The 120,107-nt window shown below is 41.8% G+C and overlaps 2 protein-coding genes across 5 annotated transcripts; one reads left to right on the forward strand and one right to left on the reverse strand.

Annotated features, from left to right (window-relative positions):
• Positions 1-45,040: 45,040 nt before the first annotated feature.
• LOC147614222 (transcription factor bHLH140-like) lies at positions 45,041-99,744 on the forward strand. 4 transcript variants are annotated; one of them, XR_015263092.1, is made up of 7 exons: positions 45,041-45,292; positions 67,827-68,059; positions 95,129-95,949; positions 96,056-96,857; positions 97,077-97,247; positions 98,334-98,843; positions 99,063-99,744. XR_015263092.1 is itself a non-coding variant. In XM_086780768.1 (6 exons), exons 1-6 carry the CDS (start codon positions 45,169-45,171, stop codon positions 98,649-98,651), a joined length of 2,469 nt encoding a protein of 822 aa, XP_086636894.1. In that variant the 5' UTR covers positions 45,084-45,168; the 3' UTR covers positions 98,652-99,500. The 4 variants fall into 4 exon arrangements, 2 of the variants coding, with proteins under 2 accessions (XP_086636894.1, XP_086636895.1); XR_015263093.1 differs by having other exon boundaries at positions 45,154-45,292; positions 67,827-68,054; XM_086780768.1 differs by having other exon boundaries at positions 45,084-45,292; positions 98,334-99,500.
• LOC147614223 (uncharacterized) lies at positions 46,863-51,634 on the reverse strand. Its single transcript, XM_086780340.1, has 3 exons — positions 50,862-51,634; positions 49,742-49,923; positions 46,863-46,993 (listed from the first exon to the last, which is right to left on the reverse strand). The coding sequence occupies exons 1-3, from the start codon at positions 51,632-51,634 to the stop codon at positions 46,863-46,865; spliced, it is 1,086 nt and encodes a 361-aa protein (XP_086636466.1).
• Positions 99,745-120,107: the final 20,363 nt, after the last annotated feature.

Consider the following 120,107-nt stretch of genomic DNA (forward strand, 5'->3'; position numbering starts at 1 on the left):
CTGTTCGTTGGTAGCCATTGGATTTCCGTCAACGTCTGTTTTCCCATCCGTCTCGCTGTGTCTGTCTGTTTCCGTATGCCTGTCTGTCTGCTTCTGTCAACGCTTGTCCCGCGATGTGTATGTCAACTTTTGTTGGAAACCCACGATTTCTTTTTAAAAAAAATAAAATCCCTAAGGTTATATTTCAAAGGTTTCTTGGAGGTGGATCACACACATAGTTCCTAGTCACAAATTTCTCTATTTGGTGGACTGTTTCTTGAAGCTCTTGGCCCAACCTTCAAAGTTGTTGGTTTCCATGGTATCGACCTACCTCGGTTTTAATATTTTTACTACCAAGGGACTCACTTCTCCCTTCTCTTTATATTTTCTGTCATTTTGGTGCTTTTTACATATTATATTAAAATGGATTCGGACCATTCTACCCCACCATCACCGAAGTCTCGCTAACAAATGCATGATTTGTGGGAGCAAATGAATTCATTTATAAATGATATCGGTATCATGATAACACCTGTAGTACCTCAACCGCTCAGCCGACTTCAGATTCTCATCCTTTGGGTAATCGTGAGAGTACGAAAAAGGTATTAAAGCCGAATCTTGCATTAAAAGATTTGAAGCCACCAAAGTACACTGGCACTTTACCTTCTCGTATGATAGATGTAGTAGATTAGTGGCTTTCTAAGTGGGAGCAATGCTTTTCTTTATGTGATATCACAGATGAGCCCATCAAAATCCAGCATGTTGCATATAATTTACAAATGTGGCTCATCATTGTTGGAGAAAAAATCAAAAGGACAAGGAAATTCCAATATACTTGGGAGGATTTTAAAGATATGTTTATTCAAAATTTTGTGCCTCCAAATGAGTAGAGAGCAGAGCACTTAATGCTTGGTTTTTTATTTCTCAGAAGAATCTCACAGTTCAAGAATATGCAAACAAGTATTGAGAGGTGCTTATGAGGATACCTCAAATTTTGCCAGATTTCTTATAGGTTCATAATTTTGCCTTGGGTTTAAATGATAAACTTCAACCATTAGATCATCATGAGAAGTGTCATACCTTATCCAGAGCTATCGAGATGGCTTTAGTTCATGAAGATGGTTGAAAAGGTCAAAGTGAGGTAGTGGGTCAAGGTTCAAAGTCTCATTTTATGCAACCTAGTTATGAAGCTTCCAGGTACACTAGTGGGGAAAAAGGAAAGGCATCCATGTCTAGTGTACATTCATCTACAAAGTCTCTTGCAGGAGCTAAGAGAAAGGTGTCAACGAAGAATGACCAGCACAAATCTTCTCTCTCCCGAGCAGTTTGAGAAAGCAAAGAATGAAGGCTTATGCTATGCTTGTACGGGCATGTCCATCAAAGAAGTAGCGCATAGCTGCAAAAATGACCACTAAGCCTATAAAATTCAGATCACAGAGATGATCTTAAGGAGGATTTGTTGGATGATACTCTAGAGCAGACACCCCAACATTCTACTAGGATACTCTCAGTGTCCATTGAGAAACGGGTACCCACGGCTATAGATAGAGTCTTATCTTTAGAGGCCAGCGACGGTTTTACTAGTTTCCAATTACAAAGCTTGTTGTCATGAAGGGTTCAATTGAAGGGAAACCAGTGAAGGTACTCTTCGATACGGGCTGTTGTCATAATGTGGCTAGTTCTCAACTTGTCAAGAAGTTCAAATTAAAACCTCAACCCTCGCCATATCAGTATACAATTGAGCTAGCAGATGGTACAGGAAATGAGGCTTGGATCAACAGGTTGAAGGCCTTGGTCTTACCATTCAATCCTACTTTGAAGAGCTCAACTTTGATATTACTTGACTAGCACATTTTGATGTTATGCTAGGGAAGGAATGGCATGCACGGAAAAAGCCTCTTATCGACTTCGCAACGAATGTTAATCAATTTATGCATGAGGGGAGGACACATCACATAAAAGGTGAGCCAAATCTACCCAAGAATACATTAATTATTGTTACACAAATGCTAAGAATATCTTGTAAGTGTATCTTTTTAGGTTGGGTTCAAAAAGTTCCAACAAGTGTTATAGACACGTATGAAAGTGGAACTCCAACTTGTAATGCCACAAAATCTTTGTAAGAGAAAATTCTGACATAATTTTCTATTGTTTTCAAATCTGACTGCCCTCTTCTTTGCCTCACAGAGAAATGTGGAGCATCGAATAGAGCTTATTCTCAGTGTGCAACTGCGGTTATTAATAGACCTCCGTAAATGGATGAGTTTGGCTGAGGAGAATGGTGTCGAAGGTGATTGAGGAGTACCTAACGAAAGGGCTCATTCGCCCCAGTTTCTCACCATTCGTTTCTCCAATTTTGCTAGTTAAGAAGAGGCATGGTTCTTATCAAATGAAAAGGGGGAAAGAATGCTACAACCCTTACACGTGGGACTTACACATGGCAACGCATGGGACATGTACATTGTTATGTGGGATTTACACGCCAGTAATGTGTGGAACATGCAAATGTTGCATGGGTAAACCAATGGCAGCATACTATTGCTATTCTTGAGTTCTTCTTCTTCTCTCTCATGTTTTTTACATGAGGCTAGATAGAGAGACCTTGCTTGCCTAGCATGGAGATCTTACACATGATAAGTTGACTACAAAGACATGTAACATGAATATGATAAAGGCCTTGGAGCAAGCAGTTAAGTTAACTACATTCAATTATTTGATAGAGTGGAGGAGCTACATGGCAAAAAATCACCAACATTACCACACAAAAACCAAGGGGAAGAAAGAGCACAACAGCTGCAAGAATAGTAAAAGATCCAAGAAAGGTAGCAGGCTATGGAGGCGGAGGCCAAGAAGGCTGCTAAGCTCTCTACAGATCTAGAATATCTCAAGAAACAATGGGAGGATAAGCTAGAGTATCTCTACTAAGAATAGTCCACAAAGAGCTGGTGTGAAGGAGGAACTAGCTCTTTCTATAGCAACTCATTAATAATGGTTATAATTTCATTGAGGCCTTATCATGCTCTAAGGTTCCCTCTCGCTAGCTCTATAATTAGCTATGGAATAGGGTTAGGGATACACTCAAGCTAGGTCAGTGGTTTGTACTTGACCACTTTCTTAAGAATAGGCTCTAATTCAACCTGCACCTTCCTCACAAGCTCTTATGGGCTTGTTTTAGGTTTTTATAATCAATGGGCTTCTTTTCTTTTAAAAGATAATTTTGAGTAGGATATCACTTATGTTATCTACATCAGGGATGCAGCTTCAAAGGTCTCATCCAAAAATCACTTTTTCAATGGTCAACATCGATATCCTTAACCAACTGATCGTGCATATGTACCATCATGTTAAGGTCTCTTACACTTTTTTGCACCATGGCTTCAAACAAAGAGGCATCATCGTCTATGGTTGGAGCCTATTCAAGATCTCTTATTCCTAGGTTTTTATTTCTACTACAGGTAAAGTCATTGAGTACTATTGTATTAGTGTGGTTATTGAAGGAACTTGTTAAGGTGGTAGTACAATGGTGGTCTATCAATAAAGGGTTTTGGTAGGCAGGCACTAGAGCTTGTCCCAATTGAGGACTGAATGTTGCAGATGGCAAGGCTAATGGTGGTTGCCTTTGCATAGGGGAGCATCCATCCTAGTCCTAATCTCCACCCTACTAGGTTTCCTTGTTTGGTACCAACAATGAGTTATGTCACAATTCCCATGGTTCTAGAAATGAGCACAAAATTGTTGTTATCCAGGCTGTAAAGTAATGAAAACTTCTTACTTATATGTTTCTATCAGAAAATTTCACACCAAACTATAACTCTCTGGGAAACAAGTGTGGGTGTGTCCTACTTAAGGAACTTGCTAGGGATGGCCTTGAGGTTGCCCTTGTTTGGGGTTGGCCCTCCTAGCCTAGTTGGTTAAGTAGGTTTTCTACCAGCTTGTCCATGCTCATGTCCTTGACTAGGAGTCTTGTTTTTACTTGTTAGGCTCCCTTACTCATGGAGGCTTTGGATGATGTGTCCCTTATCCCTTGGTTTGGGTGGATGACTTTTATTTCCCTATCTTGTAGATTGTTTACTAGGTCTATCACCTCATGGGCAGAAACACTCATCAAAGATGTGGTGTCTAGACCTATAAAGATGTTCATGAAGTCTATTTCTCTCTTAATGTTGATCAATGAGCGATAAGTCATCTTGTGTTTTGTAGAGACTACATCTGATGAGCAATAATTCATCTTGTGTTTTGTAGAGACTACATCTCATGTGGAGATACTTGGTTCTAGTGATGTAATCTCGTATTCTCTCCTTTCTATTATTTGAGGCTATAGATCTATGCAATAGGGCTCCATTTGGATCCTTTGGGTGAGAATCCCATAGTGAAAATGTATCTCAAACCTCACAGGTGGCCATTTCAAGTGGGTTTAGAGACCTAATCACTAGCCTCCTGGGTGAGAATCCCACAATGAAAGTGTGTCTCAAGACCTCATAGGTGTGAGAATCCACTGGTGGGTGAGAATCCTACAATGAGAGTGTGTCTCAAGAGCTCACAGTGGCCTTTTCAAGAGGGTTTAGAGACCTAACCACTAGCCTACTTTGCCTTGATGGAAAATTCTAAATGAACAAATCTTCGTTGGGGGAATCATCAATCCTTCCCATGGCCTCACAAACTTGATCAAACTTCTCTAGGTATTGAATGGAATCTTGAGTTCCATCAAACTCGGTCATCATCCTTGAGATGTATATTGGCTTAGTTTTGCCCAATTATGAGCCTCTAGGTGCTATATGTTTGTGGAAACCTTCCCAATGCCATTCTAACCATGTCTTCAACGTATTCATATGGTGATGGCATGTAAGGGAGTGGTTATGTAAATCCCTCTATTTTAGGGTTTGGAATTTCTTTCCCCATAGGGTTGGGTCATACAGTAATCACAAAAGCACTTGTCCTACACAACCCGGCTTTGAGGTTGTAGGCTTACTCTACTGAGGACACATATTATTATGATGATTACTCTTATGAATTCCTTGGGTTCAAGGTTGTCCTAGTCATTGGCTCTTTACCCGTCCTTGAGCTCTTATGACTGCTCTTGGGTTCAAGGTAGTCCCAGTCTCATTGGCTCTTTACCCTTCATCAAGGTCTTATAATTCTCATGAAGCAAGTCTAAAAATGAATTCAAATATGTCACTTCTACTCAAGCTACAAAAATTAAGTTTTTTTTAATTTTCATTGAATCTTCTCTTATGACTTCTCTTGGGTTCAAGGTAATCCCAGTCTCATTGGCTCTTTACCCTTCCTCGAGCTCTTATAATTCTCATGAAGCAAGTCTAAAAATGAATTCAAACATGTCACTTCTTCTCGAGCTACAACAAATAAGTTTTTTTAATTTTTTAAAGTTTTTTGAACCCTTTTTTTATACTCACATCTCTAGGTTCACATCTGTGGGATCACATCTCTAGGCTCATGTCTGTGGGATCACATCTCTAGGCTCACGTATGTTGGCTCATAACTCACGTCTGAGATGGACTCATACCTTTAGAGTCACATCATGTGAAGTCACACCTTTTTGTATAAAATAGGCTCATGCAATTCTGGTAAGCTAGACTTAGATCACGCTTGGTGGGCTCACATCTCTAGGCTAGGCTCATGCATGTAAGCTCGCATCTCTAGGCTCATGCATGTAAACTTGCGCCACACTTTTTTATATAAACTAGACTCGTGAATTTTAAACAAGCCTATGATAAGGTTGGTAATTATCCTTAATAATTATACTTAATATCTCAATAATTGAAAAAGAAAAATAATAAGCAATAATAATAAATTAGGCCTATGATAAGGTTGGTGTGTAAATATTAGGAAATAATTATAAATATCTCAATAATTATAAAAGAAAAACAACAATCTAAACTCATCCAAAGCTCCTAATTGACACCATGCAATATTAGATGATCTCAATAATTATAAAAGAAAAACAACAATCTAAACTCATCCAAAGCTCCTAATTTACACCATGCAATATTAGATGATCCCAATGGCTAGGAATGGATGGAAGAACATAGCACTAAGCCCTAGGCTATTCCTAATCGATAGTAGCAGCACCAAATATGTTCAAGTTAAGAGCTTACCTTAGCCTTTTTAAACTAAGGGTCATTGGGGTCTTACCTTTGGGCCACAATGCAACTCCCTAATGTTGATGTTCTAGCTCATGTTTCGCATCCTCACTCCAGCACATCAAAATGCTCCATGGCTATGGAGGGTAAAGGAAGAGCTCTATTTGCCTAGATGGACGCAAGGAGAGTTTGGCCTTCATGGTGATTCTCTCTCACAAAACGTGGATGGAGAAGAAGTTAATAAGAGGGAGCGACTTGTCACGGGACCCTTTTGTACTTCTTGAATAAATAATTAAAAAACTCATATAATACATCAAAAATTAAAACAAAGACTTGAATTAAATTGAGATTAAATAACATAGCATAACACAAGGCAAAGGAAATAGAATAACATCACCATCAAGACAAGATTGGGTGCAATCTCCCCCCCTGTGTCGTGTAGCTCCACTCCCACGACATGAGTATTTAGAGAATTTTATTCATAAAAATAGCCCAAGGAGCTAAGAATAGATGAGCATACAAATTGGGCTTTCTTTTCCCACTTTTGGGGTATTGCTTTACATATTTTTAATCATATCAAAATCCCTAAGATTTGCACATATAAAAACCTTGCACATTCCATTAAGTTGAATCCTATACAAATTAAATTAAACATATTTTTTTACGATTATTAATTCATCAAAAATTACTAATTAGGACGAACAAACACCCGTTTGATCCAACGAAGAGTACGCCAAGCCTCTTGAGGCTGTAACGGGATGTGGGAGAATATAAAAAGCAAAAAAAAAACTGTGTTTGCTCATTAAGGAGCCATTGGGAGAGTGGCCATGCCTATAACAAGCATGTCATCAGGTTCCTATCACTTTGATCCCACCAAGCTTTGGTCCCTTGCCTAACATTCCCACAAATCCTATAAGTACCAACCCTTTCCTCGATGCCCACACCTTGGACATACTTGACTAGTATAGGAAAGGGGTTGGCCCAAGGACTCACTGAGTCTCTTCCAAACAAGAGCACTCACATGCGGCCTCAGTGATTTATATAGAAATACGGCTGTACAAATTTCTAAAATTATGGGCAAATATGACGGAACAATAGACCCTATTCAGTTCATTCAAATGTTTGAACAGAGATGTGAAGCCTTTGGAAATCCCAACTGCCCCACTAAGGTACATGCATTGAACTTATGTTTAGAGGGAAAAGCTAGTCATGGTTCATCGCATTGATGACGACGATCAAGAGACCAACTTTAAAACCTTGAAATCAACCTTTATACATGGCTTTTCCAGACAAGGTGATCGGTGGAGTGTAGTAACAGAACTCTATTCAATTGAGCTTCAACCAAATGAATCCATTAGAGATTTTATCCTTAGGATAAAACTCTTGGACTCACGTTGCGAGTCATGGGAAAAATTAAAACGATTTTCAATTGAAGAGATGTTTCATGATGGGCTTGAAGAATAATCCCTTACACAACTTGATCATTGTATCCAATCCGGAAACATTCGATCAATGTTGCAAAGAAGCAATACATTTAGATAACAACATGATAGAAGATGATCATGTTACGAGGTGTTCCTCATCTAAACCAAGTAAAGCAATGGCAACCAAAAGAAAGATCCATCTTGGAATTAACATTCCCCGAATTTTATGCAGCCTTGCTTAAAACTTTAACAAACATCTGTAAGAGAGAATGAAAACCTTCAAAACTAGACATCCTTAATGCCTCTAAAAGTGAGGAATGAAATGCCTTGTGTTGAGTGCAATCACTACGACCATCCCAATCCTCATTGTGCATACAAGGCACCTATTCTTGTATACTACATATATTATAAAACCTTTGACCATGATACTAAAAAGTATCCCGCTTCATCCACAATGGACTTAGAACCTCCATCTTCTGTGCACCAAACAGAAACAATCCAAAGGGTAGAAACTGCTCAGGAAGCAGTTAATCAAACACTTCAGTGTTTCTATTGTCCTCACAAGGTGGCACACTGCACAGTTTGGAATACTTCCATACCCATGTTTGAATGACGTGGCATTGATCACATGCTCCAAGATTGCCCAAGACGAGTTGCTTCAATGCAACTTGTCTCACAAAATACAACTCTTAACATCTTAAGTGTACAAAATGGGCAACTAGAGCCACGGTACCCTTGAATGTGTTTACATGCTTACAAGCCAAGGCACAAGAAACAGTCAAAAGGAACGCAAAAGACAATACCTCAACATGGGTAGAAGAACATGCTTCAAAACAGAACCCAAAAGAAGGAGCAAAATCTTCTAAAACCAAGAAAAACAAAGGACAACAAACTGTCGAAACCAAGGTCGAATTACAAGATAAGGAAAAGGAGCATGTAGAGGACAGAAACCCAAAAGGGGACATAAACACAAAAGAGCCAAAAGCTATACATGATGCAGAAGCATCCACCTCAAAAACCACCACACAAACATCAACACCCATATATGCGACATAGGATACAAAAACCCAAAAGAAAATTCGATCTCGCCACATGGGTAAACATAATGAAAAACTAACAAACCAAAGAAAGCCAGAGAATGAAACAAGTTCTAGTACATCGCTAAGTGAGGATGAAACAAGTTCTTACTCTTCGCTCAGTGCACCACATAGACCAATCAAGAAACTAGAACCCACCCAACCACTCCAAATGGATAATGATGATCACATGACATATGCGGAACGCAAAAAGCAAGCTCAAGAGAGCATGCTTAGCTTGGTTGAATGTCTTACAGGGTCATCGATTGAGCCTCATAATGCCAATCCTAAAACAGCAACCAAGATATAAAGCATAGAGGAGTACCACTTCCCCTTTCAAGAGGAAGACATACTCTCTACAGAAGAGTCATCTGGAACGGATTGTACGAACTATACATTTTTGAGAAAGCATGTGAGGAATTCGATAATTCCCTTACAAGATTAAAATAGTCTCTCAAAACCTCATTCGAAGACATGCTTTTCTCTCTGATAAAGCCAGCATCGCATCAGCACTTGCATCTTTAAGGGCTCAACCTGAGTTATTCCAAGCCATAAAGTCCATAAAACAGGACTGTGAGGATTTGCAAGTTTTCAAACAAACATCTTTAAGAATTGTCAGAGGGCCAAGTGTGCTAGTGTACACATTGGGTACTCTTGAAAAAGCTGGAAGCCAAAATGAGAATGAAAGTGAATGGGAATATGAAACAAAAACAAGATCTAAAGCTGAAACAATAATCGAAACACCCATGGTTCCTTTGGAAGATTCTATCATGGTATGGTTGGATTTTCCTACATGCAATGATATTAACCACAAACGTGCATTGATTAGCCCTCAAGCAAGTCATAACATTGTTGACAATAGATACTTGGGTGTCATTGGGACAACCTAAACTCATCCCTACAAGCAATAGTCTTGCAAGAGGAGCCAATGGACAAAACATTGAAGTTCCAAGTTACTTTAGATACGCTTCTCAAACAATCGATGGTGGCGATATGGAATTTACATTCCATGTTACCCTAGATTCCCTTGAGTATGATGATGTCCTTGGTGGAACTTAGATAGGTGAATCGTTGCATTCAATAGATGAATCCATGCAAATAGTCACCATGAACACTCCTGCAAGCAATGTAAAATTGCTATACGGGAGAAAGAGACCTTGCAAGAGCTGGAACTTCCAAAATATCTTACTGAAAAGATCCCTAGTATTTTGGTAGGATTGGAAATTTCAAATAAAATCACCACAGCTCAAGCACAGCTTTATCCAACACGAGAACACAATCTCATGACCCTCAAGCTATGGGATTTGCTAGGTTAACCAACACTCATGGCACATCCTGAAAGAATATACTTTACACAAGACTTGAACATGCCATGTTTGGGGTACTTTAAACATACAATATATATTGAAACTAACCCCCTCACTTGCAAGTTTTTTGTGGTTGAGTATATGTTAGAAGCAAATTTGATCTTGGGGCATAAATGGACTATTGTTACCCAAGCACCATTGTGCTTTGCTAGCGATAGAGTCATCATGATAGTCAACGACAAAAAGTTGACAATACCATATTGCAAGGAAGAGGATCCAACCTTAATGGATATCTATGATGCTGAATGCAAAAGAATACAAGCCTCTTCCACAAAAGCCTCTCTACATAATGACCTACCATCTGTGTGTCAATCGACTCCGATAAAGCATCTACTCCTTCAACCCCATCCTCACCTACAAAGTTTGATGCCAAAACCTTGCAATCCACATCTATTTCTGAAGAAGTTCCCACATCCCAACCATCTACTCAAAGGGAAGGCCCCGAATCCTATGCATCTTCATCGACAAACCTCACCAAAGGAGACAACCACATGCTCAAAGGCCTCGTCACTCATCGACAACCACTCCACAAGAGACTCTAACCTCATCATCATCAACAATGCCCATGAGTCTCAAACCTGCAGCCTCAGTGCCAACCAAAGTCAAGGAGGGCCCCAAACCTTCCACATCAACCCAAAAGAAAACTCCACCAAGACTACCACAATCACGATATCTTAATAGTATCAAAATGTGGGTGGAGAAGCAGCTACTTGTAGCTCAAGGCTACTATGAAGGTGCCAATCAAATTTGGGTACCTCGACAATCAAAACCTCTTCCCCAATGCAGCACTTGGATGCCAAGGAAAAAGAAAGGTACTCCAAAACACAGTCCATAAAAGCCTATGCGAGTTCCTCACAAAACTCCACCAAGTCATCAAGTGTGGGTACCAAAAACACTGCTGCATGCACAGGGGTACTACCAAAGAAATAACAAAGCTTGGGTCCCCAAGCGCATTACAAAGTCACCTAATCTTGCACAAAGAAGGAAGCCTCAACGCCAAGCACATCGGCCACCAATTTACAGTGTTCATCAAAGATGGGTGCCGGTGCATGTACTTCAACAACAAGGATACTATGATGGTAATTCCATCATATGGTTGCCAAAATTGAACAATGTAAAGAAAACCTCACCACCGAATTCAACCCCAACAACTTCACCTAAAGTTCAACAAGAATGGAGGCCCAAGCAACGACAAGCAAATCACTCAACAACTCTCGTGCATTCAGCACCACCAACACAAGAGAATGTGTGTTCAGCCAAACAATCAGCAACCTTCCCTACTACCTCGACAACATCTGAGCAACAAATTCCAGAATCAATACCCACATCTGCTACTACGGAGACTTATGAGCGCATTAAGGAAAAAATAACAATGCTCTTGTCACCCCTCTGGATGTGAGAAATAAGTGCATAAGTAGCGGTTGCTTGCTTGCAAGTCATGACCTAAATGACCAAAAAAAAACTATCGAGGTCAAAACCTACAACTTCACGAGGTCAAAACCTTACAAATTCACGGAATTCCATCTTACGGAATTACAATTCATGGAGTTCCATCTCACGGCTTAAGAACCTGCACTTTCACAATTTGAGCCTCATCACACGGATTAAGCCATCTCACGCATTAACCTTTTCCAATAATCTGAAAAGATGCAGGGGAGAAGAGGACTTGAGCTCTTGCAAGCACACACACACTCACAAAACCCTAATAGAGAACACACAAGGTGAGAGGCTGAAAATCTTCTTCATCTTCACACAACACTCAACACACCATATACAAAGATAAGAGTACACACATATGAAAAGGTACTCAACCAAAATACATACTAGGGTTCTCTATAGTGTGAACCCAAGTAAATGAGCTGGCACTATAACTATGCCAATCTCTAGAATGGCTATCACACAGCCTGTCATCCCACTGTGGTGGCCGCATATCACCCATGATCTCACCAACCATGCCAGTGGTGTAAGTGTGGGCCTATCCCCCATGCGGGTCATCAGTGTCCACCGCCTCACTAGATGAGCTCGATATCTCAACACTCCCCCTTGAGCTCAACTCCATCTCATGTACACCAAGCGAAGCCCTGAATTTGCGGAGCTTCTCTGTACCCAATGCTTTGGTGAGATGTCAGCTACCTGATCCTATGTGCTGACATAAACAAGGTCAACGTCTCTAGCCAAGACCTTCTCTCTAACAAAATGGTAGTGGACCTCTATATGCTTCGTGCAAGCATGAAAAACTAGGTTCCTGGCCAATTGTATACTGCTAATGTTGTCACAGAAAATGACAACTTGTCTATCCACTAATAGACCCAAATCTGCACAAGTAGCTTTCTCAACCAAGCTACCTCACATGCTGCCATAGCAGCACCTCTGTACTCGGCTTCTATACTGGATAGAGCAACTGTAGGCTGCTTCTTGTTGCTCCAAGTCACAGCAGCACTCCCCAAAGAAAACATGAAGCCACTAGTAGATCTTCTATCTGAGATACTACCAGCCCAATCAGCATCTGCGTACCCATGTACACATATCTCTGTCCCAGTTTCATAAAATAGTCCACAATGCAAAGTAGACCTCACATACCTCAGTATGCGTCTCAATGCATCCAAATGTGGCTTCCGAGAAACCTACATAAACTGACTCACCAATCCAACAGCATAGCTCAAATCTAGCCTGGTGATCGTCATGTAGATCAAGCTTCCTACTATATGCCTCTACATAGTAGGATCCTCCAAAATCTCTCTTGAATCTGCACTCAACTTGCCATTCTGATCCAATGGCACTGAGATAAGCTTACAGCCTGTCATACCATACTTGGACAACATGTCCAAGCCATACTGTCTCTGCAGTAATCCAATACCATGTGGTGACCTAATCACCTCAATGCCCAAGAAATATCTGAGCTCCCCCAGATCCTTCATCTCAAACTTCTGTCTAAACAAGATCTTTACATCAAAGATCTCTGCATCATGGTCCCCCGTAATGATCAAGTCATCTACATAGATGACAACAAGCACAACCCCTCTATCACTGTGTCTCAGATACAGCGAGAAATCTGCCTTGGCTACATGAAAGCCAATAGTGACAAGATATTCAGAGATCTTGTCAGACCATGCTCTTGGTGCTTGTTTTAAGGCTTTCTTCAACCTACAAACATGCTCGGGGGGGGGGGGGGGGGGGGTGACTCACATCCTCATAACCAGGTGGGTGCAACATATACACCTCTTCCTGCAAATCCCCATGCATATGATGTAAAGACCATTGCTTTGACGCAGCCACTGCTATCACAACTCTCATTGTTGCCATCTTGGCAACTGGGCCTGAAAGTTTCCTCATAATCAATGCCATATGTCTGCGCATAACCTTTGGCTACCAATCTATCCTTGTACCTGTTTATGCTTCCATCACTGTTGTGTTTTACTTTGTACACCCACTTGCATCCAATGGCTTTCTTGCCTTCAGGCAATTGCACTAAATCCCAAGTCTCATTTCCATATAGTGCATCCATCTCCACATCCATAGCTTTCTCCCAACACACATTTCCAATAGCCTCATCAATGCGTGTGGGCTCTATAACCTGCACAATCTTTGCCATGTATGCATAGTGATGTGCCACATAACCATCATAGGTAAACCTCTACACAGGATTCTTCACTCTCGTAGATCTTCACAGCTTTGCATTTATGGATTCCATAGCCTTCTTTACACCAGCCAGGTGTTCTCATAGCTGGTATCCCAAGCTCCTCTCATCAAGGCTCATCTCTGAGCCACTAGACTCTCCATCAACATGAGAATGCCCTGCAAAAATATCAGGCATACCAAGGGGCTCAACCACTTTCTCTTTTCCTTTATGTGATGTACTAATCACATTTGCAGGACTGGTATTATGATGCAGCCTGCCACTCCATGGTCTATCAACAGAACCACTAGATGAGGACTCTCCTGGTCCACTCAAAGACTGTGATTGCTGACTTGCATTCTGTGCAACCACACTTCCACTCACATCAGCCCCAATAGCTTCTTTTTCAACAGCATACCAGCTGCTCATCTCATAAAAAACAACATCCTTGCTTACCCTCAACTCACGTGTAGCAGGGTTATAACACCTGTATCCCTTTTGCTCAAGGGAATATCCAATAAACACACATTTCTCAGCTTTTGGATCCAGCTTAGTTCTCAGCTCATCTAGCACATGCACATATGCAATGTGCATGTGCAATGCATCCAAAAACTTTTAGATGAGACAAATCAGGTTTTCTGCCAGTAAACCTCTCCTCTAGAGTTACATCATGTATGGCTGCAGTTGGAGTCCTGTTCATGATGTAAACTACTGTAGAAACAGTCTTAGCCTAATAGCTATGCGGCATATTCTTCTCTTCCATCAATGCTCGTGCAATCTCAGCAATGTGTCTATTTTTCCGCTCAGCAACTCCATTTTACTGCGGAGTGTATCTGCATGTAAATTGTCTTTGACGAATACCATTTTTCTTCAAAAATTCAGAGAACTCATTTGAGAAGTACTCTCCCCCTCCATCTGACCTTAGGCACTTTACATATTTCCCTATTTGCTTTTCAACCATAACTCTGAAATTCAGAAAGTGAGTGAACACCTCACCCTTCTCCTTCATGAAGTATACCCACACTTTCCTTGTGTGGTATCAATAAATGTCACATAATACCTGCAGCCTCCCATAGACATGGTCTTTGTAGGACCTTATACATCTGAATGCACAACATCTAGTGCATTTCTGCTCACATTTCTATTACGTGGAAATACATGCTTTGTTTGCTTTCCGAATTGGCATGCTTCACATATTCTCTGCATACCTTCAACTTTAAATTTTGGTAGCCCTGTCACAATTCCTTTAGTCTGCATAGACTTCATTCTCTACACATTCACATGTCCAATTCTTTTATGCCAAATGTCTGTGTCTGCAACAATTCCTGAACCATTTTCAAACATTGCAGCACTCACTTCAAGCATGTTTACATTCAATGTAAACCAGGATTAAACCGAACCTGCAAACCCTGCTCAATCATCTGGCCAACTGAAACCAGATTCTTTGTTATGTTCGGAACATGAAGTACATCTGCAAGAGGTACTTCACATTTGCATAGACAATGGCACATCTCCAACATGGGCAATTGGATGAGTAGTGTCATCCCCTGTTTCCACAAAACCTGGTCTTTCAAGGTTTTTCATCTCCTTGAACCACTCCCCATGACTTTTCATCATGTGGTTCGAAGCACCTAAATCAACGTATCATACATCATCTTTATGTGCTGCTTCAACATTTGTAGACATGGCATTAACGACATGTTGCATAACAAACAACCTTTCATTATCCTCATTGTTTCTGCTCGAGGATGCATAGTTGTTTTGCTGCAATTTTTCATTTTGCATGTCAGCCTGCTTCTTATAGCAATCTGCCTACACATGTCCAGGCTTACCACAATAAAAGCATCCACATGTATCATTATACTGCCTTTGCCAATTTCCACAACCTCTTTGACTCCCCCTACCTCTGAATTGGCCTCTTCCACCTGTGTGTTGTTGTTGTTGTGAATTCTGGGACTGTTGTTATTGTTGCTACTGGCTATAATTTTGATTACCTATTCGGCCACCTCCTTGACCGCGTCCACGGCCTCCTCTACCTCGTCCTCTTCCTAAACTTGTGTAGAAGGCCTGTTGCTCTGAACTGTTTTTGTTTTGTGAAGACTGTTGGTCTTCACCCAAGCTCTTCTCTTCTATAATCAGCATAGACACCAAATCTGTAAAATTAGAAATGTTTTTTCGAGTCTAAATAGACGTCTTGAACGCCTTGTATTGTGGCCCGAGACCACGTAGACAGACTTCCACCTTATCATCATCATCTACTGAAACACCAATAGATGCAAGGGATTCCACAATACCCTTTATCTTCAATGCATAGTCATTCACAGACATACTCTTTTTCTCCACAGTATGAAGTTCATTCTTCAACTGTATCTTTCGTGCCTGCCTTGGTATTCGTTTCATAGAGTTTTACCAAGGTGTCCCACGCCTCCTTGGGAGACTTGGCATCCTGTATATGCCCAATCATGGTGTCCTGTGTATGTGCCCAATCATGGTGTCCTGTATACTGATAGAGAGCCAATACATAACTTTTCTCACTCCTTGGTTCCAATCCTTGAACTCTTTCACATCTACAGCAGTCGTATTGATGTCCGGTATCTCCAGTGCCTCTTCATGCTCACCTTCTATGTAGTCCCAATAACCCTTACCCATCAGGAAATTTGTCAACCTGAACCTCCAAGCATGGAAGTTGTTCTTATCAAGCTTCTCAGCAACAATCTGGTTTATGCCATCATTTGATATCTTGCCAGACACACAAATTTACCAGAAACAGCACTCTGGTTTGTCCTGCACAACTGCTGTATTTTCTGTAGCGGTACTGTAGTACACTCAAATGTCACAAACCAGTGACCTCAATGTGCATACATACATCCAATGGCAACTCTTGACCTCCTTGCAGCACACACAGTGTCTGCACAACAAATCTGTCTTCCTGCAGGTCTTAAAAATAGAGTTCTGCAGAGAATCGATGACTTACCCACCGCAGTGCTCGAAATCGCCTGCTTTCTGAAAAACGGAGGTCCTAACGTGTCCGAAATGCGTTTTCGGCCCAAAAAATTTTATCCGATAGGACAATGTAGTTACCCAATAGCTTTACTCCCGCGCGAAGAAAGCTCCTCAATCAGCAATCGTTTGCCGGTGCCTCCCGTAGAGCTTCCGACAAGGGTGTAGTCACCAACACAAATAGGAAAGAGTAGTTGAAGCTCTTACCCTCATACTGCTTCCTGTGCTTCTCTTGCTTGCAGCTCAGCCCTAGCATGAACCAGGCTCTGATACCATGAAAAGATGCAAGGGAGAAGAGGGCTTGAGCTCTTGCAAGCACACACACACACTCACAAAACCCTGATAGAGAACACACAAGGTGAGAGGCTGAAAATCTTCTTCATCTTCACACAACACTCAACACACCATATACAAAGATAAGAGTACACACATATGAAAAGGTACTCAACCAAAATACATACTAGGGTTCTCTATAGTGTGAACCCAAGTAAATGAGCTGGTGCTATAACTACGTCAATCTCTAGAATGGCTGTCACACAGCCTGTCATCCCACTCGCCGCATATCACCCATGATCTCACCAACCATGCCAGTGGTGTAAGTGTGGGGCCAGGCGGGTCATCAGTGTCCACCACTGCCTCACTAGATAAGCTCGATATCTCAACATAATCTTCAATAGCCATTATATATTTGTTAGGCTTAGTGCGCTTACTATTATTTTTTCTAAATTAATGTAGCAGCTACTCCATGAGTACCTATCCATACTCATGCATTGGAGAACATTTGCACCAAAGCCTCACCATCGACAACTTCTAGGTACATCTCTGGATGGGGGGACCATGGTGGGTGAAAGCCTGGTCAATGTACAACCCATCGCCTGGAATTTTTCTTCGAATTACAAACCTCTCCAAACGATGCCACCATCTTCACAAATCAATGATCTTCAATCCTTACTAAAAATATCAATATTAGCCTCGCAAGTCGACGTAATTTTTTTAATCCTCACAAAGGGACATCATCAAAAGACAATTACTTCAAATGATGAATGTCGCTTCAGTGAATCAAATGAGGAACTGAGAATCACCATCTCGTTTTTCTAATGATTAAGTCTACATTCCTCCGGATCCTTTCCTCTCTTCTCTCCCATTATTAACATCTCTTAGTGTCCCCACTAACAAAAATCACATGTAACCTTGCCGATGATTGCCAAAAACAAATTGAGCCCCCAAAAAAAAAAAGCTCACACAAATATAAAAATGCAATCATTTGCAAAAAAACACCACCCCCGTTAGGAATTCCCAATACACTACTAACCTCTTCATTCATTAACTAGATTTTCTTATTTCCTACAGAGGAATAAAGACCATTGAACTTCATTCAACATCAAAGCCATCGACAAAACTTGTTCATTCTTCCCACACAAAGGTCTTCAACACGATCATACGGACGCGATCGCCACAGTAGGAAGGGGGGAATGTTAACCCAATTCTAGGGTTAACAAGATCTATCACCATTATCTTACATCAAGGAGGTACGGTAGATACACCAAAGGGTCATACATTCAAGATATAAAGCAATAGTGTCCAAAACTACAACTTGAACAGGCGCCCGTAATGGTGTGACAGAGTATTTATGGCGATTCCCACTTCAAGAGCGAGTGGTAGAGAAGTCCTAAGTGATGTACTATTATGAGAGTAGTCATTGTAATAGCATTAGGCCTCTTATAAGCCTAAAGTGCCCGGTCGGCCACAGTTTAAGTGAGTGTGAACACTTATGGCCATATATAAAAGTGAATTTCTCTCATAATACAACATAGTCTCCCATTGTGCAATTGAGCCTTGCTCTTGCTAATCCTCTTGCTAATCTCTCTCCCTAATGCATGCTAGTGAGTGTGTGTGAGTAAAGTGAGGTGGGAGGAGGGACGAGGACCCGTAGTGCAACGCAGCGGTGTGACAACGCTCGCGCGGGAGACGCGATGGAATTGCTTCTCAAGGAGTTGTAGAGCTTGGAGACCTCAAGGGTTACGAATTCAGCCATTGGAAAGATCCTTACAACATTTGCGGTTCACTAGAAGATAATCTCTTTTTAGATGTGTTTCAAGGAGGGTTAGGGTGAGCCATAACATGTAGATATGACTGATGCAATTAATAATCACAAATAAGAAAAATTACCTCAAGGTGTGATGAGTTGAGAATAAAACAATAAAAGTGGTGTTAAAATATCACAAAAATACGAAAACTCTTGAAGTTTCACACATTATTGTTGTAGATATCCTAAAAATATTGTAATCTCTGCATCACAAAAAAAATAGACTAAAATAAAAAAAATAGGGTCTTTTCTAAGCCTTGAAGAAAGGCCTTGGAGCAACTTCGGCATTTTGTAAAAGAATTAATAATAATGATGATAATAATATAATCATGGGAGATTTAAGTTAGATAAAAGATAAGAAATAAAAACATTTGGAAGCCCTTGAATTTAGTTTAAAGGGATCGTAATATAAAACTTTAAGGCTTTAAAACTCTGATTATAAATACAAACATTTATACTTCAAATAATGAAAAGAGGAGATAGAAGCTTAATAGAAAGCATGTATCAAAGCCTTAACCAAACTTTATCAAAGCTTTAACTAAAGGTTCCATTTCAAGTGAATTGCAGACGGCCACGCATGGCAGAGAACATCACCAAAAAAAGAAGACTTCTGCCAAACGATTAGGAGAAAGGAGTGAAGGTGAGGGTAGGTATTTGAAGCTTGTAAAAGCTTTCAAGTCTAAGATGAGGATTTAAAAGTTTCTATTATAAGCTTTATGATATAAAGGCCCGATATATCTAGGGTTTAGACAGGTACTTTATGGAACGAATTATATAACTATATTATAGGTTTAAAATTTAAGCTTTTTAGAAGGATGATTAAAGCTATTAAAAGCTTTAATTTTAGTTTCAAGGTAACTCTACTAAAGGTTATAAGTAACTAGTGTGTAAGGAACATGGAGCCCTCATGTATGTTTAAATATTGATCTTTAATTTCAACTGCGCCTCTCCATATTATTGCACCGACGGTCATCGGTCTACAATTGAGAATGGGTATGTGTGTGTGTGTGTGTGTGTGTGTGTGTGTGTGTGTGTGTGTGTGTGTGTGTGTGTGTGTGTGTGTGTGTGTGTGTGTGTGTGTGTGTGTGTGTAATCTTTGATTTTATTAACCCAAAACAAGCCACTAAGGAAATGACAGCGCATAGCACTGTGTTAAAAAAAATTGGTCGTGCGCCCCACTGCCCAATAGAAGGGGCTATATATATATATATATCTTGATTATTAAGACTTTACACAAGGCTTATTAGGCTTGATTATTAAGACTTTACACAAGGCTTATTAGGGTTGACTATTAAGCCTTTAAACAAGGCTAACCAAAAAAAAAAACTTACACTCATTGTTAACCAGCCGCTTGCGTAGAAGGGAGAGAGAAAAGCGATCCCAAAATCATGATGTTGCTGCTCATTTGGAGAGAAAAAGGAGAAAATATATAATTCTATTAGCTCCCTTAGTTTGGCTAAAATAATCCTTACGTAAGGAAAAGTGAATGAGTCGTTCAGGTGTTTTCCCTTCATAATTCTCACAACAAGCAAGTCATATAGAGCAGCTCCCCAAGTCTCATCATCAACTAGATGTCTTGACTCCTCAATTATGAAGGAAATTCCTATATCCTTTTTCATGATGACTAGTCTAGACACTCATGATTATTGGTCTAGACTAATCTCCCAAATTTTTCATTCATGATTGCTAGTCTAAACTGCCCATGACTACTAGTCAGACTACTCTATATTGGTGTAACACACACTTTTCACTGTTGTTTAATCCTTTTTCAAAGACCAGATTTATAGGCTTAGCCTAGCCCCATCCAATAACCTTTCGCCTAACCACTGTACCTATGGAGTGGTTGTGAACTCATGCAATTTCCATTTTACTTACACACACTACTTAAACAAGTTCACACATGCACTCCTTTAAAAACGATCATTTGATAATAACATAACATCATACAATTATTTTCATATTATGCATAATCCATATGTCCAATCACATAAAACCAGGTATCACATTAGTGTCACATCATCAACATATAGCTCCTTGCCCCATGACTGTGATCCTTAGATAGGATGGAATGCACCATTGAGCCTAATCAATCCTAAACCATTGTGCTGACTGAAGGAGCCCATGCATTCTCACAACCACATAAAGATACTTACCACTATCCTAGGAGGTACTTTTACCTAATTGTCACCTATCCCGGACGCACAAACCTTCTAAATATCAGCATCAAGAGCCAAGTATGACCAATATCATATCTACCCACCAAGCATACCTTGCCCATTTTAACTTCAAAGCCACTTGCTTGTCCATCACACCAATCATGCCAGGAGCACACCCACGTTCGAATGAGAGGGGTCACCTTTGTGTGATACACCTTGTGGATAACATCCACACAATAATCTATGAACTTGTGTGGTTTCACAAGCTCTCATATAAATAAACACACATATTGTACATGAATGTAGTAATAACATTAATTTGAAAACATCATATTCATATCCAAAGTAGTGCAAACGATTGCAATCGGCGAAACATCAAAGCTTGAAACTCCAAGCAAGTCAAATTTTCCAAATCGCATATATCCTGGGCTAGACCTTCTCAAGCTATTTCCCTTTCTAGCTTCTCAAGATTAGATTTCCTTTAGGATAGAGTCTTCCACGTATAATTAAGGTTTTTTTTCAAAGGCCAATTGCTTATTTTCTTACATCTAGATTTCATCATCTTGATGTTGAGATCTTTAAAAGTCCTTATGGCTATTCTTTAGTGCACTTCACTTCTTTTAGGAATCTTATTTTACTTAGAAATCTCAAAAATATCTTAACCAATTTCAAATTTAGATTTTTCTTTTAATTGGGGCTCATCCTCTCTTATCTACAATTGTCACAATCTTATAGTCCTATTATAGGCTTAAGGATTCTCTCTAAACATAGGTATTTTCGTTTTTATAATACTAATTTCTAGCTTATTAATTGATAAAAATGTATTTTCGTTTTTATAATACTAATTTCTAGCTTATTAATTGATAAAAATTTACTTTGAATTTCTAACTTAACCTTAGTCATACTTTACGCATAAGCAATCGCTTTCTCTACATATTTTTCTTGAATATTCTCTTTCTTCTATCATGATATTTCTTATCCTTATTTATTCTCTAAATTTGGCCCTAATCTTTCAATCTATGTTCTATGACCTTTGACTATTACTAAAGTGTATTTAAGTTATGCACGTTAATGCACATAGGTCTTTTTCCTTCAGAGTTTCCTAGAGAAGAAAAATTTGAAAGTTTACACTAAGTTATGACAAACTCGTATCACATGAGTCTCATTTTTTTCATTTTTTCCCAAAAAAATTGGTTATGGATTACACATCTTGGGGTAGATAAGATGCATCTAGTGCCCTTAATTTATAGGGTAATAAGAATTTCTCTCTCTAAATTGTAGGATAATTATTGATCTAATCTACACTAAAAAGTAATTACTATCTTGGTTTCTCTATTTTTAAAAATTCCTTGTAATGGTTTATCCAAACTAAACCCTAAGTCACCAATAAATCTACATGTATGCGTGCATTCTCTCTCCTATAATGTTTGTTTCACATTTAGGTTATCTCTCCTAATTCTAAGGTCCAATCAATTCTCTTAGCTTAATCCCTTAGATAAATCTAGATGGACTTTATAGGGTCGTACTAAGGTTCACATGCAAAAGGGTAGTCAATTTATTTTCTAGGTTTTAGAAAAAGGTGTAGAACCTAAGCTTATTTCAAAAAATAAATAAATACTCAAAACTCAACCTACCTCAATTTAATGTATGCTTCCTTGAGAACAAAGGTTAATATAGACTACGAAAGCCTTACTATACTTGCAACCTTCTCATATAAACTTACCTTAAGGTGAAAATAGACCTTCATAGGGTACAATGTATTAATTTAGATAAAGATTACATTTCTTAGTCAATTAAAATCAAGGGTACCAACTTAGTTTAATTTCAAGAAATAATAAATATATGTCAATTTTTGAATATAAGAGTTAACCGTATCTGTTTGGCCTAGCTTAAGGGTTGGAGAATGGTCAATTTATAAAGTAGAGAAGCTGCACAAGCCCCTAGAAGTCCATGAGTTTTTCTTGATGCTCCCGATGTGCTACAGTGGTCCCAAGGCTCTTGTACAAGTGCAGTTGAAGTACCCATACCTAAAGTATAATATAGTGGTTGTGCTATAATGATCCCAAGTCTCTTGTACAAGTGCAATTTAAGTACCCAAAGTATAATACTATGATTGGACTAGGTAAAAATAATGTGCAAGTACTCTCTCCTTTGTTAAAAGATTCAAGATTCACACCATTCTAAGGTTTCCTAAGCCTTGCAGATGCACCACCTTGTTTGGTAGAAATCGATCCCTACATCAAAGGAGGAATTGCACGTTGCCATCGTCTCAAGAGATAATTCTACATAGCTGACCTAACCGTCACATTTCAGCACAGAATTTTGATCACACCTACCTAATTACGTCGGCGAAGATGAGGCACAACGCATCTACTATCGGTGACAAATTTCTTGCTCATCCTAGATCATTTATAAAAGCATGTTTTGTATGCAGCCAGCTGATAGTGAGTGAATTGGGTGAATTGAAGTGAATATAGTAAGCAGAAGCCATCTGTTGAGTGTAGTAATGAGCAATAGCCATCTACTAAGTGTAGTCTGATTTTAATACTCACAACACTATATAAACTATCATATCTGAGCTATTTGAGCTCCTTATTACTAGGATTAGGGATTTGGGGATTAGCCCATCTATTGATTAGTCAGAATTATTATTCATGTATAAACAATGCTGATTTAGTTCTTAATTAGTTCATTCAATTATATGTTGGTCATTGTGTCGCATTTTCTCCTGTCCTCATAGTTTTGACATGGTATTAGAGCCTCGTTTACTCCATTGCGTAGAGTGCACCTAGGCGTCACCTAACCTCTGAGATCAAGCACACTAGCCTCTGCATCAACTACAGTCACACACTGCCTCTCAAATCTACACCACCTCAGATCTAGTTGTTCTGCTCCACATCAGTGCTACTCAAACTGCTAAGTCGATCTTCTACATTCTGGAATTTAACATTCTACACTTGGGGCAGATTCAACATCAACCACTTTCCTATGTAGACTCCCAAGAAATTTCCAAGACCTAATAGAGGAGGTGAAGAACATGTGAACCTTATAGTTTTGAGGATGATCCACTGATGACAACTAAATACAAGAGAATCTTACAACACTTAAGATAGATTTCTTACTTTGGTAGCCGATAATTGAGTAGATGACAGCAGAAGATTGAGGCAAGAACTAATAGATATACATACCGCATGAACCATAGCTAGAAATAAAACTAGGGATCAAACTAGATAAAATAATATAGGTAGATAGGAAAATCAATAAAATATAATGATAGTAGGAAGCCCAATAGGCAATAGAAGAGTAGGAAAATAATTGATTGGGAGCACAAGAAGTAGAACCAAAATGAGAAGCTATTAGTAAGCTAAATATGCCTAAAAGAATAGTCAAATAGAGTCAATAAGCAAATGGTTAGAAAGAATTCTATATGAAAAAGCAAGTAAAACATAATGGATAAGGTCTAAGAATGTGAGGAGAAAGTGTGCACAAAGAATGTGAGGAACGAAACGTGAGGATAAAGCCTGCACACAGTCCCCCCAAGTGAAAGTGAAGGTGAAATTACTAGTTTCCAAGGAAAGAAAGACTGATTGAGAAGGGAAGAAAAGACTGATCAAGAAATTTGTACTCAAGGGTTTGAACCATGGGATTGACTTTTTAGTTTAAGGGATGAAGAGTGGGTAAACTTCTTTTCAATACCCTTGCAAGGAAGTGTCCAAAATTGGTATTACAAGTACCTACCTAGTAAATTGCCAAGATACTTGTAGGGTAAAGGAAGATTTTCTAGAAAGATTCAGCCAAGGAGAAGGGATGATGATATTTTGAATGAAATGGCACAATTAAAGTAGAAGTAAGAGTATGTGAGGGAGTTTCTAAGCAAGATTAGGAATCTATGCGCTAGAACGGCAATACTTACTTTAGAAACAAAAAGAAGATAATAGCTTATAAATAGGCTAAGAGATCATAGAATCCCCAAATATGAGTGCATTAAACACACAAGAACCTTTAAAGAAGTCCAAGAGATTAGTAGAAGCAAATATACTCCAAAAAAGGGTGAAAGGTGGTGTAAAAAAAAGTGCACCAAGAAATGGCATACCAAGAGCATTAACAAGTATGAAGCAAGTTAGAAGAAAGCCAACTATCAACTGGATACAACATGAATAGAAAAGAACAGAGAAGGATCCTCCAAGGACAATAATGGGAGGCAAGAATAGATTCAAAGTATTCCTTTCCTGCACTATATGACTTCCTTAGAGGTTGGAAAACTTTAAATGAAAGGAGTTCTAGTAAAAAGGATCCCTCATAAAGAGCAATAAGTTGAGGTGCAACCAAACAAAAAGTTGAAAATGATAGTATCAACTATAAGATAATAGGAAGAGTTAGTAATGATTAGCAAATACTAAGAAATGTTGAATGAGCAATAGAAAATGCCAACAATTCTATAAGAAGATAATAAGGAGACTAGTTTGAATACTATAAACAAGTTCTAATGGACCCATGAGCCCAAGATGTAGAGAAAAATATGGAACTAAAAGAAGTAGAAGAGAGATGTTGTAATATTAACCAAATACTATTTTTTAACACATTGTATATGTCATGTAATGCTTTGGTGCTCAAGAGTTGTAAGACCAAGGCCAATATTAATCCCACTAGAATAGTTTATATCTTTTGAATGGCCAAATGTGAAAACATGGCTAAAGTATATAAGTAAACTCTCACTAGTGTATTGTGATACTCTTATACACAATTGAAAAGACTCTTGGCTTAACTTGTGTGTGTTTTTGTGTTTGTGTGTGTGTGTGTATGATATGTGTGTGTGTGTGTGCGTGTGTTTATGATATAGGTTGAGACAAAGAGAGATCAGGTAATGCATTGTACCTCTTGCACTTGTAAGTGAGAGTGAGAATGATGAAGCAGAGTAACCACTATGAGTGACAAAGTGGAGAAGCGTGTGACCAAATAAAAGTAACACTTTTTGGAGTTCTGCTTGGTGTGTAGGTAGTAAGTAAGCTCCCAACTAGAGCTGCATTTCCATTGTAGTCTAGGTTGGCATGGGAAGTAACATCTTTGGCTTTGTTATCAAAGTAACACTTTTTGGAGTTCTGCTTGGTGTGTAGGTAGTAAGTAAGCTCCCAACTAGAGCTGCATTTCCATTGTAGTCTAGGTTGGCATGGGGAGTAACATCTTTGGCTTTGTTATCAAGGATAACTTGTTAACTTCCTTTTTTCGCGTTACTCTAGCTTAGCTAAATAGATGAGAATATTTCCATTCTAGCCTAGGTTGGGGTGAGGGGGAACATCTTTAGCATAGTTATCAAGAATGGCTTATTGGCTTATTGCTGACATTGTCAACAACTAGTAGTGGGATGGAAGGGAATTTAAGGAAAATAGTCACCTTTAACCCATGTGGAAGTAGAATCTTCACAATACAAACCACTAAATTGCATAAAGAAGTTGAGAGTAGACAATATACCTTCTTGGCAAACTTTGATTACAAATTGAGTAATCAAAGTTCGTAAAAGAAGTAATATTATCTACTCTCAACTTCTTATGTGTGGGTGGATGAAAAACTTTGGTTGTTCATCCACCCATGTGTTATGGGTAAGGAGATTTGATGGTTTTCTACCCACCCACATGTGCTCTAGGTAAGGAGCTTTAATGGTAATCTAGACAGACTTTGGATATATGATATCTTGCTTATGAGAGCATTCAAATACTACGAACTCAACGATGAACAAAGGCTACCAAAAACTAGTCTATATATAGTTTCCAAGGTTGACACACATCATCCAATTGGGACCATGTTAGCCACCCCACAACTTATTCCAAAATGACCAACAAACATATCATCCAATTGGGACCATACTAAACTAGTCTATATATAGTGTCCAAGGTTGGCACATATCATCCAATTGGGACCATGTTGGCCAACCCCCAACTTATTCCAAAATGCAAACATATCATCCAACTAGGATCATACTAAACTACAACTCCAAAGGGACTCCGCATAGTGTTGAGATATCAAGCTCAATAGAATTATGTAGAGACATTGAGTAGTGTCAAGAATTTCATAGGGATTGTGTATAGTGTTAAGATATGACACGTAAGGATGACACCTTTGCACTTATGCCACTGGCATGGTTAGTGGGATTATGGTTGATATGTCACCAGGTTTACATGCTATATAGCAGCCACTTTGGTTATTAGAGTTATGTCATCGTTAGAACACCAGCTTATATAATCAAGTTTACATTATGGACCTTATGTATGTTTAGTAGTAGATTACTTTCCCTTATAGTATCATGTATTATCTTTATGTTATGGTTATATAGAAGAAAAAGAAAGAAGAAAATTTATCCATCCATCCATCTCTCTATTGTGTGCTTATCTATGTATGTGTATGATGAAGTTTGCTTGCAAGGAGCTCAAGCTCACAATCTCCCCATATTCTTCTCATACATCTCTTCCCACGGCCATCTAAGACCATCTAGATCCTCAAATAGACCACACCGCAACTCAAGAATAGTGTGTTCTAATAACGAGGTTTGTTGTCTAGCTCTTGCAAATGTTCTCACATATCCTACACAGGCATGCATCCTACTTGGTAGAGTGAGAAGTCCACATTCGGCCACCATCCACCAGTCTCTAAACTGGTGGATGGTGCTCACATAGCATGCACAAGCATGCATCCTACTTGGTAGAGTGCCAAGTCCACATTTGGCCAATTTCTAAACTGGAAACTACCAGGTGCCCCAGTGCTTACCACCATGGATACTCCTCATATAAGGGGCCTTACAAAATAGAGCACATCCATCACCCACAAAGTAGTAACAACACGAGGGTGGAGCATTAAGAAAAATTCCAGTTTCTAAACTGGAAACTACCGGGTGCCCTTGGATACTCCTCATAAAGGGGGCCTTACAAAAAGAGCACATCCATCACCCACAAAGCAGTAACAACACGAGGGTGGAGCTTTAAGAAAATTTCTAACACATCTTATAATGACAAGGGAGGTATCTCACTAACACTATCTTGTAATGACTCGGGACATATCTCACTAATACACACAAAACAAGAGCTTCAAGAACATCATCAATCAATGTTATACATCTATGAGAAGCAAAAGTAGTTAAAAGAAAGAGAAAGCTATTATCCTGGCTACTAATATCTAGTTACTGGTAGATTAATTGAAAATACCATCTCCTCTTTTAAGTACCATATTGTTACAAAACCATCCATAGTAACTAGGTAAAGAAAAGAGACTTAAAGTATAGGGAGGTATCTTCCACCTAACTTAACTAGAGTTAGGAGGTAATGTATTTTTCGCATGAGGAGGTAATGTATTTTTTGCATGACTTAACTAGAGTCGAGAGGCGATGTATTTTTTGTGTGACTTAACTAGAGTGATAACCAGGACAAGTATAGGATTCTATCGAGAAATGGGGTTACACCAAACCAAGCAAGGTGATCTATGCTCCTAATTGTAAGCTCAATTATTAGAACAGATATATTGATATTGCCACATAATATAGAAAGGGGTTTGGCGATAGAAGCTGAAATAAGTGTACGATATTCTAGGGGAAAATGAGATTAAGCCAGCTAAAACTAATGCATAAATTTTAAGGTGATACGGATCCTAGGCAACAGTGACACATTTTAAGAACTCTATTATTGATTCACGTCTTACACTAGATGGAAGAGCAAGTGAGTGGTTTAGATCACTATAGCTTACAGAATAAATAGATTTTAAAATAGCAACTTTTGTGGTGGGATTTTCTCAAAAGGGGAGAAAAGTGGAGAACACTACACAACTAAGAAACATTAGCCAAAATGAAGGAGAAAGTGTGCATGAACTTATAGCTCACATAAAACATTTAAATATGAGATGTGAAGATGGGAAAAGATAAAGTGATGAGATCAATTATAGTCATGATTTCTTATGGGTTTATACAATCCTAGCTACATGGTCTTCTGATTATCAGTGGATTAAAAAACTTAGGATAATTCTTGTCGTCTAGCCATTAGACTAGAAGGTTGATTGCCCCTCAGTTTACAGTAGCCCAAAAGTAGCTAATCCTACTTTTAAGGAACAACCAATTGCTCAAATCTCAATTGATGAGCTTAGTGTTGAGTATTTTTAGAACGATTAGAATGTAAACTCAACATTAAAGAAGCTCAAGATACCTATGGGGTACACACATTTGCATCCTCAACAAGATCTTGTAATGGTGTGCTCTATGGATGTCACATATGGATGTCACCAAGATCTTGTAATGGTGTGCTCTATGGATGTCACCAAAATCACATATGAGCAGTGAGGGTCCTCAAGGCAGAGACCAACATTATGTTGCACACAATGTGTGTGGTGATACCAACCACCGATTCCATTATCCTCACGTTATTAATGCTCTACCTTATTAACTAAGACCAACACTTACATTATTAAACCCTCCTACTAATATACAATACTAAATCTAGCTATTTGTTGATTAAACACCCAAAGGGCAAGTTATAGACTTGAGGTACCCTTATCTCCACTTGTTTTAACCACCTTAAGAGCCACTCAGATCAATCAAGTGTAAATCGAGAAACCAATCCCCTAGATTGCCTTATTACTATTAGGACCATAAGGGAATACAAATTTTGATTTTCCAGGTAGGGGTACAACTACAAGGGCTAAACATCAATTATTTATCACACATAGAACTACTATTAACTTTTAAGGACCTTGAAAAATGTATCGCTAAACTAAACTATAGCTCCATTGCCTCCTACATGCACTATATAGAACATTTGTATAGATATTATACATTACAAGTAACTATAGTTAGCCATGCAACCCTTGATTATGGGCCTAGTATTTACATACTAAGTGCGCAACAAGGAAAGGTGACCCCTATACATTTGTATATAGATTATACATTACGGGTAACTATGGTTAGCCATAGTCTCCCATATACATCTGTATATAGACTATACATTACAAGTGACTATGGTTAGCTATGTAACCCTTGATTAGGGGCCTAGTATTTACTTACTAAGCGTGAAATAAGGAAAGGTGACCCCTATACATTTGTATTCTCTCACTCAATTGTAAGCAAAAAAAAGGGGGACTCCAACATTTAGAAAGGAGAGATATCCAAGTCTAGAAGGAGAGAGCGAGCTAAGAAGGTGGGTAAAGTTGAAAACTGAGTTATGATCTAGAGTGGATCATATGAGGATATACAGCCACCATCTCTATAAATCCTTCTTCTCAAGAGGATACATTAATAAAGCATTAAGTATAGGATATACAACCAACATCTCTATAAACCCTTCTTCTCAAGAGGATCTATTAATAAAGCATTAATAAGTATAGGATAAGGATGACATAGAAAGAAGTTCCACCAAAGGCCCAAGAAGGATCAAGTTCCACTAAAACCAAGGGAGGAAATTGGTACGCTAAAAGAAGATACCAACTTGGTATAAAAATGTGTAGGCTAAAAGAAGCTACCAACTTGGTACAAAAAATTATAGGCTAGAAGAAGCTACCAACTTGGTATACAAATGCATATAAAATTTGTGGCAAGGCTCATACTATCCAAATCTCAAGCCAACTCAATAGATACCAACTAGATTTTAAAGCTTCTAGAAGAGAAATCTAATGAATTATTTGAACCATATTTAATGTCCAAAATGTTTAAGGAAAATTAGCGTGCAGCTTTTGAAGAGCTAGTAGTTCCTCAAATCACCTAAGAGTGAGATCCTATGGATTATGAAAGGGAAATGAGGACTTTCCCAAGAGACATAGTAGGTCTCACTATATTTTTATCCTCAAAGATTAGAATGTTGATTGGGACATTAATATAAAGAAATCATAATCTATGAGCACATCTCAAGGATTGGATGTAAGATAATCTTTGAGAATAGGACACGAAGGTCTTTTTGAATAATTACTTGCATGACAACCACTAAGGCCCCAATGTGCAAGAAGATTTTGAGGGAACCAGTTGGGAGACTATTACACTTCCTGTACTTAGCAATAAAGGTTGTAATAAAGGTCAAAAGCCACATCTATCCTATCTAATGGGTTTGGAGTCACAATTATCACTAAGCATTATTGGGAGAAATAGGGCAAAGAGTACATTTGGAACATCTATCCTATTTAATGGAGCTGTAATAAGGGTTAAAAAGCCACATCTATCCCATCTAATGGGGCTAGTGTCACTAAGCATTATTGGGAGAAATAGGGCAAATACTACATTTGGAACATAATAATATGATTGTGAAAACAACAGATGGTACAATTACTAACCCTATGGGAGTTGTTTACAATATAAAAATCAAGATATTCTTATATATATACCATCATACTTGTGTGATGGTGAACTTTCTTAAGCAAGCAGATACACATGAGATTTATTTATGTCATTTCTTTTCCAAAAATTAGCATATGAATTTTCACATCTTGGGGTAGATAATGTGTATCATGTGCCCTTAATTAAACACTATAAAATTCAATTATCTAAGCTTCTCTAAAATATAATTCCCCTTGTAATGGTTTTCCCTAATTCGCTAATAATCTACATGAGTATGTGTGCTAGGATTTTTCTCTCGCTTACAATGTTTGCCTCACACCTAGGCTCTCTCTCCTAATTCTAAGGTAGGGTTAATTATCTTATCCTAGTCCTTTGGATTCATCTAGGTAGACATAAATTTATATGGCCAATAGTCAAAAATTCTAAGGTTCACATACTGAAGGGCAATCGATTAATTTTTTAGTTTTTAGAATAAGTTGTAAAACCTTAGCTTATCCCATAAAATCAAATAAATACTCAAACTTACTCTAATTTAAGTTGTTGTATGCTTCCATGAGTATAATGCTCAATTTAAGCTACTAAAGCCTTACTGCACCTACAACCTTCAATTTGTTATATGCTTCCATTAGTATAATGGTCAATTTAAGCTATTAAAGCCTTACTGCACTTATAGTTTTAATTAAATCTTGCCATAAGGTGAAAATATAAAGTTAATTAAATTTAAAAAAAAAAGAAATATTAAATTATTTGTTCTTTTGAAATCAAAGTATTATTCAATTTAATTACAAGAATTAAGAAAGAAATGTCAATTTTTGAATGTGAAAGTTGACTGTACCGTTTAGAACTAGCTTGGGGGTTGGAGTAGGGTCAATTTCTGAAGAAGAGAAGTTGCATAATCCCCTCCACCCAAGAGTTTTTCTTTATGCTCCCGAGGTACTATAATAGTCCCAAGGGCCTTGCACATGTGTAAATGAAGTACCCAAAGTGCAATACTATGTTCGAACTAGGTAAAAGTGCTAAAAACACACTCTCCTTCCCTACACAAAAATTCATGGATTTCTCAAGGGCTAGGGAGCCTTTCTATACTTGAAAATGATGAATGACCACTCCATAAGCTCCCCTAGTTAACTCAATTTTGGTAGCCCATAATATCTACGCAACTCAACCTTAATCTTCATGCAACCTCTTATTTTTTCATGCAACCAACCACTCCACATGCATCTAACTCTTACATCAAGTTATCTCTTTCATTTATGCACAGCTAGAGTTTTCTATTAGTCTCCATGTCTATCTCTTTATTTAATATTTATTTTACACTCCAAATTTAGACCTAAGGTTTTTCACATTTAACCTAAGCCCAATTAAAAAGTGCACTCTCTATTATTTACAATTTTTGCCAATGCATACACACCTTAGCACATTTTATTTACATATAGATTATTACAAGTACTATTTTATTTTTCTTGAAGTAACTTATGTATTTCTTTCATAAAATTTTCTAATATCATTTATCCTTTTTCTAACCCTAATGTGTACATGGAGTGCACATGTGAAAGTCCCAAATAAATTTGTGCATATACCAACTTGGCCAATTAAAATGAATTTTTATTTTGTTAATTTTCTTATCTCAAACTCCCAAGTCTCTCCCATCAAATGTACACCTTTAAAAGAAAAGAAAATTGTATTCTCTCACTAATGTACCAATGTGGCCAATTAACAGAAATGTTTACTTTTCTAATTTTATTATCTCAAACTCCCAAGTCTCTCCCATTAAATGCACACCTTTAAAAGAAAATAAAATTTCATTCTCTACTTCAATGTGCACCTTAGAAAATAATACCTCAATAAATTATTATGGCATGGGAAGAGGGATCTTACATGTAATCAACATGTAGGGTACAATACATGTAGCTTTTAAACCAATGACGAATGCTAAAATCTCATGTACATTCCATGGGACTTTTTAGAGCTTGGCATATTCAAAGTATGTAGAGGTTTTAACAAAGGAATTTAAAATTACATATAGGATAAATAGGCACACGATGTATCTAAAAAATGCTAAATCAATAATTATTCAAGTGAGAACATTCAAGACCTTAATTATAAACCTTATAAATATATTTCAATCTCATAACGGGTTGCAACAATGTGAAGGAGTCTCTTGGCAACAAATAAGGGATGTATTTGAAAAATTCTGAAAACTACGAAACAATTCATTATCATAATGAGTGGCCTCTTTGCAATGCAAAGGAGTCTACCAGCAATAGGGGCCTACCAACAATAGGGGCACGACATATTATGTATAACGATAATGGCCCAAGAATTAAAACCATTGGTACCTTAACCTCTATGTAGTTCTCAAACAATAATTTCTATTGGCTTTGTTTCTTGTCATAAACTTCTAAGTATCTCTTCCTCTTATTGCTTACAGTGATGTGGACATGATGTATCTCTCCAAATAGAAGACTCTTATCACAAGCGATAATCTCATAAGTGAGTCATTTTTTTCTGTAAATTTTTTTGAAACTGTACAAATCTCAGTGTGCAAAGATGGGTGATGGCAAATGAAAAAAAGAGTTAGAATTTTTGTTATTTTGTCATGTATTTTCTAGTACATTATCTCTCTATCTCTTTAAAAAGCATTCGGCATTATTAGTATCCAAATATAGGTTTTGTCGTGTATCCAACATTTTTAAACATTGGCCTTACATATTTATTACGTTGTAGGTCAATGTTAAAAATGAAGAAGAGAGTAAGAGAAATGAAGATTGGAAGATTTTCTAATTCAAAAGAGTCTAATGTTGATGTTTAAAGTAATGAACCAAAGAAAAGTGAGGGTAGGGCTAAGAAGTTATCAAATGTTGATGATATTAGAGAACAATCAAATGTCAACTTGAAAGTTCTTGAGCTAAGTCTGAAAATATCATTAGGTGGTAGTGATATTGATGAAGCATTACTGAATAATCTTCATGATTTTATCACAAAAGAATGCCTTGTTATGTTGAAGTTGCTCTCATTGGGAAAGAGAAGGTACATTTTTCCAACACTTTCAAATTGTTATTAAAATTCATGCAAAGTCAATTATTGCAATCAATAAACTCATCAAAAAGTATCCTATTAGTGGAACTGTAATGTGTAGAGCTTTAAGACAAAAAAATATGCACACATTTCATGGGATGATAGGCTACTATATGAAAGATCTAGACAAGCCTCATTATAAAAATATTTCACATAATATTAATGCATAAGATATTTCTATGGGAATAGAAATTTACATACAAAATGGTGCGGATGAGAGCTGGATGATATCAAGAACAAAGTTTGTCTCACTCTCAAAAACATTTTTGATAGAACATTGATGTTTTGGAAGTTCTATTTAAATCATATTTATGCATGATAATTCATAAAATGATCAAGATAAGAAAGTACTACCCATCTTCTAATTGGATAACACTATATCAAGGAAGAGGAATGGAGCTCCAAAAAGTTGACGCTTTATGGAGGACAATGGTATATCAAGGAAGAGGAATGGAGCTCCAAAAAGTTGACGCTTTATGGAGGACACTATATCAAGGAAGAGGAATGGAGCTCCAAAAAGTTGACGCTTTATGGAGGACAATGGTATATCCATCTAACACAACAATGAAAGATATCTATGATATTTTTATTAGCAATCACAACTTTAATGCTTCACATCCAAGACTAGATTGGTTCATGAATAGATAGAAAAGTAATGAGAATGAAGTTGATGATCCAAGGTATGCATATAATACATATGAAATAGTAGAGAATGTATATAAGACCAATAAGCAAACAATTGAAATAATGGAGGAAGAGCAAACACATAGAGCTGGTAAAGAGAGAGTGAAAGAGAACAACATTACTATAGAAAGTGAAGGTGATGATACTCACAATGACAAGAACACCCACAACCTACAATATATTGCTTTGTGCAAAAAGTTGTGCAAAAAGAGGAATATTAGTATTGTAATCACATAAATATTGAATACCTCCCCTAACATCAAGGCCAAACCTCCCCTAACGTCAAGGCCAAAAGGATACCATAGCAAGAGACAAAGTCCATTTGTGATGATTATTGCTCTCAATACTGTGTCTATATCTCTAAAGAGGGGCATAAGAGGGGGAAGGAGAGAGAAGATAGAGGAGGAAAGTACTCTAAACACGTACATCAAAGAGTAATGAGTACACAGGAACATAGAAGTGTTTGGTTAGCACTCACCACCCAACCTCCAAACCATATGTAATGGTAAGCCAACCCCAAGCTAGAGACCTACACAACCCTCATGAGCCCGCACTCACAAGGTGTGATAGGTGAGATTAGACAAGCTTTTTCTTCTCTGTTTCACCATTTCACTATCACCATTTTGGGCTAGTGTTATCATAGCAATGTGCTTTTGCCAATTAAGATGGTAGTTGCTTCCATCCACTCTTGTTCGAGCATTGTTATATCTTAAATCACATTAGCACTAATCAAAAAAAATCTACCCTTCCATGGATTATTGCCAATGTGTATTATTTATTCAAAAATGCCAACACAGGAGGTTACTCTCACTTTATGATTAAGAGTAATGTAAAAAGAACAAGAAGTGATGGCAGGCTTGCTTAAGGCTTTCCAAGTTTTCAAGAACATATTGTTATATTATGGATATGGATGTGGTGATAATAATGTACCTTAAATACATACTCTTGGTTCACTTGCTTGCTTGATAGTCATTTACACTTTGAGATAGGTTAATAAGAGACTTATAAGTTGTCTTTGTTGAGGCCTTAGGTGTTGATGAAGGGGTAGATGAAGTTAAAAATGATGAAGAGTGTAGTGAAGCTGGCCAAGGTGTAGTCTCTTTTTCTTGAAGAAGCACTATCACACATTACCAATGATGAGTTATAAAATGGTAGCCATGTTATTACAACAACTTTGATTATACATTGGGCTTTGCTTTCCCAACTTTCTTTCTTCTTGAATTTGTACCTATGTGCTACATGAATCTTGCATTGCAATGGGTTAGCTACCATGTGTATAGCCAATGTAAAAAATCTATATAAAACAACCTAATGTTTTTTTTTGGTTCTTTCTAGATGCACATGAGTGTTGGCCGATTAAAGTCTTGATTGACAAAGGGAAACCCATGTTTCCCATGATAAAATATTATGGCTAGCTTTAGGGTTGATGAGTGTGTCCTTTGTCTTTCCAAGTTCTTTCCAATGGCCAATGAGGCATTCCCACAACTTGTCATGTTGATTAAAGTTATTGGTATATCCGTGGCGTTTTCTACATTATGATACTTTGTGCCTATCTTGGGCATCACATCTATGATGGCCAACTTGCATCTAATCATCACTAAGGTTGGATTCTTGGAGTTGTTCATATGTGATATCCTAGTTGATGTCTTTTCTCTAATGACATGTATGACATACTTGGACACAGAAGTACTATGATATCCTCTTTGATGTCCTTGCTCTAATGATGTGTCTGACATACTTGGACAGTGTGATATCCTCTTTGTTGATATCTTTTCTCTAATGACATGTCTAACATACTTGGATAGAATAAGTGTGATTTGTTATGTACGACTCATCTCTAATGACATGTCTGACATACTTGGATAGAAGCAGTATGATATCCTCTTTGATATCCTTGCTTTAATGATATGTCTAACATACTTGGATAGAAGCAGTGTGATATCCTCTTTGACTCTAATCACATGTCTGACATACTCGGATAAAAGTAGTGTGACTAGTTATGTAAGACTCATGTCTGAATAATCCTCCACCCATGGGATGAGAGCCTTTCGAGTCTTAAGGTCAACCATGACAGTTTGGCCATGTTTTCTTAAGTACAAGTGATCCCTAGACCAATGTAGAATCCCTCATGAAGGGTTAGCTATACACTTTAGTGTTAGGCTATGGTCATCAAATAGGAATTGGAAGGTTAAAGATAAAATTTAGAGAAGAAATAAGGATTAGAAGTGCCATGATTAAAGAGAAAGAATGCTCAAGATATAATATAGAGAGAGGAGTTGCTTTCATATACTATTCATATTCTAAGAAAAGGAAAATACCTAGGACGAGTGAGAAGACCAGAGACATATAGAGAGAATCCTTAAGCCTAAAATATGATTATCATGTTACCGACAAGAGGGGATGAGTTTGTTAAAATCCTAAAGATCTCTCTAGCTAATCACTATGCATAAACATGCATAAACGAGGCATATACTCATCCACCCAACCACCCTCGAGCCCAAGGGTGCACACATCAATACAATGAAGTACCACGTACATAACCTTGGTATGACTTCAATCCATCAGCACATAGCTCTAGCATGAAATGGCAAGAGAGTGGATACAATGCTCTACACAAGAGAACATCCCTTGAGAGTGCCCCATGCCCCTATTATATAGGAGAGAACTCAAGTGACTCTTGACTCTCCATTTCCATGTGTGACCCTTGGTTGCCTGACCCTAACCTCAACCCAAGGTTAGACCTAACCCTTGCCCCACTAGAGCATGTTCCCATGCTCCCATGCTCACATGCCTAGGGTGGGTTAGCCTCCTAGTATATGCATATATAATGTGAACATAACATACTTCCCCTCTCTCAAAACATTGCACTCTTGCAATGAAAAGACCGAAACTTGCTTGATGCATCAGGAGTGCTCATGATAGAGTACAATTTTATGCTGTAGGGGTGCTTACCTCAGTCTTTTGAGCCAGGAGCATTGGTTTATTTGAAAGTTCTTAAAGATTCTTAGACTTTGTCAATAGAAAAGTGCTCAAAATTATCTCCTAGATATTGTAGTCCATTCCGAGTTATACGTCGGATTAGCACGGTTGCGTATAAGCTAAAACTACCTCCATGTGGTGTCAGAGTTCATCCAGTCTTTCATGTCAGTAGACCAAAACAGAAGCTCGGAGGTGAGGATAACACAGTTACTCCTCAAGAACTCGTTGAAGTCGAAGTTTTATCTTATGTTCCACATGAACCTAAAAAGGTACTTGAACAAGGAAAGGAAACTTTGTAGCTGCTTAATCCCTGAGGTTAAAATTAAGTGGAAAGACAGGGAAGTTGAGGATTCGAATTGGGAGTCAGTTGAGAATGTTCAACGCAATTTCGACGCTTTAACTATTGTCTTTGTGGGTAAAAACCTAGCCATCTTTGTCAATCTATCCACGACTACCCAAATGGCATCATAACCCTTGCTAGTACGTGGAAGTCCCGTAATGAAATCAATGGAAATACTTTCCCACTTTTGAGACATAATATCCAAAGAATGTAATTTCCGGCACACCCGGCATGCAAACCTTATCATTTTGAAATAAAAGACCATTCTGAATAAAAAAATTGGTTGGCTTTTCCTTCATTCATCAGGTTTTGATCTACCTCAGAGTTGAATCATGATTTTGCTAAATTCTAATATTTTTCAAGGAAAATATCTATAATGCATTTCCCCCTGAGGAGTGAATCGTACAAGTTAAAAATAATTTCTATGAAGCTAAGTTCATTAACTTCACCAATTCGAGTCAACACATCGGCAATGTGATTCAAGCTACCTTTCTTATATTTAATCATGAAATCATCGAATAATCCTTAACAAATTTTTGAATAAATTCCACGAAACCTAAGAAAGATCTTAACTGCTTGACCGTACGTGGAACTGGCCATTCCAAACCTTTTGGATCACACATTGACTATACAAATCTTCCTAAATACTAACAGGTACTGCCCCTGGTACTAGCTCAATTTTATGGTCCACCTCTCGTTTAGGAGGTAATCCATGAGGTAACTCATCAGGAAATACATCCTGAAATTCACTCTTAATGGAATTTAACACTTTACTTTCCCAAATATCTAAAGAAACGGTGTTTACATCAAAATGAACACATGAAGACACTAGATCCATAACCAATTGGAAAAGTTCATTAGTTAAAAAGATTTTCCAACCATTAACTCAAGCTCATTATTAAAAGTTTCCTTGGGTACAACAATGTTTCTCTTAAGAGTAACAAGGTTTCCATTGTGATGGAAAGAAATCAAATGTTTGACCCAATCAATAGAAAAATCATTATTTTTTCAATGAAACCATTCCATCCCTAAAATGATGTCTACATGACCCAAGTTTAAGACATGAAAATCAAGTCTATCTGAGTATAACTAGATATCTAATGGTAGTTTTAACACCTTCGTGTCCTAGAATTGGACTTGTCCTCCAGCCATCCTGACCTTGTACATGTGATCATTATGTGTGGTTTCCAACTTCATCCTCTGTACCACAACGTTGTCAATAAAATTGTGAGTACTACTAGGATCAAACAAAATATGAACCTGATATCCATTTATTGATCCATATACACGAAATAATTCGTTTGGACCAAAAATCTATTTACTGAAAAAGTACAGTTTGAACATTAGCTTCCTTCAAGATGCGTAATATTGACTTTAGAAAATTTACCTTGAAGTTTTGTAATGTGCATAGATTTCTTTGGTATAAACTTCTTCTGTGTCGCCTTTTGTCCAGGTGCTGTAGCTCCATTCAAAGGATAAATTTTTTTTGTGTGTACCTTTTCCTTACATTTGAAACATGTGATATTATCCCTACTCACACAAATTTATGCTTCTTACTGGCGTTGTCAGAATTTTTTGGTTTTGGTGTGAAAACCAACTTTCTTTTTTGTCCACTATTTGAAAAAGTGAACGTGGATTTCTTTTCATTAGACGATGGTTTTGAAGTGTTGGCACCGACCATAGTCTTATGAAAAACCTGACCTTGCATTTTTTTACCTCGTAAGTACGAGCTAGACCATTGATGAAAATCCCACACAAGGTATGATCATCAGACTTGGCTTTGGCAGCCAATTTTCTAAACTTTTACACATAATTGTCAAAAGATTGATTTCCCATGCTATTTTTTACAAGCTTGGCAATTATTTCGAAGTCATCCTCTGGTTGGACAAACTCTTTTTAGAACTTAGCTTCCTCATAACTTTGCCAAGTGGTAGGAATGGAATCTTCTTTAAGATCCTTCCACCAAGTTAATGCCTTCCCCTTCAATAACCCCTGTGCATTTGTAGCTTTTGTGCATCAGTGTGAATGGATGAAAGGGAAAGTGTGAAGTCCACCTATTAAGCCAGGCATCTACACATTCCTGAGTCTTCTCCTTTTTCTCACCGTCGTACACCTTTGGTGCAAAAAATGGAGCAACCGTTTTGGTAAGAACAGGAGACACCGCTAAAAGAGCCTATTTACAGAGTCAAGATCTGCATCTTTAGTGACTTCATCTTATCATGGAACTTGGCAATAGTTGCTTCCAGATGCTCTGTCACTTCCATAAATTCACTCTTTTCAACAATGTCCTCTTCTTCAACTTGGAATTTAAGATCTTCCCTACGTGAGTTGGGATGATCACTCATCTCATCGACATTATCATTGACTGAAAAGTCAATATGAGCCATGGTAATAATGTTCTCCGAAAATCACAATTTACACTTCTCGACCACCCTTGACCAAAATGATCTAGCAAATCAATTTGCTAGAATTGACTGCACATAAGAAAAAAATACTTGAATTAGCATTTCGTGGCTAAACAACGATAAAAAAACATGAAAACATCGTCTAGAATTAATCCAAACGGAAATAAATACAAATACGAGGTACACTCGAATTAATTATATGCAAATAACCCGCGTTTATCTAATGTCAGCACGTAAAAAACGTATTTCAACACTAAATAACTCCCAAAAATATTAAATTCTTGAGAAAAAAAATTATCAGGATTTTTTCCTAAAATTTTCTATTTTTCTAGGGCCTCAAAATTTGCTAATTTTGAAATCCGCCAAATTCTATCTTATGGCACTCTAAATCTAAAATTTTTCAAAAAATTTAAGCAATAAAATTTGCCAAAATACAATTGATATTTCAGAATACCAATTTCTAGGATTTCTAAAATAATTTCTAGAAATTTTCCAAGTTTGATAATTATAAAAAAAGATTACCCCAAGAATCCCATCGATCATGAAAATTTTCAATTTCACCCGATAATCCTCAATTCCAATTAAAATCTATAATTTTAATGGAATTACTAATTTTTTAGGCAAAAATAGTTTTTTTTAAAGAATTTGAATAGTCACAGGTGCTTGAACATACACACCACGTGCCAATCAACAAACCCGGATATTCCAAAAATTAGAAAAAACCTTTGTCTAATTTTCCACGAATTTTCAGATTTTTTTGAAATTTTTATTATACCCTTAACGCATTAGAATACGAACGGATAAAAAATTTCAGAACTCGAACGGTCACCCCAGAATGCAGACAACCAAGGGTTGCGGAAAATGAAGAGACACACAACTCCAGAATTTGAAAGGTCAAAAGAAATTAGGACCCCAAAGGCCAAAAGGTTCAAGAGAAATTTCTCTTTAAAAAAACATGAGGATAAAGTTTTTTTTCTCTTTTTTAAAAAAAGTTTTAATTAAAAGCTTATAAAGTTTTTTTTTAAAAAAATTTTGAAGAATCATGGAGAGGGAGGGGGCGCTGTGCCCGGCCGCCATGGAAAAAAAACCTCCCCCCTTTGTGCACCGATCGTGAGGGAGAAGAAGGGAAGCTTCCACTACCCTCTTCTACTCCTCTTTCTCCAATTCAACTCCCTTCTCCACCATCTCTTCTCTCTTAAACAGGAAGATTATGGCATAATTTTGATTATACACTAATCATAATTAATCTCTAATTATGATTAGCATTAATCAATTCTTTCCACCTAAGAGGTGTTCACACGCGAGAGAGAGAAAATGAAGGAAAATTCAGATTAGAGAGATGGAAAAAATGCCGCACACATGAGAGAGAACCCAATGCATCAACATGCTGCCCCTACTAAAATTCAGCAAAAAATTGGCAGAAATTTGATGGCATGCCTGCGGGAAACCCGCAAAATGTATTTTTTACTAAAAAATGCTCTTAAAATTTCCTAAATAATTAGGAAAATTTAGGGAATCCTCTCTACCAAAAAATACCCACAATAACATGTGCAGTATTTTGGTAAAAAATCCATAAAATGCTTATTTTAACCATAAAAATAGAGAAAATAGCATTTCCACTCACGAAATTTTTCTCCAACGTCGATACGTTCATCCAAGTCAAGAAGCACCACGTTCCGACCGCCATATTGATGTTCCCAACACATAGGCCACCAAAAGAAACCAAAAATAACCTTTTTTGCTTAGTAAATTTTAAAATTTACTTTAAAAATGCTGAAATTTTAGAATAATGAGAGAAAATTAAGAGGAGAAAAAACATCAAAAATTAACTAGAGACCGCTCTGATACCACTGTTAAAACCCTAAAGATCTCCCTAGCTAATCACTATGCATAAACAAGGCATGTACTCATCCACCTAGCCACCCTCGAGTCCAAGGGTGCACACATCAATACAATGAAGCACCATATACCCAACCCGTGTGTCCCATACCACCAAGAGGTAAGAATTCAATCCAGCAGCACATAGCTCTAGCTTGAAATGGCAAGAGAGTAGATAAAATGCTCTACATAAGAGAACATCCCTTGAGAATGCCCCATGCCCCTATTATACAGGAGAGCACTTAAGTGACTCTTGACTCTCCATTTCCATGTGTGACCCTTGGTTGCTTGACCTTAATGTCAACCCAAGGTTAGACCTAACCCTTGCCCCACTAGAGCATGTTCCCCTGCTACCATGATCACATGCCTAGGGTGGATTAGCTTCCTAGTATATCCACATATAATGTGACATAACAAAACCCCAATAAAAAGAAAAGTGTGAATTTGGAATTGGTTAATATATTTTGGAGTTTTCTGAGTAAAAGAAGACTCCTAACCTTATGTGCATAAATGTGCACATCAACATGATGAGACTTCTAACCTTATGTGCATAAGTGTGCACTAAGGAATGACCATAATACTCTTAAAGATCTCAACATCAAGATGATGGAATTCAGCTAAGAGAAGTAAGTAGATGACCTTAGAAAAACCCTCATTGTACGTGAAAGACTCTATCCTAAAGAAAATATGGAATCACCCCGAGAAACTATAAAGGGATAAATCTTGAGAAGACCTTGCCAAGATATATGATGTTGGAAGAATTCAACTTGCTCAAAGTTTCGACTAGAGAGCTGTGATGTCTCGTCAAGCTTGCAATGATTTACACTATTTAGGATAGGAATATGATGCATGTTGTTTGAATCCATGTTTTGAAATTACTATTTGGGTAGCACTGTATTTATGTGATGCATATGTGTTGTTTATTTGTGGAAGCATGTGAAAGTAACATATAGGTAGGTTCATGGATTGCTATTTGGATGTCATCCGTGGGGTACATCACACAAAGATTGGTGTAGAAGTAGAGTTTGCTTATATAAGACATGCACATATTAGTGTTAGAAAAATTATAAGCATTACACAGTGAAGCTTTTTTCTCATTTTTATTGTATACCTAAATTCTTACATAGCCAATTTCTAAGTAATCTTTGATGTTGCGCTAGATTATAGGTGTATGTAATAGTGTAAAAGTTTAACCTAGCATGACAATAAGAGTACGACAATAAGATTTCGAGTCATAACAATTACTTTGTTGTTTTAAAGATTCAAAAGTAAGCGATATAAAAGCTAGCCAATTTGACCCAAGCACAATCATTTTGTGTTATGTGGCACTGAAAAAGAACCCATTCTCTACACTTTTAATAGTAAAAGTGCTTCTCTAAATAAGGGAAGGGCGCGTTCACCAATTCGAACCAAGCACAATGTAAGTAATGGCATTCCCTATTATGTGACATTGAAGAAGAGCCCATTTTCTACCCTTTCAACAATAAAAGTGTTTCTTTCATCAAGGGAAGGGCACATTCACCTATATTTATAAACGTAAGGGAGATTATGCCAAATCTTTACCATAAACAATGTAGAGTCTTTTTATTCATGAAAGAGAGCACTTAACTTTTGTATGTTGACAATATTTTTAACATATATCTTTTTTTAATGCAAGTGTTTGTTGAGAGCATTCTCTATCATTATGTGATTAGAGCATATGATCATTATGTGATTAGAGCATTCTCTATCATTATGTGATTAGAGCATATGATCATGATGTGATTAGAGCATTCTCTATCATTACTAATCACATATGATCATGATGTGATTAGAGCATTCTCTATCATTATGTGATTAGAGCATATGATCATTATTCGTTATAATTACATGGACAATGCCTCACAAGCATCCACAAAGTTTTTGACAAGTGCAACATGTACATTCAAAATTACCAATACTTTGAAATAAGTGTGTGTAACATAGTATGCATAGTCCACATTGCATTGCACGATAGTGTTAGGTATCATTTGAAATTAGTGCACTCATTTACATCATAGGACTCAATGTTTCTCTCGTCACATTCTAGCATACACATTAAATTCTATAAATGCTTGTGTTATTGCTGCAAATTCATTGGCTTTGAACAATTAATGTCATACTTGAGTTATAAATGGTAACGACCATGAGGATGGGCTTTTGGATACACATAGATTTACAATAGCAAGCACACTTTGGTGTTTGTACATCCCGGCTACTCATGCATTCTAGGTGGAATCATAGCTTGTCTTGAGTAGATATGATATCCATACGTCTTGGCATTCTAGTTGAAAACATATATTGTCTACTCCTCCATTCTAGTTGAAATCATAGCTTCTCTTGAGTAGCTAGGAATTTTGGCAGCATAAGGAGCCATTAGCGTGAACAAAAGACAATCTCGTTTAATATGCACTCAATCGACATGCATACATACACATTTGAGGCTTCAATTTGATGCTTTAGTAATTTGACACTTAAAGTTGATATAATTTTTTTGAAAAAATTATCTCCTATATTTAAATATCCTATTTTTATTAAAGCATTGCTCCAAAAATATTCCCTCCTTTAAAATGGATTAAACCATTTAATTCATTGTACCACCCTAATTTTACAACCTTTAATATAAAATTTCAAGCCCAAAAAGCATATATATATATGTGTGTAAGTCCCTTTGATGGGCCTGTGCAAACATGATTATGGGTGATTTTCCCTTGAAGACCGAGTGCAGATACGGTCACCTCTGCCAACGGAAAAATCCGGAGCACTGGCTCAAATTCTCTCACCCTGCCATACCCAACGGCCCAAAAAGCACAGGTGATCTCTTGGCCTTTGCCTGTGTTTTAATAGGGTTTCTGCAGCAGTTGTATATTTGACCTGGAGAAATGTTTACTGATTTTTGTGCTTGTGTGTGAGAGAGAGAGAGAGAGAGAGAGAGAGAGAGAGCACCCTATTGCAGTCGAATCGTGGCACCTGCACAGATTAATCTCTCTTAAAAAAAGAAGCTTTGTGCATCGCGCTTCATATATGATGCACCTGCTACGACTCATGGTTGAGAAACAGACCATTGTAAACCCTAATCAATATCCGGACAAGGTCCCTACGTGATGGTGAGATTAGGATGCACGCCTGTGATGGTGCCCAGTTGCATGGATCGGAAACGCATTGTACAATATACATGAAACACAAAATTCTAAATTAAGTAAATTGAAATAAGGGAAGAAGTTGAGAGAAATAGAGGAGAAACTTGGGGTTGATCATAATTTGCAGGAGATAGAGGAAATTTGCAGAAAATTGAGATCCTATTGAAGATAATTGCAGGGAAAATCTCGAGAGGAGATAAGGAAACGATATGTGGAAATAGTGCTGAGACGGTGACTCTAGACGGTTAGTATGCCGGACACATGTGACCATGAGAACAAGAGAAGATGGAAGTTAAGCACCAGATTTAGAGGAAAATCAGCATAGAAAAAGTGGTGCAGGTTTGGGCCTGTTTTTTGGACAGCCATTAGTAGTTTAGAGTCAGCTCTATTCAGGTGTAAGCCATGTGAAAAGCCTCAAAGAAAGTGCAAGTGGGTTTCTTTCACATATTAAACCTCTAGCTGCTGGCTGATAGGTCAACCAGTGGCTAAGGTGAGGTAGCCCCTTCATTCTCCTCTTCAGCCCGCAGCTCAGCAGTAGAGCCATGATCCATCAACTGGCACTCATCAGGAGTGAAGATCCAGCCCTAACCTTTAATAATGCGGAAGACCTTTTTTTTCCCTTGAAACCTAGATGCATCTTGAAGATCAGATTACAATCCTCACAGAGACATAATCTACAAGAAAGGAAACTAGGATGCTTGGGTAGTCTTATCCGCCTGCACAAGTTTCGGTTTGCCATATTACCTAAAGCAAATGTTTGGCGGTTTTGATTGACATATCTCAAAGGCAAAGTTCAAAATTGACAAATATACAACCGTGCAGTTTTACTTATAAATATCTTGAATTGATTGAATGAACATGAATCTATAAACATACTTGGAAAGGGTGCCAGAGGCACGTCCGTTGCACGCCTATGCTTGTGATCGATGGAGATCTTGAAGTACCTCGCAAAAAGGATAATTACAAATTGGTTAGCACATCTGAATCTAAGTTACATGTCATTGTTCAAGTCATACGAATTTCATGCTTATTTGTGTGAGTGAGAAAAAAAAAACATACATAAAGTATGGCAGGGAGTTGGCATAGTCCTCCCCAAAATTTTATAAGCATAAGGGAATGTGCCCTTCTCCCGTTTCCCAAATAACACTCTCCGTATCAAAAGTGGACCAAAGATACACCTTCAATGTTGAAAGTGGCCATTAGTTTGTTCGAATATAAAAGAGATAAAAATAGGAATACCTTTGTCAGTCTACGATCTTGAAGTTGATGATGCGATGAGTCTCGTGTGATATTGTTTCATGGTCATCGATTAATGTAGAGCTATAACCAGTTGATGCGTAGGAGTTATCTTCGATCTTGGAAGCAAACTCGTAATCTGCAAAAAATTAGAAACAAAATTAAGATGTAGGCAAATCTTCTCTTGCAAGTGGTTATCGAGGCAGCTTGATCAAATAGCTAAGCCTAAAGAGGGCAAGATATGTACAACATTGCCAAGTGTGGTGCTTTAGCAAGAGCACCACGCTTGGCATACATATCAAGCACAGTCCTACCAAGCACCATATCATTTCCAAACAACCCTTGTCTAGCAATTTTATCGTAAATTTGTCTCTCTCAGCTGTCCCTATGCCTTTGCTTTGCTCCACCGCTTTGTTGTTTGGCCATTGGTCTTTGGCCTGGCCTACACCACGGTAGGTGTCTCTTGCCACTAAGCTTTTTGTCCTCCTTTTCTAGGCTGCTTGCTTTTGCTTCCCTTGCTTGCTGCATATAGTGCATGCTCTTTGCTGGCTCTTGCTGCACGGCCACAACATACCGTCGCTTCTCTCTCCCTATCTCTTACACTTTTTTAAAAAAACTTGGGTAACACACTTTTTTAAGCCTTGGGTAGCCACATGGTCTTCTCTTTATGCTTGCTTTTGTGCAAGCATCTTAGGCTACCCAAGTTAAAGAATGATATGTACATGAGATGATGGGTGGGGTTAAGGGCTCGCGGAGAATCATGCGCGACTCATCATGAGCTTGAAGTCATCGAAGTCCACGTGACCGGCCCCTTTGCTATCTACGCTACGGATCATACGTTTGCAGTCGTCAAAGTTGCTATGATGGGCTCCAAGATTGGTGAGGAACTTGTGGAGCTCTTCGGCGGTGATGAGGCCAAAGATGTTGAAGGCAGCCGTGAGCTCGTCCTGGCTAGCCATCTCGTCGTTCATGTGCAAGTAGCATGAAACCGGGCTATGGACACATAACGCAGTAATTCTTTCAATTAAATACCTGGACTTTATGACACACACACAAACAAAATTCTCGCTCCCTCGCTCAACACCAGATTGGCCCCGAAGTCCGGCGCCCCATTCGGTATTTATTTATTTATCAATTAATTCAAGGGAAATTACAAGGGTATGGTATCTGTAGTTACAAGAGCAATTCACAGCCAAGAAACCCCTGTTCTAAGGAAATTTTGGTAGCATTTCGGTACATAAACCTTCCCTGAACAAAATCCCAAGTCCCTGGTCCTCTTCCTTGGCCTTCTACCACTCAAATAAGCCAAAACAGTGAATTTCAGCTTGCTGTATTTTCTGTACAGACTTTTCAGCTCTGTACAACCACCACACTGTCTTGGTAGACCCTAGCAAGGTCCCTCTGCAATCTGGCATCAACTAGGCCTTGGAACAACCCCTGAACAGTCCAAAAACAGCACTGATTTAGTGCTGAATTGGACACCTGCGTGGTGAGGTAACTACCCTCACCTGTTCCTGCTTTGGAGCAGCAGTTAGCTGCTCCTGTTCCTGTCAAAGGAGGCTCTTTCCTCAGCCAAAAAGCATATTCCCCACACAGCTGTACATAATTCATGAGAGTAGCCCACTAGAGGGGCATTTCCATAGCTGAATATAGGTTAAGAGAGGCTGTGGGGAGCAAGCTCAACCCTTAGTGCATAGAGAACAGGGAAGGGGAAGCTCCAATAGCTCTTAATCCTGCAACAATCCACCTGCTCCTCACAAAAATGAGCCCAGGGGGAAGATAATCAGGCGCCCAGCCTCCTGTACTTAGAAACTGGCCTAAAAGCTGCCACATGACAGTCATGCAGCTCGTTTTCCCTTCCAGCCTTCGGTCTAAAAATCTCCCAATCTGCTAACATTTTGACATCAGTCCTTTGGTGATTATTGATCCTTGCAACATTCGGGAGAGATTGACGCGAAGAGATTTCAAATTTGATGACTGTCCAAAAATAGCAGTTTTCCTAAAATTTAGGAGATATGCCCAAAGCATTCCTTCAGGTCATCTGACCAACATTCTCTTTCGTGACCATATCAGAAAACGTAATGTGGTCATGATACAGTGACTTTTTCATTTCATGGACATTCACAAATGTGTATCTACATTTATGGCCAGGCACACTGTCCTGCACCATTCTCAGTGGCCAAGTACACTGTCCTGGTCCACTGTTCGTCAAGTCTTCAGTGCCCAATCTTTTGGGATTTCAGGGTCCCAAGGCTCAAGTAAACCATCAGTTGCACGAAGTCCCAATGGTCCACCTTCTCTGGTCATGCAATGTGGAAGCTTGATCCAAGAGATATCTGAGGGTAGAAATCAACAGCAACTAAAGAACAAAAAGAAAAAGAAAATATATGTATTTACTTAGGTATATACAAGGAAAGCAACTGCAAAAGTTCACCACCTGGTGACATACCCCCCTCTTGAAAGAAGCAAGCGACCTCGATTGCATACCACACATGCTAACGGATGACATAGGACGATAACAAGATTCCCCATGTTATTAATGCCATCGCATGTATCACTTGCTAACGGATGACACAGGGCGATGATAGGAATTCCCCACTACCATTAGTGCCATCGCAAGTCGAGCCTTTCAATATACATGTTACCGGATGCAACACAGGGCGATAGCACGTGTCCCCGCACTATTAGTGTCACAACACGTATAATCATTCATTGAAGTGTAACAAATACAACTTCAAAGCACTGAAAGTCCATTCATTCATTTATTGACAACAAATGTCAGAACTGTACATTGCCAAACATATGATACAAGTGTACAGGTCATTCAAAATTCAGGTTCAAAAAGCAGATCATGTCACTGTAGTGTCTAACAGGAAAGCTTTTCTACCTTCGTCTAGTGCAGACAAATCAGTTTCAACTTCGTTCACTTGCTTTGCAAAAACCAAGTACGGAGAAAGATGATTTTTCATTACTGAAGTTATGGCAGAAGCAGAAATAACTGGGACAGACTCTGCTTTCAGCTTCACATCCAGAACATGAGTCTTGTCCCTATGTACAATTGTGATTTTCCTGTTGAAAGCATCCAACACTGCATGTTTCCTATGAGACCATGGAATTCCCAAGAGGACATCACATCCTTCCAAGGGCATGATATGAAACTCCTCTGTGTCCACATAACTCTGTATATGCATGCGAAGTTTGCCAAGTATAGGAGTGACAGGAACTGAATGCCCAAGGCATGCCAAATCAGCCTGTCCAACTGGACCCATCTCTTCAGCACGAATTCCCAACTTGGCTGCCAATGCCGGTGAAATAAAGTTAGCTCGAGCACCAGGGTCGAAGAAGATCAGCACTGTAGCATCTCTGATTTTACCCCATGCTCTGCACAATTCTGTCGCATCATCACATGGCTGGTCACCAACGATGTCAGGACCAATCCTGCACTCGGCATTGTCTTCTTCTTGGGTGGCCCTTCTTTATCCTCCGCATCTTTTGCTGGCTGTTGTGGACATTTTGCAGCCATATGCCCTTTCTGTTCACAGATGAAACGTTTCCCAGCTTGCATCAATGCCTTTCTCTCTTCAAATGACTTGCCATACAGTGGCCTCTTCTGTCCTTTGCCTTGAGGTTCCTTCTTCACTGTGCTCTTAAAACCACCTGAACCTCCCTGAAGCAGTGCATTAGCCATGTTTGCATTCTCAATTAGTTGAGTCATGTTGGAAACGTTGGTCTTAATGCAGTAATCCGTGATCTCTTTGGGCAAACCACAGCAGTACTTCTCTATTTGCTCTGACAATGGCACTGTCCTGTAAGAAGTTACTGGCAAGAGTGTATCCCAAAACTTCTTATTGTACTCTTCCAGATTTGCACAATTAGCTGCATCCAGTTTGTGCCATGCTGTCATCACATCCACTTTAAAAGTGTTTGTCAGCCATGCAAAAGAGAACTGCTGCTTGAATTGGACCCATGTAGCAGGTGCTTGTCCTTGCATCAATAGTGAGGTCCACCACTGCAATGCGTTAGCTTTCAAGAAAGTAGCAGCCTTCCGCACCTTAGAAGACTCTTTGAAGTTGCCTCCAGTGAATGTTGCATCAAACTGCTGAATGAAAGTCAGCGCTTTCAATTTGTCCTGCATCCCACTGAAAGTCTCAAACTTCACTGCTTGACCGCCTTCTTTGTAATCCTTTTGCTTACTGCTCTTGGGGATCAAGTAATTACAGACTGGCGGTTGTAAGAATGGTAAATCCTTCTGCACTTTCTCTGCACCAGTCCTTGCTGCCCTTTGTCCACTTGGCTGAGAAAATTCAGCCACACTAACAGGTGCTGCAGGCATCAAAACTGGACTGAAATGTGTCTGAAGTCCAGGCTGCACACCTATGTTGGCATAAAGAGGGTTCACATATTCTGTAGGCATCAGCCCTGGTGACACTCTTGGCATCAAACCTGGCAAAGCTGTGGGCGGTCTAGCCATGGCCTGGAAAATAGACCCACCACCAAAATAACCGGGTTGGGCAGCAACCAAAGGAGGAATGGTCGGCAGAACCATTTGTGCATTACTGCCCTGACCATTAACTGCCTGATCCTGTGCTTGTGTAACATGCTGCACTGGATTAGCTGCCACTGCTGGTGTCTGCTCTACATGCTGTGGCATCCTTGGCACTTGTTCCTGTGCCCTCTCAACTGCATGCTGAGATGATTCAGCCTGGGAATCCCCTGTCCTTGACTGCAAATATCTCTTCATCCTGGGATTCTTCACCAGCTGTTCAAAGGTACCAACCATGCTCAGGAGCTACGCATGAAATAAATCCTCTTGTTCCTGACCAACATTCTCTTTCGTGACCACATTAGAAAACGTAATGTGGTCATGATACAGTGACTTTTTCATTTCATGGACATTCACAAATGTGTATCTACATTTATGGCCAGGCACATTGTCCTGCACCATTCTCAGTGGCCAAGTACACTGTCCTGGTCCACTGTTCGTCAAGTCTTCAGTGCCCAATCTTCTGGGATTTCAGGGTCCCAAGGTTCAAGTAAACCATCAGTCGCACGAAGTCCCAATGGTCCACCTTCTCTGGTCATGCAATGTCGAAGCTTGATCCAAGAGATATCTGAGGGTAGAAATCAACAGGAACTAAAGAACAAAAAGAAAAAGAAAATATATGTATTTACTTAGGTAAATACAAGGAAAGCAATTGCAAAAGTTCACCACCTGGTGACATAGCACGTGTTGAGGTCTACAAATTCTTGCAGATCGATGAAGCATCCCCGTTGGCGTCCACTTCATCCACCATCAGCACCGCCTCCTCCCGTGTAGTCTCATTGCCTAGTGACCGTAGCACAGCACCCAGCTCATAGGCAGAAATCTTTCCGTCACAGTTGGCATCGAGTTGGGCAAACACTTGCTTTTTCTCTTGCATTACGTTTGAGAGAACCCGCCGACGAAACGCCTTTGCTTTGCCTCTGTTAGGTGGGCAACAATAGCACTGTCCACCATATGGCCTGCAAAGGCAGGTTTAGCACAGAGCCATTCCATGAAGAAATTTTTAGACGATGCAAGAACCACATTAGCAGCACATTGCTGCTTAGAAATCTTGACCACCGTAGTAGTGTTTCCCGGTCCTGCTCGTCTCTCCAGCTTGCCAGTGCGTTGGCTTCATCGATGAAGAAGGTCGGAAAGGCTAATTAGTGTCTGGCAGCGTCTGTTTTTACAGAGTGCTTAGCTTTATCAGCGTCTGTTTTTTTATATTTATAGCATGATTAGCTTTATCAACGTCTCCTTGGGTAGCCACGTGGTGTTCTCTTTATGCTTGCTTTTATGCAAGCATGTTAGGCTACCCAAGGTAAAAAGGGAGGGGGGGGGTCTTCCTCCATTAATTGAAGGATAAGTGAAGAAGATTCATGTGTGTGCGTCTCCGCTTTTTCATTTCTCGGGTTGAGCACACACCTAGGGTGCTTTCATTGCCTCATGCTATAGGCTCACATAGAGGACGTTTCTAGCTAGGTCTTTGAGGGAGAGTCTTTGTCGCTTGCATTAGGTGAAGAATCTTTGGCCTTAGTGGCATTTGCTTCAATTTCAAGGCTTGTATAGAGGGACTTTTCTCACTTGTCATTTGCATTGGGTGGAGTATCTTTAGGGTGTGATGTTAGGACATGCCACTGGATTTGTCCTCTCCTTGGGAGGATACATCAGTGGGTGTGTCTTCACAGTGCACATATTTTTTGGAGACAGCACACTGAAAATAGCAGCAGTCTTTGCTTCGGTGTATTAGCGGATGTATTACTTGGAGTATGTTGCACATGATGGTGGTCTAGATATACTAGTGCCGAGCAATACTGATGGATACAGATTTGATGTAGGTCTTCTAGGGAGTCTTGTTCTTGGTTGTGTTCTTTCTTTAGGGTGCATTAGAGTTTGGTATGTAAGACTTCCCAAGGATTAACCCTCAAACACATGCTAAACACAAGGTTAGCATAAACATAGAAGAGTGTAGGACTTACTCCCACATATCCATGCCAATCAGCCTTGGTGTTCCATACCACCACTAGCCTGTACACGCTCTCGGCAAGAGTATGTGTGATCCACCATGTCTACAGCATGGGTATGACAACTCTCACAAACCAAATGTGTCAAATCCCCAAGGATCTCCTCGTAGAACGCGCCTAATACAAGACTCGAAATCTGCAAAACAAAGCCAAATAACGTGAAGGGGGTGCAGGCCTGACTCACCACCCAACCTTGATAGTCGTGGGCAAACCGACAAGTCTTGGCTGTCCCTATCGAGCCACGAGCTGAGCTAACTAGCAAGACGTACCGACCAATCTCTACCCCGTGACGTCCCATACCGCCACGGAGCTATCCTCGTGGGCCTCGAGACTGCTGGCCAGCCTCTTATTGGCATGGATTATATCTATGGAGATTTCTTTCTTGGACGAGATTTATATAGATATTGGGCTTCACAAGCAATTTCTATGGACGAATCTGTCCGAGTTTATAGAGAAGAAATCTTTGGATATCTCATGGATATGATGCTTTTATGGATAAAGTCCACCTCTACTCCAAGGTGTGTGGTTAGCACGGAGTATGTGGTAAGAGTTATGGTATACAGGTCTATGGATTCCTGGACTTCTTTTCTAGGGATTTGGATCTATCCTCAGGTTTATGGATTATTCTTTTTGGCTCCCTTTATTCGGGATGCATTGGACTTATGAAACTCATGGTTCACATACCTTGTGTAGTGTTCTCTTGTCCTACGTACTCTCTTGAAGATTGTTTCTACCATGTGTGGGTGGAACAATAGAGAGCAGATGGAAGGGAACATGGGCACTTCAGAGGGTAGTGTCGAGCACAACATGCCGTGTGTAGTGTTCTCTTGTCCTACGTGCTCTCTTAAAGATTGTTTCTACCATGTCTGGGTGGAACAATAGAGAGCAGATGGAAGGGAACATGGGCACTTGAGAGGGTAGTGTGAGTTGGTGGCCGAAATGCCTACAAACTATTGGTGGCCGAAATGCCTATAAACTATGTGTAGCAGAAATGCTTATGGAACACCATGATATCTATGCCTGCGAGTGATTGTTTTATCTTGTTACTTGAGCCCACCTCTCATCCAAGGTGTGTGATGAGAGTACCAACACGGAGTGCAAGTGGTAAAGTGGACATGACGCCTGGTTGGCACGGGACTTATGTCTATGCCAAGGGTCATGTGGACCGATGTCTTGTTGGTAGGAGACTTATTTTGTCTCGCCCATTTACTTGGGACATGATTATGATATCTGGACTTATGGGAGTGTTTTGTCTCGCCCATTTATTTGGGACATGGATTTATTTATCTTTATGCCATATTAGAATCACTAACTCCCCATACAGAGGCCAAGAGGTTCATTGTTCATCTCACCATGCATGTGGATTCATGTTGGGGTTGTGAGAGGGCAATTCAATGAACTCCACTGTACATATGGATTCGTGTTGCGATTGTGGAGTGAGTGTTTCATTGTTTCCACACCATGCTTGTTGATCAGAGTTGGTATTGTATGGGAAAACATGGGAATTGTTGGGATTGGGAGAAAGGATTACCAGAACTATGGAGAACCAGCTTTTCTGTCACCACGGTTTGTGCTCTTGAATGGCACCAGTTTGTGTGCGCACATGTTTTTGTGCGAGACACTAGTTTCTTGCGCATTGCACTTATTTATGTGTCTTAGCACCTGGGTCGTGATTTTCATTGGCATATGATTATCTCATTGATATTGGTGATTGAGACACAATTGGCTCTTGTGCCTCTGTCTAGCATATCTTTCATGGAATTCTCGCCCATTTATTTTGGGACATGATTTTGATATTGGTATTATGGAGACTTATTTAGTCTTACCTATTTCTTTGGGACATGGATTCTTCAGTTATATTGGATTTTTGAGACTGTCTCGTCTCGCCCACTTGATGGGACATGATTATATCTTGAATATAAAGTTGCGGACAACTTTTAAGAAGCTGGGGAGGATGTCATCAGCATGGACATTTCCCAGTATGAAAGGGGTCTGGTGGACTCCAGGATGTCTAAATATTTGGAAAGTATAAGCTTTGGGAATGGGGGATTATCCTAGAATACAAAGGACCACACTCCTAAAATTTAGGAGAGTTGCTATTTTTGGCCCGACTCCGATGGGAAATTCTGTTCGCATCATTACATCTGGAATTGAGCAGATACCAAGAGTTGACAAAGTGCCTATGACAGAATGTCTACCAGTTGGGATATTTTTAGCGATAAAGTTTATGGAAGGACCCATCTCTTAGATTGGGACATGTGGCAAGAAAGTGGACCAAAGTGAGATAAGTGGCCTGACACTTGTTAGAAAATGGATCAAAGTGAGACAAGTGGCCTCACACTTGTCACTTCAGCTATTGTGTGGCTCTCCACTTGTCATTGTAGCCTTCTCTTGCCATTTTAGCTCATGGGAGACCCAAATCTATAAATTGGAGTCCTCTCTCTTCATTAATGGAGGCTCTGTTGCTGCACACTAGCCTCTACCACCGTTACAGGCTGCCCTAATGATGGCTACTCTCTTTCTCTCTCTATTGATGTATTGTGGGGCTAGATACTTACCTTCAGTTCTTTCTTTTCTTTTCCAGACAGTGTATCAGATGTCCCATGGTTGTAACTTTGGTCTCATAGGTCACTTTGGCCTTTTGAAGACGTTAATATAACATTGCATTTCATTTCATTTTCTCTCTTGAAGGCTGCCCATGAAGAATACCGGCTGTTGGGGACTGTTTTGGAGGCTTCCATCATCACGAAGAAATACTGAAGGCAAGGGTATTTAATCATTTATTATGATTTCTAGCCATTGTACTTGTTGTACCAGTTTTTGTACCTACTATACCAACCATTGTATCAGCTGTACCAGCTTCTGTACTTGCTGTATCAGCCATTGTACCTGCTGTACTAGTCACTGTACATGCTGTACCAACATTTGTACTTGCTGTATCTTCTGTACTATTTCGAGAATGGTAGATTCTTGGACTGCCTGGATGCTGGCCTTTCGACTAAGAGTATCTGCCTACTGGGTTATGTTTACCAAGGATATATTCAATCATTCCTCCAAACTGTTGGAAGAGTTGACTCCACCTGGCTTGCCGATCACTCCACTGGGCACTTGGCATGGTTTGAAGCCACTTAAGTGCTTGGTGGTCTATTTTTACTGTGAAGACTTATCCATAAAGAAAAGGCTTCCAATGTTTGAGCACTGTGATCACACCCAAAAGCTCTTTGTCATATATTGAATAATTCTTTTCGGCGACATCCAACTTTCTACTGTAGTATGCCACGGGGCTATTGTCCTGTTGGAGAATTGCACCTATGGCTACATTGCTTGCATCGGTAATGACCTCGAAAGGTTCGTCCCAAGATGTTAATTTTAATACAGGCACTTCTGAGGTGGCTTTCTGGAGTGCACGGAATGCATCAAGTGCCTTGCCTGTAACTGAGCTTGCGAGTCTTCATCCCTTTGTGCAAGTCAGTAAGAGGTGCTGCGAGGTTGGAAAATTGATGGACATGGATACTATAGGCCTGACAAAGACCTACGAATGAGCGGATTTCTTGGGTGGTCTTAGGAATGTTCCAATCTAAGATTTCCTGAACCTTTGATGGATCCAGTCTAATCCCATCGGAACCGATGACATAGCCCAAATACTGAACTTCCTTAACACCAAAGACAGACTTTTTGGCGTTCATGTAGAGCTCATTATCTCGCAAAAGTTGCAAGACTTTCTCCACATCTTTCTCATGCTGCTCTGCAGTGGCTGAGAAGACTAGTATGTCATCAAGGAATATGAAAACACACTTCCCAATGTGGAGTGTGAAAATCCTAGACATCATCTTATTGAAGGTTGCGGGTGCATTTGTAAGCCCAAAAGGCATGACTACGAACTCATAGTGAGCATGCTCTGTCCGGAAAGCTGTTTTTGGAATGTCAGCTTCAAAAATGCAGACTTGATGGTAACCACTCTTGAGGTCTATCTTAGTGAAAAATTTAGCACCGTCTAAACACTCCGAAATGTACTCAATCCTTGGCATAGGAAACTTATTCTTAATGGTGAGTTTATTTAATGCCCTGTAGTCTACACAAAGGCGTGCAGACTTGTCCTTCTTTTGGACAAATAGGATGGGTGCAACAAATGGTGAGGAAGAAGGCCGAATGAATCCGGCTTGGAGAAGCTCAGATAACTGTTTTTCTAACTCGCTCTCTAAAGTCTTGGAAAGACGATAGGGAAACCTGCTAGGAGGATCTGATCCATGGACCAAATCAATATGATGGTCCTTGGGGCGAGAGGGTGGGAGACTGGGCGAGAGATCATCCTTAAAAATGTCTGAATGAGAAAGGAGATCTGCCAACTGAGGGACTCAAGAAGATGAGACAGCGGTTATCGATGAGATAGAAGCTGTCTGAGCGTAAATCAATGCTCCTTCTGCTCCCTTTGTGAATAGCTCGTTTGGCCTAGAGATGAGAAATCATAGGAATGCCAAGAATGCTCCTATCTCCCCGAATCATGACAGGCTCAAGAAAACCTTTAGAGATAATAAAGTGTCTTGTCCCCAATTGGGAACAGGTTCATACTGACGAAACCACTGGATTCCTAAGATCATGTCACACCCCAAAAGAGACGAGACGATGAAATCTCGTTGGAATGAGGCCTTTTGAACTTCAAAGGCAAATTGCTGTGCCTTCTGAGAAATGTGGGTGCGGAGACCAAGTGTAAACCCGTCCACATCCAGATGATATGGAACTAATGTGTAGCTCATTTTGTTAGCCAACTTGGGAGAGATGGCGTCCTCAGAACTACCCATATCGAAAAGGACTACAAACTGTCGGCCCTTGGCAGAGCCATAAGCTCGGATGAGACTTTTTAGTGCAGCATCGCTCTCCTGCTTAGCATCAAATACCACGGATGGCATAGGATGCATAGAAGGTAAAAGTTGAACCGCATTGGTGGTAGTAGGTAGGGCTGGAGGAGCTGGGGAGGCTGTGGCAACTGTGGCAGAAGGGGCTTTAGCGGCTTGTTCCGCTTGCCATTTGTGGCAATCCTTCTTACCATGCCCTATAATGTGACAGAAAAAACGTTTGTTTTCTGATTGACACTTCTTTTGCTCCTCTGGAGGAAGATAACCTCTAGTAATGCCTGCTTTAGCCTTTTCATCGGGGGTTTTCTTAGGTTTAGATTCTTTATCTTTCTTACTCCCTGAACTGGAGCTATTAATGTCGTCTTTCTTAGCATCTTTAGAAGATGCATTACCTTTCCTTGGCTGTGCAGCGGATTGCTGCTGCTGGGGTTTGGCACTAGACTGGGATGACTGCTTGGGCTTGCCTCCGTTCATCTTCATTTCTTCATTCTGAGCGAGAGTCAAAGCCCGGTCATATGTACTGGGTTCAAAATTACGAACTGTGAACCGAATTTTAGGAACCAATCCACGAATGAATTGCTCCATCTTGGCCTGTGCAGATAGCTCTAACTGCTGTGCTAAAGTAATAACCTTGCTGGAAAACTGAAGCATTGGGGATCCGTTCTATCTGAGTCCATAGAACTCATTTGCCAAACCGGTCATGTACTGGGGCGGGAGGAATCTGGTTTTCAGGTCATGGACAAATGTATCCCAGCTAAAAGTTGTGACACCTGTGGTCTGGTCTGTATAAAGATTAGACCAATGTTGCCACCAAGTGACTGCGTCACCAGTGAGATGGGGAGCCGCTACGTGGACTCTATCATGAGGATCTGTGATCCTAGCTAATGGAAAATGAGTAGTAAATTGATGAATAACTGATTAACTGCTAAATCGTCTTCGTATTGGAGGATCGTGTCACACAAATGCTCACACTGTCTTCTGTATCTTGAGTTTCGCGCGTTTAGCAATCCACTTTAATGACTTCAAACTTTAAAGAGATATGAGAGAGAGATGAGAACTGTACACCGTATGGGGTCCCGAATTCCCCACTGAAGGGCCCCCTATCCCGTTATCGAGATAGTATTTGCTTTATTATCTTTAAAGAGACTGACAGTGTGACTGACGATAAGCCAAACACAAGACCTCTAAAGACCAAGTGTTGGGCTGAACTGTACACTGTTGTAGAAGCACCAAAGATGTCCAATCTCGAGCCTATGCACTCTTGCCAATGGAATGAGGGAGGGATGCAAAGCTAGGGCTGAGAGAGGGGCTGTTTGGGACTGTTCTAGACCGAGTATGAATGCTGCGTTTTACCTTCACGAAGTGGCTAGAGCAAAACGATGAATGGATGAATGTTGAAAACTGCATGGATGCAGAAAACGCAAGGTTCACTGATGGTTGAATGCTGAGAACTGCTGCGTTTGCTGATGGAGGGCTGAATGCACAAGCGTTGATGCTCTTGTAGCTGTAGGATGACACGCTTCTCCAAAACGCATGGGACTGAAGTGGATGCAAGGCTGAAATATGATGCGCGTGAATGCTCCTTGCTGAATATGATGGAATGAATGAATGAATATGCTACAGATCTATGTATATGGCCACAAGAGCCAGTCGGCTGGCTACTGAGCTGGCCGACAGCTCATGTCCAACATAAATGCATAAATGATGGGAAAAATGCCACAAAAATCCTAGTCAATATCCTGATAAATACTAGATGATATCTAGGGTTCCTGCAATGGTCTAAATGCTATGCATGAATGATGTGCAATGTGCAGCATGCTTTCTGATGCAAACCCTAAAGTTTCTACTGACTGTATATGCATGAATGCGTCTCTTTAAGTGGGTTAAGGGACTTAGACTGACTGGCTGACTTGCTATGCCTGAGAATGACCTACGTAGCTCGTGCCTGACTTATCCTGGACTGAGGATTACAATGGGGTCACGGCATACGACAAATATCATCTTGAATGAAACTAATACTGTTACAATGTTGCATTGATGATGATGAACCAGTTTATCACCATGCACTACAGGGCAGAGTGCATGTGACAGTGGGCAAGGGGCCATTTTATATGGCCCCTGGTTGCTGGTCGGCCAGCCCAGAATCAGTCGACAGCAGCCCACGACCAGTAAACACTCAGTCGGCCAGTAGAAGGGCAGTCGGCCAGCACTGAAATACAGTCGGGCAACACAGACACAGTCGGCCAGTCATCTGGGGCAGCCGACAACCCACACAGCTCTAGAAAAATAGAGAAAAAATTACGGAGAGAGGAAAAATGGGAAGACACTAAATACGGGCGGGCACACCCACAACAGAGGCCCTGACATAGTGTGCAGACAGGAGATGACTGCGATTACCCTCTCTTAGCTCCTAGATGTGGAACCAACACCAGTGAGTTGGAGTGCTGTCGGAGCATAGCTTGAGGTAGAGACTTCGTGAAGAGGTCCGCCGCATTGTCCTTCGTGTCAAACAAGAAAGAAGCAAGATGTCACCAGCCAAGATCTTCTCATGAACAAAGTGATATTGTATCTCTATGTGCTTGGTCCGGGCATGGAAGACCGGGTTCCGAGCAATAGCGATACAGCTCTGGTTATCGCACTGGATGACCGTGGGCTCCTTCTGTGGAAACCCAATCTCGCCAAGCAATGTCCGCAGCCACACAACCTCGCAAGCAGCACCACAAGCAGCCCGATACTCTGCCTCTGTAGACGACAAGGCAATAGTTGGTTGCCTCTTGTTGCTCCATGAAACAGCTCCTGAGCTGAGGGTAAAACTGTAGCTTGATGTAGATCTCCTCGTGTCTGGATCTCCTCCCCAATTTGAGTCACTCCAACCTTGGAGTCGAACTCGTTCCTTCGTTTCACCTCCAGTGGTGTAGAAGAGTCCAAGATCCTTCGTACCCTGCAGATACTGCAAGATCCGCAATCTTGCGTCCCAATGAGATTTCAACGGTATCTGCATAAATGAGCTCAACAGCCCCATCCGAGCAAAAGCTTGGTCCATCTGTGAAAGAAAATAAGCCCAAGAGAATTTGCTACAATCATCATCAAGCAGCATGAAGTACAAAGAACCTCCCAAGGATGGCGTCTACATAATTCCACACAAGTCAGTGTGTACCAACTCCAAAGGTGTTGAAGCCCGCCAGGAAGCTTGATTTGGAAAAGATTCTGTGTGTTGCTTACCACGAATGCAAGAACTACAATGTCCTTGCCTGTTGCCAACATCTGGCAAGCCAACCACCATTTGGTCCCAGAAAGCTCGCCGCAACGGATCCACATTCAAGTGGCCAAACCGAAAGTGCCACAAATCACCAATCTGAGAACCTGTCAAGGAGGAGACTGCTGAGAGTTTGTATATAGCATTCTCCACTCTGCCTTCCCAAACAACCTGGCCAGTCTCGCGGTCTCGTAGAGCAACAGAATGCTCCTCAAACTCCACCTGGATGCCAGTTTTGCACACCACATGCACTGACAACAGATGAAAACCAAGTGCGGGGACGTAAAGAACACGAGAGGAATGCTTTCCCCCTCTGCCATTGGGAATGATCTCCATCCGGCGGTATGGTGGAATTGTTGCCAATGAAAATGCGACTTGACTGCCGTTTCAGATCTTGAAAGAAGTCACGTGAAGGAGTCATGTGCTTGGAAGCACCACTATTATGAATCCATTCCCGAGTATCCTTGGCGGTGAAGCCAACTGCCCCCTCGCTCGAAGAAGATGAAGCATTGGTGCCCAACATCTCCAAGTGCACAAAGGCCGGAGTCTTTGCAGCTGAAGCTGAAGAATCAGCACTCTTCCCAGTCCACTTGGGACACTTCCTCCAATAGTGGCCTTTCTCGCCACAATCATTACAGGTCCTCTCGGCCTTCAGTTGCTCTTGGTCTGAATCGGGATTCTTCTCATAAGACTTCTCCGATGAAGACTTCCCTTTGCCCTTGTTGTTGTTGTTGTTATGGCCTTTTGATCGTTGGCCAATCAAGGCCTCAGAACCTCCGCTCTGTGGAAGGTTCGTGAATCGCTCTTCCTGGTCCAAGACCATGGGCACAAGCTCCTCCCATGTGATGGTGCTGAGCTTGCCACTGGTGATCAAAGAGGAGTAAAATGCTGAGTACTGAGAGGGAAAGTGTGACAACAATGTTATGGCCATATCCTCTGATGATATCTCTTTCTCGGCCTGGAGAACCTCCTGCTGAAGAGCCTCCAACTTGTTGATGTGCTCCTGCATTGTCGACGACTTTGCAGGATTCCGCATCTGAACTTCCAAGGAGATCCTCTTCATGGGTGATACCCTATTGTAGAGAGAAGCCAAATGCTGCCAAATCCCTCTGGCTAGCATCATATGCTTTATGTGATTGATCACCTGTGGACCGTGGTGTGCAATTGAGGAAGATTAAAGAACGGACTCGGGCATTAACACGATCCCATAACTGTGTCTATGTCTCCTGTTCCATAACTGTGTCTATGTCTCCTGTTCCTTCCGTATAGAGGGTAACTCCCCATCTTCCAACTCCGGCCGTGGAACCCCAACAACAATGAAATCAGCCGAGTAATTGGACTCCAAAACAGATTCCATCATTACCTTCCATATGCCGTAGTTGTTCCCGTCCAACTGTCGGTCCACCGGGAACGTGGGGAGTGTCGGGATCTTCACGTGCTTCTCAACCATCTCAAGCAAATTTGCCATCTCAAGGGTTCACAAGGTCTTGTGAAGAGAGGGTGGGTGGGAAAAAAGAAGAAGAAGAGGCTGCAAATAGAATGCAAGGTGGCTGTCCAACGATGATGGCCGCCTTCTACCCGATTCCAAATCCCGTACAGCCCAAACAGTCTCCAATCAGCAAACCCTCGACGTCCCATTGTCTCCAAGCTTCAAGCCACCTGGGGCTCTAATACCATGTCAGAATGCACAGTAGAAATGAAGACAACTGCTGTAGAGAGCAATACACAGATGAAAGAGAGAGAGAGAAGCTGTGTAACTCTGCTATATACACCAATAAAATCCCGAAAATATACAAGATGAAGTGTGTGGGCAAGGGGCCATTTTATATGGCCCCTGGCTGCTGGTCGGTCAGCCTAGAATCAGCCGACAGTAGCCCACGACCAGTAAACACTCAGTCGGCCAGGAGAAGGGTAGTCGGCCAGCAGTGAAATACAGTTGGGCAACACAGACAGTCGGCCAGTCATTTGGGGCAGCTGACAGCCCACACACAGCTCCAGAAAAATAGGGAAAAAATACGGAGAGTGAGGAAAAATGGGAAGACACTAAATACGGGCGGGCACACCCACAATAGAGGCCCTGACATAGTGTACAGACAGGAGATGACTGCTAACAGTCCAATCTCAAGGCCAATGCACTCTTCCAAGGGGCTGTAGGAAGGCTGCAAATTGTGGCTGAGAGATGGGCTGTTTTGGGACTGTTCTAGGCTGTGAATATGCAATATGAATGAATGTACATGCTGCGGTTACCTTCACCTGGGAGGATGGAGCAAACGATGAAGTGTATGAATGCTGAAATCTGCTGTAGGGCTGAGAAACGCAAGGGTGCTGAAGCGATTCTTCCCTTTGCTGATGATGCTGCGTTTTATGCTGATGTATGCTTCTATGCTCCAAGCGATGATGATCCAAGAGGCTGAATGCTGAATCGCTTATGCTTGAATGTTGAGATGGAATGATGAGATGCAAACGATGCTATTCATATGAGCTTATGGTGCTGGTTGGCTGGCTATAGAGCTGGCCGACTGTAGTATTAAATGCTACACGACTTGCTCAAGAGATAAATGCTGAAATAATATGATAAAAATCCTAAAATAATGCTAATAAATATGGTAAAAATGCTCAATAATGTTCAAGGCTTCTACAATGGTTCACATGCACATGGGGATGAATGCTATGCAAATGCAGACCGTAATCTGATGCAAACTCTAAGGCTTCTACTGACTCTATATGCATGAATGAGTCTCTTCAAGTGGGTTAAGGGACTTGATTGAATGATTGACACTCTAAGGTTGAGGAATAACCTACATAGCTCGTGCGTGACATATCGTGGATTGAGGATTACAATGGGGCCACGACATACGCCATTTTCATATCCTAAAGGGTCTTGCTATTGTACAATGATGCACTGATGATGAGCCATCTTGTCACCATGCACTACAATGCAGAGTGCATGTGCCAACATCAATCATCTTAATACCATTAAGTCCCATAGTTACCGGAGATCTATGTTGATATCCATACATTAGTATAAAACGGACTGTAAGCAATAGCCGAATGCTTAGCACTATTGCAGGCAAACTTGACCTTAGGATGTATCTCTCCCAATTAGATGGTTGCCTGGAGATGTATGCACGAAACATATCCTCGAGAACTTGATTCACCCTCTCCATCTTCCCGTTAGACTGAGGATGGTCAGAGGATGTCATGTGCATGCACATGGACATGCTAATCCCACTGAAGGGCAATAGATAAAGACTGGATTTAGGAGCTTTAGTAGCTATTATTGGCAGGAAAGGTATTGGGATGGACCATGAGGCTGTTGGCCAGCAGATAAAGAAGATGATTTTGTAACATGTGGAAGCTCGGTGGAAGAATCGATAACTTCAATGCTCAAAATTCAGGAATCGTTCGTGAAGATAACGCACAACATAGAAAAAGATGTGCAAAAATAGAGAGAGAGAGAGAAAGAAAGAAAGAAAGAAAGAAAGAAAGATTTTATTAACGTCTCCCAAATAGAGAGAGAGAGAGAGAGAGAGAGAGAGAGAGAGAGGGAGAAGAGGACACAATATTGGGTCCCGAATACCCTCTGTAGGGCCCCAACCACGAATGGTGTACTTGCTTTATTAGAATGATGTAAATCTCTAAATAAAAATTGGTTCTTGACTTGCACTCTTCACCTTGGCTCCCTTTGCTGTCCTGGCCCTTGGAACACACCTGCCCTTTGTGAATTATGAGATGAATGCACTGATTTACGCCTTGGGTATTTATACCTCTTTTACTACTGGTTGGCTGGTTCTAAACAAGGGTCGGCTAGTTCAAAAAACCCCACGACCAGGTCCCAAGCATTTTAATGCTAAATCTGCAGTCGTTTTCACACTAAAACTTTGGCTGGCCTTTCTGATCTGGTTTGGCCACCCTGTGGGCTGCTGTCCAGGCGTGCGCAGGCTGCTGGGCAGCCCCTGGGCACTGGCCGACCAGCTCTGCTGGGCAGCCCTTTGGCCTGCCCGCTTGGCTGGGCTGGCGCTAGGGTCTGTGGGCTGCCTGGCCAGGTCCCTTGGGCTAGCCGACAGCCTGTCCGGTCCCTTCTATGGGTTGGTGGACAAGTCCTGGAGCCGCCTTGGCCCCTTGGGGTGGCACAAAGCCTGCCCCAATCCAAGGATACAAGATGATCCCGTTCTTGGGGTAGCCCTAAGGGTGGACCCCTCTCTACATGCAATTCTTCATGCTTCTACAAATGCTTGGCATCTGGTTGCAAACCAAACACTTAGGTCATCTGACATCATTACAATGGGACCTGACAAAAGAATTTGATATAATCATGGGCGAATGTGGGTGTAAGATGCAATCAAGGACAAAAAGGCGGCAAGGGCATGATGAGGGAGCCATTCAGCCTCTTCTATGGGGTGGCCTTTATACTTTTTACCAAATATCTGCGATAAATATTACCTCTTCTTCTTGTTGTTTACTCATGGTCTAGAAGGAATTCAGGTTCTACTACACCAATGGGCGTTAGGAATAGGTAATGGCATGAGCAAGCCATGATGTTATCCACGATGCCGCTTAACTTGTTGACAAATTATACATTTAGAGACAAAGTTTGCAACATCATTCTTTACATTAGGCCAATAAAATCATCTTGGATTGCTTTCAAAGTAGTGAGTATACTCATGTAAGGTGGAGTATGTAATTCTTCTAGAAGCAATTGTCTAAATGTAAGAGTGATACATAAACTCTTTTTAAAGAAGAGAAATCCATCATTGTATGAGTTATTATCAATAGGTAAGTAATGATTGGATTGTACTTTCAACCATGCATGAGAGAAATCAAGATCATGTTCATATGTATCACACATAGCATCAAAAGAATGAATATCAAGAATGAAAATATTAGCAAAGGAAGGATGTCTACTTAATGCATCAGCTATAACATTTTCTTTACTTGCTTGATATTGAATGAGAGGATGAAAACGTTGAATAAATGGTGCTCATTTAGTATGACGATCAGAAATCACATTTTTGGGGTCTACTCTTATACCTTCGGTAGAGACAATATGACCTAGATATTCAATTTTGTTCTGAAAGAAGAAACTTTTTTTAGGATTGGTATACAATTGGTTTTCTTTCAAAAGTCTCAAAACAAGCGCTAAATGCTGATTGTGTTGTCCTTCATTTTGACTGAGTACAAGATATCATCGAAGAAATAATGACATAATGTTGGTATTTCAAGAATATGTGATTCATCATTCTACTTAATGTACTAGGTGCGTTTGTTAGACCGAATGACATTACAAGAAATTCATAGGGTCCTGTTTGTGTGCGGAAAACAATTTTATATACATGAGAAGCATGCGTACGAACTTGATGATATCCAGATTTCATGTCGCACCACGAAGCTTATCTAATAAATCGTCCACACGAGGAATACGATATTTGCTTTTTAGAATAATCTTATTCAATGCCCTAAAGTCTATGCACATGCGATAGGATTTATTCTTTTTCTGTACTAAAAGGACTAGGATGCGAAAGGGTGAACTGCTAGGTCGAATAAGGCTATGGTCCAAGAGTTCTTCTATTTTCCCCCGTGAATTTCTTTTTGTTGAATTTGGTTTTGTCTATAAGGGCCTCTATGAGGCGGTTGACCACGAGGAATGAGCTCAATAGTATGATCCTCATGGTGAGAGGCAAGTAGGCTTGGTGGTAATTCATCGGCAAAAGAATCTTTAAATTGATCGAGAAAAGCTTGCTGACTAGGTGACAATTTGTGCTTAGTTGCTTCAATTTTTAGGGATTCGTGCATACATCCACCCTGGCCATTTCTTTGCTCTCCTTTGCTCACACATTCTTGGATCACACCTCTGACCTATAGGCGACTCTTTTCATGTGCTGGCCGCCTAGACCTGCCTATATAGATCAACGTTGCCTGAAATCATGCTTGGGAGTATTGTTGATACCTCGATGGCCCCCAACAAGAGAATCATGGGTATCATGAAGAAGTGCCTATCTTTTCTCTTTGAGAATGCATAGTGGGTTCTTGTAAAACAACCAGCCATCTTGGATGGAGTAATGACCCAGTTTTGAACTAAGGGCCAAACTGTGTGGAGTCTCGAACTCTACTAAATCCGCATATTGTGCTTTCATGCTAGTGGTAGCAGTGCTTGAAAGCACTTCTTCCAGTTGTATATAAGTGCTTTTAAGCACTACTACCAGCCCCTTTTTCATTGAATATGGAGATTTAATGGTAAATTATTTTTAAAATGTTTCTATTTTGTGTTTCAAGGAAGAGTTCATGCTTGTAATGCAAAGTTGTTGGGATTGGTGCAGAGGAATTCCAGGCTGATGGGACTGAGATAAAGCGTGAACAGTCACTCGTGTATTGTGATAAGCAATTGCCTTTGGATCACCACAACGTACCTGATGAAATTGATGCAAATTCTAGGACTGACAGTTCCACAAATGTTCTATTAATGCTCGTGGGGCTGCCGGGTTGCGGAAAAAGCACCTTCTGTATCAGATTGCTGCAAAGTCATTCTTCAAAGTGGAGTCATATATGTCAGGTCCCTTCAAATTGCTGTCTTCAATGTCTTGATTTTCAGCAGACAAACTAAGATTTTAGTGGTTCATATTATGTGCCCATTGGCTCTGTGTCTGCATGTGTGAGATGATGTAATTGATCATTTTACTGGTTAGAAACTGTAAAGGGTAAGAAAGGGAGGTCAAATTATGCATGGAGGTGAAGGTAGTGATTGAGAAAGGGAATTTAAGTGATTAAAGAAAGGGAGGCTAATGTAGTTATGGCTTGGTGTGGAATATATCTTAGTTCTGGGGTCTTACTTTGCAATGAGAATAGTGTCAGCAAGAGTGCACTTTGGAGCGTAGGTTTTCAAACACTGTAAGCAAGTACGAGTTGTTCACATCAAAATGACATTGCTGGCCTTGTGTGCAGAAGTGCCAGCAGTACAATGCTACAATGATAAATTATGAGGGGATCAAAGTGGATCCTCGACATCTAGGACTAGGCTCTCCACGTCCATTGCCTGTGGAGGGGCACTCTTGTATCTCCAAGGGATCTCTCAGATGAAGCTGACGGGTGGAGCGTCCCCCCAGATCAGTGGGTCTTGGACATCAGCCCATTGCATGTGGATCACTTTATCTAAGGAGACACCCAAGAGGCGTGGTGGCACCTGTGGCACATGGGCTGTTGGTGTGTGCTGCTTGGTCCATTGAGTAGGGGCATCTGGGTCAGATCTCTCTTGTGGTCGTCAGTGGGGGCCTTGGATGAAAGAAACTTGTGATGGGGGGCTGTAAGGTATCTGGGGTCTGCATCTGTGCCTTGCTGCATAGCTGATCTCTGTGGTGACGCAGCTCCAGCAAGTAGAGCCCCAGGCATTGCTGTAGGCCTATGTACGATGGTGTGGGCAGCAAAGAAACACTCATACTGATCATGTTTTATCCTCCTCATGGATGTAGTACAAGGCCTCATGGGTGCTCTGGGTAAGGCGCTAGCGGGTCTGCCTGAGCTGGGGCTCCTCCTGCTCACAGGTATGATGTCTGGTCACCTCGGGGGTTGTCGGGGCAAAAAACTGTGTGAGGACTCTCTGTGATGTGTCCCGTCTTGGTCTCTGTGCCCTGAATAGTTTATCTTTGTGGGGTGATGCATCTCCAGCAGAAATAGGCCTAGGCAACAGTGATCCTCGTAATCCATCACCTTGGAGAGTGGGCCAAATCCCTCCCTGAATAGGCAATGGTATTGGCCCCGAATCTCATAGTGTATGGGGCATCTGCAGATACAGTGCTCCTCTGTCTCTACCTCCCCAGTGGTACACAAACGACAGATCCTCTAATCCTCCTGTATGCCCTCATATCTCCCTGTCTCTATCCTCAATGAGTGTGATGAGACTCAGATATGGCCAATTGCCATTCTTGTGACATGTGACATGTGTCTTTGTAGGTAGTGTGGCCACTGTATGAATCCATCTGGCGTGAGCTTGAGAAAATGCTCAGTGTAGAACCGAGATTTGATGGGTAGCTCCTGAGGGTCTAGCCATCTAATACGGATGTCTAATTGAGTGAGGTCTGAGCGGATGAGGCAGTTGATCTCCTGGTGCGTGAGGGGCAAGAGGGGGGCGTCAAGGCTACATTGGAGAGGTGGTAGACCATCAATGCTTAGGGAGTGTGAGGTGAACCATCTCGTGGCACGAGCACACCATGAACAAACTGCTCCCTGTGTCTCTAGTCTCATCGAGGACTCTAGGGGTAAAATCTAGGGAGGCGCTCTCTCCTAGTGCGTATACCTGGTGTAAGTATATCATTGTCTAGAAAAGGGCATCCACTACTAAGGGGGCAGCTTCAAACTCTGCTCTGATGATCTCATGTGGTACCGATGCTTTTCTTTGGATCATTCTGGACAACATCAAGATCTGTATCTGTCACAAATGAGCGTGTGGGTATACAGAATTTAACACTTAAATCACCAAATTACCAACTCTGATCACTGCCATGTCCCACATAACACAGCCATACATCTCTATCAAAAGTACATGGCAATTGATTATACAATTTGGAAATACTGAAAAGTAATGACACAACACTAGGGATCAGAAGATGGGCTGCCCCCCCAACCCCCCCCCAACCCCCCCCCCCCCCCCCTCCCCGCGGAAGGATTTGTGTTGCCTTAAGGAAGTAAGAATTTCACAAGTACATGAAACAGGTGGCCTGGCCCAGCCATACACCACCGTCTCTTCCAAAATAACTGTGCATCAAAACAATTCACAAATGCTATACTTTTCCACAAGTAGACTAGCTACAAATTAGCAATATGGTGTCCCAACACCCTTCTCCAAGATTGCCCAGCAATCTCGAAGAGAATGGAAGCCAGCTTTCTGTAAATGTAACCCAGCTACAATAAGATCAACCACCTAGTGGGAGAATGGAAGCCAGCTTTGTGTAAATGTAACCCAGCTACAATAAGATCAACCACCTAGTGGCTGACAAATCAGCCTTTGGAAAGTGCCCAGCACGTCCCAAGGGTTCTCCCACGCGAAATTAGCAGCAACCGGAACCAAAATGATTCTTCCTGTCACATGCACTCTGCACTGTAGTGCATGGTGACATGATGGCTCATCATTAGTGCAACACTATCCAGCAGTAGAATCCTTTAGGATTTGATATTTGTCATACGCCGTGATCCCACTGTAATCCTCGGTCCAAGATATGTCAAGCACGGGCTACGTAGGTCATTCCTCAGCCTTAGAGAGTCAGTCAGTCAGTCAAAGTCCCTTAACCCACTTGGAGAGAATCATTCATGGAACCAAGTTACAGTTGTCTAGTGCATCATATCCACAAATAGACGGCCAGACAGAAATCTATAACTAGTTGGCCTTTGATGTTCTCAAGTCATACTGCCACGACCAACAGTCCAAATAGGAACATTATCTTCCATTGGTCCAAGCCATCTTGAACGATAGTCATTCATCCAATGTTGGATGGACTCTGTATGAGGCAATCTTTGGTTGCTGTTTCTCTTCTATTTTGACGAGAATGGTCTCTTCATCTCTTGAGACTAACAAAACGATGGAAGCATTTTCCGAAATCATTGAGTCAGTTAAAGACCGCTTGACCAAAGCCCAAGAAGCTTATAACAGACATGCAAATAAGTCTAGACGAGATGTCCACTTGAAGAATTGGGATTGGGTCTATTTGCGTATCATGAAACAGAGATTGAAACAAGTGGGCAAACGCTGTTCTAAGCGGACCCTTTTCTATAGTTAAAAGGATAAGTGATGTCTCCATGAAGTTGAAGTTGTCTAACAGTTGGACGATGCATGATGTTTTTCATGTTTCTTGGCTAAAACCATATGTTGACCAGAAGTGTTTGATGTTTCAGATAAACAGCCACCAAACGTGGTAGACGAATCAGAAGTCATTGAGCCTGAGCAGATCCTTCTTCATTGTTGGAAGCATGGTTCCGATTAAAGACTTTGTCAGTTCTATACGAAGTTCCGAGATCGAGGTACCCACGAGCTAGATGAAGAGTTCTGTCACCATTTGGTCCCTCCACCAGTCTTGATTAGCGTTTCAGACGTTGGGCGGAACCAAGGTGTGAACGGGGATTTTTCATAGAAAAAAGCTAGAGCACTTTATTGGGATGGTTTGGCCTGAAAGATGACCTTGCAGCATAAGCACCATGAGATTTTATCATTAAAGTGACTTAATATATTTGTAAGTCAATGTTTTCACATGAAGGGCTGCTCATATTATTGTTTTGGGCGTGGACAAGTGGACAAAAGAATGCGCCTAGATGAAACTTGGGCACCAAGCCAGGAAAAGTATAAAAGTTGATATTTTTGGGCCAAAACTTGGAGTACAAGCCAAGGAAAGCATAAAGTTGATATTTTGGGCAAAGTCCAGCTATTTTGGGAAAAAGAGGAAAAGCAAGGCAAATTTGGCCTATTGGTTTTTTGAAAAGGGGCTGGCTCTTTCTCTCTTCTTGCCATGGGCATCCTTTTGGAGGCTTCTCTCTGCTGGCCGACTACAGTTCACCCTCTCTCTTCTCTCTTGCGCTGGCCGCACAGCATATCTGGGATTGTTTCATCTCGCTGACTTGCTCCATGACTTCTACTAGGCTGGTCGACTTCTTCCAGGCCTCCCATAGTGTTGGTCGACTTCTTCTAGGGCAGCCACATGGCTGGTCGCTTTCTCTCGGAGCTTAACATGGTTGGTCCAGACTGTTTTGGGACTGTTTCGGGACTGTTTTGGGCTGATTTGAGAGCTCTTTTGGTGCTGATTTTATGGCTCTGTTTTGGGGCTGATTTGGCACGAAATTCGGGGCTGTTTTGGGCTCCGTACCGGCCTGTTTTATTGACAGTTTATGAGCTGATTATGGGACTATTTTGAGACAGTTTATCAAATGGACTTTGGTGCTGTGTTTGTATCTTGGCACGAGATAGTTTACGTGTGCAAGATTTGTGCCGAGGCTTTGTGGAAAATCCGGTGTTATGTGCACCCGCACCTTGGTATCTTGTAAAAGCTTCTCTATCTATAAAGTTGTTCCTACAGGGGGCCGGCCGTTCTAGCTCAGTGCTGTGTTATTGTATTGTTTATGGTTCTTCCACTGTGCTATCATGCTCTGTGTTTGGTATTTGAAGTGTTGGTCTATTATTATTGTCGTACCGGGTTCCCGCTATTTGTGACAAGTTCTTTCAAGAGTACCCCCAGTTGTTGGTGGACCACTTGGAAGCCATGAACCTGCCACCAAGCTAAGCAAGAGGAATGTCACGTGCACTCTGCATTGTAGTGCACGGTGACAAGATGGCTCATCATTAGTGCAACACTATCCAACGGTAGAACCTGTTGGGATTTGATATTTGTTCAAAGTCCCTTAACCCACTCGGAGAGAATCATTCATGCATATAGATGTCATAGAAGCCTTAGGGTTTGCATCAGGACATGTTTGCATTTTGCGTAGCATTTATCCCATATGCATTTAGACCACCTAGACCATTGCAGAAGCCTCAGAATATTATCTCGTATTTTTTTTCATATTTTATATTATTTATCTGGCATTTTTTCACATTATTATCACCATTATTCATTTAATGCAGGACATGAAGCAGTCGACCAGCCGACCTGATCATGGAGAGCATATAAATAGCATAGCTAGCATTTCATTCATATCATTCAGCCATAAGTGTTCAAGCGCTTCATCCTTCAGCACAAGGAGCATTAACGCTTGGACCATTCAGCATAGCAACAACAAAACGCAACATCAATCAGCATAGCACCTTGCGTTTTCAGCATTCATATACTCATCGTTTTGCTACAGCTCTTCCGGTGAAGGTAAAATGCATGCATTCAATCATTTTCAGCATTCATTCACAGCCTAGAAACAGTCCCAATCAGCCCATATCTCAGGCTCAGATTTGCAGCCTTCCTACATTCCATTGGAAGAGTGCATAGGCTTGAGATCGGTCATCATTGGTGCTTCTACAACCGTGTACAGTTCAGCCCGACTCTTGGTCTTTCAGAGATCTTGCGTTTGGCTTATCTACAGTCCAAAGTCAATCCAAAGTCATTCTCTTCAAACTTAATAAAGCAAATACTCCCAGCAATAGGAGGGGGCCCTTCAGTGGATAATTTGGGACCCAATACGGTGTACAGTTTTAGCTCTCTCCCTCTAATCTCTTAAAGTTTGAAGTTCTAAAAGTGGATTGCTAAAGACTCGCGAAACTTAGGATAAGGAAGACTTAATGAGACCTGTGTGACAGGATCCTTCATTACGCATAATTCTGCTTCATGTTACACTTCCACAGCTTCAATCTTTGGAAAAAGTCTTCTTTTTTTGCAAGCTTGAATGGAGAACTTCCGTTCTGAAAATCAGAATTCAGCCAGCTTCTTAGTGTTTTTGGAGGGAGGAAACACTAAAATATGGTTGGGAAAATAGTCTGGAACAGGTGCATTGGGTAGAGAGATGCACAAAGGCCAATTAGTGTGCTGAAATGGGGCTGAAAATCAGTATTTATAGAGCTGAAATCAGCCTAGAAGGAGGCGCCTAGAAGATAGAGGACGAAGAGTGTTGCTCATGAAAAATTGTGGTAGAGACTCGAGAGTGATTTGTGCATGACTTTTGGATCAACAAGAGTGCCTGCAAGGAAAAGAGCAACTTGAGCAGATAAAACTTGTGGAAAGGCTGAAAAGCTTACTTTGCATACTTTTCTTTTGAGTTAACTAACTTCCTTTGGAGAAAAGTGAGCTTGTATGATTTACTTTTGAGAAAAGTGAGCTTGCATGTAGCCAGAAAAGCTTGCATGTTGCATGCATGGGGGTTTCTGGCTATGCATGTCACATGCATGGGAGTTTCTAACTATGCATGTCACATGCATGGGGGTTCTTGGCCATGCATGTCGTATGCATGTCGCATGCATGAAGGTTTCTCATCATGGAGAAGAAGATCACCAACCATAAATAACTGAACTGCCATGCATGCATGGAGATAGAAAACCCGAATAAGAGTGGGTTGCCTTCAAATATCAACTATTCCTGTATAAATCCATCGTTACAAATTAACTGAAGACAGATTATGCAGCATACTAGCCCATGGGTGCAATCCAAGCATCCCCAGATCCATGAGCTTCTCATGCAATGAAATTCAAGCATTGTCCAAGCAAACAAAACAGTAGACACAAATAAAAATAAGCCATGCACACAAATGCATGCATTTAAACACATTTTTTGGAAGAAACCCCATCTATTTACATGTACTTGAAATTTACAAAGCTATGACATTTGGATCTCCAAGATCCATCAAATGTCCATGGCATTATGTATTGCATTTGTTTCTCCAAGATCCATCAAATGCCTAACATGTTTCTTTGTAGCCAAGATCTCGTAGATACAGTTGGCATACACATATATGGGAAGCTTAACCATAAACATACCATGGCTACATGTAGTGTCCAACACCTATGTCCATGGATAATGGAGAATTAAGAATATGAATCCCGAGAAATTAGGGAGTAGTTAGAGTATCCTCTCAAAATTTTGCGAGTCTTTTTGCCCTAAATCTAGTCCCCAAAAAGCTATCCCATAAGATATTGTGGGAGTGACCAAGGTATCAAAGAGCCACATCTTTGTGCGGTTCCTGGAAGTGGGCATGGGAGACTCTTAACTATGAGGCACCACCACTGTGTCTCCTTCAAGCTATGAAAGTCAGAGGGAATCTGGGGTTTTAACCCAACTCCTACTGAACATATTCTAGCTGTTGCTAGAACCATACGATCAGGAGTATCATAGGTAAACTCGACCATAGAGATGTACCTCTTCAGGTAAAATGGTCGCTTAGAGCTGTATGCACAAAGCATAACCTCCAAAACCTGATCCCACCCTCTCCATTTGCCCCATCGAACTGAGGATGATTAAAAGAAACAAGTCTGTTGAATCTCCGGATGACATGCTATAGGAGCATCATGACAATCATAAGAGATCTCTCCCCTAATCCCAGCATAATCCGGCGCAGAGACTCTTATCATCCTGGAACAATAACCGGTTCCAAATAAAAGTACTGACTATCTCCCACTGTATGAGGTGGAATGATTTCTGAGTCCTAGTCAAAAACAATGGAGCTCCCCGCCTGGACCTATTGTTAATACCGAATGAGATGCCCATTGGCCCACCATAGCCCTCTCAAGGAATCATATAAGTCAAACTAGGTAAAAGATTCACCCACCCAATCCTAGCAATCCATCCAAATCACCTTTTTGATTTCCTTGTCAAGTCTTACATAACTGTGTCTACCGTAGGGTACCTATCCTCCATAAGGATAGGACATAGCAAGGTTAGAAAATATACACCCCCTCCAGAAACTCTACATGCTGTAGATCCTAGCCTCCCATATCACTAGGATGTACACCATATAAAATTTCCTTGAGATATTTAAAGCTAGTCCGAGTGATCAATCCTTTCCCAACTAAGTCTCGGTGCACTACACCTCCACCCTAAGCCCTCTTACAAGTAAAGCATTGGAATAACTGTGAAATAATTCACACGTCCACCATCCGACAAGTCTCGTCCAATAGGGAAATATACCATGTGATCTGTTCCAATCCTAAGATATTCCGACTATTGTTAGGCAATCTCTTCCTCCCCAAGCTGGCTTATCCTCAAAGGCTAAGTCCTTGGGATCCAAACAATTCTATGATCAACCAACTGTCCAGCTAGAAGACCACAATTCTATGATCAACCAACCGTCCAACTAGAAGACCACAATTCACTCAGGAGAGAAAACATCTGCAAAAGCGCACATTGATGCTTCCTAAACCAGTGTCCCCCAATCATTTAAGCTAACCGTTATAAACCACAACTAACATTAGATGAAATGGTACCAACACATTTAAACACTTCATAACAAATATACATTATATCACGAAGTCTTGCTGAGTTACACCACAAAATCTTCCTCTAAAATACTATAGCATCTTCCATCACAAAGGACAAAACATAACCCTTTCAATCACATGGACGCATAACTCTTAACTATATATCAATCACTAAGACACTTGCCTGTTCCAGATCTAAGTCCCATTGCAAGGTTCATACAATACACGTGATCACTTAGGTGCATCTTCACTCCCAGCTTTTGCACAAGTTTGGCATCAATGAAGTTGTGAGTGCGAGTCGCGACCAAGGTCAAAAAGGATGTGCACAGTCTCCCCTAACACTGACTTATACATACGTATCAAGTCGTAGGACCGAAGATTGCTATGCTAAAAACACATTCCATGCAAGTACTCTTGACCTAAACTAATAATATCTACGGAAGAACTTGAGGGTTACTTGTGACTTCGGTCAAACGAGCCGCCTTGGTCTTCGCCTTTGGACAACTCACCTTTATATGGCCCTTCTGACCGCAAGAGAAACACCTGTCCTCCCTAATGTTCCGGAGGATCTGATGATGCTTCTAATCTTTCTTCGGATTGGGTTCGCTTGAAGACTGGGTTTGGTCTTGTGGATCCTTCTCAGACTTGAACTTTCGTTTACGCCTGGAATCCTGCTTAGAGGTTCCTGTGCTTTGAGGCTTCTTAGAGACGTTCTTCTACATCTGGCCGGCCATTATCTCCTCATAAATCCTAGCATACCGAATGGCATCCTTGAGTGTCTTGCTAGCAGCTATATCTTGGAGCTTGTGTTCCCCTGCCAATCCATGGATAAAAACCCACACAATGTTGTGGCATCCGTGTGTGCCACTCAGGATTGCAACTCTCTGAATCTTTGCAAATACGTGTCGAAAGACAGGTTCTAAGTCTGTAAACTTGGCCACTATATCAAACTCATCCTCCGCCTGGAGGAACTCATTGCGAAACACAGTCTCAAAATCCGCCCAAGTACTTGGTTTATTTCGGAGTTCTCTCCACCATGTCAAGGCTTTCCCCTTCATAGTTCCCCTTTAGGAGACCCCTAACCATCTGAAGCTTCCGGGAGCGGGTGAAACTCAAAGTGTATGTTCCGGCGGTTGAGCCAAGAGTCAACCACCTCCTCGGTCCTCTCCTTTTTCTCACCCAAAAAAACCTCATGTGTGAATGAAGGAGCCAGTGATGCGGTCCCACAGGAGCTGTTGCACCAATCACCGCTCTCTAAACTACAACCATCTGATCCCGGAAAAGCTGTATCTCTTTGCGGAACTCTGCTTGGAGTTCAGCCATCTGCTCCTCAAAGTAAGTTTTCTCAACCCCCTCGACCACCTCCAGGTGTTCCCCCGACCCATGAGGACAATCTTCCTCATGGTCGGAACATTATCATTAAAGTGAAGTAATGCCACCATGGTAAAGGGAGAAGAAAGGTCTGCTGCTGCAAGATATTGTGTGACCGATTCTGAAATTTCAGAAAAGTTGGGGAAAATACAAGTTTGACGCGAGAAACTGGCTGCAAATTCTCGCAAGACGGGCTCCCCTCAGTCGATTTTGTAACGGGCTGAATACAAGGGACCCAAAGGCCTTCCCTTTTATGGCTTTAAAAAAACACCCAAGTGCGGGCTCCCTTCTGTTGTTTTCATAACAGGCTGAATACAAGGGACCCTTCTGTTGTTTTCATAACGGGCTCTCTCTCTCTCTCTATGTGCTGACCAACTACTGTCTAACTGCTCTGCACACGTGCGCCAGCCTGTCCAGCATGCGTCAGGCCCTGTATGGCCTGGTCTACAGCCCTGGCCACTGAATCTTTGCTGGCCTGTCTGGCTGCTGTCCTTTTGCTGGGCTGCTGTTGGCGCCTGGTTCAGAACATATCCAATCATGTTAGACAGCTGCCTGCAGCTGCCTGCTGCTGACAGAATCTACACATGATGCTCTTTTTCCTAGATGTCTAGCTGCTAGTTGACAACCCATGCAACATCATGTACACCATGACAACAGTCATAAACTGCAGCTCTAACAAGAGAAGAAAAGCCTAGGGTTACAGTCCTAGAACCAGGGGTTTCCCGGGACAATCCCGCCTGCACGCATGCGTACAAATTTCCCCTGTGTCCCCCCTCTCTTAGAATCCACATGCACCTCACCTTGCCAACAAAATCTGAAAAAGCACCTACTTCTGGCAGATTCAAAACGCAGATATGGTGACTAAGAGATACTTGGCTTAGGCAACCTTGAAAAAAACACGACGACGCGCCAACCTTGATTTTTCCCCGCCTTTGTGATTAGGTTTGCTCTGATACCAACTGTGAGATCCCTCTAGGATTCAACCTAATACATACGCACAAACAAGGTTCAAGAGCAAGTAGACTGCAGAAAATAAACAGCACAAGAAACACAGAGAGATAGGTGTGTAAACTCTTCTCTATACACAAGATCCCGGAAAAACTGAATGAGAAAGTGGTGGGGGCTGAGGGGCTATATATACATCCCATAGAGGGCAGTCGGCCAGCAGAAAGAGTGCCCACGACTGAAGAAAAAGTCCCACGACTGCATAAATGCAGTCGGCCAGCATACAGATGCCCACGACTGATGAAAACCAGTCGGCCAGCAGCCCTGTAGCCCACGACTGATGAACATCCAGTCGGCCAGCACTGGAGTGCTCCTGGCATCATCTGGCAGCCCTCCCACCACTAGGAAAAATAGGAAAAAATACGGGGAGTGTGGAAAAATGATAAAACACCTCATAAGGGCGGGCACACCCACAACAAAGGCCTTGGTGTATACAAATAGACAGGAGATGACTTCTAACACCCCCTCTCAGCTCCTGGCTGTGAAACCAACCCAAGGGAGCTGGAGTGCCGCCTGAGCGTAGCCTGAGGTAGAGACTTCGTGAAGAGGTCCGCCGCATTGTCCTCCGTCGAACAATAAAGTAGCAAGGTGTCACCAGCCAAGATCTTCTCACGTACAAAGTGATACTGTATCTCTATATGCTTGGTCCGGGCTTGGAAAATCGGGTTCCTAGCAATAGCTATACAACTCTGGTTATCGCACTGGATGACTGTGGGCTCCCTCTGTGGAAACCCAATCTCGCCTAGCAGCCTCCGCAGCCATACAACCTCACAAGCAGCACCACAAGCAGCCCGATACTCTGCCTCTGTCGAAGAAAGGGCAATAGTTGGCTGCCTCTTGCTGCTCCAAGAAACTGCTCCTGAGCCGAGGGTAAAACTGTATCCTGAAGTAGATCTCCTCGTGTCTGGATCTCCTCCCCAATCTGAGTCACTCCAACCTTGGAGCTTGACTCCATTCCCTCCTGTGTAAAAGAGTCCCAGATCCTTCGTACTCTGCAGATACCGCAAGATCCGCAATCCTGCGTCCCAATGAGACTTCAATGGCGTCTGCATAAAAGAGCTCAACAGCCCCACGGAGAAGCTCAAGTCCAATCTGGTGTTTAGCAACCAGATCAATGAACCAACCAACTTCCGGTACTGCGAGGCTCACAAGGATCTGTAACAGTTAACTTCGTGTTCGGGTCCATCGGCGAAGTAATAGGCTTGCAGTTCTCCATCCCAAAGGCCTCAAGCAACTCATGAACATACCGCTGCTGAGAGACGAAAAACCCCCTCTGGGTCTGCCAGATCTCCAAACCCAAGAAGAAGTGGAGTAAGCCTAAGTCGGTCATCTCAAACTCCTTTGACAAGGCAGCCTTCGTCACTCCAATGTGCTCCACATGACCGCCGGTGAGAATGAGATCATCCACATAAAGGATGATAAGTGTGACCATGCCGCGTTCCCGAAAGAGATACAGGTTCGGATCTGCAATCGATCTCTGAAATCCAGTCCGAATAAAGAAGGAATCAATCTTCTGATTCCAAGCCCTGGGAGCCTGCTTAAGACCATACAAGGCCTTACGTAACCTGTAAACCATACCTTCCGATCCTGGAACAATAAAGCCTGGAGGCTGCTCAACGTACACCTCCTCCTGCAGGTCACCATTAAGGAACGCAGATTTTACATCCATTTGGTACACGGGCCACCTCTGAGAAGAGGCAAGGGCAAGAACGGTCCGAATCGTGGACATCCGCGCTGTCGGTGCAAAGGTATCCTCGTAGTCGATGCCTGGCCGCTGAGCATAACCTTTAGCCACAAGCCTGGCTTTGTGTTTGTCCACCGACCCATCAGACGCGTATTTGGTCTTAAAGACCCATTTGACACCAATGACTGACCGCTTCGACGGCCTCGGTACCAACTCCCAAGTGTTGTTCTTCTCGATGGCATCAAGTTCCACCTGCATGGCTTTCCTCCAAGTATCCTGTGAAAGGGCTTCCTTTACGGAAGTAGGCTCTTTGTCCCGCATGATACGAGACATCAAGGCATAGTTCACCTGAAGAAGCTCCGCCGTGTTGCTTTTATCTTGGACTCGATGTGATCTTCGAGGGCCGTCCTCTGTGGTCCACTCGGAGGGTAGCTCCGTGACACCTGACTCCCGAAGGGTGTCTAACAACCACCTAGGTACTCGAACAGATTGTGGAGCCTCCTGTGGTCGCGGGGGCTCAACTCCAGCTGCGGGCTCAACCTCCTGTGATGACTGAGGTGGATCAACTGGAGTAGTAGACTGGGAATCATCATCAGACTCCTCTGGATCTCCAAGAAGTGGCGGCTCCTCGACAGTGGATGGTGGAACATGCTCGTCAAAGACCACATCCCGGCTGACAACAATCTCGTTCCTCTCTGGATCATACAACCTGTATCCCTTGGAAAGAGAGTTATACCCCACAAAAACCAGCTTGTGGGACTTGGAGTCAAGCTTCCCCCTCTGCTTCTTCGGAATATGTACATACGCGTCACTCCCAAAGACACGGAAGTGCGAGACATCGGGTTTCCTGCCAAAATATGCCTCAAATGGAGTCATATGGGGTACAGAAGTCGTCGGAGGGCGGTTAATGGTATGGACAGCCGTTGCCACAGCCTCACCCCAAAGTGGACGAGGAAGATCACGATGCTCCAGCATGGTCCTCGCCATCTCCACCACAGTCCTGTTCTTACGTTCAACAACTCCATTCTCCGAAGGCGATCCGGTATTGGCCAATTCCCTTTTGATGCCATGATCTGCACAAAACCTGAAAAATACAGTCGAGGAGAATTCACCTCCTTTGTCAGCCCTGAGAGTCTTGACCTGAAATCCAGACTCTTTCTCCACCATCACGTGCCAATCCTCGAACCGAGCAAAAGCCTGGTCCTTCTGGGAGGTCCACACAAGTCAGTGTGAATCAACTCCAATGGTTTCGAAGCCCGCCTGGAAGCCTGCTTCGGAAAGGATTCCCTGTGCTGCTTACCACGTATGCAAGAACTGCAGCGTCCTTGCCTATTACCAACATCTGGCAAGCCAACCACCATCTGGTCCCGGAAGGCGTGCCGCAAAGCATCCACATTTAAGTGGCCAAAACGAAAGTGCCACAAATCTCCGACCTGAGAGCCTGTCAATGAGGAGAGTGCAGAGAGCTTGTAGATGCCATTCTCCACACCGCCTTCCCAAACAACTTTGCCTGTCTCACGGTCCCTTAGAGCAACTGAATGCTCCTCAAATTCCACCCGAAAGCCAGTCTTGCATACCTCATGCACTGACAAAAGATGAAAACCCAGAGCAGGGACATAAAGAACACGGGAAGCATGCTTGCCCCCCTTGCCGTCGGGAATAATCTCCATCCGGCCCTCACTATGTATCGGAATAGTGGAGTTATCGCCAATAAAGATACGACTTGACTGCCGTTTCAGATCCAAAAAGAAGTCACGGGATGGAGTCATGTGCCTGGAAGCACCACTGTCGAGAATCCATTCCCGGGTATCCTTTGCGGTGAAGCCAACTGCCTCCTCGCTCGAAGATGATGAAGCATCGGAGTCCACCATCTCTAAGTGCACAAATGCCGGAGTCTTCGCAGCTGAGGCTGAGGAATTAGCACTCTTCCCTGTCCGCTTAGGGCACTTCCTCCAGTAGTGGCCTTTCTCGCCACAATCATTACAAGATCTTTCGGCCTTCAGCTTCTCTCGTTTTGGATCAGGCTTCTTCTCAGAAGACTTCTCCGGTGAAGCCTTCCCTTTGCCCTTGTTGGTATTACGGCCTTTCGACCGTTGGCCAGTTAAGGCCTCCGAACCTCCGCCGTGAGGAGGGTTCGTGAAACGTTCCTCCTGGTCCAAGACCATTGGCACAAGCTCCTCCCAAGTAATGGTGCTGAGCCTGCCACTCGTGATCAACGAGGAATAGAGAGCAGAATATTGACCAGGCAAGTGGAAAAGTAAAGTGATGGCCATATCTTCGGATGATATCTCTTTCCCAGCTTGAAGGACTTCCTGCTGAAGGGCCTGCAGCTTGTTGATGTGTTCCCGCATCGTCAAAGACTTTGCAGGGTTCATAACCTGCATCTGCACTTCCAAGGAGATCCGCTTCATGGGTGACACCCTGTTATACAAAGAAGCCAAGTGCTCCCATATGCCTCTCGCCAGCGTCATGTGCTTCACATGGTTGATCACTTGTGGTGTGCAATTGAGGAAAATAAACGACCGGACCCTGGCGTTGACACGATCCCACATGTGTGCCTGTGCCTCTCGGTCCTTCCTCGTCGATAATAACTCCCCTTCCTTAGCTTCCGGCCGTGGCATCCCTATGATAATAAAATCAGCAAGGTCATATGACTCCAGAACTGACTCCATCATGACCTTCCAGATGCCGTAATTGGACCCGTCCAACTGACGATCCACTGGGAACGTGGGGAGAGTCGGAATCTTCACGTGCTTCTCAGCCATCTCTAGTAAATCTGCCATCGTGGAGAGTAACCTGAAAGGGTGGGTGGGTGGGAAAAAAAAAATCTGAAAATCTGCAAGTGGCTGTCCAGCACCTTTGCCCGCCTTCCTCTTGCACCTTCTCTTCCCGTTCAGCCCGAAACAGTCCACCAATCAGCAACCTGTTGCTCCCCCTCTTGCTCAGAAAAACGCCCAAGATCTCCTAGAGCCTAGGGCTCTGATACCATGTCAGAATATGGAGCGGACATGATAACCAAACTTGGGTAGACAAGAGCAAGTAGACTGCAGAAAATAAACAGCACAAGAAACAGAGAGAGAGAGGTGTGTAAACTCTTCTCTATACACAAGATCCCGGAAAAACTGAATGAGAAAGTGGTGGGGGCTGAGGGGCTATATATACATCCCATAGAGGGCAGTCGGCCAGCAGAAAGAGTGCCCACGACTGAAGAAAAAGTCCCACGACTGCATAAATGCAGTCGGCCAGCATACAGATGCCCACGACCGATGAAAACCAGTCGGCCAGCAGCCCTGTAGCCCACGACTGATGAACATCCAGTTGGCCAGCACTGGAGTGCTCCTGGCATCATCTGGCAGCCCTCCCACCACTAGGAAAAATGGGAAAAAATAGGGAAAAAATACGGGGAGTGTGGAAAAATGATAAAACACCTCATAAGGGCGGGCACACCCACAACAAAGGCCCTGGTGTATACAAATAGACAGGAGATGACTTCTAACAAGAGAAACCAAATAAAAGGGGTGCACGCAAGCTCACTACCCAACCGTAGGTTCACGTCCGCAAACCACCCCCGGAGCCAGGGGCTAAGGTTCCACTCCCATAGGACAAGGGAGTCAGTCAGGGACAGGACTCCCATAGGACAATCTGCCTACTTTCCCTAATCCCAGGGCTCCCCTAACCTTGTTGATGTAGTCCCCAACCCCAAGGGTTAGTGCTAGGTACATAACACGAGGGTACCCATGGCTTTGTGGATGGGAAAGATTGTGTTGGTAGCCCAAGAGGGGTTTAGGCCTTCACATATGGCAGTTTTTAAAAGTTAAGCAAGGAAGGGTGCAAGGGTATCACATACATGTTTGATGTGTTCAGTTTGGAGATCCTCATGGTCCCTGGCCTTCCCACTCTTAAGCTTATGTATGGCTCTTATGACATTGGCCACCATGAAGAGCGAAGGTCTGGCTGGCCAGGGCATCTGTGACATATCAAAGGTGGGCTGATCTGGGGCATCATAGAGCCCTTGGGCATACCCGGTGATGGGAGTGGGAGGCCTCCTCTCGTCTAGCATTGGCCATGCCTCAGAGCTGTCTGCACTCATGAAACACCTTAGAACTCCTCCTCCCTCTCGGCCAAGAATTCCTGCTTCTTGCACTTGGTAAATCACGTAGATCTCCATTGTGTTTGTCGTGTCGTGATGATGCCCCTTGCTTGGTCTTGGCGAAGCTGCGCACGGTAAGGCTTTGCACTCCTGATCATACTACCTGTTTTAATAGAGGCTTGGTTTTGGTGACGGTGGTGCACAGGTAGGTGGCTTGAGCTAACTCATGTAGGATAGCTGAGAGCTGGGTGGTGGCATTGGCAAGGGGGGTGGTATGTAAGACAATGGCTGAGAGGTGACGTGATGCGTGATTCTTGTAGATGTTGTCAAGATCATGGTGATGTGCACCTTCGTGTAGGGGGAGGGATATGGAACCGAATGTGGGAGATTTGAGATGGTGAAGGCAAGATATGTATGATCTGCTCCGATTGGGGGAGGGGGTATGATGAAATCTTGTATTAAGGGGTAGAGGTGGGAGAGCCCATTAGGTAGTCCACTGTACTACTTCCTCCTCCGTGTGGAAAGCATGTGAATCCTCCAGATTCTGGCCATTTAGACATGCCGTTATATATAATCAAGTTATGTGTGGCGCCCATGTCTTATAATGCTCTCCCTGTTGCTATGAGTCTCATATCCTTTGAGGTCCTGCTGGTGCCCATCTCTGTAGGGTCAAGCTCATACATGATGGCTGAATCAGAGTAAAAGTCATATGGCTGAGACATGAAGCCTCCTGGGTCAGACTACAGTGTCCCTTGCACTTCCACACGGCTACTATGAGTGTATCCTTTGTCCCATAGACCTCGCACTGTCATGCAGGTTGTTTATTTGTGATGATGATTTTGCCATCGCGAAGAGAGAGAGAGAGAGAGAGAGAGAGAGAGAGAGAGAGAAAGATATATTAAGCGTCTACTAAAGACCCAATGGGCCTATGAGACCAAAGTGATACAATAATGTCCATGGCATATCTCATCATGGAATGGAAAATAAAACAGAAAGAAAACATAAACATAGCTATCTCACTGGGGTGATACAATACTGTCCATGGAAACTCATCATGGAATACTAAGAACATAGAAACATGAGAGCAACATCAGCTTCGAGGAGATGGTATACCACTCTCCAAAATATCAAGCATGGGGCTAATGAGAGAGAGAGAGAGAGAGAGAGAGAGAGAGAGAGATTAAGCGTCTACTAAAGATCCAATGGGCCTATGAGACCAAAGTGATACAATAATGTCCATGGCATATCTCATCATGGAATGGAAAATAAAATAGAAACAAAATAAACATAGCTATCTCACTGGGGTGATACAAAACTGTCCGTGGAAACTCATCATGGAATGCTAGGAACATAGAAACATAAGACCAGCATCAGCCCCCATACCACTCTCCAAAATATCAAGCATGGTGCTAATGAGTATGGCCAAGAGGTCTCCCTTAGTGATGTCACGTGGAAAGGTAGCTCCATGGCGGTGCAGCGTGTCGTCAATCTGAAGCTGATAAGGGGATCGTTGCCGACGGCCGGGGGGTTGGGGGCGTCGGGCTCGCTAGAGTGCGGAGGCCCGGTCCAAGGTGACTCCTCTTGGGCGAGGTGGGTCCGGAGTAGCTCGAGGTGGGTCCACAAGATGCACTGTATCGGTGTCCACGTCCTGGGTCTGGAAGAAACTATTGATGGCTGGTTGGCGAGTGAAAGATTGCACATAGTGGAAGCAAGATAAGCACTAGAGTGTGCTGATCTGAGATGTGCAAGAGAGAGAGATATGAAGCAACAAAGCTGAATATATCGCAATGAAAGCAATCCTGAGCAAGAGACATAAAAGGTCATAAGTGAGGGATACAAAAGATGACCAAACTATTGAAAAGTGAAGAGGCTAGCCCACCTATATATAGGTCATGAACGCTGGCCGGCTAGAACAAATAGGAGCTGGCCGATTGGACAAACAGGAGGTGGCCGACTGGAGGTGAGTCACCCGACCTAGGGAAAATACTAGGAAAATACACATGGCCAGCCCACAACCAAGGGCCATTGCTCAAGTCTATCCCACTTTTGGGTGAGAGTTTGCTCCGCATTAGGAGGTAAAAATTGGGCATAAAATCTATCCTTAAACTCTTTCCAAGTGCAAATGGGATCTTTGGTGGTCTTTTTAGTGATCCACCAATGAGCAGCTATCCCCTTCAAGAACATGCTTGCATGATGAATTTTGGACTTCTTAGTGAAGTCTTCATCACTAAAAGCAATGTCAAATTGTGCCACAAAAGCTAGCACCTTAGAGGCATCAAATTTCACGGACTTGTCCCCTGCCTTGAACTCCTTGAGCTTCTTGGGATGTGGTACATGTTCTTCTCTTTTTCTCTTTCCCTTATCCAACGGGGCAGTCCTCTCTGCATGGGCTTCATGGCAAATCAAAGATGTTTCAAGAGGCACGGTGGCATGTGCATTATGAATCTGTGGCCCCAATGCATGTGACCTCCCCAAATGATGCAATGTCTCACCACGAGAACTCTCAATGGGCAAAGTCTTTCGGCTTGCATGCCGACCACTCTCTCCATGCACAAGGCCATCATGTCGCCCACTAGCTCCAACATGCACATACTTGTTGCCTCCTACCCCATGAGGAGTAGATGCATGGCGAGAAGTGACTGATACCTCTTCCTGGTGTATAAAAGACCTCAACCGTTGAGATGCTGGGTCTCCCTGCTTCAAACGAGGTGGATTCTTGAATACTAGCTCTCCATCCTCTCCTTCCTTTACATCACCCTTGCAGATGAGATAGGAGAGTGCCAACTCCCTTGGCTTCTTGCCCACTTCACGAGCCATGGACTCAAAGATCATATCCACCATAGCGTCAGCTTTCCTTGCTTTAATGACACTTTGTACATGGGGATCTTCATGTAGAAATTTCAGCTCTTGCTCTTTTGCGTGCAAAAGCTTCTTCATGTGCTCCAATTCAGCCCTCAGTGCATTGGGCTCATCCTCATGCATAGGTTCTTTTCCACAGGATGGCTGTCCCATGAATGCACTGTCATAACCTCTCTCAAGAGGTTTGTGCCTTCCAAGCAACGCATCAGAATCACGTGAAGCACTTGGTTGACCTCTTGGATCTGGCACCTCCAAAGGATTGCCTTGGCTGTCCATTGAGTCAAGTGTCTGTGTATGCTTCCAATCTCAAAACACCGTGTCTCCTCTTGAGAAAGAGAGACGACCGGGCTCTGATACCAATGTGACCGCGCCCTACAGGAGGCCTACAAATCGGAAGACAAAATACGCATTTTTAGATCACTGAACTAATATCAACAATGGACATTATTAGCAACATTAAAACTGAAAATGACTCATAACACTTGACACCAACATTGGGGCCGGAAAGGGCCGGCCCTCAATACATTTGTATTTCTTGGAGTATTTATATGTATAAGTGTCACGGGCCAATAGGCCAGATTTCTCTGCACATGGAGTGAATACAACTCAAACAATTGGGTACTTGTCGATGAAGTTTGGACAGTCGAAGAAGTCCCAAGTCATAGGCACACTCTCACCTTCACTGGGTGCACACCTGCCTTTCACTGGTCTTCTGGGACCGTGCACCAATAGGCACGCCCATCCTAACACAGGCAAAGGGGTACACCACGGAGGAAACATTGCCTGGTTCTCCCAAATAAGCTTTGCTCCCAGATTCCCTAGTGTTTCTAACCTTCATTGGCTCTCAGAAATTCTGAGGGCACGGTTAGCACTACCACTCAGGGAAAAACTAACCAACTAGAAAAGCTTCCTGAGTATGGTTAGCATAAGCATGCTTTGTTCTTGCTCTGCACAAAACTTAAAGAAATCTTTGAACTTAATTTAGAAAATATTAGTTTTACACAAATAAGAAATACAAGGCACCTGGTATAGCTTGTAGAGCAGGAGTCAATGGAGATGCATTCCTTTCACCATGCAGTCAAGTCCACTTGGTACAATAAGTACAGATCCTAGCACAAGAAGTTCAGGCCTGGTACTGCAAGTACAGGTCTTGGTATAATTCAGGTACATCAGGGTACAATTTGGTACAGTAGGGTGTAGGAAATGGATGTATGGATGTGGATGTGGATGTGGATATATGAATGCGAATATGTATGTGAATGGATATGAAGTTGATATGAACGGATGGATGAGATGAGATGTCAAGTGAATCAGATGTGTGTGAACACATTTACTAATAAACATTAAAGTTAACCATAGCTTATGGATTTTATATTTTAAAAGGGTCAAAATGGTAATACTTACCACCTGTTCACATGCCACATCAATGTGTCAGCAAGCAGCACTCCCACGGTACACTGGGAGCGTTCCCATCCAGTGTACTGGCATGGTAAAACAGGCAAACACACGCAAACAAATCATGTGAAAACACAATGTGCACATGTAATGGACGAAACCTCCCTTCCATGAAACTTGTACAAAAAGTTCCTGTGGGGCACAAAATTGGCGCGGCAGAAATATGAATATATGTCTTGGTCTTCCTATGGAGTGACAATCCCATAGGTAAGACGCCATCCTGGCTATACACGGGTGGCACCGACAGGCTCCCGTCTATACAGCACGAAGCAGGTCACACACAGGTGGTACAAAACTAGTTCCTGTCCATGTGACGTAGTATTGGTCACACACGGGTGGCACGAATCTGGCTCCCATCCATGTGACACCAAAAGATTGGCCCTGTCACATGGGACACTGGCCTGGCCCCATGTGAACATGGCACAAATCTGGCCGCTCTATGGAGTGACAGTCCCATAGAAGTGGCTCCAGAAATGGAGATGGACCAAATTGTGACATCAACCATACCAAACAATTGACGAGAACCTGATATTGTCCCTGATCAATCCCTCGAGAAGCATCAAGAAGAGAAAGCTTCTCACTAGTATCCATAGGAGAAGATATTAGTCTACATCCAATCATCTAAAACCTGTCAAGAATCTCCCGTGTGTACTTTTGCTAAGAGAAGAAAATACCCTTAGGGTTCTGCCAAATCTCAAAGCCAAGAAAATAATGCAAAAGGCCAAGATCCGTCATCTCAAACTCTATCTCCAAAGCATCCATGACTGAACGGATCCTTACAGAGTAAGAACCTGTAAAGATAAGGTCATCAACATAGACCACAATGATAACAACTAACCCCCTCTCAAGGAGGATATAAAGGTTAAAATATGTATGAGATCGACGCAGGCCAAGCTTCTGAAAGAACTCATCAATCCGCTGGTACCAAGCCCGCGGAGCCTGCTTCAGACGATACAAAGCTTTCTTCAGCCAGTACACCTGGTCCTATCTGCTTGGCTAATCAACATACACTTCTTGTGTAAGATCTCCATTTAGGAAAGCCGACTTGACATCCATCTGGAATACGGGCCATCTATGATGTCCTACAAGAGCAAGAACGGTTCGAATGGTAGTCATCCGGGCCGTCGGAGCGAAGGTCTCATCCAAGTCCACTCCAGGGCGCTGAGCATAGCCCTTGGCAACCATCCACGCCTTGTGCTTGTCCAAGCTGCCATCAACTCGGTACTTCGTTTTGAAGATCCACCGCACGTCAATCACCTTATGCTACTGAGGCCTAGGCACCAAAATCCAAGTGCCATTCCATTCAATAGCATCTAGCGTTGCCTGCATAGCACGATGCCAAGGCTCATGTGAAAGAGCCTTGTCCACAGAAGTGGGATCAGAAGGACCATGAATAATAGAGAACACAAGAGCGTAGTTAACAAACATGTTGCCCTCATGAATTTGTTTCCCTGAAACTCTGGAAGATCGCCTGAGAGAACCAGGCGAAAGAGTAGAAGGAAGCTCTCATAACCCAGAACATAAGAGCATAGTTAACAAACATGTTGCCCTCATGAATTTGTTTCCCTGAAACTCTGGAAGATCGCCTGAGAGAACCAGGCGGAAGAGCAGAAAGAAGCTCTCATCACGAATTGTCCAAAATACCATCCAGGCACCGATCTGCCCAAACTCGCTAGAGGAGCAGAGTCATCATCATCATCATCATCATCATCTGACTGAGAATGCTGGTGGTGTAACAGAAGCAGGGGGAGGAGGAGGAGGAGGAGGAAGAGGAAGAAGAAGCTCACCACCCCCTTAGAAGATGCAAGAGTCTCGTTGAACACCACATCACGGCTCACAACAACTTTGCCGGCCTACTGATCATATAGGCGATATGCTTTGGACACAGAACTATATTCGAGAAAAATCATGTGCTGAGACTTCGAGTCTAACTTGGAGCGATGCTCCTTAGGCACATGTACATATGCCGAAGAACCAAATACCCACAAATGAACAACAAAGGGCTTCTCATCATGGAAAGCCTCATATGGAGTTTTATCTGGAAGAGCAGCAGTAGGAGACCTGTTTTAAATTTAGACAGCAGTGGAACTTAGAAGCCGCCTCAGCCTAGAAACGTCAAGGTAAAGAAGAATGCTCAAGCATAGCAGGAGCCATCTCCATGATAGTCCTATTCTTCCTCTCTGTAACACCATTCAGTGATGGAGTATATGCTATAGTAAGCTGTCTCCGAATGCCATGATCCTTGCAATATTGCTAAAACTCTTGACATGTAAACTCACCCCCTCAGTCAGTCCTGAGAACCTTGACCGAAGAACTGGTCTCTTTTTCCACCTCAACCCTCCAATCACAAAAGTGCTGAAAAGCCTCATCCTTGGACTTCAAAAAGAAAACCCAAGAAAATCTGGAGAAGTCATCCACCATCACAAGCATGTATGCCTTACTCAAAGACGCGGTACTCATAGGACCACATAAGTCTACATGAACAAGAGCAAGTGATGTCGAAGATCTATGTGTCGCCTTCTTTGGAAAGGTTGCTCGGTGTTGCTTCCCTTGTAAACAAGAGGAGGAAATAGAAGATGGAGCCTTGATGGTCCGTTGTAGAAGCTGATAGCTCAAATGGCCAAACTGAGCATGCCAAAGAGCTGAAGAAGAACCAGAAGAGAGAAAAGCGGTCAACTTGTACAAGCCACTATCCTAGACTCCATGAGCCAAGCTGCTACCAGTCTCCTTATCACGAATAGTAATCTCGTAACGAGAGAAGATCACCTCCGCACCCTGAGTTGTAAGAGCACTCACTGACAAAAGGTTAAATGCCAAATTTGGAATGTATAGAACATCAGAGACGTACCTCTTGTCCTCGGAGGAGCAAAAGATGGGGATGGTGCCACGTCCATGAACTGGCACGGAAGAAGAATCACCCAAAGTGATATTGCCTGTCCTGACAGTGAAGTCCTCGAACCAATCCCGATAAGGTGTCATGTGAGTAGTAGCACCGTTATCCACAATCCAAGATCGCAACTGAGAAGTCACAAGAGCTAGTACACGACGAGCACCGGCTAATAGAAGAATACTATCATCCTTCTTGGTCTGAGACACCGCTGTAGAGGTAGAGTCCTTTGCTTCTTCATCCCGCTTCTTTTTGTAACATTGGGGCTGTTTATGACCCTTCTTGCCACAGTAGTGACACTCCACATCCTTGTTTTTAGAAGATTTATTTTTGTCTTTGTCTTTATCTTTGTCGTTATCCTTGGAATTCTTGTTAGAACCCCCGTTCCCTTTTTAATGTCGGTTCTTCCCTTTATCTTGAGCAGCCAAAGCTCCATTGGAACCACCAGAGGTGCTAGTCCGCTCCTCAAAGCGAGATGCAATCTGCATAATGGAGGGGAGAACTTCCTCCCAAGTGGCTGGAACAGGACGAGGAGAAGAAACAAGAGACTGAAAGAAAGCATCAAACCTCTCTGGAAGCTTGGAGAGGAGCCGAATAGCCATATCCTATGTAGAGATATCCTTGCCACATACAGCAAGCTTGTCCTGGAGATCTTTCATCTTCAAGGTGAAAGCAGATAAAGATGAAAAGGCAGAAACTGAGAAATTCATAAGTTGCTTTTCCAAAGCCAAAATCCGACCCGGAGACTTAATCTCGTAAAGATCTGCAAATGCCTTCCAAACTTCATGTGCAACATCTGCTGTACGCACATGAGAGAGAACAGAATCTTGACAATTCAACATCAAAAAGGAGAAAACACGACGATCATTTGCCTGCCAAACATCAATCTGTGCCTGAGTCACACCAACGATAGAAATGGTGGGAGGGGTGGCATTGGCAGTTGTAACAAGCCAGTCCCACAGATCCACTCCACGTAAGGCTGATTTCACCTTCACCTTCACCTTCCATAAAGTATAGTTGGAGCCATCCAACTTTGCAGACTCAGAGAACATATGAAGAGTAGTTGGGGCAGCCATCACTAAAACTCGGGCTCAATCTTAGAAGAAAAAAACGCACCTCAGAAGAAGGAAGTGTCCTCCACAAGTACCGGAGGCCACCAACCCTCAAATCAGCAAACCAACTTTGTAGATGAAGAAACACAGCACAAACAGCGCTGCTGCCATGAAACAGAGCAGGCCGACAGCTGTACAGGAGTCACAAGGGTCAAATCTGATGAAGATTGACCACAAATCTGCAGTGATGAAGTGCTTGGAAGAGGGCAGACCGACCAGCAGCAGAACTGAGAAAAAAACGCAGAAGAGAAGGTGCTGAAAACAGGGCAGAAACTGGGGCAGCAAAGTAAACTCTGAACCTAGAGCGATGATACCATGAAAGATTGCATAGAGCGGAAGCAAGATAAGCACTAGAGTGTGCTGATCTGAGATGTGCAAGAGAGAGAGATACGAAGCACCAAAGCTGAATATACTTCAATGAAAGCAATCCTGAGCAAGAGACATAAAAGGTCTCATAAGTGAGGGATACAAAAGATGACCAAACTACTGAAAAATGAAGAGGCTAGCCCACCTATATATAGGTCATGAGGGCTGGCCGACTGAAACAAAAGAGCTGGCCGATTGGACAAACAAGAGCTGGCTGACTGGAGGTGAGTCACCTGACCTGGGAAAAATACCAGGAAAATAGGGAAAAATAGGGGTGGCCAGCCCACAACCAAGCGCCATAAAAGGGATCAAATGTGGGCATAATACATGGGCAGAATATGGGGATGAATATGCTAACAGCAAGGGAGGGGGCGGGTGGCTGGGGATGAAGCTCTCTCAAGAAAGTATCCTTGTGTCTGTGGAGCTCAAGCAGGAAGAGGCCTAGGCAACGCTGGTATGGGAAGTCAATGATCCTGGAGAGTGGACCAAATCCCTCACGAAACTGACAGTGAAACCTCCCACGGATCTCATAGTATACTGGGCAGCGGCATATGTAATGCTCCTCCGTCTCAACCTCTTTGTGGCATAATCGGCAGATCCCCTCCTCTCTGGGTCTCCGTATGAGCTTCCCGGCTCTGAAGACACGCTCAGCTCTACCTATCTCCACTCTGAGGCGGCGGGATGAAACCCGTATCTGGCCAATCGCAATACGCATGGCATGGGACATGTGAACACTCAGGTAGCCTGGCTGCTGGATGAATCCATCCTCAGTGAGTGTGAGGAAGTGATCTATGTAGAAGTGCATCTTCGTTGGGAGCTCCAGAGGTGTGATCCATGTGCAATGGGTGTAGAGGGTGAGAAGATCCAATTGGATAACCGGGTTGGTATCCTTGTGAGAGAGCCGAAGAAAAGGGGAGTCCAAACTCTACTGAGGGAACCAAGTGGAAACTAATGCATATTATACTCCAGAGTGGCCCTGAAGTGCTAGCTGTCTCGAGGACTCCAGGGCAAGCCTCGGGTACTTGTGGGGATTCATGTGATTGATGCGATGGAGGTATGTAACTGTCTGGAAGAGTACATCCACTACCATCGGGGCTGCAGCAAACTGTGCCTCGATAATCTGGGTTGGGACTGATGGTTTGCTGCGGATTATATGGGAGAACATCATGACCTGGGGCCTCTCATCGGATAAATCAAGGCTGGTGTAACGAGGGTGTCACAAAGCCAACCTTTGTCCTGGGCTCATGGAAATGTGCATGGAAGCACTGCTGCTCAAGTAAGCTCAAGGCTGCATATCCCCGTGTCACTCTGGCATGTGCTGCGGGAAGCATGGTGAAGCGTGGGCCACTGCAAGTGACACCAAGGTAGACAGGATGGGACAATCTCCACAAGATCCCCTCTATATATGAAGCTCAATCTGGATGTTAAGGGGCGAGAAGTATTGAAGAGAGAGAGAGAGAGAGAGAGAGAGAGAGAGAGAGAGAACCGTTACGAAAAAAAAAAGAGTTTTTCTGATTTTTGATTTTCTGGTTTTTTTGAGTGTTATTACGTCTATAAAAGATGCGGAGGGTGTGTGTGTGTGTGTGTGTGTGTGTGAGAGAGAGAGAGAGAGAGAGAGAGAGAGAGAGAGAGAGAGAAAGCTGTATTAACGTCTACTAGAGGCCAAACTCGACCTATGAGACAAATCAATGTACAACTGTCAATGTCCTCTAGGTGTCCAGAAAAAAAAGGACAAAATGAACATGAAATAAACTATGAGAGAGAGAGAGAGAGAGAGAGAGAGAGAGAGAGAGAGAGAGAGAGAGAGAGCCAGTGGACTACATATTTGAAATGCTAAAAAGAACACCTTATTTCTTCGCATAAATTGTCAAACTGTTCAGGATATCGATTAAGCTTGTTCCGCCACATTGTTGTATATTTGCAGGACATTATTTCCAATGGAAAGCAGGGATCAAAAAAACAGTGCTTGGAGTCTGCAGAAAATGCATTAAACCAGGGGATGAGTGTGATGATAGATCGGTGCAATCTCACTAAAGACCAGCGGCGTGAATTTCTTGAGCTAGCGAGGAGATTCCATGTGAAAGCCGAAGCATTGGTACTTGACTTACCTGTGAGATCATGCATACAAAGTGCAGTACAATGTACAGGGCATGAAGGGGGCGGCTTGCAGGGAAAGGATACTCCAGCTGCGATACAACACATGGCGCATATAGAGATGCCATCCAAAATCGAGGGCTTTTCCTCAATTGTTACATGTCGTACAGTTGGTGAAGTCGAGAAAGCTTTTTTCTTGTACCAGCAATCTTCTGAGACAGGTGATCAAGAAAGATATGATATATGCCATACTCAGTTGTCTGGTAATGTCAACGAGAAGATCTTTTCAGGAGTAGAACAGGGAGAAAGAGAGTGTAGATCTGAATGGGGCTCAAGCACGTGTGTGGGTGAAGGCGCTAGAACGCTTGCTTTTCCTTCAATTTCTACCTCAGGCTTTCATTTTGACCACGAGAGAGCTGCAGAGATTATCATGGAAACGGCCTCTGATTTGCTGCTCAAATTCAAGCAATATGGGCTCAGACTCATACTAGTGGATCTGAAAGAAGATTCCGATATGCTGGTTCGTGTCCGCCAGAAGGCGGCAGTGTGTGGTCTGAAACCTGAAGAGTTTTTGGCAACAGCTGGAGACATCACCAAGCTGCACTCGAGTTGTGGACTGCATTGCAACTTCATTGCAAATGCTACCAATTGGTCAGAGGGCTCCCTATTTCTTGAGATGATGCCAAATCTTTGTACTATTTGAGAATTTTCCTTTTTCAAAAAGAAGCTTAAAAAAAATCGTTATCGTTTTTGGCAGGCGTCTGAAAGCAGGAGGTGGGGGTGTCAATGCAGCAATTTTCAAAGCTGCAGGTGACGAGTTAGAAATTGAAACTAAGAAACGTGCCAAGACGTTGAATCCAGGTTCAGCTCTTGTCATTCCTCTCCCTGTTACATCTCCATTGTACGTTACTGAAGGTGTAACACATGTTATTCATGTTCTTGGTCCGAACATGAACCCTCAAAGACCGAACTTTATGCAAGGAGACTATGATGAAGGCTGTAAAATATTGAGAGATGCATACTCTTGTATGTTCCGGGCTTTTGCCTCAGTTGTGGTATCTCAAGTTTTAGAGGGACCTATCAGCCAAAGTTCTCACCCGAGCGGTACAACCACTACTGACACACATAAAACTAAGCCTCTTAATGCTTTTGCTATCTTGATGCAATCGGCAAAACGTAAATTTGTCAATGCAAACAGTGACCACAAAGCAAAGCATGGTAGGCAAGACAGAGATCCGAAAGATGCTATTCCAAGAGGTGCCATGGATGTCAAATATAATGTATCAGATAGAATTGACTCTGTGGCTTCTGGGTCAAGCTTACTAGAACATAGCAATGCTGAGAGCATTAATGCATCTGAATCATATGGTAAGGCAGGTATCTTTGAAGGGGAAGCACACATACTAGGTACAAGCCGTGACAATGAAGGTTTCAAGTCAAAGAAATGGGAGCCCCAGACAGAAGTACTGAGGAACATGGCTCTGCAACCCGAACAGCACACAGACACCATACTGCAAGTGACACAGGAAGCAATCTTAATTGCTGATAAGTTTCCAAAGGTATTTGAGGGCTCTTTTTGTCATTGTTAATGGAGTATATAGTCCATTTTTAATCTATTTAGTGTAGAGTAGCTGCAGAGTGCTCTGCTTTTTCAATGAGCTATATTGTCTTCCTGAGATTGCTTTCATCTCATACCTAGGTGTATAACCATGCAACATTTATGTTTGTAAAATACAATGCTGTCTCCAATTCTTACACTCGCTGCCTCACAAATGTAGGGGCGAAAACACTTTCTTGTGGTGTCAAGACAAGATGACCTTGACAGCATAGAAGAATTGAGGAGCTCACACCTATTGCTTTTACAACACATGCACACCTTGGGTCAGACATGGGTTCAATCTCTACTTGATCAAGATCGATCATTGGCATTTCGTATGGGTTATCATTCGGTATGCTTGGCATCGAGTGACTTTTTATTACACTCTTTTATTCTGCTAAAAACTCTTGTATTCTGCTATAATCATTGGATTTTACATTCTTCATAACTTCCTAAATTTTCCACTTTTAATTTCGAAATCAGAAGAGTTGATTACTTTTTATTGGTTGTGTGTGTGTGTGTGTGTGTGTGTGTGAGAGAGAGAGAGAGAGAGAGAGAGATTTTATTAATGTCTAGTAAAGACCCAATGGGTCTATGAGACCAAAGAGTGTTACGTATGCTCCATGTGTAAATTGGAACTTGTAAATATGAAACTAAAAAGTGCCAAAAGGAAAAAAGTCCCATTTACAAAGCAGGCCCTACGTGTACAATGAGAAAGAGAAGATGGTATTAACGTCTACGAAAGACCCGAAGGGTACTTGAGACCAAAAAGATGTTACATGTGAATCTGTGATGCATGAGTAAACTGGATGTCAAGACAACATGAAAAAAGTAAAAGACTAGCTTCTGAAAGGATAGACAGGACCAATGTACTACATAGACCTTGTGTGTACAATTAAGTAGGCAGCAGCAGAACCTTGTGTGTCCGGACTCATAATGTGTCGTCCTCATGAACCGTGTACCTCGCCTCAACATCCATCACCTGTAGTGGAGCCTCTCTGCGTCGCTGAAGCAGGTCCCAGAACTGGAGCGGGTAAAGGGTTCGGATCTCCTGGTTCAAAGGCGTCTGGCTCTGGGGAGGGCGTGTGCTCTTGCACGGAGTATCTTGTGATCGGTGCGCCGCGGGCCTTGGGGGTTCTCACTCGAAGGGGTTGCATGGCTCTGGGGCTGTGTGTCCCAGTGGTCTCAAATCAGGGTGTTAACCAGGGCTCGCGGGTGGGAGCCAAACAAGTTGGTAATAGATGTCTGTGTGGTGTCTAGCCTCTCAAACTGTAGAGAGAGAGAGAGAGAGAGAGAGAAGATATATTAACGTCTTGCAAAAGACCCAACGGGTCTATGAGAAAAGGTGTACAATGTGTCCATGGAATCTCATCATGGAGAGAGAGAGTTTTGTACTGTGGATTTCTAGATAATAGCACTCATACTGTTGTTGCTGCAGGATCCATCAATGAGACAACTCCACATGCATATAATCAGCCAAGATTTTGATTCACCTTCCTTGATGGACAAGAAGCATTGGAACTCTTTCACAACGACCTTCTTTCGTGATTCGAAGGGTGTACTCGAGGAACTAAAAAGCACAGGAAGAGTAAAACCCTATGGCAATGAGAGTTCCCTGCTTAAATTGGAGCTTCGATGTCACAGATGTCGAAGTGTACAACCAAATATTCCAAGGTTAAAGCAGCATATATTTTCGTGCCAGTTTCCCTTTCCTTCTGACTTGGTGCAGAAAGGGTACCTCGTGATGGCAAACTAGGAGAGCTGGCAGCAGGATTTGAATCCCAAATACACAGAATGTTGGTTTGCTTTTTGGTCGTGGGAAGAAGCAAATCGTACACGTTAGGACAAGAAGAATGGCAATATACCACAATGCCTTTTGAATCAATAGCATGTTGGTGCTCTGAAAATCTTACCAACTTAGGGATCCAATGCTTACCTTGCTTAAAAGGTGCTCATCTCCTAAAAACAGTTCCTATATTAAAAGACTCTTGGTGATGTCTCGCTGCTGGAGGGGGGAGAACTGTTTATTTTACTTGTCCAGTTTTGGGATGTCTCAAATAGGACGTTGCTTCTAGTCTTTCATGTTGTGTTTACGACTGGGTCGTGTGATAAGTTAAGATCTTGATCGAGCTGCCTCTCTCTCACAAGCTATGCTTTTGTCTTGAAGGGTGACTTCGCAAAGGTAGCTGCAGGAACTCTATAAGATTGCTGCGTGATCGAAATGAAGCTTGTCACGGATGATTTTACATTGTGGGGCATAAATGTGTAGCCCTACAAAAGGATTGTTGAAGGAGTAGTATCTCTTGGCTTCTACATGTACAGAAAATGAGGTTATTATGCAATGAGTGCCTGCCCAACCCTTGCAGTGCTCATACCCCTTTTCTTTGATGATGACGAGCCCCACCCATGATGTGTAGGGGCTTGGATGGAGGAGATCCTCAGTTTAAGGTTGATGACGTCAAATTGGAACGCAGTTTGCTCATTTGTTCTCTTTTTTAGCTATTGTGGAATGGTTCAGAGGAGATCGCGAATTATGTACAGAGGACTTCTCCTTACCTTTAAACTTTACCTCAAATTAGTAGTAGTAAAATTTATGATTTGTTGAGATTGAAATGTCTCCAGTGATAAGAAGCTCTAGGCATTGCTGTGGGCGTTTGGAGTCCCCATTCCTCCTTCCAAGCATTGAATATTGTTACTTTTTCCATCGTTCCATGGAACGCACTTCATTTATGCAGGAGATTTGTGCCAAAAATGTACGTAAGGATGGAAGTTACTATGTACATTTTCAGGCTCGCTGACCATTGAAATGAGCCTCTTTTTGATAACAAATCGTACATTCATCTAGAAAAGGGTCGTCAAGCATCTTGCAGACCACTTGTGATGGTTTTAGTTCTTTTGAGTCGGCAGGGTTCTCAGTGCAAAATACCCCCAAGTTGGGACGGAGGAAAGCTATGGAGTAGCACAACACAAATTGAATGCTCGATCATCAACCAGTTGTATTTCAAACGATGAGAAAATGCATCAAAACGTATTATATTTTGTACTAATCTACTTTCAATGTGCTGAGAATCAAATCAAGAAGCACGCCACACATTAGGTGCACTTCGGCGACCTCATTGATTGGGTGAGTTTGTTGTTGAAAGAGAGACAAAGATAGATGTGAGAGAGAGAGAGAGAGAGAGAGAGAGAGAGGTATATTGCACCTCAAAGGTAGAGAAAGAAAGAAAGTTGTATTAACGTCTTCAAATGGCCAAAATGACCTATGAGACAAAAATGTTACATCATTTCCATGGAATACATCATCATGGTACTGAGAGAGAAAGAAAGAAAGAAAGATATATTAACGTCTGCAACAACAGGCCAAAATTGACCTATGAGACAAACAAGTAGTATAATGATTTTCCACCAGTCATCAAGAGGAAAATGTGGAGTGAGAATAAAGTGTACAAGTATGACAACACGACCATAGGGGACTCAATGGTGGTGTACAAACGAGAGGGTGTGGATGGAGTACTAGGGCTACTAATGCAAAAGACCCAATGGGTCTATGAGAGAGACAGAGAGGTCTTACAAAAGACATCCTATGGCTTTGGCAAGGAACCATTGTAATAAGAAGAATTTGCAAGACTTCTCAAGAAAGGTCTTGAAACATGCATGAATGGGTATGTAACCAAACTCCCAAATGAAAGACATGAGCCAAGAGTGCTTATTTGCTACTCTTTACATAGAGTATATTCAAAGTCAACAAGTAATAGCATGCTTCCTTTGGATCTTAGTTACATATATGTTTGTAAAGGCTTAATGTACCCACAAAACCTTTGCATCTCAAAGTCCTACCTTGAAATATTCTAGGGTCCTTTAAAGGGATTTATCAATGATTTTATTCTTTTTTTAATTAAGGAAACAAACTTACCTTGCCTTGTTTTTATTGGAATATTTTTTACAATCAAGTACTATATCAAAACAAGTGTGTGCAAATGTTACTTTTTAGCTTCCTTCGAAATAAATATCAAATTTGTTGCCCCGTTTTGTAAGGGCATGTAAATGCAATAATCCCAATGCATTGTTTTACATGGCATGTGTGTGCAATAGACCTCACATTGAGCATTGGAACTTCTTCTTTTTTATTATCAATTTCAAAATTTTACAAATTTAAGGGTAAAAGGGCAAATCCTAAAAAGATCTTGAAGGTGCAAGTTCTCATTATGTAGAAAATTAGAAATCTATTAAAAATTAATAGATCTATACAACATTACAACCAATAGCCCAAAGATACGTCATTCCAAAATGCAAGGTGTATGAAGCCAATCAAGGGTATGATGATGATGCCATGAAAGTTTATGAGGAGTCCCTCATCAAACAACATGCTTAGTTTTGTCCAACATGTATTATTAAGTAATCGAAAGTTTGAGAGATTCCAGTCTTCATACACAATTGTATGATTGAAAGCTTAAATTTACCTTGGCGATGTTATAAGAATCAAGGGATATTCCCACTCATGTTTGATGTATATGTATCTCTTGTAAGGAAACACCAAAGTGAAATGGTATTAACCAATATAAAACCTAGCAATGGTTTTCTCCTTAACCACACAACATCTAAGCAAGTCCTCTTGAAGTTCATTCTCCTTTATATCCCAACCCTTCAAAAGCAACATTTTAAGAGCTTTGATCACGTTTTTCTTCTGTGAATTCACATGGTTGGGGTCCTATGCACTTTAAATTTAGAGAAAGAAAAACATGGAATGGCATGAAACACCTAAATTAGCCTGCATCGCCATGCACCTAAAAGGAATGATACTGACATTTTAAAAATGGAATCTTAGATACACAAATGTTTGATCACATTTTTGAGGGATAAATAGCTTAACTTTTTTGTCTCATTGTTTACCTTAATAGTCCTCTTTTTAATCAAACTACCTCTTAAAGGGTCCCTATTATATCTCATTATAGTCTCTAGATCAGGTACAATGTGAAGGGTAACAATATGGTCTTTAGATTAGGTACATTGTGAAGGATAACAATATGGTCTCTAGATTAGGTGCATTGTGAAGGATAACAATATGTTGTTTTTAGATCCTAGATGCACATCTATAAGGGCTAAATGTACCTATAATTTTTTGGTTTTGTACCTTTGTAAAAAGGTCCTTCAAGTTAACTTGACGTCTGTTAGGGGGAGGATGAGATATCCTAGGGAAATTCAAGTTGAAGTCTATAAGGGGGAGGATGAGATATCCTAGGGGCATTTTAAGGGTAACCCAATTTAGAAGGAGGAGTGATTAGGAGCAATGAGGAAAAACCATGTGAAAAAAAGGTTACTTTTCTCATCAAAAGGGGTGGTCAAAGATTTATGTATTTGAGATGTCCTTTTAAAATGTCCGTATCTCTTATTTTAGATGTAGGACCTATATTTGGAACCTACTGTACATTTTTTGGCATAGCCTATCTCATTCTATTTCCTTTAAACTCCTCCCATAGACTCTTCTAACCTCCTTCCTTCTAACCCCCAACCTCCACACCAGTCCCAACCTCTCCATTGTTTCTCTCTCATCTCCTTCAACTCTTACCATAGACACTTCCAACTTGCCTCCCTCCATCCCCACTAGTCGCAAGCTCTCCTTTGTTTATCTCTCATCTCTCTCACCTCTTTCCCTTCTCTTAGGTCTTCTTTTCCTATGCAACAACTCTCTCTCTCTCTCTCTCTCTCTCTCTCTCTCTCTCTCTCTCTCTCTCTAGTGCATCGTCGCTTTCTATGTTGTCCATCATCGCTTTCTTATACTTTTGCGAGGTTTTATAAGCTTTGTAGCACTCTTTGAGCTCTATAGCACCCCTCAAGCAACATTTTGAGCTCTATACTACCCCTTACCTCACCTTTGAGCACCACTCATACCATCTATAAACTTTGCAGCACCCCCAAACCCCAACAACTGACCTCTAAGCACCCTCCTCTGAGCTCTGTAACACACCTTACCCCAACCCTTGAATATGTAGAACCTATTTGAGATTTTGCAACATATTTTAAGGCTTTACAACACTCCTCAACCCACCGCTAAGTTTGTATTACCTCTCTAATATTTTGCAATACACTTTTGAGCTCCACATCACCCCTCTAAGCTCTTTGAGATTTTGGGCACCCCCTATGCTTTATTACCCCTTTTCGATCACCTCTTTTCCTTATCTTCTCTACATAAGTTTGCACAATGCCCCACTTGCAGTAGAAGGCCTAAAGAAATCATTAATTCCATCTCTTAATCAATATTCAAGGCATGGATGGACATTGGGTACTTATTAAACTTAGTGTGCTAATGTGGGTTACCATGCAACCATGAATGAAGGGAGCACATAAATAGAAAGGTAGAAAATTGGAACTGCAATTTATACAAGAAACTTTTATATAAGGTAGAAAATTGAAACTTTTATATAAGGTAGTAAATGGACATGGTGCTAAGTTATACCTCACACTTCATCTCTTCATTATGCCATCATTAAATTCTTATCTCATAGAATTATATTTTTTATAGGTAGCATTGCATATCTACTCTTTCACAACAACACATGGGGGAAAAAACATGCTTGGAAGGGATGGGTCAGATTATACCTCAATAAAATACCCTCTCGTCGTGTAATGGCTAACTGCATCGACCATGATAAGGAACAATTGCTCAAGTAAAAATATCTAAACAAGTTCTATGAAACAAGCTAGTGCTTATGCTGAGAAACTCAACCTTGTAAAACTACTTGGGTATATGACTATCAAAGTGTGCTTTGGCAAATTGGATTCTAGTATGCATATTGCACAAGTTGGGGTCTTCAAAAATCCCTACAAGGATTTCTGATGACTCTAGAGGGCCATGCACCTTGTGTGTGTAGTGATCCTCTTTGTGGCAAACTCCATAACATCTTTCACCACCTTAGCAAAAAGAGGGGGGGTTTATTCTTTTCTAAAACTTGTTGATCTCTCTCAAGCTTTTATCCCCACCCTACTTTCTCGTTTCTTCTACATGAAAAGGGCACTAGAAGAACCCACAGTGGGGGTGTGGGGCCGGTCCTTATTAGTAGTCCAAGGTGGTTGGTTTGATTTGAACTTCTTCCATGTTTCAGCATGCCTCAATTATTTCTCCATATATACCTAGCTTCTACTTCTTCCCACTCTTTGCATCTTGATTCTTCTACTTCCTGTTGATGCTACTTACGTAGAGTCTCCTCCTCCTCCACGTGTCTAGCTTCTACTTCCTCCAACTCCTTGCATCTTGATTCTTCTACTTCCTCTTGATGCTACCTACATAGAGTATCCTCCTCCTCCATGTATCTAGTTTCTTCAATCCATTATGCAGCTTTCTCATGCACTTTTTGTTGAGCCAACTCTTCCCTCAAACTCTGTCATATTCTTCTCTTTTTACTACCTCCATCCACTTCTCTTTGTGCTAAAAGAACGAATGGTCTTCTTGAGCTTGAGATGGTTGTGGATTTTCTTTTGCCTTCTTCACTTTGGTGAATCTTCTAGTAATGTAGTTTCTAAGATTTCAAGACTCTCCATGTTAGCTTTTCTTGTAAAAATGGGATCATTCGGTAGCATGTTTTTTTTTTGTTATTGTTGAGGATAGCCCCTATGGCCAAATGGAAGGGTTAGGGTTGATGAGGTTTGGAATATGTGATGTAATTTGTTAGCCGTAGGCTAGCCTGTGCCACGAGCCAACGCTGCAGCAACAGTCGGGCAGTCGGGTAGTCGCATGTTAGCACCACCAATTGTCAGGGCCACCGAATGGTAGCTAGAGTACTTTATTACAAGAACGGTGCTTCCTTAACACCCACCCAGTGCATCCTATCAGCAAGGGACTCACAGTACTGTGACAGATACTGCAAGTAGGTAGTATAAAAGAATGGATCTTGAGATTTGTAAAAGATGGTTGCCGATTGTATCATATTCCTTTTTGATTAAAATAAGCAAGACCGTTCTTTTGTTCCCTATTCTGTACATGTGTCTTCCTGTTTTGTCTTTGTGTATTTATTTCCGTTTCATATGTTATGGTAAGTAGAGTTATCTGTTAAGTTATATCATATTCTTGCACTGTTTATTAGGCGGTTAGTCCAATAGTTTTCAGTGGTTTGTGTGTTGTGCCTGTTTTGTGTTAGATCCGTATCTACCTTGGTGTATGTTGTGTGTATAGCCAGAGACTCTCAATAGGTTGCTGAGGGAATAAGTGGTCATTTCCTTTGCCAACATTTTGGTGACCACGATGCTTTTTGTTGCTTCTTGTTGTTGCCATTTCATTTGCTGCCTCATTGCTATTGTGTTTGAATCTCTTCCCCCTTGTTTTCAAACCTGTCCCTCATGTCAACACGTGAAAGGCGCTACTTGGAGCGCAACCAAGCTCAACAATTCTTATTCACCAACCCTGAAGACCAACCCACCGAATTTGAACTAGAACAACCCGCATCCCACTCAGAAAGAAGAACCACTCACCCCTACTACCCCAACCTCACCACCACTGTTCATACCACCTCCACCACCACCACCCTCGCAGCCTTGTCCCCTCCGCTACAACATGATGCAGTGACCTGTGAAGTATTCCAACTTCTCTGAAAATTCTCGGATGATGCAGATGCTCACATCCTAATGTTTGACACCACTTGGCGTGTCAATGTACTTGGCCCGATGGACCAGCACCTTAAAAAAGGATGCCTTTGTCCCCCCACTCTAGAAGAGTGCCGCTCATTGGGTTGCTCAATATTAGTACGCTCATTTTCTCACTTTTACCGTACCATCCGTGTGATGCATTCCTTCAACGCTTTAGAGAATGTGTTGGATAAGCTGTGCAAAATGAACCAGGAGAGCATGACAGTGGAGGATTATGGTGCAGAGTTCCGGAAACTTCTCCGTACACTAGATGCAATCAATCGGCCCATGGAGAAAATTCTCAATTCTCATTTCATGAAGGGCCTTAGCAAGCAATTCAAATGCTCCATTGCTTGGCTGACCTGACTACTATCACCATGGAGCAGCTCATAGACTTAGCTCTCAGAGCAGAGCCATGTCCTTTGGATGAAAGTTTCCACGTGGGCAGAATTGGGGTTTGCGGTATTGCTCTAGTGGAGCCATTGGTTGGGTGGGTTGGAGTGTGGCCACCACGGGGGGGTTGGATCACTGGTTTTGGAGGGACTCTCCTGCCACATTGTGTTGGCAAGCTTTAGTTGTACGTGTGGCCATTCTGCAAATGGCACACTAGAGTTCATTCAAGCCACATTCCTTGGCTCCATGTCCATAACTGCGACACCTTGTACACCAGATGCCTGACCAGATGGTAGGAGTGGGCTTCATACCTTTACTGGTCGATTGAGCCATGGCTGCAATCAATTCCTTGGCTATCTTCCTTGCCTTCTTACTCTTCAACCTAGCCTTGTGATCTTCCTCCTCCTTCTCCTCCGATTCATCATTAGATGTGGAACCATCATAATCATCCTCTGCTCCAAGGCTTGTCTTCACATGCTTTTATTGCCATGGCCAAGGCCACCAGAAGTCAAAGTGTGAAATATGGAGAAAGCATAAAGCAGAAATAGAGGGAGCCCAGGTTTACGCATTCGGCCAACCCGCAATAAATGCGGTGGAGATCCAAGCTTTGGATGAGCAAGTAGTAACCCGGCTAACCACACAAGTGGCCGAATCATTAGCCATGGTGGTGACCAGCTCCATGCAACCCAAGACTCTGGAGGTGGTGTAGGAACCGACCTCGGATAAGAAGGGAAAGCAAAAAGGGGTCACCTGGTAGGAACAACACAAAGTTCGGATGGAAGTATCCGCTTGGGTGGAAGCCAGAGAGGCGTTGCGGAAAAAGGACCCGGAAAAGACGAGAAGGCCAAACAATCAGCCAAAATCACAAATTAGATTCTCGGAGATGAGCCCGGAAGAAGAAGGCAAAGTGTCCTCGTCGCCATGTTGTCGAAAGCAAAATGCTATTAGGCCACATCATCTCCAAAGAAGGAATAGCAGTTGACCCAGCCAAGGTCGAGGTGATCCACAAAGCCCCAACTCTAACCAATGAGAAAGAGTTGAGAAGATTTTTGGGGTAAGTTAGATGGCATAGCCGAATGCTCAGATACCTCTCCCATGTAGCAGTCCCCTTAAACTCCAATAGGTGGTGCAGATCAAAACACCTTTAACCAAGCAGTTGAGGTAGGTAATTTCAACTAGACAACGGAATGCGACATTGCATTCTGGCATTTCAAGCTCATGCTGTCACAGAAAGCGCCTGGTGTCCAAGCCCCAAACTGGGAACTGCCCTTTCACGTCTTTGTGGATGCCTCTAATGTGGCAATTGGTAGTGTTCTGATGCAAGAGGCTAAGAAGAAATGGTTCATGCATGTCTACTACGCCAGTCAAAGGCTCGCCGATGATGCCGAGCAGAACTACTCAACCACACACAGAGAAGCCCTTGGCATGATCTACTCAGTCACCAAGTTTTGGCACTACTTGTTGGGTAATAAGTTTACCTTTCACATGGATCACTCCGCTTTATTGTATTTGGTGGATAAGTAGAGTTTAGTAGGAAAACTAGCTAGATGAATGCTAATACTCCTTGTTCGTGTTCACAATAGTGCACACCCCGAGTGCCAATCATACAGTGTGAGATTATCTATCTCACCTTGAGTCCCGGCGAAGCCCCAAGTAGAGTAGCGGATGACCTATCGGATGCTAAGATGTTCACAACTGACACAGTCATCCCCAACCCCTAGACATGGTATGATGGAATTTTAACATTTTGTCATAGGTCTGATGGAGGATAATCTTTCCAGAGATCAGCAGAAGCGGATTGTGGTCTGCAGAGCCGGCAATTCCAAATCATAGCTGGCCAGTTATACCACAAGGGGAATGACCAAATTCTCCAAAGGTGCATCCTACCACATGAGCAGGAAGCTACCCTCAGAGAAGCTCATCCGGGAATCAGTGGAGGATAATTCGCTGGAGAAGTCACGAGAAGGAAAATCCTCCAAATAAGACTCTGGTGTCCGACAATACTTGGTAATGCCTACAGATGGGCCAAGTAGTGTGACATATGCCAACATCTTTGGGTGGCCAGCCAACAGATAGAGACAAAATACCGTGCACAACCCAATCCTCCCCTTGATACCATTCCTGTCAGCCCGTTTAAGCTGCCAGCCCATTTCACCGCTCACAAGTGTATCCTGGTGGCCACAGACTACAGCACCAAATGGGTAGAATTCCGTGCTCTCTAGGATAACACGGCAAAGTCAACTACCAAATTCCTCTACGAGATGATAATCACTCGTTTTTTCGGATGCTCGATCGAACTGATTAGTGACCAAGATAAACACTTTGTCAATGATGTCATCAAAGAATTGGTCACCCAACATCTCATCATCCATAAACGCTCCACAATGTACTATTCACAAGCTAACAGTCAAGCCGAGTCGACCAACAAAATCCTCAAGCAGATCCTCACAAAGTTCGTCAAATCAAAATCACAATGACTGGGATGAAAAGTTGTATTTAGCTTTATGGTCATTCCGCACAGCCTACAAGATCTCGACCAGAATGACCCCATTCAAACTAGTATATAGCACAGAGGCAATTGTAGCAATGGAATTCCTAGTACCAAGTCTCCACATTGCCATTATAGAAAAGTTAAGCCCGAAAGAGTCCCTGCAGTATCGGCTGGACTAGATCCTTGCTCTGGATGAAGCACGCTTGAAGAGTTTCTTCGTCACCACAGTCATCCAGAAAAGAAGGAAGAAGTGGGTCAACCGCCACTCCAAGTTTTACATGTTTAAGGAAGAAGACCCACTCCTGTTATTTCAGTCTCGCATGGGTCCGCATCCTGAAAACCTGAAGCTCCGATGGACAAGACCATTCTAGATAGTGGAAAAATTCTACCTTCTCACTCAGCACACTCGAACGGTTCCATAATCTGGTCAACGGCTATCACCTGTGACCCTACCACGTACCGATGCCACCAAATCCCTTCATCGAGGCAGTAGCCCCACTAATCCACTACCTAGACATCCATCACCATGATAATACCAACCCTCTCCGAACAACCATGAAAGAATTCTCTCAAGTGCTGAGTGATATGATGCAGTCCCATCAAGAATTTTCAACCGATGCATGCAATCCTGCATTGTAACTCTTTTTAAATCACCGCAACTTCCAATTAATCTATGTGTATCTATCTATTTGCATGCAGCACCCCTTCTCGCTCCAAGCCACAACCCTTTACCTACAACATCCTTCTACATTCTCTCTCACCCAACCACGAAGAATACCATGTGTATGTCGAAGGCCCAGCTGCTAGCCCTAGAAAACCCAGCCCCAATAGCCAAAACTGACAAACCAACCATCTGTACACCCACACTCCATGATGCACAAAACACTCCAAAAATTCAACAGTCCCTATTACCTTCTTCTGATTTTGGGTACCACAAGGCAAGGTTACCATTACCCTGAAAGGGAAGGCAATACCTACGGGCGATCGTCTAGGCCCTCGTAGGAGTTTCTACAGTGAAAGCCAGTCATCTGGTGGCGGCAGTAAAGACCCTTACAACAAAGGGAGAAGCCGAGGATGGTTAGAAAGAGCACTGCCTTCTTCACACGACTGGAGATTGCAAGATGGGATCCAAAGGCCCTCTTCCGGCTATGGCAATTTGTTGCAAGGCAGTCATCACTATGGTAGCTGCCGAGGTGGGATTGGTTTTCATGGCAATAAAGCTGGGGCAACCATGGCTCCGATGGCAGAAGAGGTTGCTCTGTAGGGAGAGGGCAAAGAAGCCAGCATCCTGAAAGTTGGAGGGCTCATATTCAAGGATCATGGGCAGCTCCTCTGCCTCCCATATCAGTGTTGCTACTAGGTGTAGCTAGGATATCACTAGAAGAGGCAGAGCCATCCTCACCTCAGCCTAAAGAGAGCATTCCTTTACACTTTGAAGACCCAACATAACCAAATCCGGAGACACCTACTATCGACATGGAAAAGATACAGCTATTGGAATTACTAAATGATTATGTCACGACTCTCCAGAAGAACTATGACCAACTGCATAGTTAGCTAATTACCATGATGATGTCCTACAAAGAGCAACACCAGACCAACAACCACGACAGCAACAAGATGCTTGCCCATAATAAGGAACTCAAGGGCAAGCACACTGGGAAGAAGCCAATACTACCCCAAATTTTTTCTTTTCTGGAAGTCAATCCCCAGAATTCATCTCGCGGAAGGCATTCTTCATCTTCCACCTTCCAAAACCGCTCTTCCACATCAAAGGCTAGGATGTGCCCGCCACCACAGGATTTAGGATTCGACAACTAAAAGTGCCAAATTAGAGATCATCAGTAATGCCTCTACAAGCTGTAATCAAAACTCACCTAGAGGCTAAAAGGCATCTAACATTCCGAAAGACTGTAACTTTTTGGGTTCGAGTGGTCAGATTGGGAATCCGACCCACCGGGCATGCCAAGTGTTAGTGCCGTGGGCTAGCGCCGCAGCAATAACGAGATAGCCGCATGTCAACACTGCTAATTGTCAGGGCTAGTAGAATGGTACCTAGATTATGTTTTTACAAGAACGACGCTTCCTTAACACCCAACCAATGCATCCTATCACCAAGGGAATCACAATACTGATGGATACTGCAAGCAGGCAGCAATATAAAAGGATGGATCTTGAGCTTTGTAAAGGCTGGCTGTCGATTGTATCATATTCTTTTTTGATTGAAATAAGCAAGACCGTTCTTTTATTCTCTCTTATGTACATGTGTCTTCCTGTTTTGTCTTTGTGTATTCATTTCCATTTCATATGTTATGGTCGGTAGAGTTATCTATTAAGCCATCGTGTTCTTGCACTATTTATTAGATGGTCAATCCAGTAGTTTTCAATGGTTTGTGTGCTGTGCCTGTTTTGTGCTAGATCCGTATCTGCCTGGTGTATGCTGTGTGCATAGCCAGAGACTCTCGGTAGGTTGCTAAGGGAATAAGCAGTCATTTTCCTCGCCTACAGAGTTCTCAAGGATGGATACACTGTTTGATTAGGGTACTTTGGATGGGGTTAGGGTTTAGATTAGGGTGGTGAGGATTCTCAAGCATGACATCATGTTTTGGATTAGAGTTAGGGTCTACAAACATGTAGGTAGGATTTGGATTTAGATTACAGTCCTCGAGCATGGGGTTTTGGTTTAAATATGGGGTTCTTAATGGAAAGGTTTATTGTATTTGCCTTAGATATGATCTATTCAAATGTGATATTTGACCTAGAGAAATATTGATAACACTCTTTTGTGGTGGACTCTTATTTTGAGAGGAATGCTTGTGTGTGTGGTTATAGCAAAACAACTTGGCAAACAATTTTCTTTGTCCTTTCTATAAAATGAGTCATTTTAAACTTATACTCTTAGAAGTGATTTTTAATAAAAAGGTTTTAGCTATAGATATAACATTATAGCTAAGATTACATGAAGTACTGTGGAGTAGATTTGGCACAACCACCTACTCCCACACTGTTAAGTAGCAAACCATCATCATTTCCCTTGGGGCATTAGAGTTTCACAATGCTAAAATTCTTTGTGGATCCTCCATTTTTTAAATATAAAATGTAGGGAGGTTTTTTTTGGGTTTCCTTGAAGTTTTGTACTTTCCTTCCACCCAAATATGTAGAACGAGTTAAATATTTCATGTAGGAGGGCATTATTCTCTTATGCATTTCTCTGATACGCCTTGTGTTTTTAATGTAATTAACTTTTGTAAGGTAGTGGTAATAATTGGGTTGTGTGCTTCAAATCGCAAGCGACTCGTTCATTTAAAAAAATTGAGGGCATGTGCATAGAGGATATGTATATGCGTATGCATAGCTGGAAAATAAGAAAGATTAATGAGAGAAATAAATGAGAATAGTTTTAAGGTACATTTGTGCAATGAGGGTTTACTATAAAGTATGTAATATGTGTTGCTCCCATCATGGCTTTTGTGAACTCATTAAATTATTTTTAAGAGTTATAATCTCCTCCCTTGAGAGTTGCACCTTCTCAAGTAGAGAAGAAAGTGTGCCAGAGCAAACCACACTTTTGCAAACTTCAAACCATTCTTTGCCGCATTTGCTTTGTTTCTGGGTGGACAGTCGCATACTTGTTCCATACTTTAAACTCTATGTGGCATTCAACATTTGTGTAAGAAGATTCCTTACCTTAGTCACACTTAGAACTTGAATAGGCCTTGCTTTAGATCCACTCATAGAAGATTCCTTACCTTGGATAGAAGATGCCTTGCCTTAGATCCACTCAAACAAACTTTACTAGGTTGCCTTACCTTAGATTCACTCATAGAAGATGCCTTGCCTTAGATCCACTTATATGAACTTTGCTAGACCAATCTTGTGTTTGCTTGGTTGTTTTAGCATCCTTTATGAAATTCATATTCCCTCTACTTTTGATAAAATCTTTTTCGATTCGACATCTCTCTCACGTGGTTACATATTCCATGCATAATTTACCAGCAACTTTAGAAACTTCTCTAGTACCCCTAGCCTTGCATATATGCAATGAAGTGGAATGTTGTTAACCACCATTAACCCTATTAGCATGGTTTCACTTGCACGACCTATTGTAAGGCGCTTTGCCATCTTAATCATCAAACAAGTACTTGTCTTTTGTAAGAAAATGTTGGAACATATAAAGCAGCATGAACATGAGCTTAATGTCAAATAGGGAAAGTCTAAGGACTTCTTGGTGTACATACTTGTTTACGACTAGTAATAGTGGCCGAAACATTTTTAAGTTTGGCTGGCATATTGTGAACACTAGCCACTTGTATATAAGTCCCTTTTGACCATAAGAAATATACATTCATTCCCTTGTAAATAGCATACTTTTGAGATCTTTTCTTCTCTACTCTTGCTTGCATGTATGCTATTGATTCTTGCTTGCTTGATGGATGCATGCTAGATAGGTTTGTTTGTAGGTTTTGGTTTCCCATCAGCTTCTTCCCTATCCACCCTTTGTGAGAGAGAATCACCATGAAGGCTATCTCTTCTTGTCTCCATCTAGGCATACGGATCTCTTCCTTTATCCCATTTGCCAAGGAGCATTTTTGTGTGATAACGGGACCCGATGAATGATATAGTGCACCCACATCAGGGAGTTGCATTGCGGTTCAAAGACAAAACCTAACAAGACATGATTTGACAAGACTAAGGTAAGGTCTTGACTTGAATATACTTGGCACTACTACTATTGGGGGATTAGCCTAGGGCTTAGTTCTATTCTTCCATCCATTTCTAACTATTGGGTTTATTGTTTGGCTGATGTGGATTAAGAGGTCACACTTTGAGAGGCATATGGTTTTGGAGCTTTGGATGTGTTAGTTTTATTATTTTTATAAATTTTTGAAGTTTGTTGCATTCTTTTTTCATATTATCTTGGAAGGGGAAACCCTAGTTTTTTCTTAGTGATTTTCTTACAAGGCTTAGATTTCATTGCATTAAATCAAGAAATAGCTTAGAAATTGTGGAGTGGTATTATATAAGCATTGAGCTCCATTACAAGTACTTTTAATTTATTTTTTATTGATTTTTCATGCTTCTAAGCTACCAAGAAAATGGATGGGCATAAATTACCTATCCCACTATAATCCACACCTATAACCACCATTAACTAGGATTACTTATATGGGCCTACAGACGTGAGTCTAGAGGTGTAAACTTACAGATGTGACTCTAGAGACATGAGCCCAATGACGTGGGCCTAGAGACTTGAGTTTGTGTGAGAACCTAGAGATGTAAGCCTTTTTTTAAAATAAAAAATTAAAAAAAACATTAAAAAACTTATTTGACGAGAGAAACAAATGTGTCACTTGCACAGATATGTATTAAAAATCAATTTCAAACCTACTCAGGAAGTTATAGAGACACTATTTCACCATAATGAAACCTTTGATACAAGCTCGAGCTATACTAATTGTTGGAAACAACAATATAGTCAACTATATCAATAAACCACACTTCCTCAAACCCATTGAGCCTTTAGTCCTACGCAAACGACTAGCACTCAGCAACAAGTGCTCCCTTGTTAAGAAGATTGACTCTTTCAAATCCACTTCAAGCAAGGAGCTTTGGGATGATATAAGTAAATTAAAATGTAGACATGAGCGAAGGAACGATGAAACTCCTGGCAACAAGATCCATTTAAACCACACTATATTTGGGTGAAGCTCAAGTATTTGAGCAAGAACAAGAATCTCAAGGTCCGCTCCAGTGTTGGAGCGTGAGAAAGACCAGGAACCTCAAGGTTTTCTCCTTGAGGGAGTGCTTAAACCGTGCCAGATGCCATAATGTTTCAAACATTTGGAGTCGATCTTGAGCTAGTTTTATCTCAAGCTGGCCTTGGGGCTAGGAGCCTAAAATCTATAGCTACGAAAATTGAGACATGTCTCTTTTATCATACCATTAGGTACAAGTATTCCACAAAACATCTAACATCAAGCACACACAGTGAAAGCAGGAGTCTCACTTTCCACAGGAGCCCATTATAAAAGTTTCTTCACCATAGAAACAAGTTCAAGTTCCTCTCTAGAATAGCGGACATGGGAAAGGGTAAAGAGCTAATGATTAGGTTTACCTCAAAACGCAAGGGACCCACAAGGGCATTCACATAACATATCCTCAAAGCCATTGCAAGCATATAGTCTTAAGCCAAGATGACGTAGGATAAGCACCATTGGAAAACTGCAAACACATGATGGGACAAGAAATCCCAAACCCTAAAAAACAGATAGACTTGTGCAGCCACCCCCTTAAATTCTATGACTATGTGAATATGTAAAAGACATGCATAGGATGCCATTGTAAATGGGAAGTGGAGTTGCCACAAACATAGCACCTAGAGGCCAGTGGTTTAGGTCTCTAAAACCCACTTGAAAAGGCCAATTATAAGGTCTTGAGACAACCATTTACTGTGGGATTCTCACCAAGATGGATTCATACTGCTTAAATTTATAACCTCAAGCAAGAGGAAGGAGAGACAAGGAGAAACTATATTGCTAGAACCAGTATCTCAACATGAGATGCAATCCCCACAAAAGACTAAATTAATTATCACTCATTGATTGACTTATTATCATTCTCAAGAACAAGAGGCTTTAAGACCATCTCTATAGGTCTAGATACTACATCTTTATTAAGTGTTTTCATGAGGTAATAAGCCTAGTAGACAATCTATAAGATAACAATATAGAAAGAGATAGGGGATGCATCATCTAAAGCCTCAACGACTAAGGGTGCCCAACCAGTTTAGCTAGAGTCCTAGTCAAGAAGGTTCATCTTCGAAGGAAAGCATCAAAAGAGAAAGATTTAAAGTCAGCAGTAGCCCCTAAAAAGGCTTATGTACCACAACCAAAAGTGCAAAAGAAGACCTCAAAGAGCACACAAAAACCTAATGCATGATCAGTTATCAAAGGACAATGATGGCATGACGATCAAAATTACTTTGGACGAGAGCTCCAAAGCTACCTTCCTTGTGGGAGGAGACAGTGAGCAATCTCCTACTCCAACTTGCTCTTTATAAAGAAAAGAGGCCCATTCATTATAAAAACCTTCCAAAGATACTGAAGGAGTACCCCAACCCCATGTTGGATAAAGAGAGAATGAAACAAGCCTAGGAGGTTATGTGAGGAAGGTGTAGGCTGAACTAGAGCCAGTACTTGAGCAAGTGGTTGAGTGTAAAAACATTGCCATCGCTTGAGCATATCTTAGACCTTATACCAGAGCTGATTATAGAACCTAAGAGGGAACCTCAAAGCACACCAGATTCTTTGATGATGATCAACCCCATAACCATTCTGAAGGAGCTGTAAAAAGAGCCAACAATTACAGATCCTTTGCCCCATTAGAACCAATTCACCAACATCCAACATTACTAAAATGTAGTGAAGCAAGACATAATGGGAAGAAAAAGCTAGCCTTGCATGGGTCATGATAGGTGATTGGCAACAATTTGATGTTGTCCCCTTCAAAGGCATCTCCTTCTAGAGAAGGATCAATTTACATCTCCTTCAACAATTTGATGTTGTCCCCTTCAAAGGCATCTCCTTCTAGAGAAGGATCAATTTACATCCCTTACACATTGGTATCTCCAAGCCTACCACCCCACCTCAAAGTGAGTAGGGAACCAAGCGAGTGTGAATATCACCCCACGGGATATAGCAGGCCTCATAGCCTTTTTGCCCTTGTCAAAAGTTTGAGTTCCATTAAAAATATTAACTTTGAAGAGACTTATCTACTAACTAGATGAATGGGAACCTAAGAGCCCAGACAATTGAACCTAAACTTAAAGAGCAGGATGAGCCTTGCTCAAGGAATTTCACAATGTTTTCATCTAAGAATACACTAACATGAAGGTAATTCCTCTAGAAATGGTGAAACACACCATCCCTCTTCATGAAGGCATAAAACCATCTAAACAAAAAGCCTATCACATGAATCCAAAGTATAGACAAATGGTCAAATCAGAGATAGACAAGCTCTGATTTGACAAATGGTCAAATCAAAGCTAGACAAGCTCATTGACATAGGATTTATGTATGAAATTGAGCACACTGAGTGGTTGTGATAGTGATTGTTCCTAAAAAGAATGGAAAGCTTAAAGTGCACATTAATCTCAAAAAGGTTAATGCCACCTTATTTGGTGATCATTATCCCTTGCCTTACACCGACCACATGTTGGAAAGACTCACCAAGAAAAAGCTTGTAGCTATTTGGATGGCTTCTTAGGTTACAACCAAGTGACAAAATTGATTTAACTGATTAATATAAGACATCATTTCTTTGGAATGGGGAACCTATGCATATCGTTTCATGCCATTCAGCTTAACCAATGTCATCCCCACCATTGCTTGGTGTGTATAGCCTTCAAGGATCTCTTTTAGAAGATCTTGGCAATATTCATTAATGACCTATGTGTGCACTCAAAGTGGAAGGAGTATATTGCTCATCTCACGCTAGTTTTTAAGAGAAGTAAACTCTACCACATCTCGTTAAATCCTCCACTCAAATGTCAATTATGGTTTAGACACGATGTCATTCTTAGACACGTAATACCAAAGTTTCATTTGATTAATTATGGTTTAAACATGGTGTCATTCTTGGATATGTTATACCAAAAGTTTCAATTATTAAGGATTTTTTATTATGATGTATAATATATATATGTTATCCCCACCACTGCTTGATGTGTATAGCCTTCAAGGATCTCTTTTGGAAGATCTTGGAGATATTCATCGATGACCTATGTGTGCACTCAAAGTGGAAGGAGTATATTTCTCATCTCAGGCTAGTTTTTAAGAGAAGTAAACTCTACCACATCTCGTTGAATCCCCCACTCAAATGTCAATTATGGTTTAGAGATGGTGTCATTCTTAGACATGCAATACCAAAGTTTCATTTTATTAATTATGGTTTAAACATGGTGTCATTCTTGGATATGTTATACCAAAAGTTCAATTATTAAGGTTTTTTTATTACAATGTATAAAATATATATGTGGTGATTATCCTTGTGGGACATGACCATAGCCTCTTCCACACAAGTAGGCTCAACTTGTTGCATAACCTCCGTCATCGATATATGCATAGTGCAGTGTATTCCATACCACTGGTGAACAAGGATATATCGAACCTTTCAGCATCCCCCAAGCCTCGTTGTGGTCCAACCACACACCATCATTTTAGGTAATGCCTACCCCTTGATGCGTCAACCACCCCCTCCAACCCTTTTAGAGACCCAAAACCTTGCCGAAAAGAAGGCCACCCCAGAAGGAGGAGAGGGTACCCAAGAGCACCTAGGCTAGCCAAGAAAAGTTTGATGCCCAAGAAAAGACTTGGCAGCCACCATTTAATCCAGAGCCTATCTCTGAGCACAAATTGGCCAAACAGGATGACCCTTAAGCAAAGGGGTGGTACGCTCTCAACACAAGCTAAAGAGTACCCTGTGGCTAGCCAAGGTAAGTTCAAGACCCAAGCAAAGACCTCCAGCCACCACCATCTGGTCCAAAGCCTAACTTTTAGCACAAAACGGCCAAACAAGATGACCCTCAAACGAAGATGTGGTGCGCTCAAACACGAGCCCCTAGTCAACTTTCTAGAAGCCTAAGGCTTCTACAAGGCGGAATCCTTTTGTATGGGTCCCAAAAACCTTGCCATCTGCACCATAACCCCATAATCTAAAAAGATCGAATTGATGGCCGTAGTACCTAATGCCACCCCAACAATGATACTTTGATGGTGGATCCCAACAAAGCTACTAGAAGCCCAAGCCTTCTATGAAGGGAAGCCCTACATTTGGGTTCCAAGGGTTCCAAGATCAACGAAAACCATGCCCCACACTCTCAAATGTCAAATCTAAGTGGGTATGAAGACCCAAGACCATTCCTCCGACACCACCCCCAAAACTTAAGTAGGAGTGAGCATCACCTTTGATTGTGTGTGCCAACCCTACTAGCTGAGCAATTGAAAGGAAATGTGGACGTTTTACCAAGTTATTCACTAGGTCCATGTGGTGTGATCCCACTGCCAGTCAAATCACATCTCAGAAGTGCCACCTCGAGTGCTAAACAATGTAGTAAGCTGCATATATACTCCCTTAGCACTCCTAGGTGTTTCCCAAACCCAAAGGGATCACCATGGTCCCACAACACTCCCATGCGATGCCACGCCACAACATCAACTTGCCATTAACTTGCTAGCTGGAAGGCCAAAGTTCATATAAGCACACCAAGCTAACAGTGGTGGCATCTAAGATTTCATAGTGGATGGGCAAGCAATTTTTAGCCTTTGCTCACTAAGCCCACTTGATAAGCCATAAACCTTGAACCCGTGTTGTACTTGTGTAGTAGGATAATTCCCCACTCAAATGTACAATCATGTTTACCAGGAATGATTAAAGACCTAAAACAAATCTAAAACAAATCTAGAAACAATAGAAAACTAAAAACATGCACAAGTACACCCCATACACTCACGGGATCAACCCACACATGCACACATGCACACCCCACGCACATGCACACTCCTTTAAAAAGTTAAAACCCTCATGTACACCACTCCACAATCATACATAACATATCCACAAACTCATGTGCACACAAAATACCATGCATGCCTATGCGTGTGCCATCATATACACGCACACACATATAACAAATAATAATAATCAAACCCCCCTCCCTCCCCCCTTTAAAGAAAAAAATTCCCCCTGTCTTAATGACTTTAGTTTAATTTTGATTTTAAATTTTATCTATATTTTAACTTTTATTTTTATTATTTATTTTTACTTCTTTCTTTTTCTTTTTCTATTTTATTTTTAGGTTTTTATTATTAAAACCCCTATTATTATTTTCCTCACTATTACTATTTTAAAAAAATAATTTAAAAAAGCCCCTTTGTGTGGCCACATACATGGCCCATGGCTTACCCTAGCCATGCAAGTTGGGGGAAGCCCCTTTTCTCCCCTTGTTGTTGGGAGGCTTTGCCCCCCCCCCCCCCCCCCCCACCCCCCCCTTGGCGGGCCCAAATGGCCACCTCATTGTCGTGGAAGAAGAGAGGGAGTTCTACTCAAAGTCAAGCCATGCTAGGACCAATAGAGAGAGGAGGCCCCCGCCAAATCGCCATTGTTACCCGATCCAGAGGGCTAGAAGAGCAACCCAATAATAGCCAAGAGAAAGACCCACTAATAGCCAAGAGAAAGACCCACTGGTCGGACAGAGAGAGAAGGCCCCCACTAGATCATCACTACCACAACCGATCTAGGGGAGGAGAGGGGTAGGAAGAACCAACCTACCGCCATGGCCAAGAGAGAGAAGGCCCTCGTTTGTTGCCATATCCAAGGAGGAAGAGAAGGAGAGAGCTTCCACAATGCTAAGAAAGAGGAGAAGAATGGAGACTCCCATCATCAAATCCGCTCCACCACCGTCAATAAGCTAAAGAGAAGAGAGGGCCACTGCCACTTGTAACACAAATAAAGAGAGAGGTCACCAATAAGTAGAAAGCCCAAGCTTTAACTTTTTAGCAAGCAACAAAGGGCTAGAGGTATAATCCCTAAAAGCTACCATAGCCCCTAAAAATACCAATGAACTAGAACCAGAGGTCCAGTAGAAGAAGCCCCAAAAGCTACCATAGCCCCTAAAAAAACCAATGAGCTAGAACCAGAGGTCCAGTAGAGCAC

This window comes from Cibotium barometz, chromosome 42 (assembly GCF_041138505.1).
Source record: "Cibotium barometz isolate CiBa-2024 chromosome 42, ASM4113850v1, whole genome shotgun sequence".
Taxonomy (NCBI): Eukaryota; Viridiplantae; Streptophyta; class Polypodiopsida; order Cyatheales; family Cibotiaceae; genus Cibotium; species Cibotium barometz.

What these genes read in the sequence shown, in the direction of transcription:
- LOC147614222 (XM_086780768.1), top strand. Translation starts at nt 45,169, where the DNA reads ATGATTATGGGTGATTTTCCCTTGAAGACCGAGTGCAGATACGGTCAC. An exon ending in ATTGCAAATGCTACCAATTG is followed by an intron (nt 95,950 to 96,055) that starts GTCAGAGGGCTC and finishes CGTTTTTGGCAG; the next exon opens with GCGTCTGAAAGCAGGAGGTG. An exon ending in TTGCTGATAAGTTTCCAAAG is followed by an intron (nt 96,858 to 97,076) that starts GTATTTGAGGGC and finishes TCACAAATGTAG; the next exon opens with GGGCGAAAACACTTTCTTGT.
- LOC147614223 (XM_086780340.1), bottom strand. Translation starts at nt 51,634, where the DNA reads ATGGTTGGTACCTTTGAACAGCTGGTGAAGAATCCCAGGATGAAGAGA. An exon ending in AAAGCTAACGCATTGCAGTG is followed by an intron (nt 49,924 to 50,861) that starts GTGGACCTCACT and finishes TGCTTTCAACAG; the next exon opens with GAAAATCACAATTGTACATA. An exon ending in TTTGTCTGCACTAGACGAAG is followed by an intron (nt 46,994 to 49,741) that starts GTAGAAAAGCTT and finishes AATTTTTTGCAG; the next exon opens with ATTACGAGTTTGCTTCCAAG.